The sequence below is a fragment of the Maylandia zebra genome, linkage group LG3 (assembly GCF_041146795.1).
Source record: "Maylandia zebra isolate NMK-2024a linkage group LG3, Mzebra_GT3a, whole genome shotgun sequence".
NCBI classification, from domain to species: Eukaryota; Metazoa; Chordata; class Actinopteri; order Cichliformes; family Cichlidae; genus Maylandia; species Maylandia zebra.
Window position 1 is genome coordinate 11493585 of NC_135169.1, and position 121574 is coordinate 11615158.

At 40.9% G+C, this 121574-nt stretch overlaps 2 protein-coding genes and 1 long non-coding RNA gene across 3 annotated transcripts; all 3 read right to left on the reverse strand.

Moving 5' to 3' along the window:
- Positions 1 to 21365: 21365 nt before the first annotated feature.
- LOC143412391 (basement membrane-specific heparan sulfate proteoglycan core protein-like) lies at positions 21366 to 34003 on the reverse strand. Its single transcript, XM_076879529.1, has 11 exons — positions 33860 to 34003; positions 33523 to 33555; positions 30683 to 30955; positions 30285 to 30545; positions 28414 to 28686; positions 26520 to 26771; positions 22998 to 23114; positions 22887 to 22902; positions 22716 to 22807; positions 22540 to 22590; positions 21366 to 22079 (listed from the first exon to the last, which is right to left on the reverse strand). Exons 1-11 carry the CDS (start codon positions 33894 to 33896, stop codon positions 21952 to 21954), a joined length of 1533 nt encoding a protein of 510 aa, XP_076735644.1. The 5' UTR covers positions 33897 to 34003; the 3' UTR covers positions 21366 to 21951.
- A 5767-nt stretch (positions 34004 to 39770) lies between these two features.
- Positions 39771 to 59791, reverse strand: LOC143414044 (uncharacterized). The gene is made up of 9 exons (XM_076877679.1): positions 59689 to 59791; positions 58788 to 59087; positions 58028 to 58285; positions 57525 to 57773; positions 57250 to 57357; positions 54514 to 54576; positions 54356 to 54415; positions 50079 to 51123; positions 39771 to 39774 (listed from the first exon to the last, which is right to left on the reverse strand). Exons 1-9 carry the CDS (start codon positions 59789 to 59791, stop codon positions 39771 to 39773), a joined length of 2190 nt encoding a protein of 729 aa, XP_076733794.1.
- Positions 59792 to 88572: 28781 nt separating this feature from the next.
- On the reverse strand, positions 88573 to 89597 carry LOC112431605 (uncharacterized). The gene is made up of 3 exons (XR_013097197.1): positions 89343 to 89597; positions 88850 to 89098; positions 88573 to 88682 (listed from the first exon to the last, which is right to left on the reverse strand). It is a non-coding gene; the product is annotated as an uncharacterized LOC112431605 (long non-coding RNA).
- Between the last annotated feature and the right edge of the window lie 31977 nt (positions 89598 to 121574).

Genomic DNA, 121574 nt, shown 5'->3' on the forward strand with positions numbered 1-121574 from the left:
TCCTTGTTTACTCTCTGCTATGTGCTGATACCATGAAAAAAGACATCTCATAAACAGAAGGCTTTTCGCTGAAACCGCATGCTTAGTTTCCCCATTTTGGGGAAATCATGAGGTTTTTCACTTGATAAAAATAAGGCAGAGGCAAAATAGAAAGTAACCAATAAAAGTCTTTTACACCCAATAGAGTAGCAAATAAGAACATTTATTTCATTCACAATATATAAAATGACTCTAAAAAGAGCTAAAAGATAAATCCTTCTCAAATAGAATAACAAAAGATGATAAAAATAAGACAGGACAATAAAAATAACTAAAGTAAAATGGACAGAGCAAGCTTGAAGTCCAGCAGTATCCTGTTTTCATGGCAACAAAAGTCATGGCAAACAACTCTGACTTTAAGTTGCGCTATATAAGAAACTAAATATATGATCACATATTTCAAAGTATTTATTTATTTATTTTGCAGCTTTTGGAACAGGATAAATTCAAAGTTTTATACAAAACCTTTAACAATGAATATTTTTTTTTAAAGTGTGTTTTAAAAATATATAATCTTCATAAAAATGAGAGCATAGATTTAAATTAAAAAATATCAGAGGAGCAAGAGTGGCTTCATAACAAGCTTCTTCTTGGCTTTGCTGCTACAGCTCTCCTCACTGACCTGTAAGACAAGCACAAAGAGACAAAGTGATTTCCAACATGTAAAGATATTATGAGCTGAAGACATTTAATAATGTGAAGAATAAATCAGCCTGCATGGCAGCAGAATTACTGAGAGAGCTTCCTGATGTGACTTCAGAATAAACTGCTGCATCAGCTGCAGGACTTGATGTTCCTGTGAATGAAGAGAAGATCATTGAAAACAATAATATCATTAATCAGGAGGAAACTTGATGTCTCCACTAATGTAAAGAGTAAGATAGATTTTATAATCCAAGTAATGAATACTTGTGAATACCTAAATATAAACTATAAAATAAACAGATTTACATTTTAAGAGCAGATAAACATGATGAACAATATTCAGTGGAGATGATGGCAGACTTTGCTCACCTTTGTTTTTCTTGGCTTTTTCTTTTTTGGGCTGTTTGACCTCAGCATACATCAGACTGTCCTCTAAAAGAGACGTCAGAGCTCAGGACACATTTGTTCAGCACAGATATGATACAAACATGTTGGATACATATGAACTTTAAACTTTTTGCAACTACAGTGAAAGAAATCTAAGTAAAAATCATTTGTTGCCTGTGACACTTCAGCTTTGCAGGTGTGTGTTTTGTGATTGAGGTCTGGGTCAGAATCTGTGGATGCTGTGATTCAGCAAAGCTGAAACACTGATTAGTAAGTGAATAACTAAACTCCATGTTGACCTATAATTACCTGCAATATAATGATGTGATGACACATTCAAGTACAAACACTGAATGACACTGTTGTGACTGTACCTGCAGCTCCCGTCTTCACCTCAGAGTAAATAACACACTCCTTTGGTTTGTGATGCTTCCCTGTTAAGATGATCAGATTAATTCACAAAAGAAAATAATTAATACAATTTTTTCCCCCACACAATGTGTGCTTTGCATACTCCTCTTTTCAAAATCTTTAAGCTTAATGAGAGAATATGTGACATCTTGGGTTTCATCTGGAACTGCAATAAAAAAAAGAAAAGACAAAGAAAAAGTTAAATGTTTATAAACATATCACGAGATAGTCTTCTTAAATCTCACACCTTTTTCATATCTAGCTGTTGTGTGCTTTTCAAACTGGAGTACACCAATTTCACTGTATTCAACTTGTGTGAATACATAAAGATAACAGTAGTATTAGTATATGTGTGAATAATTAAAGTGTATGTAGTAAATAAACTCTCTAATACAGGATGAAAAGAAGAGGCTCTTACACTTGGACTGTCTGCAGCGATACAACAAGAGCAAGAGAATAATAATGAGAGAGACTCCACAAACCAGTCCAACCATCAACCACACAGGAGATGAAGAGCTGTCAGCTCCTGACACAGTTACTGTAACAACAAACAAAAATTAATTAATAAATTATAATCTTATGAATAAATACATTCATAAAATGGAGCCAAGTGACTTTGAGACTTAAATCAGACAATCTAACGTTCCTTCTCAGTCATTGGTTTATAAAACTCAATCGCATGTTTTGATCCTGCTCACCTTTAACTGACATCCAGCTCTGTGCTGACTCTCTTCCTGAGTACTGACACTTGTAGAAACCTTCATCAGACTTTGACACTGCAGAGATCTTCAGCTCCCCTCTGGGATCATTTTCAAGAAGTTTGTCATTGTGATAGAAAAACACATTGGAAAGTATTTTTTGTGTTCTCAAACTGCAGCTCAGACTAACAGAAGCTCCCTCAGTCACAGGATGAACAGGACTCACCAGGATAGGACCATCACCATCATCTGTGACACAATCACACACAATTGTTTCAGTCACATCAGCTGGTGCACATTCTTAGAAAAAGCTGACAAACAATAATAAGAACAGATTGTACAAATGTTCATCATGAAGATCTGATCTTGTATCTTTAAAAACTGCTGTATGTGTTTTATTTTTCTCCACATGAAATGACTTCACATACAGCAAAGCTGGGACAAATGTTCATGTCACGTCTAAATGATTAACATCCAAGTAGTAAATGTATAATAACATACTCTGTACAGTGATGTTGACTGCACTGCTGAACTCTCCTGATCCAGACTCACACCAGTACACTGCAGTATCTGACTTTGATGTGTTGATGTCACATGTGGATCCAGTCATTCTCCTACAGTCAGAGAGTCGGCCGTCCTCAGAGAACTTCCTCACTCTCCACTCAGTGAAGTTTCCCTCACAGGTCAGTGAGACAGAGTCAGAGGTGAAGTGTTGCACTCTGTCAGGACTCACTGTGAGAGACGCTGCTGAATGAACATCTGGAAACAACATGCAGTGAAGACACAAAGCTCACAGATGTTAGGATTCAAAATGTCAAATTAGTATTAGAAAAAAAATGATGAGTTGAATCTTGGTGGATTACAGTGATGACACAACTTATTAAACAGAAACAAACTGACCTGCAGACCAGACAAACTTTGGTTGACTGTGATCAGTGTGATACTCTGGGTCTCCTCTTCCAGCTCTGCACACATATCCTGCTGTGTGTGTCTGTCCATGAATGATGTAGGAGTCCTGTGCAGTCCCACTGCCATCAGGTAGCAGCTCATAACTGGAGGATTTCTCTGATAGATCAGGAACAGCTTTATACCAGTAGAAGCTCCATCCTGCAGACGGATGTTCAACCTCACAGTTCAGAGTTACTGAGGCTCCAGGACTCAGCCATGATGGAGACACAGTGAGGACAGATCCTGTTGGAAAGTAATGAATATTATTTCGTCAGGCTCACTCTCCATTTTTTCTCAATGCTTTTCTCAGTGTTTTTTTCCCCCAATACGTTTCCCTCTTTTATGTTCTGTTAATCTGTGATATTTATGTTTCATATTTGTATTCTTGTGAAAATTAATATATTTTACTTGACTAGAGAGCACTTTTAGTCAGTTCCCATGGACTCTACATTTTACATGACTGTTCATGTTCAACAATTTCCAATAAGAGCATTATTACAATGCCAACGAGGTTACCGTGAAATATAATTTTGTTTTTCCTTCATAGTAATCCTCAGTCATCAATCTATTTAACATTGTTGGTGAATACAAACTCACCAGTTTTCCCAATCCTGACTGACTGGCTGTCCTCTGTGTAGTAAACTGGGTTTCCTCTTCCTCCTCTGCACCTGTAGAGTCCTTCCTGTGAGACACTGATTTGTCCATTTGAGTGGAAAACTGCATCTTGTGTGGTCAGGGCTTCAGAGGATTTCTCATCTCTGTACCAGTAGTATTTCCATCCAGATGATGATGATGGGTTCACAGAGCAGGTCAGGGTCACACTGCCCCCTACTGGTATGATTGAACTTTGTGCTGTCAGTTTGGCTTTGGCTTTACTTGCTGTTGAGGTGACAGGAAAAAGTACATCAGTACATCACAAAATACAAATGTTGCACAAACAAATTGCTTTTAGATATTTTGTGTCCTGTGTTGGATTTTTCCTGCCTTGTGAATAGCATCTGATGCAGACCCATGTATTTATTTATATATTTGTATAATAATAATAATAATAATAATAATAATAATAATAATAATAATAATAAGAAGAAGAAGAAGAAGAAGAAGAAGAAGAAGAAAGTTACCATTAATAGTCAGAGTTCACAGATAGTAACTTTCACATTTAGCTCAAAAGTGCAGCTTTCCAAGTCTTAATGCAAATTTGCATCAGACAAACGTGTTAAAAGAAGGCCCTTTCCAGTCTGAATCTGTCATTCTTATCCATTTTAGATCGAACTGCTGTACAAATGCATTGTGATGCAGACCCAGTTTTCTGTTCCATTACAGAGCCTATAACACCTTCAGACAGATCTGGATCAGTGTCACAGTTATGTGGGTTGAGACACTGATATAGATGATTTTCAGTGAAAACATGTTCAGATTCTGAATAAATGTAAAAGCACTTAATAAGTACACAAAATGGCAAACTAATATTGAATTCTGATTTTCACGCTTTTAAAAACACAAACTACTGCAGATTAACTGGCTCCACTCTGAGGTTTGATTTTGTGAATGAGGAAATGAAACCCAGTGTTAGTCAGCTGGTTCAACTGGAGCAGAAGAGGATGAGTCAGGGAGAAACTCTGAGTTTGTTAAAGAAAACCTGTCAGAAGCCTGTTACCATGGTAACTTGGTAACCTAACTCAGAGTTAGGGTAAGTTAACTGTCTTTCTGGAACAGAAACCCAGGGTCTCACAGCTTACAGAGAATGTTGTTAGCACAGATCACATAATGATCCATTTCAGTTTAACAGAAAACTAAAAATTCAACTCAGACCACTCTAGAAACAGAACAAACAGATTCAGGTCTTTCAGTTTGTTACTTTTGGAAATTACCGGTTTCAGTAATGGTGACTTCATTGCTCTCTTCTGTGTAGTAAACTGGATCTCCTCTCCCTCCTCTGCAGTGGTACAGACCTCCTTGTGAGACACTAATAACTCTGTTTGTTTCACCTTCTCTTATGAGCTGGATTTCAGAGGAGACTGAATCACTTCTGAACCAATAAACATTCCAGCCAGCAGAGCCCTCCACAGAGCAGTTTAGTGTCACACTGCCCCCTGCTGGTATGATTGAACTTTGTGCTGTCAGTGTGGCTCTGGGTTTACTTGCTGTTGAGGTTACAGGAAAAGAGAAATATCAGATTTTCACTCGCTTCAGGAAGAACTTTGTTATAGAAATAATAATAACAACTTATTTTTAAAAGTGCCTTTCAAACACCTAACGACACTTAACAATAGAATAAAACACGTAAGAGAACAATGACAAAACGAAGAACAACTTAGAGAGAGAGAGAGATTCCCACACCCTGGGAGCAGATCAACTGAAAGCTCTGGTTTCCATGGTGCTGAGATCAAAAGAAGGCACAACAAGTCGGATGTGAGCAGGCAGAAGAGGTGGTGCTTATCAGGTTAGAAAGTTATGGAGGAGCAAGGTTATGACGGGCCTTGAAGGTGAGCAGAAGAATTTTGTTTACTATTCGGAATTTCACAGGGAAGTGAAGTTTGTGAAGAACAGGAGTGATGGTAGGAGGGGGTACTGGTAATAATAATAATAATAATAATAATAATAATAATAATAATAATGCGGGCAGTGGACTTTTGAACCAGTTGAAGCATATGGAGGGAGTTTTGGGAGAGACCATGCAAGAGAGAATTACAATAGTCAATGTGGGAGGTAATGAGACTGTGGACAAGACTGGGTGGAAAGAGAAGGACATAATTGGTTAATGTTGCATAGATGGAAGTAGGCAGAACAAGTGAGATTATTGATGTGAGATTTATAAGATAATAAACTGTCTAGGATGACACCAAGGCTCTTAACTTGAGGTGAAGGGAAAATGTGGAGTCATCAATATTGAGTGAGAATAAGTGCGTCAGAGATGCCAAGAGAGGAAAGTCTGTTTAGAAGGATGGCGTGAGAGATAGTGTCGAAGGCTGAGCTCACATCCAAAAGGACAAGAATGTTGAGAAGACCATAGTCAGCTCTGAGTATTCTGAGAAAAGATCACACTTTACACATTCACTCAGTCATTTAGCTTCTAGCACCAAATAGAAAATATTTACTTGCATGTGACACATGTCTTCATGCAAAAACTACAGATGCCCTCTGATTTATTCTTCATCTATTCAAAGACAAATGTTACACAAACAAATTACTTTTAGATGTTTTGTGTCCTCTCTACATTTTCCTTTAATAACACTCAAACGTAACATGACACTGAATGGTGTCTGTTATTCCTGTGGGGGCTGCATCATATTTACACAGAGCCTACTCTCCCTTTGCCTTTGTCATATGGAAATGACAGTAACATCACATAAAATACAAAAACAGTATTTCACACACTGTTTGAAAACAGGGAGATTCAGAACACTGTAGGTACTATTTCTGTTATTGGTAGAGCATGTGACCATCAGTGTTGCTGCTCTATCCAACAGGTGTACTACAAGCTGACATTGGTGGATTAGAAAGCAATGTTGATCTTTAAAGTCAGTTTTCTGTGTCATCAGATTAGTTAGACTTTCTATTATTCTAGGGTCTTTACCTTACTAACTGTTAACTGAACTGAATTGATTTAAGTGGTCTATGAATAGACGAAGAATAAATTAGAGGGGATCTGTAGTGTAGTTTTGTATGAAGACACTCAGTCTAATGTGCCAGAAGCACCAAATAAATCACTGAGTGAATGTGTGATAATTTCTATAACAAAATTCTTCTTACAGCAAATGTTCACATAAAAATATTCAGTTACAAATCCAAATAGAAGCATAAAAACTTTGTTGCTTATGTGTTTTATTTATTTCCCCACAACTAAAGAAAATACCGAAACAACACTGCACAGAAAAGTTAAATATGTAATATTTATGAACCTGTTCAAAAGGGAATTTAATTGGTTCTGGACGTTTAAAGTGTTCCAACATTTTAACATAATGAAAATTTGTATTTAATATTATTTGTTATCTGTCCATCTCATGTATAGTCTTTTTTCCCGACAATTTTGGCAACTGCACCAGATTTTAGTATTTTAAAATGTTATATAAACTGTATAAAAATGTGTTAAGAAATCATTTAGAGTGGTACAGGAGGTGTGAATCTGGAAAGCAATATCATGCATATTCTATAAATGCAAAGCAAAGAAAAATAAATTTCTCACCATCAGCATTTATGTAGAAGAGTGTACTGAGCACTAAAATAAAGATTGAAACATCAGAATCAAACTGTTAGAAAATCAAACAAGACAAGCAATAAAAACAACCATGTATCCAACATAATGCTCCAGATTAAACTGAGCAAAGGCACCAGCAACATTTTGCTTTAAGAATCATAAAATTAAACCGTTTTAACCAGTTATAGACTATAATGCTCACAGATTAGAAGCTTTTTTTTTATTAACTAGTGCCATTCAAACGAAGCTAGAAATGTACTTACACAATAATAAGCCCGTTATGCAGTGCAAAGTGTATCCCATCTTCACATCTAGCCGTGCCCCAATCTCAATCTGACTGTTTACTTAATATAAAATATATTTATTATAAATAAAAAATGCAGAATGATGAGAAGCTGCATTTAATACAGACAAGAGCAGAGCTCTCAGCTTCTTCTTCTGGCTGCTCCTTCTCTGTGCTTCCTTTTTTTATACAAACCTCACACAGCTTCTGTAGCTTTGACCACAGCAGCTGTGTGACGTGTTTGCATTTCCTGTCTATTGTAAGCATAAACATTTGTTTCTTTTTTTTTTTTTTGGCCTGTCCCGTTTGGCTCTTTTGCCATCAGAATTGTTGTCTAAAGGCAAAGAAAGATGCCCAACGGATTTACTTTACCAAATTGACCATCCCAGCCTTGCCATAATGGTCTATTTGATTCACCTTTTATTGTTTATTTTATTTTCACTTGCTGAATACGGGACAGACTTGACTGGGGGAAAGAAGGGGAGAAAGAAAGAGGGAAAGAGAAGCAGCTGAGAAGAGGGACGGGGGAGAAGGGCAAAAACCAAAAACCAACAGAATGGGCAGAAAAAAAAAAAGAAAAAAAATGCATATATCGATCACCTGGATCACCTGCTGAGAAGGAAAAAAGAAAACAAGCAGAAGAAAACGAGAGCAATAGAATAAACAACATCACAATGATTTATGGGAATATGACAGTAAATACTAAATATTAAACATTATTGTGCAGCACGCAAGATAGACAGAACACAGTGTGCTTTGAGGTAGGAGCCAAAAAGGGTGTAGTTTGTGGGTGTGATCACCCGTGTGTACACCTGTGAGCATGGACGCGCTTGTTTTTTTTGTTTTTTTTTTAAAAGGTTCCTTCATGTAATGATCTGCTAGAGGGTGTGGGGGGGCCACTGCCCCGTCCTCCAGGGCATGAAGCAGGTATGGAGGAGATGAAAACTCCAGACATCCAGAGGCCCCCAGAACACAAGAGACCAAGGAAGACCAACAGAGGGGCAGCCGCGCCACTGTAGCTGAGGAGAGTCCCCGATGAGGGGTCGCTCAGCAGCCACGGAGCAGAAGCCAGAGGGGGTTGCAGTGACGCGCCCGTGAGCTCCGCCGGCAGCCAGCCGTGCCTGAGTGACTGAGCCCCCGGCCAAGAGGCCGGGGGCACCCCACCTCCGAAGTGGCCCGAGCGAGCCCCAGGCTCCAGGCCCCGATAAGCGGCCCCCAAGGAGTGAGCCGGTGTGTACCTGGACGCCATTTGTTTCTTGTGTTGTTATACTTCTCTATTTTTGTGTTGTCAGCTGACATATTTCTTGTCTGACCTGACACTTTTTTTTCCTAACACTGATAGATTAGTCTGAAGTTTTCTCTCTCTGTTTCAGAGCTGGATTGACCTCATATTTACATTGTCCTTGGGTTCATTTTATGAGTATGGTGTATTATTTATATACCACCTGATTTGCTGTTAGTCGTTCACAAAATGCTTCTTCTTTTTTCCATCTTTCTGAAATGTGTCAATCAAATATTTCAGTCATTTGGAATAACAATAACAATAGCACCTTTGCTAGACTGAGTTTCTACTTTGGAGCCTGTATTTTCAGAGAAATATGCAAATATGTATGCTTATATTGTGTTTCACTGTGAGCTCAGGTATTATCATACAGTACTATAGTGAGCAAAGCTCCCTTAACCTCAGCATAGATCTGTAAATCTTATCATGTTGTGGTTGAGCTCCTGTTTTAAATTTGTTTGTCACCCCAATCGCAGGAAATAACAATTTGTGTGGTTGAACTGAAACAGCAGACTTTCATATTTCACAAACTAAAGGCAACATTTAAATTCATAGTTCAATTTCTAATTTCTAGTTTAACTTATTGAAGGAACATATGGCATTAAGACATAAAATCTAAAGACAACCTGAAAATGACATGAAAAAAGTCCAAAAAACGTTACAATTGGCAGATGTTTACACACTTTTATATACATCGGCATGACTGTGATGGTAATTTTGTCCTTTTAATTGTTTATGTGAACTGTTCTTATTCCAGGGTGAAATTGTACAGCATATATCTTTCATGACTAAAAAACAGGAACTTGGTGCACATGTATGACTTCTTGATTAGAGACAATCCAAGATTCAGATATTTGCATCACAGTGGTAAACATGGCTCTGTCCCAGCTTTGTGGGAACATTTAATACGCTTTCTACATTTTATTTTGAACATATGGATTTATGAGATTTGCAAATTACAGCATTATGTTTTTTTTTTCAATTCTATTTTAACCAGTGTGCTGACATTTTAAGAACTGTGTTTGTATTTTGAAGCTAAGAGTTGTACACTAACAGGAATGTGACACAACATGAATGTGAAAGCAGTTTTATGTTTACATAAAAGCAGTTCAATCAATCATCAATATTGTGAAAATAATTTTGACCATAATCATGCAACCCTAATAAATGAGAAGACAATTCATATAACATGTTTTTAATAAAACTACTTGCATGCGGGAATGGTTGGTTAGAGTTTCATGTGTACAGCAGTCGAGCTCTCTCTGATAACAGTTATCACTCTGAAGCAAGTTATCTGATTTTTTTTGCCTAGTGAAGAGATGGTACAGATAAGCTTGTAGGTATGTGGTAACTTACAGTTATACCACACAAAAATATTAGCACATTAGTTTATTTGGGTGATACTGAGTGTAATTATCATGGTTTCAAAACTTGTGAATCTGAAAGGACAATAATGTACAAGGGTCTATTTTCATGTTCATAAATTATTCAGCGATGCTTCTTGTTTTGATTTCATTAGTTCAGTTAATAATTTTTTTTAATAATAATGTAAACAATGAGAACAAAGCATAAAGAAATATTTTTTTTTTTTACTATTGGTAGAATACTATACCTATACCTTTATTTTTTTAAAAATAAAACAAATCATGATTGAGTTTAGATATTAGTTTCGATTAAATTATTTATGTTATTTACAGTTTTATTTCCTAATCATACTATTCAATCTCTTTTTTGGGACCTTTGTCCAAACTCAAATAAAAAACTAGTCTTTGTGGTTTCAGAGCTGCAGCATCATTGTCCTGTTTAAAAGTAGTTTAAAAGTAGAGACACTTCATGTCAGCCAGGCTCAGTTTACATTTCACAGTCAGTTGTTTTTGTCCTTTATAAATATAAATTCAGAAAAATCATTAATATTATTCAAGTACAGGCAAATCATATACAAATGTGCACAAAGAGCAAAGTCAAATTTCCACTCTGCTCTTGGCTTGCGTTCCTTGTTAACTCTCTGCTGTGTGCTGATAACATAAAGCATGACATCTGCTGAACGGAAGACTTTTGACTTGAACCACAAGCTGCATTTCCTCTTTCCTTGGTGGCCCGCCCAGAAATCTTTCAGTAGATAAAAACAAACCTGTGACAAAAAAACAAAACAAAACAAAACAAAACACAAAACAAAACACGTAAGTTCTACATGTAAGTCTTAAAGGCTACTCGGGCCAATATAGAATTTTTTTTATTCCTTCTTGGAATTTATTAGATTTTTTTTTGTTTGAAAAATGTTTTCAAAGTCTTACATCTGTCAGAAATTGTACAACATTCTCAATTTTCAAAGAAGTTTATTCAAAGACATCAACATATGTCAAAAACAATCTGCTGGGCTTCATTCAAGAGCTTTAAAGTTACCAAATCTTCTACTGAGGTTTTTGTTGAGTGTGCGAGTTGATATCAACAGCAAATTTCTCCATCATTCAAAATATGACCTCACATTTTAAAAACCCTGATTTTGTTCAAGATTTGTCTTTAACTCTTTCAAGTTTGAATCATGAAATTAATTGCCACAAAATTATTTTTTATTTTAAATGGAACATTTATTGAACCTTCTGATATATTTTTTTAAAACGTAAACATTAATTTTTTATTTAAGTTTTATTTTATTTTATTTTTTTTTTATTTTAACTTTTTTTGCAATTTATTGCTTAAAAGAGCATTACGACATTTATTGTGTTTACTGTTTACTGGATTTACATCTTGATTAGTTGGTGAAAGGATAACAAATAAGAATAAAAATTAGAATTATAATCATCATTATCTGGTGGCTGATCATGAAGGAGAGAGGAGTAAATCTGAGAGTGGCTTTGGATCTCTCTTTTGTGTATAGCCGAGCTTTGATTAATGTGCAGAGACTGAGTGAGACCAAAACATGAAGGAAATACTGTCGGTTTAATAAAGAACATGTAAAGTGAGGTTTAATGTTCAAAAGGAGGGATGAGTGCTGCTGTACCAATGTGCTAAATAATGGATCAGTAAAGATAAAAAGGTTAATTTTATTCCATTGTTTTGTGCTCTGTTTATTAAACATGTTATGAAACAAGATCAAGTCTCATCCTCTCACTCTGTGTATCAACACAGCAGGAGAAAAAGAATAAATAATACAATTCTCCAAACGACTGATAGAAACTGCTTTCAGTTTGAAGCACAGTGCTGATCAGGCAGGCCACAAAGCTAACCTCAGGCTTTGTGTTGCGGATCTCGATGTCATCCCGCACCTGCAGATGGCGGACCTGAAACTCTCCTGCTGTACATATCCGAACGTGAAATCTTATGTGCTGTTTAACCTTGTTTGGCCTGCCAGCACCTATTTGTATTTTTACAAATAGCCACCCATCGCTGAGTTTGCACGCTAATTTTGTCTCAGATTATGTCATAGTGTTTGTCGCTGCTGTCTGTTGTGTTGCTGCTGCAGGTTTCCCATGAATGCATGTGGTTTTGTGTTGTCAAAACAGCAACACACCACTGAATGTCAATAGCTTGAGAGTGTCTAATCTAGGGCCTCCATCCTCAAATCAATTTATTTTGTATGCAGTTATTAACCCTTGTATGGTGTTCGGGTCTGTGAGACCCGTTTTCAGTTTTTTTCAAAAGAAAAATTAAACAATGAATTATTTTTTCAACCTGAAATTCATTGGCTTTGGCTTATTTTCTGTGAAGAACATAAATCCGAACTAATTTTCAATGACCTCATACTGTACCTCCCCCCACGCATTTACATTACATACAAGGTGTTCGGGTCCACTGGACCCAGGTCTAGTAAAAGTGTTGAAAGTGTAGGTCCTGTGTTCCCACACTCTGTCTTCCTCCTTTCTGGTGCTGCTGATAGTGTTTTCTTCCCCTCCTGCTGGCGCACAAAGTTGCAACATTGTTGAAAATTCAACTATCAACACCGTCTGCTCTTACATTCCCACACATTTTACCCTCTTTCTTGAGGGATCCAAATTTTATTTTCTCATACCCTGTCCCACCTGCAAATTAGGGGCATAATACTATAAATAAGACTTTGCCAGTGTGGTTCTTTATCACAACTGATCAAGATGGCAAAAGATTATCTTCTGTGAGGGCCATCCAATTGGAAGAGACAGGAGCTTTGGATGATGATGTTGACAAAGAGGTTTCAGAATATTTCACATTTCTGAAAATTCAGAGTCTGACAGTGACTTTGAAGAAGAGGATGAGGTTGAGCACCATTTAGTAACAAAACGAAGACGAGTACCCCATCTGCAGCCAGCTCCAGGACCAGAACAAGCCCACCAGACAGCAAGTGAAGAAATATGGATGTCAATAACTGGTGAAATTGAATGGTCTTCTTGCCCAAGAAATGAGCCACCCTGCAGAGCTGTTACTGTGATAAGCCAGGGCCAACATGGCTGACAGGTACTCATGTGCAGGACATCAAGTCTTCATTTGAGATTTTCATCCCAGATTCAATCCAGAAAATTATTCTGGATTGCAATAATCTAGAAGGAAGGTGTGTTTTTGGAGAGAAGTGGAAGGAGATAGACCAAATTCATCTAAGAACCCCAAAGGCCTACTTTGGGGTTCTTATCCTTTCAGGAGTTTTCAGGTCCAAAGGGGAATCCACAGAATCCCTGTGGGATGCAGAAACTGGCAAGAACCTTTCCGTGCATCAATGTCTCTGGAAAACTTCCACAAAATTTCCAGGATTATCCGTTTTGATAACAGAGACGACAGACTAGCTCGACGGCAGAGAGACAAGCTAGCTGCCATCAGGACAGTGTGGGATAAGTGTGTGCACCACCTCCCCCTGTTTTACAACCCTGGGCATAATGTCACAATTGATGAGCAGCTGATCCCATTTAGTTGTGAAACATATTGCTTCACATGTAAATGTGTTGTGTCTTTCCACTCACTCCACTTGATTATAACTGATTAATTTTTTATAACATTTTATAAAAAAAAAAAAAAAAAAAAAAAAACGAGAAGCACATTAATTCATAAATGTGATCTAACAAAGGTAAAGGGAAAAAATTAACCATGTTTGCTGTTCATATGGCTTGTAATTGGGATGAAGTAAACATCTGTTGAGTAATTTAACATAAAATTGTTTGATAGTGTTAATTTAGAAAGCCAAAACTCTAGCGGGTCCACCAGACCCGTGAACACTGGCTGAGTAACAAAAATATGAACACCACACAAGGGTTAAAATGCTGCCTTTAGACTGTGTAATTAAATATATCTGATCAGAAGATATAGCCATACAGCCAAAACATAGCCGGTTACATGCAGACTTAGAGGATGAACTGTACTGTGCAAGCCTTTACAGTATATTTATCCACATACTATTGAATCCACAGCACACATGACAGGCACAGTGGTTTTAAGAACACTGGGCAAAATCTGAAAATAGTTACAGAAGCATAATAGGATATGGTTTTATTTTAAACGTCTGAACAAGAAAAAAAGCTGATATGTTTGCGGTGTACAGCTGAGTGTAGCTTGTAGCTGCTGACTTAAGTTTAAAAGGAAGGAAGCCCAGAAAGGGTGTAGTTCAAAGAAGACAAACTCTGAAGAAGAGCTTCAGTTATGAACCACACTGCCTCCTACTAACCATTCTTTGCATTACACCAGTGACAAAAAAATATCTCCATATTGCCTGTATGTATGTGTTCAGCCCCCTCTCAACAAAAATTGTTGTGCAAAAGCTTGTTTATACACTTAGATTCAATCATGAGCCCTCAGTTTCTCACAGACATTGAAAATATGTTTTACCTCCTCTAATACACTCGCCTTCATTTTATACTCGTGGCCACCTTTTAATGTCACAGATGGGTCGATACTTTCTCTTGATGAATCAAACTGCAGTGAAGAGGTACAAACAAACTCTGTACAGTGATGTTGGTGCTCACACAGTCCAATCATAACCATTCTGTAAGGATTCAGTGATACTCTGTCAAAATAATGCTTCACTTAATAGACTTATCACATGGTAACATGCCATGATGCAAATAATACATTCTGAAGTCAAAGTCTTTATCACTTACCATCAGAGGTGTGGGAAATATTTAACACCCAGCCAAGTAGATGAATTTATTATTCCTTAATCCATCCATCCATCCATCCAGCCTCTTCCGCTTATCCAGGGCTGGGTTGCAGGTGCAACAGCACAAGCAAGGATGCAAAGACCTTCCTCTCACCATCTTACAATGCTGTGATTGCAGCCATTCTCCGACTCTCTGTGAATGGTACTGATAGCCACTGATCAATGGTCTTTGATCAGTGATTGTTGATCAATGGTCATGTCAATTTGCATATTAACGATCAAGGAACTGACCTTAAAGCCCATTGTTCATTCAGTGGGCTGGTTTCAGTCATTATGCACATGTACTGTTTATAATGTTAGGGAAACCTGGTGTCAGCTGAGACTGAAGACGCCACTTGGATGAATGACCAAATGTTTCTCCCACTGAAAACATTAGATCCAGATGAAAATAACATTCCTCTCCCCTGGCTACCACCTCGACTTTAGACAAGACTGCTAACTAGTATGATGTGTAAGCATGTTGCAAAACCCTCTGCACTCTACATGTCAATCTCAAAAATTCAATTCAGTCATAGAGCTGAATGAAGCTTCCGACTCTTTAATGAGTACATAGTAATGTGTATATAGAAATCATAAAAAACAAATTTATTTAATCATTTTAATCCTAACAAATCCCTCCTTTCAAACGTATTTTATGTGTGAATCAAAAGAACAGGCGCTTTGTTCAGCTTGCACAGCTTCCCATCCAGTGTGATACTCAGCCTTTCCAGCTTTCTGCGTTACCTCAAGTGGAGTCCTGTGCTCAAGTCGGTGCTAATTCAGCTGTCTGCCTCCTTTGGTCAGTTACTGGGTCATACAGACCGTCAGCCTGTCCCCTCAGGAGAACACACCAACCAAACAAAGGCACACAGCATTAGGGGCTCCAACTTATCTCTCGGCTCAGTCTTGAATCCTCCTCACCTGATTCATCACTGACCCCAACCAGCAAAGGCATCTGACAGGATGGTGTCGCATGTTCTTCCATTAGTGCATTAAACATGTATCATATGATAAAAACACTCCATCAGTTTGACTAAGAGAACTTCGACCGCTTACCCCTCACATTTATATTTGGTTTATATCCAATTTTGCAGATTTCGGTATAAACAACTGGCTCTGCTTCCCTGTATTTTGAAGGCCTTCTGTAAGCGTGACTCAGAATCTGTTGTCTCCAGTCTGGCACTTGACAGCAACTCTGCCAGCAAGCATTTCCAATCCTCCTTTCTTCTTTGCTCTGAAACCTCGGGCAAGTTATTAAGAAACTCTTCAGTTGACACGGAATCTTCTCTAAACTCACTAAAATGCAGCTTTGAAAAATAATCTCCAGCTCTTTTCCATCCTCAGATTGAATACAGTGAATAAGGTGCTTTTGTCCATTTTTCGTCTCCGTACTGAAGAAGAACTTAGCGGGAGCATCTATTTCAGCAATAGTTTGAAAACAGACGTCAAGACAGGAATTGGCTTACCATCCCGATTATCTCCGTTATTTTCATAGGTAGCCAATAGCCCCGTGATTATCAGCAGTTACCACGGCTGACTAGCCGCATCAGAGCCAGTTCTCTCAAAAACATTTTAAATCCAGCTACAGACACGTGACTGGGCAGACGTCACATGCAGTAAATTTGGGCCCATGTGCGGTTTGGCCTTGCAACTTCTGATTGGTTGCAGTGACCCGAATGGGCATCATTACTGTGATTCTATTGGCTCAAACAATTAAAAAGAGGTGTCAATCATTCACATTGGACAAAAGAAACCAAAGTTACAGCCCCTCAGAGGCCAATTAAACGCTCCATGCGCACAGCACAAAAGGCCCATTGCTATGTGAATGTGTGGTTCATTCTTCAAAAATATTCAAAAACATGCAGTTTTAGGCCTGTTAATAAAATTAAATCATTTCTGCTCTTTAATATCTAAAAAATTCAATATGGTGTCCAATGTGTGCCAAAATTGGACATCTTTGTACGACTGGATATTTATGTATTGACAGTGCTGTAATTTTTCACTGTTTCAGTTTAGAAACCTAAATCTTTGCACAGATGATGTTTACATGTTGGTTACTGAATTTCTGGAATAAAATCTCAACTGAAGCATAATTTAAAAGAGTTATATGCTAAAAAAAAATAAAGAAATAAATTAGGAGAGGAAAAAAGTCTACTTACTTTTTCTGTCTTCCAGTCTCAGTAACTTTGACACAGTAATATCTGTTACAATATTTACACCTCTGATTAATTTTCACAAGTGTTAGCTTTATTGTGATACCAAGATTGTATACTCAGGGTTTGTAATTGCAGAGAAATAGTCAATTAATTTTGGGCATTTCATTTTCGAGCAGGAAGCTCCGAAACCCCTTTGGGGCTTAACAGGCCAGACAAATCACAAAGGACCTTAAAAGACAGTGAGTTAAAGTGGACAGTATATCCTTAGTTTCTTAACATAAAATTCATTGTTGCAGGCAGGGACAGCGACAGTGATCCCCTTAAACAGATTTTTAGTTTGCTCATATTGCACCGAGTTATTGGTTCTGTTATTAGTTAACTAACATAAACTAATGTATTAGCAGCAAGCACCCAGTGATGTCACGTTCTGTACTGACACAAGATGGCGCAAGAGTAACTGAAATAAGGATACTAAATAAACATTCTGAAGCCCAAAGCTACATAAATGTTAGTCAATCGCCATGCAAATCTATCTAGTCCTCAGACACATTCTGCAGACATAATGTATCAGAAACAGCAGTGCTGAGATGATAATAATAACAATGATGACAATGATAATCTCCTTAGCCACAAATCTTAAAAATATAATACAACACAGTAGAAGTGCAGAATAAAATAAATGTTGCAATTCATCATAGCCTGCTACAGTTTCACAAAATACATATTTTGCATCTTTATACAAATGGGATAATGTTTGTTTGTTTGTTTGATTTTTCACTGATCACAGAATTTCTAACTCTAACTTATGAAGGATTATAAGTGTTTTGTTGGCCTGAGTTTCTACTTTAGACTCTGTACTTTATGTAAATTGTTTTTTTTTTAATTAATTTGGTTTTTCTTTTAATTATTTATTAGAGGAATTAAGTTCAAATGTTTCCTTCAGGCTACATAAAAACATACATATCTATTTTACTTTTAGCTCAAATGTGTTTAAAATATACAATAGTGAAATGGCTCCTTTGACCTCTACATAGATCTGTTAATGTTCTCATTTTGTGATGGATTTTTATGTTTGACCCCAAACACAGGAAATGACTCATTGTGTGGTTGAACTGAAACTAAAGACTTTGTATGTAGAGCTACTTGAATATACACTCAAGGACCGTACGTGCCATCAACAGCTTTTTCAACAGTGCTCAAAATCATCAGTGCTGAACCAGAACAATAGATTTTAAATATATTTTAGAAACTACAAAAAAGCATATATATCTATATATCTATATATATCTATATATATATATATAGATATATATACCAGCTTTTTGTAAATTCCTTGGGTAAAATCTTGGTGTCACCTTTTACTACTGTTGCAGTAATTGGATAATATTCGAATGAAAGCAAAGCAATAAATCAGATACTGCTTCATTGTATAAAACACTTTAAGAGTGAACTGGACCAAAGCTGGCCTATAAGTGGCCGGCAGAGGGAGTGTTTGCTTCCCCTATAATCAGAGGAAGCCCAGACAGCAGGACATTAACTTTCTATCTGTTTTCACACTGTGTCATGCATACTTAAATGTGCCGGTGAAAATTATTACTATTATTTCAATATAGGCAGATCATATGAGCATTTGTCAAACACAAACAGAACAAAGTCAAATTCTTCTCACTGTACTCTTGTCATCATTCCTTGTTAACTCTCTTCTGTGAGCTGATAACAGAAAACAAGACATCTGCTACACAGAAGACTTCAGGCTGAAACCACAGGCTGCATTTCCTCTTTACTAGGTGGCCCAAACAGACATCGTGAGGCCTTACAGTGATAAAAATAAGCCCGTGGGAGAATAGTCAGTAACCACCAACAGTATTTTACACACGTAGGCTGCTTAAAAGAACAAATACTTAATTCTGTAATGCCATCATTGCAGTTTGATGTTGTGTTATTCTTGCTTAAAGTTGCTTCATGGTGAAAATGTATCACTGTATTTCATTGCAGATTTGAATAGAATATAATTGTCAAGAATGTTTTGCATCTATCAACAATGCAATATAGGTCCCTCTACCATCTGGCCTTTTCACTCTTGCTGCAATCCTAGCCTAGCTTCAACAACTCTTTTCCATTTCTTTATGGTGGCTCATCAACCGTATCCTTGTGGAGGTGTCAGAGCTATGCACATCACCCTTTTCTTCTCCATTCTTCATACATCCCCTCACTCTCTAAGATTGTCTAAACTATCATTTTCCCCGATTTGGTCGATCTAAATTTTTTATTAATATGGGTCAAATGTGACCTGGAACAACCTCAATATATCTAAATTTTAACAGGTCAAAAATCGGTCAAATTTGAACTTAACAATATGTTAAAAGCTACAAAGCACAGAGAGTTTATGTTAAAAAAAACAAAACAAAAAAACACATACGCATATGATCTTACTCTTACTTACTTTAAACAGCTCTCTAAACTGTACATTTTTTCTTCTTTTGCTTTGTACTGATGTCAGCTCATGCAGCAATTTACTTGATATGGTTATGGTCATCAAATAGCCATCTGTGTCCCCAACCCCCTCACAGTGTGTGGGTGTGGGTGATGCGCCGTTCACTTTGTGGTGGTTTTTTAAGGTTTGCTGTGACACTAAACACAGGAAATGACCCTTTAGATGGTTGATCTTAAGCAAAGCAAAATCCTCTAAAAACATGTGTTTATTTATTTATTTATTTTCACCAGTAACTCTAAGTGAGCTCAGTTTGACAATAGGATTTTGCACAGACATGAGATTCGAGTTGTGCCTATGCCTCCTCCCCCCTGCAATAACAGACCAGCAGATGTCTGTGCCTGGAGATAAGATTTTTGTTGCATATAATTAACATAAAAGTAAATAATAATAATATATATATATATATATATATATATATATATATATATATATATATATATATACACATATAAACATACATATATTTTGTATTGTATGTTTCGGAGTTATAGCTCCTGTTGCTCCTATTGCTGCTGAGACTACTTTCGACTTTATATTCCACATCTACTCCAGTTGCTCCTTCATGCCGGGGTATTTCTCTGTTTTCTCGTGCTCCTTCTTCCTACTGTTGCTGTCTGCTGGGTAGCCACATCTACCACAACTGCAGTCTACTGTTCCTTGTCTACCACCACAAAACTCCCCCATAAAGTGCACTGATGATTCAGTTCACTTATTAGCCTATTAGCTGTGACAAATAACAAACACACACTCATATAATATCAAATTAATTGCATGTTTACTCCTACAGAACTGTTCATATTTGGTCATTATCCATGAATATGTGACTAGCACTGTAAAAGAGGTTGTAGGATATAATATAATATAATATAATATAATATAATACAATATAATACAATATAATACAATATAATATAATATAATATAATCTTAGTCTATCATGATAAGTAAATGAAGTCTCTGCACATTGCTTTTCTCCCCCAATACCTACAGGAAACACAAGCAGTATATTGCTGCTTACAATAAGTTTTGAAAGGTTCTATCACATATTAAATTCAGTTTACAAGGTCTGGTGTCTACTGGTGTTTTTTCATCTTAACAAAAAAAATAAAATCTAGTATAGCCTGAAAAAAAATTAGCTGAGCTGTCAAGAACATGTCAAACCAAAATGCAACTAATGCCTCAATTATACAGTCTCTCTGTGACGGTACACCTTCACTTTATTTCCATGGCTTCAGATCACACCAAAAGTGTTACTGGGAAACTTTTTTTCGCACTAAATTCTATTAAACATTTGAATGCATGACCTCTGCCCCTTTTACCTGCTCTGTGCATCTTGACAAAGCTTGAGAGAAGAAGAGAAATGAGAGACTAAGATGCATCTGATGTATTTCAATAGTTCCCTAAAACAGTGGTCCTCAACCCCCGGGCCTCGGACCGGTACCGGTCTGTGAGTCGTTTGGTACCGGGCCTTGAGAGTTGAGGCTCAGGTGTGAAATGTATAGTTTTCAGTGCTTTTATCATTAACTCGGCTTCCCTGGGTCTTTTCCCATGTTGTAGTTGTGTGTCTTATTTTGAAAGAAATGTTTACGTGTTACCATAGTGACCAGAGAGCCTTAAGGGGCAGAGAGAAGGATGTTACTCTAAATGTAGTTGGCACATTTCAGGAGGATGCTGCTGATAAAGTTACACAATTACACAGTGAATTCATGTTTATTATTATATTTACAAAATGCCACAGTTTTTGTCTTGGTCGTATCATTTTATTTTGTTGTATTTATCGGCGACACCTTAATTGCAGGTCCGTGAAAATATTGTCTGACATTGCCCTAAAACCATGTTGACCAATCAGAAGCTTGAAAGGAGATCATGTCTTATGGAAATCTGAAACACACTTATGTACATATAACCAGGTTTCTTTGTTAGATTTATTAAAGTAACCAGTAAGTAACAAGTAATCAAAGAAGTAAAACAGACCATCAGATAAAGGCAAAAAGGAAACCTTGTGCTACTCTAAGTGGTCTGATGTGAAATCAGCATCATACTTAAAATTTACAGCATCTAATGAAGTAAACATCACAACACACATTTCTATACATGCATATATATATGTTCTCACCCTATTTAATATACAAACTACATTCAACAAAAATAAAAATAATATGGACTAATACAAAGGTAGACTCTATTAGTTCAATAAGAAGTATAACTTGGAGGAATTGAACATAATTTATTAAGATTGAGAAATGAATTAATGCCTTTGGCAATTCAACTTCAATGACCCATCATGGCAGAACAGAATCCAAACAGTGATAGGACTTAGGAGAGTTTCCCCTGGAGTCTAAACTCTGGTGGTGGTGAAGATGAAGACTGAGGCTTGGATGGAGCTCTGACTGAGGTGTTAGTGAGGTGGAGATTGGGAGGATGTGGGTGACGCGAATGAAAGTCTGCAAGCGAGAACGATATAAGAGCACTGACATCCAAAGCATGCACACATATTTTACTTGTCATCAGTTCCTATTTCAATTTCAGAATAAAGGCTTCGTCAGATTTAGGACACATGTATCCAAAGCTCTGTAGCTTTAACAGTAAAACGATATCTTTTTCTCTAAGTATCATTTTATAGCATCATTGACTGGGATTCACATTATTGTGGTCAAAGCTCTCTGTAGTGTCACATTTCCATATAAAGGTGATGGTATTAGTACATGTACTAACCCATACACTCTGTTTCCTCTGACACTGCTGATGAAAAGTAAAAAAAATAAAAATAAAATAATTATATATTTTATTTTATGTACTTACTTCTCTTATCAAGAATAATAGTAGATGCTACATTAATGTATTCATGTGCTGGTCTCTCTACACCGTTAACCTCTAAGAAGTCTATTAAAGTTTATACTGTACCACTTCGAGTGATTCCAGAGTTTCTGATCGATTCATAGACAGAAAGATCACCTACAGGAGAGTAAAATACAAGAAATAAAGTAAAATTAGTTTTCTTTTGTTTGTTTTTGTATGTCTGTATCTTTAGTGCTAAATGACTTTTAATAGTTACAAAAGTTATCATTTTTAGCGCTGACCGTGGAGAAGAGAGGAGTAAATCTGAGTGTCACTTTGGTTAGGAGTTTGGGGTGCAGCAGAGGATTGATTGATGTTTGGAGACTGCATGAACCTAAAACATGTCGTGTAAATGTAAAACTCATGTGTAACATTGTCATGCTTAAAAAGAACAGAAACAGTACTGTACAAACCTGTTTCTACAGCGATCTGTCAAAAAAGGGAAAGAAATGCATACTGTAATCCCTTTAAAGCACCAGAATGTATAAACCCTTCAGTCTAATATAAATATGTGGTAGTCTCACCTCTTATCCTTGTGTGGCAGCATATACAGCACAACAACACGGGAACAGTGAGTAAACTTCCAAAAACAAGTCCAATGATGAAAGGCACAAGAAACGAGTGGCTTTCACATCTGAAACCTTAAATTATAAAATATAAAACAACATAAACGATGGAATAACATTTTGGATGTAGAGAGCACAAACTCTGAGTGGTCAGTGACAGAAAAGCATAGATTACAGCTAAAGTCAGACTAAAATGAAGAAGTCAAACTACATGTATCTTTTAAAGACAAGAAATGTGATAAATACTACTGAGTAAGAGTAAGTTGGTAAATTAAAGAAATATGAACATAAATCCAAGCAGGATGTCCTTAAAACTCCCTGAAAAGTCTTCAGTTAATCCAAATTGCTGCAGCAAGAGCAGCAATCTAGGGACTAGATTACTGACAGGGACTAGAAAGAGAGAACATATTTCTCCTATATTATTGGCTTCCCTTCATTGGCTTCCTGTTAAATTCTGAATTGAATTCAAAATCTTGCTCCTCACATACAAGGTCTTAAATAATCAGGCCCCATCTTATCTTAAGGACCTTATAGTACCATATCATTCCATTAGAGCGGATCGCCCCATGCGTGGGGCTGGATGGCGCTAACGCGTCAACGAGCTAACTGCGCTAACGCGTTGACGCCGTGCACCCCCACGCACGGGGCTAGATGCTAGATGTTTCTTACTGTTAAAAAGGAGTTTTTCCTTCTCACATTTGCTGAAGCACTTGCTCATAAAGGGTCATATGATTATTGGGTTTTCCTCTGTTTTCTTTGTATTATTGTAGCATCTTTACCTTACAATATGAAGCACCTTGTGGCAACTGTTGTTGTGATTTGATGCTGTATAAATAAAACTGAATTTTAATTTTTACAATTTTTTTGAAAATATATAAAATGATTTATTAAATTAGGAATTTATATTAGATGCCTGAGTTAGCTTTTGTTGCTTGATATTTTTCATGGCTGGGCAAAAATATTCACAACCAGGAGGTTGAGGAAATGCAGTAGCATGCAAGGACCTGGAGCCACACATATGAAAAACGCTGCAGAGACAGCCGTCATTGGCTTTGAGGTATGAACCCTGAGTTGGTTAATGTGTTTCACCACACCAGACGGTCATAGCATGGTTTTGTGTGCGTACACCATACCAAAAAAAATAAATAAATAAAAGCTGTGAGATGCCAAATTGACTCCAAACCCACAGGTAGCAGGACCTGGCTATCGTTGATGTATTAAAATGTTGAGCGATAGTAATAGATAAATAAAGAAGAATCAGCCCCTTCATCAGCAGTATGAGCTGCTGGCATCTAAATATTGTTTTGTTAACAGATTACTTTTATTTATTACTTATTTCTTTTGTTGGTAGTACCTATATTCATCTTTTGAGAGCGATAAACAGAAAAGTTGTATCTGGTGTTCTATTCCTGTCAGGATTTTGCTATAAATTGAAACAAAAGTAATTCAGATCTATTGTACAACAAAATATAACAGATTCTCATTTTGGCTCCCTAGGTTTTGAGAATTTTAGCAGTTTCACAATCAATTATATATATATATATATATATATATATATATATATATATATATATATATATAAACACCCAGCACGCCCCTGTGGGCGGTTTATCCTTCAAGCTCGGGTCCTCTACCAGAGGCCTGGGAGCTTGAGGGTCCTGCGCAGTATCTCAGCTGTTCCCAGGACTGCGCTCTTCTGGACAGAGATCTCCGATGTTATTCCCGGGATCTGCTGGAGCCACTCGCCTAGCTTGGGAGTCACCGCACCTAGTGCTCCGATTACCACGGGGACCACCGTTACCTTCACCCTCCACATCCTCTCGAGCTCTTCTCTGAGCCCTTGGTATTTCTCCAGCTTCTCGTGTTCCTTCTTCCTGATATTGCTGTCATTCGGAACCGCTACATCGATCACTACGGCCGTCTTCTTCTGTTTGTCTACCACCACTATGTCTGGTTGGTTAGCCACCACCATTTTGTCCGTCTGTATCTGGAAGTCCCACAGGATCTTAGCTCGGTCATTCTCCACCACCCTTGGGGGCATCTCCCATTTTGACCTCGGGACTTCCAGGTTATACTCGGCACAGATGTTCCTTTACACTATGCCGGCCACTTGGTTATGGCGTTCCATGTATGCCTTGCCTGCTAGCATCTTGCACCCTGCTGTTATGTGCTGGATTGTCTCTGGGGCATCTTTACACAGCCTGCACCTGGGGTCTTGCCTGGTGTGATAGACCCCAGCCTCTATGGATCTTGTACTCAGAGCTTGTTCTTGTGCTGCCATGATTAGTGCCTCTGTGCTGTCTTTCAGTCCAGCTTTGTCCAGCCACTGGTAGGATTTCTGGATATCAGCCACCTCCTCTATCTGCCGGTGGTACATACCGTGCAGGGGCCTGTCCTTCCATGATGGTTCCTTGTCTCCCTCCTCTTTCTTGGGTTTCTGCTGCCTGAGGTATTCACTGAGCACTCGGTCAGTTGGGGCCATCTTCCCAATGTATTCTTGGATGTTCCTTGTCTCATCCTGGACTGTGGTGCTGACACTCACCAGTGCCCGGCCCCCTTCCTTCCGCTTAGCGTACAGCCTCAGGGTGCTGGACTTGGGGTGAAACCCTCCATGCATGGTAAGGAGCGTTCTTGTCTTTATGTCAGTGGCTTCTATCTCCTCCTTTGGCCAGCCTATTACCCCAGCAGGGTACCTGATCACGGGCAGGGCGTACGTGTTGATGGCCCGGATCTTGTTTGCAGCTTTTCTAGCGGCCTCTTCATGGTTCCCATTTGCCTGCGGGATCCCCAGGTACTTGTAACTGTCCTCTATGTCTGCAATGTTGCCTTCTGGTAGTTCAATCCCCTCAGTTCTGACTACCTTCCCTCTCTTTGTTACCATCCGACTACACTTCTCCAGTCCGAACGACATTCCAATGTCATTGCTGTGTAGCCTGGTAGTGTGGATCAGTGAATCGATGTCTCGTTCACTCTTGGCATACAGCTTGATGTCATCCATGTACAGGAGGTGGCTGCACCCTGTTTTCGTGTCTTGCCCACCGATGCCTTCTTGTTCCAGTAGCCCACTTTTCGTCAGGGTGCCCTGGTTCCTCAACACCTGACGCGGACCTTGTTGATCCGGGCGACGTCCGAGCCGGCATGCCTTCATATTTATCTGTCTCGCTCATGTCTGCGGTAGGCTTGCTTAGCATAGGGGGTCTAGCCTTAGGACCCTTACTGGATACAGACGCCCCAGGCAGGAATCGAACTTACGATCCTATATATATATATATATATATATATATATATATATATATATATATATATATATATATATATATATCCCTTCTTTTGACTCTGCCTTAACCAAGTAGTTTAAGACATGGGACAAAAATAATGAATAATGAATGAATCAATAGCAAAGAAAATTTTGTCAGCTGTTAATTTCATGTTAATTATGGATTTCATTTGTTTTATATCTGAACAAAATACAACACTTACCATTTGTCTCAATTGTGACTGAAACACTGTCCTCTGTGAAGAAAACTGGGTCTCCTCTTCCTCCTCTGCAGTAATAGATGCCTCCTTCTGCGACACTGAAAGTGTGGGATGATGTTCCGTTTGTTATTCTCTGGGCTGCAGAAGACTCTGAGGTACGTCTGAACCAGTAATATCTCCATCTTGCAGAGTCGTTCACAGAGCAGTTCAGGGTCACGCTGCCCCCCAGTGAGGCCCGAGGTTTTTCAGTTTGTGCTGGTCAGTTTGGAAAACACAAGTAAAGCATTAAGGTAGAAAAAAGATGGTTACTTTATTACATCTTAATAGAAAAGAATGCCAATATTGTTAATTATTATACATGTAATCCATAACATCGATGCAGGACATGCAAATCTCATAAATGCAAATTTTATTCACAGTATAAGATAGAAAACCTATCAAAATGTTTAAAGTGATAACATGTACAATTTAAATAAAAATATTTGCTAATTACTTATCCTTATCAAGGTCATAGGGGGGCTGAATTTCTATCCCAGCTACCACAAGGCAAGATGCAAGGTACACCATGGAGATGTCGCCAGGCTGATGCCCTGGAGACAGACCTGGGGAGGGTGCACAAGTTGAGCACCTACTTGCTGGGCCTTAGCCCATGGGGCCCAGCTGGGCGCAGCCCAAAAAAAGGACATGGGACCACCCGCCTGTAGACCTGCCATCCACAGGAGGCAGGCAAAAGGGCGACTGCAGTGTGTGCTTGGTGGCAGTCAATGGCATAAACCGTGGCAGACAGATCCCTGGCAAACCGATGGTTTGTTCTCTGCACCTTCAGGTTGGGGAAAGGGTCCTGACTGTGATCTGCAGTTATGCACTGAACAACAGTACCTGCCCTTGTTGAAATCCATGGGTGGCTTGCTTAAGAGTGCTCCACCTGGGGACTCTGTCGTCTACTGGGAGACTTCAACACTCATGTGGGAAACTACACTGAGACCTGGAGGGGTTTGATTGGGAACAATGGCCTGCCTGACCTGAACCTGAGTGGTGTACTGTTACTTACTTTGACAGCATTCTGAGGGAGACTGCGGACATTAAGTCTGAATGGACCATTTTAAGCACCTCCATTGCTGAGACTGCTGCACTGAGCTCCGGCTGCAAGGTGGTTGGTGCCTGTAGTGGTGGTAACCCACAAAACAACTGGTGGGCACCAGAGGTGAAGGGAGCCATCAGGCAGAGGAAGGAGTCATGTTGGGCTGTTCAGCTGAGTTTAAAGTGGCAGAAATAAGAATCAGCACCTCCAAGTCTGAGGCTTGAGGTCCTCAGCTGGAAAAGGGTGGCATGCCCACTCCAGGTCAGGGATAAGTTGCTGCCCCAAGTAGAGGAGATTAAGTATCTTGGGGTCTATTTCACAGGTGAGGAGAGGAGGAGGTTTGGAGATCTGCAGTTACTGGTTTCCTTTTATACACTCCACCTTAGCACTTTGTGACTTTGTGTCATGGTATCTGGTCAGGTGTCCCAGTATTCTGAGTTTTAAATGTATTCCTTCCTCAGGGTTCCTCCCTCGAACATACCCTGACCATTATTCTCATCACAGCCATCTGTTATGTGTTTTTTAACTTTTTGAGTTTACTATTAGCCATTTATCATCACCTTATCTTTATCAAAAATAAAACATATAACTGATAGATTCTGTTATTTCAAACATATGAGTGTACTGGTTGGAAAACAACTAGCTAGTTAATAAACAAACTGGAAGACTGAACAACAAGATAGAATCAAAATATAATGGAAATACGTTCAATTGGCTTTGAAAGTATTAAAGTATAGAAAGACAGACAAACAGTGCAGATCACAAATACAATGAGTCACTGTGCCTTGTCAGAAATACTGTAACAGTTAAACTCACAGGTTTCCTCCACAATGAATTCACTGCTGTCCTCTGTGTAGTAAACTGGATCTCCTCTCCCTCCTCTGCAGTGGTACAGACCTCCTTGTGAGACACTAATAACTCTGTTTGCTTCATTTCCTCTCATGAGCTGAGCTTTAGAAGAGACTGAATCACGTCTGAACCAGTCAAACTTCCAGCCAGCAGAGCCCTCCACAGAGCAGCTCAGTGTCACACTGCCCCCTGCTGGTATGGTTGAACTTTGTGCTCTCAGTGTGGCTATGGGTTTATTTGCTGTTGAAGATACAGAAAGAGAAAAAACAGTAGATTGATGTCAATTTTCTTTAACAAGAATTTTGTTATGAAAACAATCACACTTTATACATTCAGTCAGTCATTTAAATTGTAGTGAGCTCCAATGTTAAGAAGTGGCTCGGACTTCCCAAATGCCTCATCAGCTTTGGACTCTATAGCAACAGGATACTGTCATTGCCTATCGCTAGCCTGGTAGAGGAGTTTAAATGTGCCAAAGTGAGGCTTGAGATGTCACTCACAGACTCCCGGGACCCCATGGTGAGAGGCACTGCTCCCACCCTAACAAGTGGGAGAGTGTCAAAAAGAGGAAACTCTTCTGGGGAGTTTCATCATCCGAGCAACACACGATGTGCTACCTTCCCCAATAAATCTGCAGCTGTGGTTTGGAAAGGACCCATCCAGCCCCCTGTGTACAATCCCAGCCACACTCAAGCACATCTTGGTTGGTTGTAGGACTAGCCTTACTCAGGGCAGATACACATGGAGACACAACCAGGTCCTCAGTTCTCTAGCCGAGAAAGTTGAGTATAAAAGAAAATCCATCAAAGCTCAACCTTTCACAAACCAAGAGGAGCGTCAGTTTTCATCAGCATTTATCCGGGAGGGAGACAAGCTGAAGCCAAGCCCCTCAAACCCGGACCTGGGCCCACTGAAGGTTGCCAGGGATTGGCAGATGCACGTGGACTTGGATCAGAGGCTAATTTTTCCACCGAGATCGTAACAACTACTCGTCCTTTGGTCTAACTCCCCAAAAATGGTACCATGGGAGGAAGCAATTGAGGAAGCTTTTGAGCTTAAGAAGCTCAAAGTACAGAGGCTGGAAGATCAAGGTGTGCCCAGTGGAAGTGGGGTGCAGGGGCTTTGTTGCCAGTACAACAGCAAAACTGCTTAGAGAGATTGGGATCAAAGGACAGGTGCAACGGCAGGCTAAACGGCCGGGTAAAAGACCGAAAGTTGAGGCATAACGATGAGTGCTGCTGGTAAAGTTTCTGGGCTGCCTTTTCTCATAACAGCCATTCCTCAAGATTTTGTCCATTCAAAGCAATGCATTATCAGGGACTGTAACATCTAGTCCTTTTACTGAACCTGATTTTTCAAACTGTTTTTGGAGTTTATTATATATATTACATCTCACCACTTTATAGGGTCATGTATCTTTGCAAAGTAAAAAATGACCTGTGCTCATATAAAAAAAAAAATCAAATTTAGAACATGATAGACACGTGGAATCATTATAAAGCTGGTTTTTGTTTTGTTTTGTTAGTGCTGTTGTTAAGAATACTTTTTTCTGGAAAGTCATAATTTTGGAAAGTGGGGTGGGGTGAAAGTCATTAGGTCCCTTTACCATCACCGTCACCACCACTGCCTCAGACTCGGTGCAATCTAAACATCCCCTCAGTATTTTAGCTACATGATGTAGAGGCACACATAGACTGACTAAAATTATCAAAAGATTTTACTGATTTCTTAACACTGTACATTCCCTTTTGAGAAATAATATTATAGGTCTCCCTTTCCTGTCTTTCACATGTGTACATTAAATCTATTTTTTATGTATGCTAGACAGTTCAACTCACACAAGACAATCAGTGTGAAGGGGTCACTCCATTTTGCTAAGAGATAGTCACTGCTACCCCGACATTTGTAGTCTCCACTGTGGGACACTGATAATCTGCTGATCCTGTATTCACTGGATGTTTCAGGGATGTTTGGGTTTGGTGATTTCCATTCATATGTCATCTCCTTGTCTTCCCCTCCTTGGATCTCACATTGAAGGATGATTGTCTCACCAATGAACATCTGAGGCCAACGGTGTTGCGACTTTACAACATACAGGACTGTTCCCAAAAAACAAACACAATGTGAAGAAAAACAAAAAAAGAAAAAGAGAAAAGAAATTAACAGGTAAAAGGTTTATGAAGTGTTACTTTGATGTCAGTGATTAATATTTGTTATTTCAAAATGTAACACTCACCCCGTTTCTTAATTTTAACTGGAACGCTGTCCTCTGTGGAGAAAACTGGATCTCCTCTACCTCCTCTGCAGTAATAGATGCCTCCTTCTGAAATACTGATCGTGTGCTCTGATGTTCCAGCTCCTATTTTCTGAGCCACAGAAAACTCTGAATCACGTCTGAACCAGTCAAACTTCCAGCCAGCAGAGCCCTCCACAGAGCAGCTCAGTGTCACGCTGCCCCCTGCTGGTATGACTCCCTCATGTGCTGTTATTAAGGCCCGAGGTTTACTGGCTGTTTAAAGAAAAATATAAAACAAGTAAAACACAAAGATATGACTTGCTTCGTGTATGACTTGCAATACATTTGTTATAGAAATTTTTAAAAAATCATTATCTGGTTTGTGAGCTATTATGGACTGAAGCTATTAAGTTTTCCTTAATAACTTATTAAGGCAGTAGAGTTTTATGTGATATCAGTCAGCCATATAGGTAATTTGTGCTGGGAGCATCTGGCAGAGTCCCCAGTTATTCATTGTTTTTTTATTTATGCAGGTAAAAGCATCATTGAGATTAGAGATTCCTTTTTTCAAGAGAGACCTGAATGTCACAAATCTCCCTGGTATGGATATCCTATCTATTCTCAATATGTCCTGGGATTGCTCTGGGGCTACCTTCAGTAGGACATGCCTGGAACACCTCACTGAGGAGGCTCCCAGGATATCTGAACCACCTTGTGGTTAATGCCAGTGTGATTGAGGATTTCTTTAAAGTATTACTTCTATATCCAACTGTATCCTGAACTAAGGTTGCCATATTTCCATGGTTGCACTGCTTTGCTTCCTGAGTCACATGGTCGTTTGCCAGGATCACTTTTAAGTCAACCAAAGGTTTTGTGACATGGAACCAAACTTCTACCACACCTGAGTTTGTAATTAAGCGATTGCCAGAGTTGCACTCCCCTTCATTTATTGGAACCTGTCAGGTACAGGCTAACCAAGCACAATAGGACTGCTATTATTTTCACATACAAGAGTCTGGTTCTGGAATTACTGCAACAACAGGCAACAACCATCTTGTTTTCCCCAGCTCTATATATCCACTCCAGCAATGGAGGTGCAGAATAACAGCTAAATCCTTCTGTGCATTTTAAGGATCTTTTCCACCTCTTCATACCTTTCTTCACTTCCTCCACCTGTCCTCGTCTCTCATTTTTGATTTTCTTTGTTATGCAGATGATACACAGTCCTACCTCTCCCTAAAACCAGGCGTTGATAGCACATTGCAGAAAGTTTCAGATTGTCTTAGTGACATAAATTGCTGGATGTCTTTGAACTTTCTCAAACTAAACCATGACAAAAGTGACATTACAATTTTTGGCCAACAAGACTCTGTTAGTCTCACAAGAAATGACTTGGGCCCACGATCAGCTAATCTACATCCCCATGTTAAAAATATTGAGGATTCTACCCTCAAGCTGTACAAACAAATAAATTGAGTTGTTGTTGGCAGTTTCTTCCAGCTCAGGAGCATTTCTATCCTCAAAACTATCTTGTCATCTAAAGATCTGGAAACCGTTATCCATTATTATTATTATTATTATTATTATTATTATTATGCCTTCATTTCATCATATCTTGATTTCTGTAACTCTCTCTATTTACGCGTCTGTCAATGAAGCCTGTCCCGCCTGCAACTTGTTTAAAATACAGCCGCAAGGCTCCTGACGGATGCGAGAAAGAGAGACAGTATTACTCCGATACTCACATCTTTACATTGGCTGCCAGTTAAATACCAAATTGATTTCAAGGTTTTATTATTTGTTTTTAAAGCCCTCCATGGCTTGGCTCCAGCTTACATTTCAGATCTCCTTAGCCTGTACCTACCCACTCGAACTATGCATTCCTCCAGTCAGATGTTTTTACTGGTTCTACGCACCCAGATAAAATCCAGAGGTGACAGGGCTTCCTCCATCGCTGCTCCGAGACTCTGGAACAGTCTTCCTCTTTTATAAAATTGTCTTCCTCTTTGGAAATCTTCAAATCAAATTTGAAGACCTATCTATTTTCAAAGACTTTCGGATCTGATGCCGCTTTTGTTACATTTTAGCTATTCTGGTGTTTTATCTCATTGGATCATTTATACACGTGTATATGTATACATGTATTTATGTCCACGTGCGTACTCGTGTGTGTGTGTGCATATATGCATGCATACGTATGTGCATATGTACTGGTACATATATACTTGTATAAACAAATGTATATAAGAGTCTGCTTGGGTGTGTGTATATATTTGGATGTTTTGTGATGTTTTTAACTCATTTATGTTAATTATTTCTTTTATTTGATTACATCATCCCTGTTCAGCACTTTGGCCGATACTTGATGTCTTTTAAATGTGCTATACAAATAAAGCTGACTTGACTTGACTTTCCTATACTTCATGATTCCACTGCTAAGTCTCCTTGTCCTTTTTCTTCTGTCAAGAGAATACATCGAATATGTTCCTCATGGTTTCCCTCACCTCTACAATTGTACTTTCCCAGCCGTCTGGTAATTCTTGCCTACCACCCAGATCTATCTCAACTCCTCCCTGTGCAGCATTCTTCCTCCTTCAACTTTCACCATTTAATTCTTCCCTTTGCCTTCAGTCGCTTCCTCTTCTTCTTGATTTAAAAAAAGTCTCGATTCTTCTTCTTAATATTCAAAGTACTTTACATGTGCAGTATCTCATTATTAGGACATTTGGCAAATTCAAGAGATTAATTTCATTCAAGAGGTAATGGCAATAAATACGAAAATAAATAAATAAAGACTGAATTACATTTGAGGAAAACAAGAAAGAAAGAAAAAATCTCACCTGTAGCATTTCCATAGAAGACCGTACTGAGCACTGAAATGAAGATTGAAACCTGATCAGATTTTGTTAAACCTGTTTTTGATGAAGTTAAGGAATCACTCAATATAATTATATTGAAATAAACTTTAAATGTGCTACATTCAAGACAAATTGTATTGTCTGGAAATTTACTGTAATTCTCATAATTCAGTTCAGTTCAGTTTTATTTATTTAGCTTCAAATTACAACAACAGCCACATCGAGGCACTTTACATTGTAAGATAAAGACCCTACAATAATACAGAAACATGTTCAATAATTTGTGATACTCATAAGACACAGTTATTAATGTACTCACATAATAAATCAAGCATGCAGAACAAAGAGTGCCTCATTGTCACACCCAACCCTGCTGCAGTGCTAAAGTCAACGTGTTCTAACGGTGAAGCTGTTTCCTTGTAAAGTGTCTTTGTGCTTCCTTCCCCTTTATAATGAGCTCATAGAACTATAAACAGCTACACAAACCACAGCAGCACCGTTCCACTGCTGACATTTGTTGTCCACATCAGCTTGCTTCTTGTGCCAAGAAAGGTCAAAACAGTCACATTATGTTCTGCATTTATTTATGTAATTATCATTTACAGTGATCATAGCACTACTTTCTGGTTGCAGTGGTTCCCATCATTGGTAATTCACTATGAAATACATGCATCATCTAAACTACTACGTGGACTAGTGTGATTACATTTGTTTCCTCGTTACAATATTAAACATCAGTAAACAATGAGGAAAAATTGCCATTTGTTTGACTGACAAACGCACTCTTTGCAGCTTCTCTACACATCTACACACACACACACATGCACACACATGCACACACACACACGCACACACACAAAGATATGTGTCATGGCCATAGTCACTCCAGTTCTCTCAAATTTTTCATAGCCTTGCATTAACACTATGGGTAGCGCAGTGCAAAAGGAGCACCATTAAATTCCCACTGTGCTCTTCTTGACTAGATTCCTTTTTTGATCGTCTGCTTAAAAATTTGGTGAACATAAAAGCAGCTCTAAGCTACAGACTGCATTTCCTTTTCTCTAGATGACGTAATTCATCAGGTCACTTTCAGTACATAAAAATAAGTATAGCAGAATGGACAGAAACTACATATGCACATATGCAAAGCTGACACAAAAAGAAAGTAGTACAATTTACTGTACTGATTATGTTACTTTTATTAAAAAGAATACAGCATTTATCATCTGCAAAGTCTTGAACTCTACAGGTGAAGTTGTTGTTGCTGACATGATCACAGTGTATAGGGATACAGTGCTCCCATCAAAAGTCAGAGAGTGCAACACTGTCAAAACAGTAACATCCAATCAATTGTTTAACCTCTTATCTAATTCAAAGTGACACAGGGACAAAAAGTGGTGTACATCTTGGAAAGGTCGCCACATTATCAGAGGGTCAACATAGAGAGAGAGAATCAGCCATTCTCAAGGACATCTTTGGTCTGTCAGAGGAAGTCAGAGTAAAGTTTATTCTGGCTTACTCTGTGGGAAACTCCACAGAGAAATATATGAGCAGGCTGTGGTTAGTACTGCGAGCCAAGTGTGCTAATCATAGATAGACATTTAATTTTAAATATAAAAAAAATGTGATCCCACACATAATTCTCTATCATCTTGATGAAGATGTTGGAAGGGACTGGGACCAGAACAATGAACCTTAGGTGCCTTGGTTGGAGGTCAACTGTAGCAGCGCAGGAACACAGAGGCCCTCTGAACTCGGTGGCGAAAAATCCATGGCGTCTGGTCCTGGTTGCTCAGGGCCCATGGGCTCTGATTCTGTTTGTATGGGATGACTGGTGACTAGAGCAGCACTGAAGGCTTCAGAGATGACTCGGGAACCTGGAGCTGCTCAGGAGGCTTTGGTAGCCTGGGTTTCTAAAGCTTGAGCTGCACAGGGCTCACAGATTAGCAATTATCCTGGGCAACATAGGTGGGAGCTTCTACCTGGAAGAGGGAGCTCGAGGAGTTAAGGTTGCAGATGCCTCAGACTAACTAGGTGCAGAACCACCAATGAACTGCTTGGTATCATCAAGCCAGAAGAGCTGGCCAACATTGAGTCAGGAATTTCCAGAAAAATGGGCAAAGGTGAGCTCCCCAGACATGCTGCAGGTCTTGGGCTGGTAACTACTACTTCAGCATCAAGAGCTTCTTCATCGTGCGAGATGCAAGTACTGGCAGAAAAGAAGAAATGGTGAGCATGGAGGATGAAGAGTGAGGGGCTGGTGAAAGGCTAAGCCTAAGCAGAGGAGAAGTGGTGGACCAGGACATCTTTCTACATTGGTGCTGCAGTGGTGGAGAGAAGCTCTGTCAATGTGTCAAATCTTTTCGTCCATTTGCTTCACCAAGGACAGATCACACAAAGACCCCTTTAACAGCTCATTTGGAAGTACAGAGATATGCTGGTCATTTGATGTAGGGCAGCCTACGTGGATATGTAAATGATATGTCAATTACAGATAGGGTTGCCAACTTTTAAATATCAAATAAGGGACACCGTGGCGTGCCAGAAGCACAGTGCACAACAAGCTGGGCATAGTGTAAAAATGCACTGTGTGTGACATTGCGGGTAACCATCAATTTTCATGATATTTGGTAGAATAAGGGACAAACCAATTTTGCTCATTATATGGGATGTGCCAGCTGAAATGGGACAGTTGGCAACACTAATTACAGAATACCCATATGAGGTCCTATACAGGCCCAGACTGAGTGTCATGTTGTGCTGTTTTTCTGTTCCTGTCCCTGAATCCTGGTTTGTCCCTCCTGGGGACAACTCTGTTTCTGCCTTTCTGCTCCCAGCAATTCTCCGGACTCCAAAAAGAACACAGATTGGATATTTCAGTTTCTCACTCTTCCACTTCTTCAGCCGGTGAGTCACAGACAGTTGTTCTGTGTCTATGCTCTCTGTCTACCAGCTGTCAGAGCTAAAATATATTTTCCATAAGCTTGTAAGTACCTAAGTACACTTGCACACATTCAGCTTAGATTGTTCTTTGTCATTTTAGTTCTGTAGTCAAAGAGATGAAGATAAGGTCTTTCATGACTCTGTGAAAAGTCCCGGGCAGATATTATTTTTGGGCCTTGCCACCACACTGAACTGGAGCAAACACAGCATCTCACATTCTGCATGTTTATATGTATGTATCTCTCTCTCTCAGACACACACACACAACCACAGACACACATATTATAATATGAACGCATATTTTCATGGAGAAAAAGCAAATTATTCCATAATTGACATCAACAGGTTCATTAGTATTTTGCACAAATACAGTCAGATATATATCATATTATATCAGTCTTCTTTTAATAATGTAGAAGATTATTGCATACAAAAGTATACCGTGTTTATTGCCCAAACATTAATAAACCATATGTAACACTGAAAAAGCTGACTGTAAGTCATGCTGTTATTATCACTGAGTGAATAGAGAGAGCATGAAACTAAACAGAAGCACACCAGTTTGTACTTTTTTGTGCTAAAATACAGTAATATGTCTACAGTTATTAATACAGATATTGTATTTCATAATGATGATGACCTATAACTCTTATACTTATTGGGTGTGTATGACACTTGGGTAGCAGAGGAGCAACAGTGGCTTCATAAAAAGCTTCATTTTGGGGTTGCTGTTACAGCTCTCCTCACTGATCTGTAAAGCAAAAAAGACAACAAGATTTCCAATTTGAAACAATATTATGAGCTAAAGAACAAGAATAAATCATCACATCATACTCCATCATGTCAGCATAAATACCTAGAGTGCTCCCTCATTTGACTTCAGAGTAAATTGCTTCATCAGCTGACACAAGACTTGATTTTCCTGTAATGGAGAGAAGTTTACTTAAAAGACTTGTGTAGTCTCATAACAACAACAACAACAACAACAACAAAAACAACAATAATTTTCTTAAACCACAGGTTAACAAAGTTTTCTTTATCACTGTTTTTATTAGTGATATAAACAAAAATGCACACACACACAAACAAACAGATTTACATTTTTAAATTTAATCATAAATCATTATAATAAATTATCCATGTCATCACTGTAAATGATTGCAGGCTTTACTCACCCTTGTTTGTCTTAGTATTTCCTTTATCCCGGTAGTTGACCTGAGCATACATTGGACTGTCCTCTAAGAGAGATATGAGATTTCAGCATACATTTGTGCAACACAAATATCACATACAGCTGATGGATCAACGGAAAAAGGTGGATGGAGGTAAAATATAAGAAATTTACAACGGTCTGAAGATAATCTCACAAGTGAAGAAAGAAAGTGCAAGTAGCTTGGACACAGCGGTACCTAAATATTACACATTTTTTACATATATCTTTGCAAAAATGTTCAAAATCTTAACTTTAAAGCTCAAATACTAAAGATGACATATCTAACTTTTGCCTTCAAAGTTTTATGCAAAAAATGTTAAGTGAGGATATAGTTAGATTTAATAATTATATTTTCATATTACCTAGAGCTCTTTTTAATTTGACTTCGGAGTAAACATTGGTTGATTCAGGACTTGATTTTCCTGTAAGTAGAAAGACAATTATTTAAACTTCTTCATATTCTCATAATTAAAATCAATAACTGTTTTTTATATCGTAGTTGTCCAAAAATTAGAAAATAAAACAGCACAAAAAAATAAATAAATAGAAAAAAACAAACAAAAAAAAACATGGGCTTTTTTTGCTGCATGGAAGAGAAATCAAATCAAAGTTTTATATAGACGCCTTGAAATATAAAATAAATTAATAATTAAAACAAATTAAATTTTAAAAACTGATTAGTCATTAGATATGAATGCACCTGATTTTACTTGTGCTGAAACAGAGAATGGAATTGATTCTTCGTCTTCTTATTATTATTACTATTACTACTAATAAAAGTGCTTCCTAATGTGATTATTTATGCACTGCTACTGCTACACTGCTACAACAGTAATCTATAAGATATATTTTATATTAAAAAAAAATCAATGTACTTGTACTTAGATGAACAATTCATATAAAAAAGATTATATCAATTAAAAAAGATAAAAAATAAGCTTTTATTAAATTATGTAAACTGTGAATAGAAATTGTAACATAGGAAGATTTACATCTTTAAGATAAGAAACAGACTGAACATTACTCAGTGGAGATGATGGCAGACTTTGCTCACCTTTGTTTTTCTTGGCTTTTTGTTTTTTGTGGTGGTTGATCTCAGCATACATCAGACTGTCCTCTAAAAGAGAAGTGATATTTATTCAGCAGAAATATGATATGTAGCTATTCACTGAAGGGACAAGAGGTTGACTGAAACTGAAATGAAAATCAACTGTTGTCTTTATGTATGCTTAGCTGTCTTAGACAAAAGACATACAATGTGCTTTATATTTAAAGATATAGATAAGTTCATGTAGAGGAGACTGGGTATGGTTGTAACATGGGGAGAGTTGTAACGCCACTAATCTCATCCTATCTATCTCAGGGATGAGATAGGAGTCATATGATGATTTCAGTTTTTACCCACTTCCATCCCTGATTTCACATGGTGCTTGTCATGGTTGCAAGTGTATGCAGATTTTATTGAGAACAAACTGCTTGTGACATACAAAAGTTTTTTTGTTTTGTTTTTTGTAGCAAATTTGACCCATGCACAGCTACCAGTCTCCTTTTCTGGCCCTGGCAGCTACTGTAAAAATACTGGATACATGAGTATGATGATAGCACCATAGCTAGACTGGCCATCGGGCATACCGGGCATTTGCCCGGCGGGCCGATGGTCATTTTCCGTCTTTATGGGTTTTTTGTTGTTGGGTTTTTTTTTAAATGGTATAATCAGATGCTGGCAGATGTGTAAAAATAAGTCAGTTGTTTGGTGGTGGCTATGGTGGAGCTTCCACAGAGGCCAGCAGGTGGATGAGGGAAATGGGAGGCAGGAGGAGGAGAGACTGGAGGCGGCCACCGGTCCCATTGTCAGGTGAACTGAACTTCAGGTAAGAAGTTATGACCTGCAGTCTATCTGGGTCAGATGTAAACCAAGTTCAGGTGTAGTTTATTTTCGTTATGCTTACTTTTTACAGTCAGTTACAATAACTCGTACTGTGTACTAGCTAGCATGACGGAGTTTCGTCCCGTATTCAAAGAAAATATTACGCGTTTTGTATTGAGCTGAAAAGGAAGCGATTTGTTCCATACCTTAGCTGAAATTAAAAAGACACAAAGCTGGAGTTATTATGTGTCTTTGCTGTGCAGTTGCCTCTTCTTCTCTCATGCTCAGACCACACTCCACCACACAGACTTGCATTGTACTAACTTTTTACTAAGTGTCTGTTGTATTATGAAAGTTTGCTCTACTAAACTAATGTACACAGCTGCACATGCCAGGGTGTGTTTGAGATATGGTCAGTCACAGAGAAATAGAGACAAAAACTGTTCTTTTATTCCAATACATCACTTTTTTGAAGCACATTCTCTGGTGTCGACTGACACTTCTCCCCAGCATGTGTTACAACCCACCCTGATTGTGGAGTAGGTGATAACAAAGGAACACCATGTATTTAACATTAACACACAAGGTCTGTGGTATTCTTGCAGGGCTTTGAATGGTTGACATTTATAGGGAAAAAATGGGTAATTTGTGTAAAGGTTTGTGACCTCTAGCACAAAAATTAATTGTGTTATGGGTGCTGGAGCAAAATGTGTTACAACCATACCTGGTCTCCCCTAAAACACGCAAACTAACAAAACAAAAAAAAACCCCCAAAAAATATGGGGGAATATCTCTAAGAAACAGCTGGAAACCATTTCTAAAATCATACTTTAGATGTAATAAAAATAACATATTTTAAACAAAGTAGACTTCTTGTTTTTTGGATATGAATTTCCACATGTGCGCAAGATTCAACTCTAGTGATCAGTACTACTACATGCAACGACCAGATCACTGGATGAGACTGTTGTGACCTTACCTGCAGCTCCCATCTTTACATCGGAGTAAATGGCACTCTCCTCCGCTCTACAAAGCCTCCCTGTCACGATAATGAAATCCACAAAGGAAAAAAAAAAAATAATATATTATATATATATATATATATATATATATATATATATGTATTAGGGCTGGGTATCGTCACTGATTTCTAGAATCGATTCAATTCCGATTCACAAGGTCCCGAATCGATTCGATCCACGATTCGATTTAATTCGATTTAATTCGATTCGATTTAAATCTGGGAAATTTTGACAGTCAGAAATATTATAATTCAGATCAGTACATTTACATATTTTTGTATCAATAAAAAGGAAGCTGACACACGCAAGACTTTATCAAAGGTGTAAGCAGATGCCTTTGTGTCAAAGCAGCTGAAGATAAAACACAGAAAAACATGAAGGTGATTTTCCTGGCCTGGGATTTTATAAAAAATATTCTGCAGTACATCACAAACGAAAGAAAACCATTAATCAACATATGAACATTACCTCTGACGTTACAGCGGTTTTATTAGAGACACGGTTAAGCGTTTTGCATTTTGAATAATTTTAAAAAGTTTAAATTTGTTACTGTCATATTCCCATATATCATTGTGATGTTGTTTATTCTATTACTCTTGTTCTCTTCTGCTTGTTTTCTTTTTTTCTTTCTCAACAGGTGATCCAGGTGATCGATATATGCATTTTTTTTTTCTTTCTTTTTTTTTTTCCTGCCCATTCTGTTGGTTTTTGTTTTTTGCCCTTCTCCCCTGTCCCTCTTCTCAGCTGTTTCTCTTTCCCTCTTTCTTTCTCCCCTTCTTTCCTCCAGTCAAGTCTGTCCCGTATTCAGCAAGTGAAAATAAAATAAACAATAAAAGGTGAATCAAATGGACCATTATGGCAAGGCTGGGATGGTCAATTTGGTAAAGTAAATCCGTTGGGCATCTTTCTTTGCCTTTAGACAATAATTCTGATGGCAAAAGAGCCAAACGGGACAGGCAAAAAAAAAAAAAAAAACAGTTTAAATTTGTTCAGTATTGAACAGCAGAAATTAGGTTTTCTTTTCGGAAGAATGTAAAAGGGAAAAAACCAGCGGCTGACAGCGCTGTAAACAACAGTAGACTTGTGCGTAACAAGCAAGCGAATAATGAAGAAAGGGAAACTGTTCGAGAGAGAGACAGAGAGATGTGCATCGCGGTGGAAGCAAAACAGTAAAAGTCAGAGTGAATTCATGACGATGTTTATGTGAAGCGTTTGGATCTTCTTTTGCTGCTGGTTCGGTCAGTATTGTTTGGAGAGAGATCAAACTAACAGCTTTAGAATCGGCTCATAAAGGGCGTAAACACAAAGCGCGGACCCGCCGACAGATCAGAATCAGCGAGCTGTCGGCTTTCAGCCCCGACCTGAGAAAAGCGACATCTAACTGATTCTGATCCGCGGGTCACGCTGTGTGTTTAAGTCTATGTGCAGAATCCGTGTACCTGCTCTCATTTACTGTCTTAACTGTTTGGTGGTTCTTGAAATTTTGTGAGATGTCACCAGAGATTCTGGCATTTCGGGCAAAATAAATTTATATTAAAAAAATCGATTCGGGATTTTAATGAATCGATTTTACGTTATCCAAGCCAGAATCGATTTTAATCGATGAATCGATTATAAAAACCCACCCTAGTATGTATATATATATATATATATATATATATATATATATGCATAAGAAATACAGCAAGCTGTCCATACCTGAGGCCTTGGAAACTGCCAAGCAAAGACTCACAGCCTTGGCCAGCCGCTTGAGGAGGTACACCAGAGAGATAGAAGGCAGGAGAATAAACCAGCTGTTCTCCACAGAACCAGCAAAGGTGTACTCTCAGTGGCAAGGGAACAATAATAATAAGAGAACAGCACCACCAATGCTGGAGACGGAGCAATACTGGAAGAGCATATGGGAGAAGGACGCAACCCATAACGGCAATGCTCAGTGGCTAGTGGATCTGAGGGCAGACCACAGCGACCTCCCTGAACAGGGTCCAGTAACCATCACAGTGGCAGATATCCAAGAAAGGGTCTCCAGTATGAAGAGTTGGACAGCACCAGGGCCCGACATGGTTCACGCCTACTGGCTAAAGAAGCTGACTGCACTCCACGAGCGTCTGGCAGCACAAATGAACCAGCTGCTAGTTAACGAGAGACACCCGGAATGGCTAACCGAAGGTCGGACGGTCCTGATCCCCAAGGACCCCAAGAAGGGACCGGTCCCCTCCAACTACCGACCAATAACCTGCCTCAGTACTACATGGAAGCTCCTGTCAGGCATCATATCGGCTAAGATGAACAGGCACATGGGTCAACACATGAGCGGGACACAGAAAGGAATTGGCAAAAATACCAGAGGCGCAAAACACCAGCTACTGGTAGACAGAACAGTCAGCCGAGACTGCAAGACCAGACTGACCAACCTGTGCACTGCCTGGATTGATTACAAGAAGGCCTATGACTCAATGCCCCACAGCTGGATACTGGAATGCCTAGAATTGTACAAGATCAATGGGACCCTAAGAGCCTTCATCAGGAACTCAATGGGGATGTGGCGCACAACACTAGAGGCCAACTCCAAGCCCATAGCACAAGTCACCATCAAGTGCGGGATCTACCAAGGAGATGCTCTGTCCCCACTGCTGTTCTGCATAGGCCTGAACCCCCTCAGTGAGATCATTAACAAGACTGGCTACGGATACCGACTACGGAACGGAGCAGTTGTCAGCCACCTCCTGTACATGGATGACATCAAGCTGTATGCCAAGAGTGAACGAGACATCGATTCACTGATCCACACTACCAGGCTATACAGCAATGACATTGGAATGTCGTTCGGACTGGAGAAGTGTAGTCGGATGGTAACAAAGAGAGGGAAGGTAGTCAGAACTGAGGGGATTGAACTACCAGAAGGCAACATTGCAGACATAGAGGACAGTTACAAGTACCTGGGGATCCCGCTGGCGAATGGGAACCATGAAGAGGCCGCTAGAAAGGCTGCAACCACCAAGTACCTGCAGAGGGTCAGGCAAGTCCTGAGGAGTCAGCTGAATGGTAAGAACAAGATCCGGGCCATCAACACGTACGCCCTGCCCGTGATCAGGTACCCTGCTGGGGTAATAGGCTGGCCAAAGGAGGAGATAGAAGCCACTGACATAAAGACAAGAAAGCTCCTTACCATGCATGGAGGGTTTCACCCAAAGTCCAGCACCCTGAGGCTGTACGCTAAGCGGAAGGAAGGGGGCCGGGGACTGGTGAGTGTCAGCACCACAGTCCAGGATGAGACAACGAACATCCAAGAATACATTGGGAAGATGGCCCCAACTGACCGAGTGCTCAGTGAATACCTCAGGCAGCAGAAACCCAAGAAAGAGGAGGGAGACGAGGAACCATCATGGAAGGACAGGCCCCTGCACGGTATGTACCACCGGCAGATAGAGGAGGTGGCTGATATCCAGAAATCCTACCAGTGGCTGGACAAAGCTGGACTGAAAGACAGCACAGAGGCACTAATCATGGCAGCACAAGAACAAGCTCTGAGTACAAGATCCACAGAGGCTGGGGTCTATCACACCAGGCAAGACCCCAGGTGCAGGCTGTGTAAAGATGCCCCAGAGACAATCCAGCACATAACAGCAGGGTGCAAGATGCTAGCAGGCAAGGCATACATGGAACGCCATAACCAGGTGGCCGGCATAGTGTACAGGAACATCTGTGCCGAGTATAACCTGGAAGTCCCGAGGTCAAAATGGGAGATGCCCCCAAGGGTGGTGGAGAATGACCGAGCTAAGATCCTGTGGGACTTCCAGATACAGACGGACAAAATGGTGGTGGCTAACCAACCGGACATAGTGGTGGTAGACAAACAGAAGAAGAAGGCCATAGTGATCGATGTAGCGGTTCCGAATGACAGCAATATCAGGAAGAAGGAACACGAGAAGCTGGAGAAATACCAAGGGCTCAGAGAAGAGCTCGAGAGGATGTGGAGGGTGAAGGTAACGGTGGTCCCTGTGGTAATCGGAGCACTAGGTGCGGTGACTCCCAAGCTAGGCGAGTGGCTCCAGCAGATCCCGGGAATAACATCGGAGATCTCTGTCCAGAAGAGCGCAGTCCTGGGAACAGCTAAGATACTGCGCAGGACCCTCAAGCTCCCAGGCCTCTGGTAGAGGACCCGAGCTTGAAGGATAAACCGCCCGCAGGGGCGTGCTGGGTGTTATATATATATATATATATATATATATATATATTAGGGGTGCAACGATATTTGTATCGATATTGAACTGTTCGATACAGTGCTTTCGGTTCTGTACGCATATGTATCAAACAATACAAAATTTGTAATTTATTTTATCAACTTTCCTTCTGACGATGCTGTCTGTGTTGAGCGCTCAGTGAATCTGCGTTCGACTACTCCGCCTAGGCTGCACTGTCGAGCGCAGATCCACTGAGCGCTCAACACAGACAGCATCATCAGAAGGAAGAGCGCAGGGCAAGCTAGCGAGACAGAGGTTAAGCTCTCCTTGCAACATGGCAAATTGAACCTCCCCCACCCTCATTCAGATCTGGCGTTTTGGAATTATTTTGGTTTTCATGTGACGTATGACCCTGAAGGTAAGCGCGTCATGGACAAAAGTAAAACAGTATGTTGGATGTGCCACACAATGCTTAATTACATGGGTGGGAACTAGTGTGTTAGCGCAGTTAGCTCGTTAACGTGTTGGCCGTCTAGCCCCATGCACGGGGCGATCAGGGGTAGCTCGTTAACGGAGATTTGCCGTGTTGTGGCGTTAAGGTCATTTCAACGACATTAACCTGAAAGCACTAGTGGGAACACAACGAATATGACTGAACATTTACATCATCCTAGTGCAAAGACAAGTGGAAGCAGACAAAAACGACAAGCATGCATGCTACAAACTTTACCCGAGTCATTTAGACAGCCGTTAGCACATGATTCTCCTTATGGGGACCTGATATGTTTAATATGCTGCTGAGAATATAGCCCAGAAGAAGTGTATAGTATAGCTTTTATTTTGGAAAGAGCCATTTCTCTGTAATAAACTCTCTTTTCCAAAGATGAGTGATTCCTCAATCAGATACAGGGCTCGCAATATCGCTAGCCCGACGTCCCGGGGCTAGCGATTTTTCCAGTCGGGCTACCAAAATCTATCTCTGCCCTGCCCGTCGGGCTATCGTAGGAAGGAAAAATATATATCAATGCTTTTGCATTCTTTCGGAAATGTAGCTGGGTAATTATGTCATTGGCATCGGTGAGCCACTGTCAATATGTGGCATATTGAAATCGCGTTTGAATTTGCACTTGTTTTTTGCTTTCACTTTGCAATCGCACGAACTGTGTATAGAGAGCGACAGCACTGATTGGTGAGTGATGATAATTTGCGCACCAATTCCTCTGACATCGTCTTATCAATCTCCCGCAGCAAGCTTAAACATGTGAGAGGTTGATCGCACAGAGAATCGCTGAGCGTTATGTGAGTGCGTGTGTAAAAGCAGCAGGATATATATTTTAGTTCTGCTGAGCCAAATAAGACAGGTCAGGGTGAAGAAGTGACAGCCAAAGAAAAGCTTACCACAAAACGGAAAAGTTATGACAAATCAGACTATAAGGCAAAAAGAAAGTGCATCTTTATGGTTTCATGGACAAAATAATTTCTGTGGCTGCGATATGATGAGCTAAATAACCAGGGGTGCACATAAGTGGTCCGCAGGTGCGCATTCGCTGTCAAAATAAAAAACACGCACAAGGGTTAGGGTTAAATTTAAAAACTGTACTTTTGAGTTAAAATATATATTTATAATTTTAATAAATGACAAATTAAAAAGGCATGAACATTTTTTTTGTATCGAAAAAATATCGAACCGTGACACCAAAGTATCGAACCGAACCGTGAATTTTGTGTATCGTTGCACCCCTAATATATATATATATATATATGTGTGTGTGTGTGTGTGTGTGTGTGTGTGTGTGTGTGTGTGTGTGTATGTATGTATGTATGTATGTGTGTGTGTGTGTGTATGTATATATGTGTATATATATATGTATATATGTATGTATTAGGGGTGCAACGATACACAAAATTCACGGTTCGGTTCGATACTTTGGTGTCACGGTTTGATATCTTTTCGATACAAAAAAAATGTTCATGCCTTTTTAATTTGTCATTTATTAAAATTATAAATATATATTTTAACTCAAAAGTACAGTTTTTAAATTTTATGTTGCTGAAACAAAAAAGTAATAAAACAAATAAATATATCTCAGGGCTCGCAAAATTTCAAAATCCCTGGTAGCCCTTCGGGCAGGGACTCTTCAGTTTTTGGTAGCCCAAAATAAATTTAAGTAGCCCGAATAAAAAAGAGAGCAATTTTTTAATTGGTGTTAGGTTTCCTGCTTTGTTTCCTTTACAATATTATACATTAAAGTATAATATTGTATAATTATATAATATTAACTTCTTATCTTGTGCGCGTTTTTTATTTTGACAGCGAATGCGCACCTGCGGACCACTTATGTGCACCCCTGGTTATATAGCTTGTCATATTGCAGCCACAGAAATTCTTTTGTCCATTAAGCCATAAAGATGCACTTTCTTTTTGCCTTATAGTCTGATTTGTCATAACTTTTCCGTTTTGTGGTAAGCTTTTCTTTGGGTGTCACTTCTTCACCCTGACCTGTCTTATTTGGCTCAGCAGAACTAAAATATATATCCTGCTGCTTTTACACACGCACTCACATAACGCTCAGCGATTCTCTGTGCGATCAACCTCTCACATGTTTAAGCTTGCTGCGGGAGATTGATAAGACGATGTCAGAGGAATTGGTGCGCAAATTATCGTCACTCACCAATCAGTGCTGACGCTCTCTATACACAGTTCGCCCGATTGCAAAGTGAAAGCAAAAAACAAGCGCAAATTCAAACGCGATTTCAATATGTCACATATTGACGGTGGCTCACTGATGCCAATGACATAATTACCCAGCTACATTTCCGAAAGAATGCAAAAGCATTGATATATATTTTTCCTTCCTACGATAGCCCGACGGGCAGGGCAGAGGTAGATTTTGGTAGCCCGACTGGAAAAATCGCTAGCCCCGGGACGTCGGGCTAGCGATATTGCGAGTCCTGTATCTGATTGAGGAATCACTCATCTTTGGAAAAGAGAGTTTATTACAGAGAAATGGCTCTTTCCAAAATAAAAGCTATACTATATGCTTCTTCTGGGCTATATTCAACATATTAGGTCCCCATAAGGAGAATTATGTGCTAACGGCTGTCTAAATGACTCGGGTAAAGTTTGTAGTATGCCTGCTTGTTGTTTTTGTCTGCTTCCACTTGTCTTTTGCCTGGGGCTGGACGGCCAACACGTTAACGAGCTAACTGCGCTAACACACTACTTCCCACCCATGTAATTGAGCATTGCGTGGCACATCCAACATACTGTTTTACTTTAGTCCATGACGCGCTTACCTTCAGGGTCATACGTCACATGAAGACCAAAATAGTTCCAAACGCCACATCTGAATGAGGGTGGGGGAGGTTCAATTTGCCATGTTGCAAGGAGAGCTTAACTTCTGTCTCGCTAGCTTGCCCTGCGCTCAGTGAATCTGCGTTCGACTACTCCGCCTAGGCTGCACTGTCGAGCGCAGATCCACTGAGCACTCAACACAGACAGCATCGTCAGAAGGAAAGTTGATAAAATAAATAAAAAATTTTGTATTGTTCGATACATATGCGTACCGAACCGAAAGCACTGTATCGAACGGTTCAATATCGATACGAGTATCGTTGCACCCCTAGTATGTATATATATATATATATATATATATATATATATATACATATAAAAACACCCAGCACGCCCCTGCGGGCGGTTTATCCTTCAAGCTCGGGTCCTCTACCAGAGGCCTGGGAGCTTGAGGGTCCTGCGCAGTATCTTAGCTGTTCCCAGGACTGCGCTCTTCTGGACAGAGATCTCCGATGTTATTCCCGGGATCTGCTGGAGCCACTCGCCTAGCTTGGGAGTCACCGCACCTAGTGCTCCGATTACCACAGGGACCACCGTTACCTTCACCCTCCACATCCTCTCGAGCTCTTCTCTGAGCCCTTGGTATTTCTCCAGCTTCTTGTGTTCCTTCTTCCTGATATTGCTGTCATTCGGAACCGCTACATCGATCACTATGGCCTTCTTCTTCTGTTTGTCTACCACCACTATGTCCGGTTGGTTAGCCACCACCATTTTGTCCGTCTGTATCTGGAAGTCCCACAGGATCTTAGCTCGGTCATTCTCCACCACCCTTGGGGGCATCTCCCATTTTGACCTCGGGACTTCCAGGTTATACTTGGCACAGATGTTCCTGTACACTATGCCGGCCACCTGGTTATGGCGTTCCACGTATGCCTTGCCTGCTAGCATCTTGCACCCTGCTGTTATGTGCTGGATTGTCTCTGGGGCATCTTTACACAGCCTGCACCTGGGGTCTTGCCTGGTGTGATAGACCCCAGCCTCTATGGATCTTGTACTCAGAGCTTGTTCTTGTGCTGCCATGATTAGTGCCTCTGTGCTGTCTTTCAGTCCAGCTTTGTCCAGCCACTGGTAGGATTTCTGGATATCAGCCACCTCCTCTATCTGCCGGTGGTACATACCGTGCAGGGGCCTGTCCTTCCATGATGGTTCCTCGTCTCCCTCCTCTTTCTTGGGTTTCTGCTGCCTGAGGTATTCACTGAGCACTCGGTCAGTTGGGGCCATCTTCCCAATGTATTCTTGGATGTTCGTTGTCTCATCCTGGACTGTGGTGCTGACACTCACCAGTCCCCGGCCCCCTTCCTTCCGCTTAGCGTACAGCCTCAGGGTGCTGGACTTGGGGTGAAACCCTCCATGCATGGTAAGGAGCTTTCTTGTCTTTATGTCAGTGGCTTCTATCTCCTCCTTTGGCCAGCCTATTACCCCAGCAGGGTACCTGATCACGGGCAGGGCGTACGTGTTGATGGCCCGGATCTTGTTCTTACCATTCAGCTGACTCCTCAGGACTTGCCTGACCCTCTGCAGGTACTTGGTGGTTGCAGCCTTTCTAGCGGCCTCTTCATGGTTCCCATTCGCCTGCGGGATCCCCAGGTACTTGTAACTGTCCTCTATGTCTGCAATGTTGCCTTCTGGTAGTTCAATCCCCTCAGTTCTGACTACCTTCCCTCTCTTTGTTACCATCCGACTACACTTCTCCAGTCCGAACAACATTCCAATGTCATTGCTGTATAGCCTGGTAGTGTGGATCAGTGAATCGATGTCTCGTTCACTCTTGGCATACAGCTTGATGTCATCCATGTACAGGAGGTGGCTGACAACTGCTCCGTTCCGTAGTCGGTATCCGTAGCCAGTCTTGTTAATGATCTCACTGAGGGGGTTCAGGCCTATGCAGAACAGCAGTGGGGACAGAGCATCCCCTTGGTAGATCCCGCACTTGATGGTGACTTGTGCTATGGGCTTGGAGTTGGCCTCTAGTGTTGTGCGCCACATCCCCATTGAGTTCTTGATGAAGGCTCTTAGGGTCCCATTGATCTTGTACAATTCTAGGCATTCCAGTATCCAGCTGTGGGGCATTGAGTCATAGGCCTTCTTGTAATCAATCCAGGCAGTGCACAGGTTGGTCAGTCTGGTCTTGCAGTCTCGGCTGACTGTTCTGTCTACCAGTAGCTGGTGTTTTGCGCCTCTGGTATTTTTGCCAATTCCTTTCTGTGTCCCGCTCATGTATTGACCCATGTGCCTGTTCATCTTAGCCGATATGATGCCTGACAGGAGCTTCCATGTAGTACTGAGGCAGGTTATTGGTCGGTAGTTGGAGGGGACCGGTCCCTTCTTGGGGTCCTTGGGGATCAGGACCGTCCGACCTTCGGTTAGCCATTCCGGGTGTCTCTCGTTAACTAGCAGCTGGTTCATTTGTGCTGCCAGACGCTCGTGGAGTGCAGTCAGCTTCTTTAGCCAGTAGGCGTGAACCATGTCGGGCCCTGGTGCTGTCCAACTCTTCATACTGGAGACCCTTTCTTGGATATCTGCCACTGTGATGGTTACTGGACCCTGTTCAGGGAGGTCGCTGTGGTCTGCCCTCAGATCCACTAGCCACTGAGCATTGCCGTTATGGGTTGCATCCTTCTCCCATATGCTCTTCCAGTATTGCTCCGTCTCCAGCCTTGGTGGTGCTGTTCTCTTATTGTTCCCTTGCCACTGAGAGTACACCTTTGCTGGTTCTGTGGAGAACAGCTGGTTTATTCTCCTGCCTTCTATCTCTCTGGTGTACCTCCTCAAGCGGCTGGCCAAGGCTGTGAGTCTTTGCTTGGCAGTTTCCAAGGCCTCAGGTATGGACAGCTTGCTGTATTTCTTATGCACCTTCTTTGTCGCACCTTTCTGCAACTCCGTTAGTTGGCTAACCTCCCTCCGTGCTACTTTGATCTTGCCCTCTAGCCTCCTTCTCCATGGAGGGTACTGCCCCTTGTGGCTGTTCAACTTGTAGCCAAGCGTCTCACTGATCACTGCTGCCGTATTGTAGATCAGCTTGTTAGTGTCGGTAATCGTGGTTGTAGGTATTGTCCGTAGTGCTGCATTAACATCATCTAGCAGACCTTCTGAGGGTACTTCACGTAATCTTGGACAGTATCTTATATATATACATATATATACATATATATATATATATATATATATATATACATATATATATATATATATATATATATATATATATACACACACACACACACACACACACACACACATACATATATACACTCAACAAAAATATAAACGCAACACCTTTGTTACTGCTCCCATTCCCCATGGGATGGACGTAGAGACCTAAAATTCATTCCAGATACACAATATAACCATCCCTCCCAAACAGTGGTCACAAATCAGTCCAAATGTGTGGTAGTGGGCACATCTGCCATATTGAGATAATCCATCCCACCTCACAGGTGTGCCACATCAGGATGCTGATCTGACATCATGAGTAGTGCACAGGTGTACCTCAGACTGCCCACAACAAAAGGCCACCCTGGAATGTGCAGTTTTTTGCGCTATTGGGGGTCTGGGGACCCAGAACCGGTCAGTATCTGGTGTGACCACCATTTGCCTCATGCAGTGCAACACATCGTCGCATGGAGTCTATCAGATTGTCAATTGTGGCCTGTGGAATGTTGGTCCACTCCACTTCAATGGCTGTGCGAGGTTGTTGGATATTCATGGGAACTGGTACACGCTGTCGTATACGCCGGTCAAGCACATCCCGAACATGCTCAATGGGTGACATGTCCGGTGAGTATGCTGGCCATGCAAGAACTGGGACATTCTCATCTGCCATCTGCCCTGAACAATGTGAACCCTGATTCATCCGTGAAGCGCACACCTCTCCAACGTGCCAGACGCCATCGAATGTGAGCATTTGCCCACACAAGTCTGTTACGGCGACGAGCTGGAGTCAGGTCAAGACCCGATGAGGACGACGGGCATGCAGTTGAGCGTCCCTGAGACGGTTTCTGACAGTTTTTGCAGAAATTGTTTGGTTGTGCAAACCAATTGTTCCAGCAGCTGTCTGGGTGGCTGGTCTCAGACGATCTTGGAGGTGAACCTGCTGGATGTGGAGGTCCTGGGCTGGTGTGGTTACACGAGGTCTGCGGTTGTGAGGCCGGTTGGATGTGCTGCCATATTCTCTGAAACGCCTGTGGAGACGGCTTATGGTTGAGAAATGAACATTCAATGCACGGGCGACAGATCTGGTTGACATTCCTGCTGTCAGCATGCCAGTTGCACGCTCCCTCATTGCTTGTGGCATCTGTGGCATTTTGCTGTGAGACAAAACTGCACATTCCAGGGTGGCCTTTTGTTGTGGGCAGTCTGAGGTACACCTGTGCACTACTCATGATGTCAGATCAGCATCCTGATGTGGCACACCTGTGAGGTGGGATGGATTATCTCAATATGGCAGATGTGCCCACTACCACACATTTGGACTGATTTGTGACCACTGTTTGGGAGAGATGGTTATATTGTGTATCTGGAATGAATTTTAGGTCTCTACGTCCATCCCATGGGGAATGGGAGCGGTAACAAAGGTGTTGCGTTTATATTTTTGTTGAGTGTATATACACACATATATATATACACACACAGGGTGGGCCATTTATATGGATACACTGTAATAAAACGGGAATGGTTGGTGATATTAAAGTCCTGTTTGTGGCACATTATTATATGTGAGGGGGCAAGATGGGTGGTGACCATGGTGGCCATTTAGAAGTCGGCCATCTTGGATGCAACTTTTGTTTTTTCAATAGGAAGAGGGCCATGTGACACATCAAACTTATTGGTAATGTAACAAGAAAAACAATGGTGTGCGTGGTTTCAACGTAACTTTATTCTTTCATGAGTTATTTACAAGTTTCTCTTTGTTCACAGCCATTGACATGTCGAGGAGGTTAACACGTGAGGAGCGGATCGAAATTGTGTTGATATCTGGTGAACGCAGTAACCGGGTCATTGCAGCAGATTTCAATGCGACACCCTACGAGACCACCCATCTCCCATGCTACAGTTAGCAAACTGCTTGCTCAGTTTTGTGAAACTGGTTCAGTTTTGGATTTGCCAAAATGTGGACGCAAGAAAACTGTCACTAATGAAGGAACATCAGTGGCTGTCCTAGCTTCATTCAGCAAGAGCCCACAGCGTAGCACTCGCCGCATGTCACTGGAGAGTGGCATTAGTCGAACATCCCTTCGGCGGATATTAGCTACTCACAAATGCCACCCTTACAAACTCCAGCTAACCTCAGTTCACGCAGAAGATTTTGTTCAGTGATGAGGCAAACTTTTATGTGAATGGTGAAGTTAACAAACAAAACCACCGCTATTGGTCTGACACTAACCCACATTGGATGGATCCCTCCAAGACTGTTGGAACAACAAAAGTGATGGTTTGGTGTGGTATATGGGGTACAACGATAGTGGGTCCATTCTTCATCAGTGGAAACCTCAAGGCCACTGGATATTTGAAATTGCTACATGATGATGTGTGTCCCTCTTTATGCACTGAAGCTGGCACGTTCCCTGAGTTTCTCCAGCAAGATCGTGCACCACCAAATTATGGGTGCCAGGTCCGAGCATTCCTAGATTAACAGTTTCCTGGAAAGTGGATTGGTCGTCGTGGGCCAGTTGAATGGCCCCCAAGGTCTCCCGATCTGACCCCCTTAGACTTTTATCTTTGGGGTCATCTGAAGGCAATTGACTATGGTGTGAAGATATAAGATGTGCAGCACCTGAAACTACAGATACTGGGCATTTCTCCTGCGGTGTTGCTATTAGTGTGTGACGAGTGGGAGAAGAGGGTTGCATTGACAATCCAACACAATGGGCAGCACATTGAACACATTTTAAAAGTGGTCAGAAACTTGTAAATAACTCATGACAGAATAAAGTTACGTTGAAACCAAGCACACCATTGTTTTTCTTGTGACATTACCAATAAGTCTGATGTGTCACATGGCCCTCTTCCTATTGAAAAAACAAAAGTTGTATCCAAGATGGCCGACTTCTAAATGGCCACCATGGTCACCACCCATCTTGAGGAGTTTGCCCCCTCACATATACTAATGTGCCACAAACAGGACTTTAATATCACCAACCATTCCCGTTTTATTACGGTGTATCCATATAAATGGCCCACCCTGTATATACACATTCAAGTACAAACACTGAATGAGACTTGTGACTGTACCTGCAGCTCCCGTCTTCACATTAGCATAAACAGCACTCTGCTCTGGTTTATGATGCTTCCCTATTAAGATGATCGAATCCACAAAAGAAAAATAATTAATACGTTTTTAAACATTTCAAAAACATTTTTTCTACATTCTATATGTTTTGTGTACTCACACTTATTTCCAAAGTTTTCCAGTTCAATATTAGAGTAAATGACATCTCGGGGTTTATCTGCACCTAAAATGTCATATTTTTGTTACACAATTGTAAACCAATGACAACGTACCAGTTACCTTAAATTCTTTTGTGCATGTAGTCAGTTGGTTATTTAGATGTTTGTCCAACTGAATTTTGATAAATGTTCTTCAAAAAACTGCTGAGGACAAACTGAACCTACGTCATGTAAAGGTTAATGGAGATCGGGAAAGACCAGATGTGGGGAAGACAAGTGTCCTAGGGTCAGCTGTGGGGACAGTAGGGAGACCTCCACCCGTTGCTCCACCACCACAAGATGTTCCATGATTAATGGAGCAAAACATCAATGAAGGGTGGCTCCCAGCTGATGACCCTTCAGCTACCATGATGTAACCGTTGGAGGTGCAACAGGTAACAATGTGTAGCAGGTAACTTCCTGCCCGTGCTTCCTTCAAGGTCCCTGAATGGTTGACCCGGGTTTTGATGTTTTGGTTTCTCTGGTTGACCCGGGTTTTGATGTTTTGGTTTCTCTGGTTGACCCGGGTTTTGATGTTTTGGTTTCTCTGGTTTTCTAGTTTTTGATCATTCTTAGTTTCATAGTTCTGTATTTTGTATTGTTGACATTCTCGTTTTCTCGTATGATGTTATGTTTACATTATAGTTATCTGTCTATTTGGTTAATGAGAGGTTGTTTATCCCCTTGTGTTCTCACTCTATTCTTTCTCTTTGGTTTTCATGTTTTGTCTACTGTCTGCGTCAAGCTCGTGTGTCTTACTCCAGGTCTCAGTGTCAGTCATTTCCTGTTTTATTTTGGTCTCTGTTCTCGTCTGTATCGTGTGTCTAGTTTTACACCCCCCATAGTCATTCTGTTAACCTCTTTTCCATTAGTAACTACTCAGGTCAGGTCACCATGGTTTTCAGGGTTTTCCATCAGGTCATAGTTCCTGTTACCAGATACTTTTTCAGTATTTACTCAGCCGGAGTTCCAAGCAATCCGAGGCGATCCCAAAATATGACGTCATCAGCCTGCATCCCACTGATTGGCTGGTCAGTGGCATCACTTGATGACTTATGAGAGTATTATGTTGATGAAAATAAAAAGAGCCATTTTTGAAACCCAACAATGAGGAAAACAGCTGCAAAAGCAACATCATGGTCCCAGAGTCTGATGAAAATTCGCAGACTGAGCAGCAGGTTTATCATCGCCTCAACGTCCACCTTCATTGTAGTGTGTGTGACGCATACTAATTACGTCATAGGATGCTCAGCCACGTTGCTATTAGGACGACCACACACATTAGGTGGTACTTGATTAGGGATGGGTACCGGTGTCCGGTGCCATGATGGCACCGGTTCTGACATAAACGGTAGTAACCAGACCGAAAAGCAGCGCACATTTCGGTGCTTTATTTCGGTGCTTTTTTTTTCCTGAGCTGTGATACACTTCTAGCCAATCATTTTACCTTTCCGAGGATAGTAGGCGGGCCCAGGTACGTACGTTCTTTTAGAGCAGAGCTACAGATTAAAAATGTCCAAGGCGAAGCGGTCAAAAGTCTGGCTGTACTTCACAGCAAAATATGCAAACTCAGCAGCCTGCAACAAGTGCTTTAAGGTGATACTGTCAAAGGAGGTAACACCTCAAATCCGATGAAACACCTGGCGACGCATAGCGTTTTTTTTAAAAGCCTAGAAATGCGCCGTATTTGATAGCTTGCTGCGAGACCTCACACCGGGCACACCTACTGGGGGTGGGTTGCCTGTTATGCAACATCCCCCAAAAACACGAAGAGGAGAGTCCTGGCCCCTAGCCCTGCCAGTGTAGCAGAAATGATGAGGATGATGATGCAGCAGCAGCCGTTCTTCTCTGCGTGAGTAGCTTAATGTTGTTCGTGTGTAATTTACGTTGAGTAGGCTAACCACGTTATTACATTAATGCATGTAAGGTGAACTAGCAAACATCATCATAGCTACATGCGGCTGTCTTCTTGTTTGATGGCAGATACTCCCTTCACCCTGGCCAAAAAGGCTAAAATGACCAAAGAAAAAGTGGAAAACAGTTAAACACGAGAGGTTTAGGACAAAGTTTGTGTTTTTTCCATCGTTTAAGCACTGCTTCCAGCCAAGAGTGATACCATATATGCCCCATAGCTGCAGAAAAGGCTAACATTGTTATCTTTTTACAAAAAACAGCTGAACATGAGAGGTTTTTGGACCAATTTTGTGTTCTCCATTCTTTAAGCACCGGTTTGAGCACCGTTTGAGCACCGGCACCGTTTCAAAAGTACCGGTTTGATACCCACGATACCCATCCCTATACTTGATTGTAATAGAAAACCAATCAATACGATTTGAATAGTTGTGAGTTGATCCGAGTAGGTACTAATGGAAAAGGGGCATTAGTTATCACTGTGTTCCCACCTGTTTCCCATCATCTCATTATCCTGTGTTTTATAGACTGCCTCAATCTTCCTTTACTGTCACATCCTTCATCATAGTTTGTTTTAATAAGATTTGTAGAAATTTGGTTTCTTAGTTTTTGTTTTTGTTTTATTTGGATAACTATCTAAGTTCTGTGATAAAGTTGTGTTTTAGTTTAGTAACTGTGACAAATACTCAATGAAATGTCAATGTCAATACTACTACTACTAATACTATGACTACTACTACTAATAATAATAATAATTATAATAATAAAAACAGAAAAGAGGCTCTTACACTTGGACTGCCTGCAGCGATACAACAAGAGCAGGAGAATAATAATGAGAGAGACTCCACAAACCAGTCCAACCATCAACCACACAGGAGATGAAGAGCTGTCAGCTCCTGACATAGTCACGTAACAAAAAACAGAAATTAATTAATAAATTATAATCTTATGAATAAATACATTTATAAAATAGAGCCAAGTGACTTTAAGAATTAAATCAGACAATCTAATGTTCCTTCTCAGTCATTGGTTTATAAAACTCAAATGTTTTGATCCTGCTCACCTTTAACTGACATCCAGCTCTGTGCTGACTCTCTTCCTGAGTACTGACACTTGTAGAAACCTTCATCAGACTTTGACACTGCAGAGATCTTCAGCTCCCCTCGGGGATCATTTTGAATACGTTTGTCATTGTGATAGAAAAACACATTGGAAAGTATTTTTTGTGTTCTCAAACTGCAGCTCAGACTAACTGAAGCTCCCTCAGTCACAGGATGAACAGGACTCACCAGGATAGGACCATTACCATCATCTGTGACACAATCACACACAATTGTTTCAGTCACATCAGCTGCTGCACACTTTTAGAAAAAGCTGACAAACAATAATAAGAACAGATTGTACAGATGTTTTTCATCATAAAGATCTGATCTTGTGTATTTAAAAACTGCTGTATGTGTTTTATTTTTCCCACATGAAATGACTTCACATACAGCAAAGGTGGGACAAAAGTTCATGTGACGTCTAAATCATTAACAACCAAGAAGTAAATGTATAATAACATACTCTGTACAGTGATGTTGACTGCACTGCTGAACTCTCCTGATCCAGACTCACACCAGTACACTGCAGTATCTGACTTTGATGTGTGGATGTTACATGTGGATCCAGTCATTCTCCTACAGTCAGAGAGTCGGCCGTCCTCAGAGAACTTCCTCACTCTCCACTCAGTGAAGTTTCCCTCACAGGTCAGTGAGACAGAGTCAGAGGTAAAGTGTTGCACTCTGTCAGGACTCACTGTGAGAGACGCTGCTGAATGAACATCTGGAAACAACATGCAGTGAAGACACAAAGCTCACAGATGTTAGGATTTTTTTTTTTTTTTTTTTTTTAATGGCAACGATTACCTATCTCCTTATCTGTCAGGGTTTTCCTCATCTTTGTCAGAGCCGTTAACTAGTTAGCATTCTCTCTTGATCTTTTCTTTTTAAAATTTTGTATTTTTGGCTGTTTTATCTGTACATGCACTTTTATCTAAGTGAAAATAATTTCAATTAATAAACACAAAGCTTCTTACTTTTTTTTGATAGTGACAGTGTAGAGAGACAGGAAAGCAGGGAGAGTGAAGGGGGAAGACAAGCAGCAAAGGGACACAGGTCGGACTGCTGCCTAGCCATACGGCATATAGGGTCGCCTACTTATTTCACTGAGCTAAACATTAAACAAGTTTTAAATAAAGACTTTAATCACAATCAGAAATGAAAAGATTCAATTCTCCTTTGGAGGTAAACAACAGCTGCACTGGTTACAATAGAATCAAGCTGACCTGCAGACCAGACAAACTTTGGTCGACTGTGATCAGTGTGATACTCTGGGTCTCCTCTTCCAGCTCTGCACACATATCCTGCTGTATGTGTCTGTCCATGAATGATGTAGGAGTCCTGTGCAGTCCCACTGCCATCAGGTAGCAGCTCATAACTGGAGGATTTCTCTGATAGATTTCGAACAGCTTTATACCAGTAGAAGCTCCATCCTGCAGACGGATGTTTAACCTCACAGTTCAGAGTTACTGAGGCTCCAGGACTCAGCCATGATGGAGACACAGTGAGGACAGGACGGGGTTCATCTGATCAACAAAGATTTTCTCTAAATGTTTCGTCTCTTAACTCTGAATTCAATGTCACTAAAATGTTGACTCACAAATATTTATGATGAACTTTAAGAGTGAGACTATCTAAACATGTCAAATATCTCAACATGTACTAATAAAAACACATTTTTACAAACTGTTTCTATTTCCAGGTTAAATGAACTATGACTCTACTTACTGTCAGAAACTGTCAGTGTGACTGAATCACTCCACTCTGTTGTTTTATGCTGTGAACTTTTCATTCTGCCCTTACAGCGATAGTTTCCACTGTTGGATGATGAAGCAGATCTAATCCTGTATTCATTTTGATTTGGAGCTTTTATCCTGCTGTTTGTTTCCCACTCATAATCCCACTCAGTGTCTCCTCCATGGATCTCACATCTGACAGTGATCGTCTCTCCTCTGTATATCTCAGACCAGTTTGGATACAGAGTCACAACAGGTCTGATTGGGACTGTATTCAGGAAATGAACAAGTGAATGAGAAAAGGGGTCAATTTCCATCAGATACTTTTCATCAGGTAGTGATTTGGGGTTCATTAACTTTGAACTCACCAGTTTTCCCAATCCTGACTGACTGGCTGTCCTTTGTGTAGTAAACTGGGTTTCCTCTTCCTCCTCTGCACCTGTAGAGTCCTTCCTGCGAGACACTGATTTGTCCATTTGAGTGGAAAACTGCATCTTGTGTGGTCAGGGCTTCAGAGGATTTCTCATCTCTGTACCAGTAGTATTTCCATCCAGATGATGATGATGATGGGTTCACAGAGCAGGTCAGGGTCACACTGCCCCCTACTGGAACAGCTGTGTTATCAGCTCTCAGTTTGGCCTTTGGTTTATCTGCAGTTCAGTTTAGAAAAAGAACAAAAGTCAATGACTGAATCAAACCAGTTGAAATAACTTGGTGGAAATATGTCAATAATAAATATCACATAACTTTAATGGTGAAGCTGCAACAAACTGTACAACTATCACACAAACACAACACTAATCTTTCATATTTAATTTGCTGCATTTCTAAGTTAAAAACACACATGAGGAACAATCAGTGGATTTAATGTTTCTTAGTGGATGTGGTGGAGCAGCTGAGACAGATTCAGCATTTGTTCTGCATTTCATCTTTCATGTATTAGAGCTGCACAGCAGAGAAGTTACTCTCATATGTTTTGTTCTCTTCACTGTGAATAAAAAGCTGCTGTTCAGGTTTTTGTTGTTGGAATAAAAACTAAACATTTTACTGACCAACATGAAAGACAGTTATAAAGCTGTAAGAAAGAAGAAGTGCTTTTTCCTTATTTAGATACTCTGGATGAAAGATCTTACATGACACAGTCAGTGTGATGATATCACTCCACTCTGAGAAGAAATAGTCCCTTCTGCCCCGGCAGCTGTATCCTCCACTGTCAGACTCAGTAGCTCTGATGATTCTGTATTCATTGGATGTTGGAGGTGTGTTTAACTTGGCTGCTCTCCATTCATACGTCCACTGAGCTCCTTCACCTCCCTGAATCTCACATCTGACAGTGACTGTCTCACCGCTGTATATCTGAGTCCAGGATGGATGCAGGGTCACAGTGGGCTTACTGGGAACTGTTCACAGAAAAATATCCAGTTAGAGACAAATAGAAACATAAAGATAAAAAAATAAGACGGAATAAATTCTTCTATTTGTCAGGAGTTGTCTCTCATGTCAGGGTTAATAAACTCACAGTTGTTGAATGAAATTGTTAGCACAGAACACAAAATAACATCTCTCAGTTTGGCAGCAATAAAATTATTAATCTCACGAGTTTCTGTAACTGTGACGTCACTGCTGTCCTCTGTGTAGTAAACTGGATCTCCTCTCCCTCCTCTGCAGTGGTACAGACCTCCTTGTGAGACACTAATAACTCTGTTTGCTTCATTTCCTCTCATGAGCTGAGCTTTAGAAGAGACTGAATCACGTCTGAACCAGTCAAACTTCCAGCCAGCAGAGCCCTCCACAGAGCAGCTCAGTGTCACACTGCCCCCTGCTGGTATGACTGAACTTTGTGCTGTCAGTGTGGCTCTGGGTTTACTTGCTGTTGCTGTTGAAGATACAGGAAAAAAAAATACATCATATTATGATTTAGTTCAGGGAAAATAACAATAACAAAATTAATTAATTAATAACAAAATAAATATTCAAACTTCAAATATCAGTTCAGTTTTGAATGAACACCAAAGAGTAGTAGACAGATGTAAACATGAAAACATGAAATGTCAGCATGAATCATGGTCCAACTCACATGAAACTGTCAGTCTGATTGCATCACTCCATCCTGTTAAGAGATAGTCACTGCTACCCCGACATCTGTAGTCTCCACTGTGGGACACTGAAACTCTGCTGATCCTGTATTCACTGGATGTTGGAGGGCTGTTTGTGTTGGGTGCTGTCCATTCATATTTCCACACCTTTCCTTCACCTCCCTGAATCTCACATCTGAGAGTGATTGTCTCACCAGTGAATATCTGAGACCAGCTGTGCTGCAGTTTCACTGTGATCCTGTTACGAACTGAGAAAAACAAAGACATCACTGTTTCCAGCAGCAGCGTATTATCATAATTATTTGAATGATTAGTGTTAGAATTAATTTCAGTGTGCAGACAACGTGTTGGTTGCAATGATAAAAAGTCAGCGTAATGAGGTTTACTCTGTCCTTTCAGGCAAATTCTTGCATTGATGTAAACGAGGTTCTGATGATGCAAATGTTAATAATAATTCAGTTTCAAACCTAACAGCCCCGGGTCAGTGTCTGAGTTTTACTGGCCCATGAATATTTATTTTGGCCTGCAAAAAACCTTTATATTTATAATTTTAAATATTACAGCATTTGCATTAATATTTTGTATTACTTTATTTTAAATTGGAAAAATAATGTAATGAAAGCCTTGGAATAAATATGGTCATGGTACACCCCACGCCCCCCTTTAGACTCCTCCCTTCTTGTTGCAGTTATCACTGGTATAAAATGTTGGAGAGCTGCTGTGAGCTTTCTGTAAGCTGCCTGATTTAAACATGACACCAGGCAAGTTAACAGTTCATCTGCATATTTTAATGTGACTTCTGCATCTTTAATGCAGATTCTTTTTTTCCTGTGTAAAACAAACAGCCGTGGATGGAGCAGCTAAAAAGTTCACTTTTCCTCAAGTCAGAGTTCATTGATCAGGTGATGAAGGAGGTTTGATGAAGGACTTCTGAGCTTTTTCCCAGGAAAGGTTTTAATGGTGAAGACAGGGACAGCGCTCCTGTTTTACACACTAGAAACACATTTTCTTTCACTCAGCTTGAGCTCACCGTCTCTGTAACAGCTCCACCTCTTTGCTCCATCTGTGCAGACTGACTGCATGTTAAACTGTGTCAGCATCATCATCACTGCTGCTGTTTTTTATGATTGTTTTTGTTGGAAAACTGGGTCTGCATGCGTTCAGTGTTGTCATATTTGTTATCAACAGGCGTGCTTCTTAATATGTTTCTATTGCAGGTCTATTTATAGATGCAAATGTGGGTGAAACACTCGAGTTCACATGGTGACGACTGAACTCTACAGAGCTGTTTGTTAAACGAAGCATCAAAGCAAAAAACTGAAAGCTTTTTTATAATCGTTTTATGAGAATTACTCGATGAACAGTTGCAGCCGTAGTGCTCGAGTACTTTGACATTTTGATAAGCTGTAGTTGACTGTGTGTTGGTTTCTCTGTGAGCTGATTGGAAATGTCAAAGCAAAATGACTTCTATAAAAACATGTCAACGTCAAAGTTTAAACTATATTAAATTTTAAATCTTAAAGAAAGCAGATTTGGCAACCTGAAATGAATGTGCTGTTGTCACAGCCCTGGCTCTGGTGACCCACTGTTTGTTTTTTGGTTTAAGTTATATTCTTTGAATTATTGTTTTCTGGGATTATTCGTATTTATAGTTTCTGGTTTCTTGTTCTGTTCTTTGCCTTTCGCTGTGTTCTTGCTGTCATGTCTCTAGTGAAGGTTTTGTTCTGTATCCTTGTTTTCCTTTTGTCTCCATGTGTTAAATGCTTGTCTTGTTTCTCTGTCTCTACGTCTTCCCTGTGTTTCATGTCTCAGTGTCTATTCTGCATCTTTATGAATGTCATGCTACATGTTTTTGGGTTTTTTTGATAGCCCGTCCTGTGTGCAGTGTGTCTAGTTTTGCTTTCCACTTGCCTCATTATCTCTAATTATTCCCAGCTGTGCTTCCTTCCTGTTTCTCACTCCCTCATTACTGCCAGTGTATTTAAGATCAGTGTTTTCCTCTGTTTCTTGCTGGTTTGTGTGTCTGTTATCCACCTGTCTTTCTGCATTCCAGGCTCCCTGTTCCATATCTCAGGTCTTTATGGGTCATGTACTGGGTTTATGTCCCGGGTTTTTTGTTTCTTTGTATGGGGTGGCTGTAGCTCAGATGGCAGAGAAGGTCAGTCACTAACCAGAAGGTCGGTGGTTCGATCCCAGGCTGGCTGCATGCCAAATATCAAGATACTAACCCCGTGTTTGCCTACTGGTGGTGGTCAGAGGGCCCGGTGGCGCCAGTGTCCGGCAGCCTCGCCTCTGTCAGTGCGCCCCAGGGTGGCTGTGGCTACAAAGTAGCTTGCTATTGCCAGTGTGTGAATGGGTGAATGACTGAATGTCGTGTAAAGCGCTTTGGGGTCCTTAGGGACTGAGTAAAGTGCTATACACATGCAGGCCATTTTGTATGATTTTTAGTTTTCCCAGTTTAGGCATTTCTTTTGTCCCGGCACTGCTTCTGTTTGTATCTCACGACTGTAAATACAGCTCTCTCCCAATAAGTCATTTTCAGTGCCTGCTCTTCGGTCCTTTCTCTCACCTTCCACACTACTGCTGTTGCAGCCTTGAGAGTTATATAAAATTTCCTGTTCAGATCAATAACATCATTATCATCGCTGATTACTCTGCAGGACACTTGATTGGTTTTCAGTAACAGAGATTTTTAAGTATTTTATTTTAAAAATAATTATTTTGCATTAAAAATCTGCAATCATGATAATAATAAGACGGAACTATCTCATAATGAGTCTGGATTTTAAACTTTAGACTTTATTTTTTACTCTAAATGGGGTGCTTAAACTCACGAGTTTCTTTAAGTGTGACGACACTGCTGTCCTCTGTGTAGTAAACTGGATCTCCTCTCCCTCCTCTGCAGTGGTACAGACCTCCTTGTGAGACACTAATAACTCTGTTTGCTTCATTTCCTCTCATGAGCTGAGCTTTAGAAGAGACTGAATCACGTCTGAACCAGTCAAACTTCCAGCCAGCAGAGCCCTCCACAGAGCAGCTCAGTGTCACACTGCCCCCTGCTGGTATGACTGAACTTTGTGCTGTCAGTGTGGCTCTGGGTTTACTTGCTGTTGAAGTTACAGGAAAACATACATCATGTTATCATTTACTTCGGGGAAAATAACAATAACAAAATGAATTAATTAACAACAGAATAAATATTCAAACTTCAAATACCAGTTCAGTTTTGAATGAACACCAAAGAGTAGTAGACAGATGTAAACATGAAATGTCAGCATGAATCATGGTCCAACTCACATGAAACTGTCAGTCTGAAGGCATCACTCCATCCTGTTAAGAGATAGTCACTGCTACCCCGACATCTGTAGTCTCCACTGTGGGACACTGAAACTCTGCTGATCCTGTATTCACTGGATGTTGGAGGGCTGTTTGTGTTGGGTGCTGTCCATTCATATTTCCACACCTTTCCTTCACCTCCCTGAATCTCACATCTGAGAGTGATTGTCTCACCAGTGAATATCTGAGACCAGCTGTGCTGCAGCTTCACAGCAGCCAAAACTGTTCAACAAACAAATATTGTTAAAAAAAAGAAACAACAACAACAAAACAGGGAACAAAAAAAAGATAATACAAAAAGTTGTTTCCAGCAGCAGGTTTTATCATAATTATGTGAATAAATGCTGATTTGTCTTTAAAAATACCTCAAATACAACAAAAACAATAATAATAATAATAACAGAATTTTTTTTTTTTAGTTCAAGTGAAATGTTCAAACTCACCAGTTTTCTGAACCGTGACTGAGTCACTTTCTGTAATGATGATAATTTTCCCTTCAGCCCTGCAGGTGTACGTGCCTCCTTCAGACACAGAGATCGTTCTGCCTGATTCATCAGTTATTATGGACTTTACTTCAGATGACGTTTGTCTGAACCACTCATATTTTAAGTCAGCAGATTCCTTCACATCACAGGTCAGTGTCACACTGCCCCCTGCTGGTATAGTTGTACTGTCTGCTGTTAGTACGGGCTTGTCATGTACTGCAAGTCGGACATACGACAAACCAAGAAAATTAATGTCAATGCATGTTTGATGAGAATGAAGAAAAAAAGGGGAAATTTATTTAACTGCTTTTTCAGCCATATATTTTTCCAAACAACATTCATCAGTCCAGTAAGTAACAATAAGCGATAAATACACACAGGTGACTTTTTGATGGGCTGAGCAATTAATCATGCACGGATTGATTTGTGCATTTAGAACACAGAAGAAATCTAAACATGGAGGAACTAGTTGCCAAAAAAATACAAAGTGGCTGCTGCATTTGGGCACACTGACGAGAGTGCATTTGCTTGCAGCTGGAAGATGCTGCTGTTAAAACAGCCCTGTTATTTTTTTCTCCTGTTGACTGCTTCTCTTAGCTTTAACCAACATTATTAGCAAACTTACTCATGGGCAGATAAATAAATCGCTCTTGTAAAAACGACCAGTGTCAGCCTCAGCCTGTCGTCGATGCTCGATAAATACTCGCCCAACCTTAGTTTACATGAATGATCTTTTTTATTGCGTGCTCATTTATCTGTCGTTTCATAACAACTCTGTTAAACTCTCAAAATACAAAGTCTCAGTGTTGTAAAAGATGTCAACAAATGTATTTTCCAACAGTCAAAACCAAACTGAAAAACAAAACAATTTCTTTCATAAAAATATGAACCTGAATGATCTTTTTTCTTTGCTCCACCTGCTCACTGTGAAATGTGGTTTGATAGCTTTAATAAAACAAAGGGTAAAGGGTCTTGCAACTTTCAGGTTACTGATTTTACAAAGATTTTAATAAACAACAACAACAAACAATTGGCCAAAAACACCAAATATAAAATAGTAAGCTGCCTGGAAACAGCTGGATCATTGTTAGAGTTTTTAGAGGGTTTTAACTGTTGGTGGGAAGATAATTGTTTCTTGATGTCCTGTTTAAACAGACGTATAAATGAAAACAGGAAACTTCAGTTTGAATTGTAGATAAACTCACATGGGCTGCAGTTTCACAGCAGCCAAGACTGTTCAACAAATATTGTTAAAAAAAGAAACAACAACAACAAAACAGGGAACAAAAAAAAGATAATGCAAAAAGTTGTTTCCAGCAGCAGGTTTTATCATAATTATGTGAATAAATGCTGATTTGTCTTTAAAAATACCTCAAATACAACAACAAAAACAATAATAATAATAACAGAAAAAATGTTTTAGTTCAAGTGAAATGTTTAAACTCACCAGTTTTCTGAATTGTGACTGAGTCACTTTCTGTAATGATGATATTTTTCCCTTCAGCCCTGCAGGTGTACGTGCCTCCTTCAGACACAGAGATCGTTCTGCCCGATTCACCAGTTATTATGGACTTTTCTTCAGATGACGTTTGTCTGAACCACTCATATTTTAAGTCAGCAGAGTCCTTCACATCACAGGTCAGTGTCACACTGTCCCCTGCTGGTACGGTTGTACTGTCTTCTGTTAGTACGGGCTTGTCCTGTACTGTAAGTTAGAAATACAAAAAAAAAATAAAAATCCCCCCAAAACAAGAGAACTATTGTCACTGCAGGTTTAGTGAGAATTTTAAAAAGGCCATTATGTTTTACTAGATTTGTAGTTCTGCATCTGTTCACCACCACAGTAAATCAAATAATTAATGTGACTGAAGTGCAGACTTTAAGCTTTTACTCAATGAGTTTTACCAAAAAAAAATAAAATAAATCATGAATTGTTTTAGAATAACAGCCATTTCTAACCACAGTTAGTTCAGTGGAAGCAGAACTAAACTCAAAACAGCTTTACTGATGAAACTTCACATGAAAACCGAAAACCCAGAGAGGGCTGAGTGCAAAAAACTCGGATACTAACCAAGAAATACAGAACAAACAGGGAAAATACCTATGAGACAAATCACGACAAAGGCTGAAGTACACACATGTAGTGTAGTGGCGAATTTCTCTCCCAAGCTTTGAAAACATAATTTTTCCACTTCTTAATGTGAGATGTCCAGATTTATTTCTGACTCGTACATACAAACAAACGATGTCACGGTCAAAAAACGATTTGCTGCTTCAGTCCACATTTCCATTGCCGTCCTGGCTCATTCTAACCTGCTACCACACATGTGATCTAATGTTTTCTTACCCAACACATTAAACTAAACTAAACTAATATTTTCTTTAGATTGGCTCTAACATGTAGTAATCAGGGAACTAAATCAGGGAGACAAGACAAAGTGAAGAAACACCTGAAAACAAGACATGGGACAAGGGACTGTCAAAATAAAACAGGAAGCATAAACACTGAAGCAGAGACTAAGACACAAACTTGACCCAGACAAAGAGTAAACAAACATGAAGACAAGTCTGACTAAGCACAGGAGATCTAAGAGAAACACAGACTAGACTCAGGGAACACAGCAGGATGGGAAACAAGCTTGAAGAATAACTGAAAAGATAACTATACACACAGAATATGAATGAAAACATAAACTAAGAAAAATTTTAATATTAGAACAACTAAAAACTGAAAAACTACAACAAACCAAGTGAAACAGAGAACATCAAACAATCGCTGAGAGTCCAAAACTGAAATGCTTGGTCCAAAATCCAGGATCATGACAGATACAGATCGATACTGTTCAGATTTTATAAACAGGAAGAAAAGAAAAAAGAGCAAAATCTTACCTTCAGCATTTCCATAGAAGAGTGTGCTGAGCCCTGAAATCAAGATTGAAACATCATCCAACTCTTTGAAAAATGTGCATTTTCAGTTGATGTTCATCCTCAAATCAGTTTCTGAGCTCATAAAGTATAGACTTTAAATGTAAAACAGCAGTGTATCCCACACAGTGTTAAAACAAGCCAAGTCAGCACCAATCACATTCTTAGACAAACTTTTTCACCTCCTCGTGATATTTAAATAGTTTCTTTAATCAGTAACATGCAAACAGAGAAAGTCAGTGATGTACTTACAGAATAACTCCAGCACGCAGAGCAAAGAGCGCCTCATCCTCACATCCAGCTCTGCTGCTTTAACTGTTTTACTTTGTACTAAAAATTAAGCAGAAGAAAGAGATGTTGTTATTTATATAGATACGAGTGTAACTTCTTCTTCTGACTCTTTCTGCTTCCTTCCTTTTCACACTGAGCTCAAACAGCAGTTGTAGCTTCGACTGCAGCAGTTCCTGTATATTCAGAACAGATCAGCTTGCTTCTTGTGTGGTTCCATTTTTGTTTTCTATTCAAACCTGTTCTGTTACTAAACTCAAAGTTGTTCTGACTTGAAGGAAGTGAACCTCAACCCTTCTGATTATTAGAAGATTCTAGCTGCTCTGCCTCCTCAGCTACAGCCATCCTAATGGCTCCAGCACTGTTACATTAATTAAAGTTTATTTATTTTTAAAGTTGATGTTTAACTTTGGTTTTAAGTCCTGTAGCAGCAGTAACTTGAGTGAATGATGCATACTGAGCAATTATACAAAGCACAGCAACAAGCATGCATTGCTTTATTGTGTTAAACAGTTTTATTTGACTGAACTTCCTGTTCCCCGTTTACACATAAAGAGGTGTAATAGCTGCCACATACTCACTAGAGCAGTGAGCAGACAGTAAATTCACTTTGGCCATGTCCACACTAAGGCTACGTCCACACTAGCCTGGATAAATTTTAAAACTGTGTTTTCGTCTGAAAACGCTCCACGTCCACACTATTGTTTTCATGCGTTTTCACTGAGTTGTTCATCTACATTGAAACGGCCAAAAACACTTACGTTCCAGTACTGCGCATGCGTGAAAAGCAAGACATTTCTGTCTCCCACTTATTTACTTTCCAGCTCTTTGAAACGTCGCGGCAAACTGAGGCCCAGCACAGAGGAAAAGCACAGAGTTTTTTAAATGGACTAATAATGAGGTGGAGCTGTTGCTGCTGCGAGTAACACAAAAGTACAAAGTTGCAAGAGCAAGTGAGAATTAAAGAATTTGAACAAAAGCTATCACACTGCGACGCGAAAACTATATTTTTAAATGTATCCGCTTTGGAGAGCGTTTTCAAAAAGCTCAGATTTCCTTGGCTGAAAACGCCGTCAAGGATGCTCTCCTGGATGGGGATGGAACACAAAACCAACTTTTTCTCTCACTTTTGGCCTTCCGTCCACACTGAGACGGCCTTTTTGGTCAAGAAAAATTGAAAACACTCTCCAAAATGGATAAATTTGAAAAACGCGGTTTTCGCGGCACAGTGCGGTCGACGTAAACTGAGACTTTTTAAAACGATGACGCGTTTTAGTCATGTGATTGTCACGGCTGGCGGAGGGAGCCGTGTGGTGTGGAGGAAAAGGAGGACCCAAAATGCAGCAAACTGATGACACGAGTGACGTTTTATTTACAGGGTGGTAGTGGCAAAAACAGGCAATGAAGCACGAGTAATTACAAACGGAAACCTAAACTGGGAGAAACTAAGTGACAAACCTGGGACCATACAAAGGGGTGCGGGGCAGAGAGACGCAGAGACAGGAACACCATAGAACGCAGATGAATGTAGATTAACGCAGTGATACATGGATGAACGCAGACGAGCCGACCACAAACACAGACCGACACCCACTAAATATACACACACAAGGTAATCAGGTAATCGCACACAGGAGGGAAGAACAGCTGATCTGAATACACATGATGACTGGAGGACACAAGCTGAACACAATGACAACAGACACAGACTTTCAGAACAAAACAGGAAATCTAGAACCCGAACCGGACACAAGGGGGGAGGACACAGAATAACTAGACAGAGGGAAATAATCACAAAACAAAACGCTGGGTCAACGACCCAGGACCATGACAGTGATGCTGTCATGTGATCAATTAAACTAAGCTAGCGGAGGGCATTTTGTTTGCTCTCAGTTTTGACAGCCCTATTAAAGATTAATATCTGTTTGTACATGCTCCAGATAGCTTTTCTTCAAATTGTCTGTGAAGGTTCTCAGTCATCCAGGTCATCGTAGTCAAAGGAGCTTGCAAAGAAAAGCGTCTGGACTTCTTTAAGTTGCTTGAAGACGTTTCACCTCTCATCCGAGAAGCTTCTTCAGTTCTAACGTCAAATGGTGGAGAGTCCCAGATATAAACCTAGTGGGAGTGACCCCCCACAGAGGGACAAAAGGACCCCCTGATGATCCTCTAATCGCCTGAGCCAAGGTGGGAAACTGGGCGTGGGTCCCAATCAGCCAGAGTTTCGGGTGTGTTCATTGTGAAACCTGGCCCCACCTTATCATGCGAATTCCTGAGGTCAGATGGCCCAGGATGTGAGTGGGCGTTAAGGCGTCTGGGAAGGGATCTCAAAACTGGATTATAGATGGCAGAGAGTTGGTGTCGTAAACCACCGCCTCTGTTCAAAGATGGTCGCTCACAGTGGACATAGATGGCTTCTTTCACTCCTCTTTCAAACCATCTGTCCTCTCTGTCCAAAATGTGAACATTGGCATCCTCGAAAGAGTGTCCTTTATCCTTAAGATGCAGATGGACTGCTGAGTCTTGTCCTGTGGAGGTGGCTCTTCTGTGTTGTGCCATGCGCTTGTGAAGTGGCTGTTTGGTCTCTCCAATGTAGAGGTCTGAGCATTCCTCGCTGCATTGTACAGCATACACCACATTGTTAAGTTTGTGTTTTGGCGTTTTGTCTTTCGGGTGAACCAGTTTCTGTCTGAGCGTGTTGCTGGGTCTGAAATACACTGGGATGTCATGCTTGGAGAAAACTCTCCTGAGTTTCTCTGATACACCGGCTACATAGGGGATGACGATGTTGTTGCGTCTGTCCTCCCTCGCTGGTGTCTGGTCTTCTTTTCTGTGCCTCTTTGCTGACTTTAAGAACGCCCATTTAGGATAGCCGCACATTTTGAGTGCTTCCTTTACATGTGTGTGTTCCTTCTTTTTCCCTTCAGGCTTAGAGGGAACACGTTCTGCCCGGTGGTGTAGGGTCCTGATTACTCTAAGTTTGTGTTCCAGAGGGTGATGGGAGTCAAAGAGGAGGTACTGGTCCGTGTGTGTGGGCTTCCGGTAAACTTCGATGTTGAGGTTGCCGTTCTCTTCAATGTGCACAGCGCAGTCCAGGAAAGGCAGACAGTTGTCCTTTGTGTCTTCCCTTTTCTTCAAATTCTTTAATTCTCACTTGCTTTTGCAATTTTGTACTTTTGTGTTATTCGCAGCAACAACTCCACCTCATTGTTAGTCCATTTTGACGCGACCTTTCAAAGAGCCGGAAAGTAAATAAACAGCAGACAGAAATAACAACAGGTCAAAGTGTAGACATAGCCTCTGATACCAAAAGTAGTCACTTGTCTGCTTTTACAAACATATAAACATGAGTGATATCCCATTCTTAAACCATAGGGTTTAATAAGATGTCGGCCTCAGATCGTCGTCTGCACTTCAAGGTCAGATGAACGATGCCAATGAGGATGCCAGTCTTCACATTTTGGACAGACGAGACAGATCCTTTGAAACAGGACATCTATGTCACCGTGAACGACCATCTTTGAACAGAGAGGATGGCTTATGACACCAACCATCTGCCACCTACAATCTAGTTTTGAGATCCCTTCCCATATGCCCAGGCACATCTTGCATTAGGTGACGATAGCTCACATGAAATTGTGAGGCAAGGTCACAACAATTTTATGGTTTACCCAAAACCTCTGGCGATAGTGATCCACGCCTTTTTTCACAACTTGAGTCACATGATTAATAGTGGGCCAACGACCCTGTTAAGCAACAACCTGCATTAGGGTGTAAATACCCAGGACTCCACCATTTGGTTTTAGAATTTAAGAAGCTGGAACAGCTGAATTCAGTGATCTGGATGTGAGTGAATACTTTTGGCCATATATATAATATCACACTGTGAAACTTTAAAAAAATAATCTGAATGCACATCTTGTACAATCTAAAATATACTTGGTAACTAAATACATGTGTCCATCCATTCGCTTCCGCTTATCCTTTTCAGGGTCGCAGGGGGTGATGGAGCCTATCCCAGGTGGGGAACACCCTGAACAGGTCACCAGTCTGTTGCAGGGGTAACACACACAGACAGACAGCCAGTCGCACATTCACAATCTAAATGGGCAATTTAGATTTTTCAATCAACCACAGAATGCATGTCTTTAGACTGTGGGAGGGAGCCGGAGAACCTGGGGAGAGCCCACACAAACATGGGGAAAACATGCAAACTCCACACAGAAAGACCCCGGCCTGATGGTGGAATTGAAGTCAGGATCTTCTTACTGTGAGGCAACAGTGCTAACCACCGTGCTGCCATATGCCCACATATATGACATACATAGACATACATAACATATTACATAGTTAGCAAGATGCTTTTAACATAACTGAGAGAGGAAAGAGGAAGTGGATAATCAATAACAATTCATTCCTACAAGAGATGACAACCAGCAAAGACAAAAAACTGAGTTTTTAAACCTTTGCATTTTGCTCTCTCTGCTGCCAGCTGTCAGAGATAAAACATGTTTTCTGGAAGGCAACACGCATATTTAGCTTAAATTGTTCTTCCTCATTTTAATTCTGCAGCAGAAGAAAAAGATAGTTAAGTCATCATTGTGTTACTGAAGCGAGCTCGGCAGCTCAGTGCTGACTCACAGTGACAGATATAACACCTCTGTGAAAGCCAGCAGGCAAACATTATTTTACCATCACATTGTATCGAAACAAACAGAGAATCTCTCTCAGCTCTGCCACACATGCTTCACACCACTGATTCTGACAAACATGTTATTTTCATACATGTTTTACAAATAAACTACTGTATTCTGAGTTACCACCTTGTCAGCTCCAGTAATTCCCAAAGTGTGGGTCAGGGCCCCCTCGTGGGCCATGAAGGTAACACAGGTGGGCTGAAGTTCAGTTTGAAAATACAAGTATCACAAGTTTGGTGAAACAGAGCTGATTCCACTTTCAAATATTGTGCTTCTAGGACCAGAAGAGAAAACAGAATAGAACAGGAAAGTTTTATCATCTAAAGCTTAAAATGAGACAAACTTCACACTGGTCCAGCCTTCAAAAGTTCAGTCAGAGCAAATATTCATGAAACATTTTTTAATGAACTTCATGATGACAGAACCCAACCAACCCCAGGAACCACATACGCCTCTACGTAGTTGGCAGCAATGGATACTGATCAATGGCAGAGTTCCCAAAAGGATGTCAACAGGTGGAACTCACAGAGCAGCAGATGGAGCAGCACAGGTGGAACATGAAAGGGTTTTTTTTACACATTTCCCTTTTTCAAAAAACCATCATTCTTTCCACACTGTGGAAATGGGCACATGGACAGCAGAACTGTCATGGTCCCTGTGCCTCACCAGCTGATACGTATTAGGCAACATGTGTTTTTGTTGTTTTGCTCTCTCTCTCTCTCTCTCTCCTACCAGAGGGGGTGCACATTACAGGCTCCTGCCCCTGGTCCACGCACCTGCCATTTCCACACCTGCTGCCTATCTTCGTAATCCCGAGCCCTACTTAAATAGGCAGCACTGTGCTACTCGTCGCTGGATCGTTGAGCTATCAGCGTCAGTTGCTCAGTAGCCTGAAAATCGGAATCTGTGAGTTGTTTCCGTCAGTTCATCTCTTACTGAAGATTTTTTGTGCAGCTCTTTCCCAGACCTTTCCCTTCCCTGGTCTGCGCCTGAGTCTGCATCGTGACAACAACGTTTAAATCCCTGGAATAGGAGACAGCTTTTTAGCCTGGTTGACACATGTGACATGTTGTAATGTTATCAGATACATCTTTCTTCAGTCAAGGCCAAAGGAAATAGTTCTGAATATAACTGTAAGCCTTATGAACACCCAAATGCTCTGATTGTGGGATGTCTTCAAAACTTTGTGATGAAATCTACTTGGCACAACCACGGTAAGCTGTATCAGAAAGAAAATAAAGCAAAACAAAAATAAATAAATAAATATTGTTTTTTTTTAAGTAGAAGTAAGTCAGGTACAGCCCTATTCTCTGGTCCACCTTGCTCGACTTTAAGTGCCTCCCTTGTGTAATGACACATGGTGGGTTGACTTCAAGGATACATGAAGCTGATGCATCATTGCCCCAGAGCTAAACGGGTAACAGCTGACAGCAAAAATCAGCACCGGACCAGCTTTTTGCTTTTTGCCACATGTCCATAATGTGAGAATCATCTCACCTTCTGCATCAGCTGAACCTGTCCGATGTTTTGTTATTAGACTAATGTGCTAATCACAGTTTGACCATAATGAACACCAACTTTGATCCTGAGGAGCACATGTCACCAGGACACCCTAGATCGAAGGATGATCACTTTTGTAATCATATGATCAGATCTGCAGCCCTATGTTCTGGACTCTCAGATGAAGCAAGAAGCTGAGATGATCGCCACCTGGTGGTGAGTTGGATCAGGATTCTGAAGGAGGCTGGGGATCTGACTGCATCGTGTTCTTCTGCTCTATTACTGAGGCAGCTGCACAGAGCTGCTGCTGCAAGGTTGTTGGTGCCTGTCGTGGTGGTATTCCAGATGGTAGACTTGAGAGGTAAAGACAGCCATCAAGTTGAAGACGTCAAACTCTCAGGCTTTATTAGCTTGTGGCACCTTGGAGGAGGCTAACAGGTACAGGCAGGCCAAGCATACTGCAACCCTGGCTGCAGCTGAAACTAAAACTCAGTTGTGGTAGGAGAGTAAAAAGTTTATAGTACACCTGGAGCACTGATGTCAACCAAGGATATTGTAAGCAGTAGAAGGAATACTTCAAAGATCTGATTGAAAAGCCTTCCATAGAGGATTCAGAGTCTGGGGATGAGTGGGCTCCATTAATAGGAGTGATGGTGGTGATGTAGTGAACTTATTAACAGTTATTAACATTCACAGGGTAGACGTGATACTTTGAGATGAACCTAAAAATACCAAAAACCTGGAGCAAAAGTTTTGAAACGCCTGTTTTGTGGTGACAGTTGAAGGCAGCTGTATGAAGGCAGTGTGAGAAATTTATTTTCATGGTTTCACAGCACGTCATTTTTTCCCTTTAGTTTAGTATGTGTCATCACTGCAGTGACACCATTTTTAATCTGCTGTCACACACTGTCATCCATACTTAAATGTACCAGAGAAAATTATTACTGTTATTCGGGTACAGGGAGCAAATATAAACATGTGTCATGCACACAGAGAACAAAGTGAAATTCCCACTGTGACCTTTGTGTGAATTCCCTGTTAATTCTCTGCTATGAGCTGATAACATAAAACAGCATATCTGTAACACAGAAGACTTCAGGCTGAAACCACAGGCTGCATTTCCTCTTTTCTAGGTGGTCACAAACCACGAGGCCTTTCAGTGGATAAAAAAAAGCCTCTGAGAGGATAGAAAGTAACCACCAACAGTCATTTACACACATGTAGGTGTAAAAAGAGATACAGAAGACTAGAGCAGCTTAAAGGGGTAGCAGTAAAGGCATACAGAGCAGTAGTTAATAAAATTCTATTTATTTACAGTTAATTCCTGTATTTTAAAGCCAACTAAAAGATGAACTCTTCCTAAATAAAACAATAAAAACAAGCCATGCAATGAAAAATAAAATCACACAGAGCAAACTAGCAATGAAAGAGAATACTATGCATGAAGTGACAACAGCCGTAAAATAAATCAGAATAATATGGTAAAGATATACTCTGTCGTCTATCAGTTGTATATCACCTGTTACTGGGTCTGGCTCCTCCTCCAGGTCTGACACTGGTTCCAAAGAAACAGCTCCACGGCCTCCTGCCGCGACTTCCTTTATGTCCTCTTTGCTCTAAGTTTAAGTTTACCTCATTGCGTTCAGAGGATGAGGTTAGGAAGTAACAAAACTACTTTTCAAAATAAAAGCATACAAACAAAATACATATGTTGCAAAAGTGTACTAACTAACACAGAGTGTGATACTAAAATCATTTCCACCAAGTGACAAAAGCACTGAAGGCTGCTCAGAAGAAATAATTCATCCTCTTTCACTTTTAAGGCTCATCACACTTTGTTTTTTATAGACACAGAAAACTGTGTGTATTGTATTTATTTATTGCAACATGACATGGCAAATAATAGACTCTGAAGTCAAAGTCTTCAACTTTTATCTTCTAATATTTAACATCCAGCCAAGCAGATGAAGTCATAATAAAATGACTCCCTCTGTTGGCAACCAACTCCAAACACAACCCAGTGATTATATTTTGTACTAAAGTATTACACAAAACGTCCTTAAACGATGACTTAATGTATTTTTGATAATGAATACTTGCAATAAATAACTTAAAATATTGTAGTAACACATCAGGTAGCAAACAAACTGAACACAGAAGCACTAAATGAGCAAATCACAAATCAACAATCAGGAAAACAGCTGCTTATGAAATTCCCACGGTGCTCTTTGAATTCCTTGTTTCCTCTGCTGTGTGAAGTTTGCTGAAAACATCAAACCTGCTGAACAGAAGATTTGTGGCTCAACCCACAGGCACAGCCAGAAATCATGAGATGTTTCAGTTTCCTCTGATAAAAAGACAAACAGCAGAATAAACAGTTTGTTACACACGTGTAAGGACGACAGACCGCTCAGAAGAACAAAGAGGTTGTTCTCTATCGTCAGGTTTCCAGTTTTAAAATACACCCATCAAAAAATATACACAATTCTTGTTTTATGACTTCAGACTAAGGCTGCCACAAATGCTTATTTTGATAGTTGACTAATCAGATCATGCATCCATTGGATCGTAAAACATGCAGCTTATTGCACCAGCAGCATCTGCTCTTATATAACTATCATTAGCTTACAGCATTAAGTGTTTAAGATATGTGCTAACTAAAAATAAAGACTAGATGATAGTTTATTAAACTTTAATGAAATTTGCAGATTGTCTCAGTAAAGTTTAATAATAAACTCAGCCGTCTGCTCCTTGCTATCTAAAATATAACAGGACACTGGAGTAAATTCTACCATCTCACACTTTTTAATCAGTTTTGTGTGATGTTTATTCAGCTGTGTAAAAACTATAACTTTAATCTCAGCCAAACCGATTTACTCAGGAACAAATAAAACACTGAGAAAAGCCAAAAAAATATATATTTTTAAGTCATCTAAGTGACTTAGATCATGTTTAACCTGAGTAGCCAAAGACCGCAGGGATCTGAAAATGATGTGCCGGGGAGTTCAGTGTTCTCGCCGGCTCTTGTGAGCCTTGAAACCCCGGCTAGCTATCGAGCTGGTGGGTAACAAAAAGGAGCACTTTTGCCAATATGTGATGTCTTGATAAACAGAGCAGATATTTGAAGTGCACACAGCTACATTCTCAGCTGAAAATATCTTAAAAGTTTATTTTGTAACCCAGAAAGAGTAATAAGAGTAATATTAAAACTAAGTAGCTGCCGCCATTCTTGGAAACTGGAATTGGCTGGGCCGCGCTATGAATTTTGGGATAGGTTGGGCCACGAAGGATACACCCGACCCATCCTTCAAATCTGTTTTAAATGTTAAAAATATAGTTCAGTTTTAGAAGCTTTTATTCAAGTTGAGCAATTCAGATTCAATCTAACTATAAATGCATGAAAATGAATAAAAATGTTTAAGATAAAGCAAAAAACCCCAAAACAAAACAAAAAAGAAAAGAAATCAAGAAATACATTCATTACATTCAAATTCACACAGTACTGATCAGATCATTTATTTAAATAATGTAGATTTTTAAACAAATACAGTAAAAGTATGTGTTGCTGCCCATAACAGTACTTTTTAATGTAACACTGCTGACTTAAAGTCGTGCTATCAGCTACTAAAGATCACATATTTCACACTTTGTTCTCACTGATGTTGAAACAGGAAACATTCAGTTAAGTTTTATATACAGAAAGCTTTAAGAATATAAAAACAGCTGACTATATAGAACACAGTATGCTTTATGCTATAAGAGAGTACTAACTCTATATGATATTATGATGTAATATTGTAACTGCACATAAAGCTGAGCATGTCTGATATTTGGGCAGCAGAGGAGCAAGAGTGGCTTCATAAAAAGCTTCTTCTTGGCTTTGCTGCTACAGCTCTCCTCACTGACCTGTAAGACAAGCACAAAAAGACAAAGTGATTTCCAACATGTAAAGATATTATGAGCTGAAGACATTTAATAATGTGAAGAATAAATCAGCCTGCATGGCAGCAGAATTACTGAGAGAGCTTCCTGATGTGACTTCAGAATAAACTGCTGCATCAGCTGCAGGACTTGATTTTCCTGTGAATGACGAGAAGATCATTGAAAACAATAATATCATTAACCAGGAGGAAACTGGATGTCTCCACTAATGCAAAGATAAAATAGTAGATTTTTAAAAGCTGATGGATTGTGAATACATAAATATAAATATTAAAATAAACAGATTTACATTGTAAGAGCAGATAAACATGATGAACAATATTCAGTGGAGATGATGGCAGACTTTGCTCACCTTTGTTTTTCTTGGCTTTTTCTTTTTTGGGCTGTTTGACCTCAGCATACATCAGACTGTCCTCTAAAAGAGACGTCAGAGCTCAGCACACATTTGTTCAGCACAGATATGATACAAACATGTTGAATACATATGGACTTTAAACTTTTTACAACTACAGTGAAAGAAATCTAAGTAAAAATCATTTGTTGCCTGTGACACTTCAGCTTTGCATGTGTGTGTTTTGTGATTGAGGTCTGGGTCAGAATCTGTGGATGCTGTGATTCAGTAAAGCTGAAACACTGATTAGTAAGTGAATAACTAAACTCCATGTTGACCTATAATTACCTGCAATATAATGATGTGATGACATGTTCAAGTACAAACACTGAATGAGACTGTTGTGACTGTACCTGCAGCTCCCGTCTTCACCTCAGAGTAAACAGCACTCTGCTCTGGTTTATGATGCTTCCCTGTGAAGATGATCGAATCCACAAAAGAAAAACATTTAATATATTTTTAAACTTTTCAAAAACTTTCCAGGCTTTTCTTCTACATTGTATATGTTTTGTATACTCACACTTATTTCCAAAGTTTTCCAGTTCAATATTAGAGTAAATGACATCTGGAGGTTTATCTGCACCTGAAATGTTCATATTTTAGTTACACAATTGTAAACCAATGACATGGTGCCAGTTTCCTTAAATTAAAAGACTGTTTCATCTCTAGCTGCTCTGTGCTTTTCACATGATGTACTGCACCAGTGTTTCAGTGGCTCACACATGAAAACCAACATGACACATTTTTCAAAGATAAATGAAAAAACAGAAAAACCTTTTACAGAGTTTCATTAGTTGTGTTTAAATCAACAACAGGACTATCAGGTATTTTCAGAGCATGAACCCATCATGGTGTTTCTGTTTGTGTTGTTCTGATATGAAACAATAACATTTGTGGATTCTTTCAGTCGAGTTAAAGATACAATCAGTTTATAAAATCCTGTTTGTTTCTGATCTTTTGTGCATGTAGTCAGTTGGTTATTTAGATGTTTGTGCAACTAGATTTTAAGAAAAACTGAGCACAAACTGAATCTAAGACATGTGAAAGTTAATGGAGATCTGGAAAGACCAGTTGTGGGGAAGACAAGCGTCCTAGGGTCAGCTGCAGGGACAGTAGGGAGACCTCCACCCATTGCTCCACCACCACAAGATGTTCCATGATTAATGGAGCAAAACATCAATGAAGGGTGGCTCCCAGCTGATGACCCTTCAGCTACCATGATGTAACTGTTGGAGGTACACAGTGTTGGGGAGTAATGGAATACATGTACCACCGTTACGTATTTAAAATACAAAATATGAGTAACTGTATTCCGTTACAGTTACCGTTTAAAAAGGTGGTATTTAGAATACAGTTACTTTGTTGAAATAAATGGATTACACTGCGGTACTTTCCTGTTTCATTTTGTCGCGGGTCAGGACTGATTGGGTTTTGTTTGACAGCTACGTTCTGTTGTTCCAGGCGGCAGCGTTACGGTTGCCATGGTTACAGGGCGACGCTCTCTCTCTCTCTCTCTCTGCGACTGTGTGTTTCCTGGGCGATCCCACAACTTAGACATTCACATTACTCACACCCTCATTACACATACATATAGGATCTTGGGGGTGGGCACAATACACGGAGTCCAAGTTACCATCAGGGTGTACACCTCACCCCAAGAATCATTGCCCACCTCTCAATTTTAAATACACGTAGACAGGGCTGGACTGGGACAAAAAATCGGCCCGGGCATTTTGACTAGAGACCGGCCCACCAAAAATGTGACGTCATTCAGAAACCGCAAAGGATTCTGGGAACTTGTGGCAAACAGGTACTAGCGCATGCAGGCTTTCAATTGAACTCAGTTACACAGCTATAAAAAGAAACACAAAAAATGGCAAGAAGCTGTTGTATTATTAACTGCAATAGCCGGTGTTGTGCCAAAAAGTGATTTCCGGTATTTGCCAAAAATTGATTGCTCGTATTTAAATTGCTATGAGTAACTTGTTGGGCTATAATATGTGAAACATATGTCAAATGCATCCCTCATGGATGACATAAAGTCATCTCTCCATCTCTCTCTGCTGCTCTTCTGTCTCCTGTCACGGACTTCTCCACTTTTGATGATAAATCAGCCTGGTGCAACATGTAAGGATTGGCACAATTTGTTAAGATTGTGAGGAGTTTGAGAAACTAACCTTAAGCATAAAATACAATTTACTATCAGTAACTTCATAGCACCCGCCCAGCAGTATATAAACGCCGTCATGCTAGCTAGTACGCAGTACCAGTTATTCTAAGCGACTGTAAAAAGTCAGCACAACGAAAACAAACTCCAACTAAACTTGGTTTATATCTGACACAGATAGACAGCAGGTCATAACCTCTTACCTAAAGTTCAGTTCACTTGCCACTATGACCGGCGGCCACCTCGGTCTCTCTTCCTCCTGCCTCCCCTTTCCCTTATCCACCTGCTGGCCTCCGCCACTTGCTGATGTTGCTAAATCTGTGGAAGCTCTGTCATAGCCACCGCCAAACAATTCAGTTATTTTTACACATTTGGCAGCGTCTGCCTGAAGGGCTTGTTTCTTTTTGGCCCTAATTTTTTCTGCACCTCCTTTCCTTTTTTGTTCTCCATTTTCTTTAGTTCGTCTATAAGATTGCTAAACAAGGGGGCGGGTGCATCCGACCTCCTCGGCTGTAATTGGTCCAGCCCAGAGTCGATCATGACCAATTGGCCAATCCAACACCTTTCATTATTTATACCCTTCCAAAAAAAAAAATCGATCGGCCCATAAAAACAAAAAATCGCCAGCGGCCCACCGGGCAAATGCCCGGTATGCCCGATGGCCAGTCCAGCTATGCACGTAGACATTGAGGGCTAGCAGGAGGAACTATGCGCTTACCTGCTGCTCCTTGGCAGGTAGCTCCATGCCCTCCTGGGTTTTAATTGCACCTTAGAACACACATGCATCAACACTACTATGAGCGGGTGGAGGGAGGTTTGGAGTCTTCTCTCACCCCCATTCTCTGCGGCCTGCTGGAGCGGGGGGGCTAGGAGGAGTTGGCCGTCCGGCTGCGGTCTGGGGTGTGGGGCCTCCCTGCTGCTGCGGAGTCGGGGCGGTCTGCCTCTCCCCACCGCAGGGAAAAGGGTAACACCACCTGGGTCTGGGTGCGGTTCCCCCCTCCAGGGGCAAGGGTACCTAGACCCGGTTTGTAGAGTACGCTTGGGGAGTGTGATCGTGTATACAGCGTCTCTTTATGTCTGTCTCCACGTCGGTTGAGTGTGAAGTGCATATGAGAGCATGAGGGTGGGAATGGATGTGTGTGCCTGTATGTTTGTGTCTATATGTCAGGTTGGGTATCAGACGCCACCTCTCTGGGGACATCTCGGGCCCTCCAAGGTTTGGAGGCCTATCTCCACCCACCACCACTTCCCCTACCGGTGGCGGACTCCCTCAGGTGTCGGTGCGTTGGTTGTTCTTTGTATCTGGGGGTGGGCGTCCGGGTACACACCGGCTCACTCCTTGGCGGCCGCTTATTGGGGCTCGCTCGGGCCATTTCGGAGGTGGGGTGCCCCCGGCCTCTCGGCCTGGGGCTCGGTCACTCAGGCACAGCTGGCTGCCGGCGGAGCTCATGGGCGCGTCACTGCAACTCCCCCTGGCTTCTGCTCCGCGGCTGCTGAATGAGCCCTCATCTGGGACTCTCCTTAGCTCTTACTGGGACAGTGGCGCAGCTGCCCCTCTGTGGGTCTTCCTTGGTCTCTTGTGTTCTGGGGGCCTCTGGATGTCTGGAGTTTTGATCTCCTCCATACCTGCTTGATACCATAAAGGACAGGGCTGTGGCTCCCCACACTCCCTAGCAGATCATTACATGGAGAAACCTTTGGAATGCAAGCATGCTGATCCACACAGGTATGCACACAGGTGTACACATGGGTATTCACAGATGCGGACTACAGCTTTCTTGGCTGCTGCCTCAAAGCACACTGTGCGCTGTCTATCTTGCGTGTTGCACAATATCGTTTATTATTTAGTAACTATTGATATCAATGGCTGGCTAGTTTATTGTGATGGTGCTGGGTTTTTTTCTATTATTATGTTGCTCTTTGTTGTTTGCTGTCTCCTCTGTTTTTTTTCTCCATACAGGTGACCCAGGAGTTGTTTTTTTTTTTGTTTGTTTGTTTTTTTCTCTCTTCCCCCCCTTCTCACCGTCTCTTCTCCCCTTTGGTTTTCTTTCTTTCTCTCCCCCTCTTTCTTTCATTCTTTCCCCCTGTCCTATCCCCAGTCATGTCTGTCCCGTTTGCAACTAAAAATAAAATAAATTCATAATTATAATAAAGGTCAATCAAATGGACCAATATGGCAAGGCCATGATGATCCACTTGGTAAAATAAATCCGCTTGGCATCTTTCTTGGCCTCAAGATAACAATTCTGATGGCTATAGATCCAAACGGGACAAAAAAAGAAAAGAAAAAAAAAAAAAGAGAGAGAGAGCGCCTTTTCGTTGCTGTTGTTGTTGTGCTAAGCTAACAGGCAGAATGCTACAAGCATAGCTCTAAAGAATGTAGCATCATGGGCAGTGTAGTCCGTGTTGCAGGGAGAATGGACTGCCATACACGTTATGTGTCTGTGAGCGCGAGGAGGGAGAAAAAGGGGAGTAGAAAGGTACAAGTTGTCATCGAGGAAAAATGGGAGCTGGAAGCATGTAAATATAATAATAACCACTTCAGCCAAAAAGAGTGCCTGACGAGCCCAGTTGTAAGTAAGCTATTAAGACTCGACTGTACACCGTGTTCGTGTTTTCCTCCGAAAACAATAAGTTCCGTTGGAGCAGCCTTTCAACGCCTCTCTCTGTCTCTCGCCAGAAAAGTTGACCCAGACAACAAAGTAAAGCTATTTTTCGGCTACGAGCCGACAGGGACCCCGCCGTATTAGTCAGAGGTCCCTTTACTACAGTTCGGAGTCGCGCACCTTCAGTAATAGTAATAAATCACACAGCAATAGTACATTCACGTTGTTGTAAAAAGCATGATAATATATTAAGTAATCCAAAGTATTCAGAATACGTTACTGTCATTGAGTAACGTAACGGAATACGTTACAGAATACATTTTGGGGCATGTATTCTGTATTCTGTAATGGAATACATTTTAAAAGTAACCTTCCCAACACTGGAGGTGCAACAGGTAACAATGTGTAGCAGGTAACTTCCTGCCTGTGCTTCCTTCAAGGTCCCTGAATGGTTGACCCGGGGTTTGATGTTTTGGTTTCTCTGGTTTTCTATTTTTGATCATTCTTAGTTTCATAGTTCTGTATTTTGTATTGTTGACATTCTCGTTTTCTCGTATGATGTTATGTTTACATTACAGTTATCTGTCTATTTGGTTAATGAGAGGTTGTTTATCCCCTTGTGTTCTCACTCTGTTCTTTCTCTCTGGTCTCCATGTTTTGTTTACTGTCTGCGTCAAGCTCGTGTGTCTTACTCCAGGGCCCTGTTTCAGGAAGCCGGTTTAGAAAACTCAGAGTGAAAAACGATACTCAGGGTTGAGTAACCCCGAACTGTCCAACTCGGAATATTCGGTTCCAGAAAGGCTGATAACAAGTAGTTCAATCAACGCGGAGTTGCTTTAACCCCAAGTGAAGCGCGCGGACGAGGATACATAAAGCCCTGATCAGTGGAGCACAGATTAAGTGAGTCACCATGGAGACGGAGGGAAAGAAGGCGCGGTCAATGTATTTCACAGCGCTTGAGGCCGAAATTCTGATGGCAGCATATGCCGATAACATGCAAATTCCGCGGAAAAAAGTAACACAGCGACAGCTGCAAAAGACAGGGAGCATGCATGGCAAAACATAGCCGACAGAGTCAATGCGTGAGTGTTAATATAAACATTGATCTAGGGATTTCCACCCATTTAACACGTTATTTTATCATATGTTATTTTATTTGTTATTTTATACATTTTATTTTGTGACGTGATGTGAGCGCAGGTGCAACCCAACAGGCCCCAAACGTTCCTGGCAGCAAGTAAAAATGAAATATAAAAATATAGTCCAAACAGGTAAGGTGTAATTGTATTATGAGCCATAGTGCTTGGTCTGTTTGTACCATGTAAATCAATTGCAGTTAGAGGCTACATTAATTTTCTTTCTGTAAGCACTTATTGAAATTATCTGAGCACATTACAAGTACATATTTGCTTACTCTGTATGCTCAAATGTGGCCCGTTATAGCCAACAGAAAAAAAGCGGAGGCCCGAAAAACAGGTGGGGGTCCTCCACCACCATCACTCACAGAGGCTGAGCAGTTGGCCCTCAGCCAAAACAGTGGGCGCCCTGTGGCCGAAGGCATCTCTGCGGGGACATCCTCTGAGTCAATAACCCCGCAAGACACAAGTGCCTACATAGGGGGTAAATTCAAAATAATACATGATGTGCATACATCCTTTCTTCACAGTCACCTTTGCAGTGCTACTCATTCATCTGATAAACTCTTTACCATAATGGATTATTTTGTAGTGAAGTTATTTTCCTACTGATTTTGCCTTCCCTCAGTCTTGGTTGTCTTTGAGAGCATAATGACAATGAAGTGTAAGGTGATTGGTATGTTTGTTAATTGCCATTTGGTCCCTTGTAAGTTATAAGTGACCTGTATAAACCTCATATTCTATCAGTTGATGGTGATGGTGTACTGCATCTGGTGCAGCCTCCTGTTGAGCCAGACCAACATGCAGTTGTGAGTAATACTCCACAGATTATATGAGTTTACAGTAGAACAGCAATGTTGTTTATTTCTTTACTACAGGAAAATAATGAAGAAACATTGACAGCTGTTACAGAGGAGGAAGCAACAGAGACACTTTATGAGGTTTACATCTTTTAATACTTTGTGTACAGGAAACACAGGTGACCAATAAAGCCAGTTGAACAAAAAACCTGTTTATTCTTCTTTCAACATGTTGAGGTGATGGGTCAAAAGAAATGATTGTGACATATGGTGTCTCTGACTGCACTTCCATCTTGTATGTCCGTGGGAGGGTCAGGATGTTCATGGTTTGGATCACTGCTGTTTGGTTCAGAAGGACAGTGTTCTCCTCTAATTGTGGCAATGTTGTGAAGAATCACACATGCCACAATAATGTCACATGCCCTTTCTGGGGTGACCCTGAGCCTTTGCAGGCACTGGAACCGGGCCTTAAGCATTCCGATAGTCATTTCAACTCTGGCTCTTGTCCTGCAATGAGCCAGATTATATCGCTGCTGTGGGCCCGGTTCAGGGTCAGAGTAAGGGGTAAGCAAATAGGGTAAACATGGATACCCCCTATCACCAAGCAAGTAGCCAGTGAACTCTCCTAAGACAGAAGGATACACTTCAGTTCAAATGTCCCTGAAGCAATTGGTCTTTATATATTTTAAAGTATTTTCAACTCACCATGTCCAAATTTTGTGCTCAGTGTACATTCACGGAATATTTGTGAGTCATGGACAGAGCCTGGCCACTTGGCTTCCACATTTGTGATAATGTTGGCAGCATCACATATGATCTTCACAGTGCAGAGAACACAAATTAGCATCCATTACTATAATGAAATAATTTGTTAGTGTGAAATGCTACAGGGAACTATGTACCTGTACATTAATGCTGTGGAACGACTTCCTGTTCACATAGTCTCCTTCATTTACTGAAGGAGCAATAATTGGAATGTGAGTACCATCTATACAGCCAATCACGCCTGGGAACCCTGAAAATAAATGTGCAATTTAAGTAGTAGTCCAAGTATCACCACATCATAAATTAAGTTTTGGTCACCCTGATACCTGCAATTTTGTGGCATCCCTCTTTGATGAATCTTGTGGGTCTGTGACCGGGGAACACCACAGATGAGTGCAGGAGACGTTTCAGTGCAACTGTAACATTCCTGACTGCCCGACAGACGGTAGCCTTGGAAACGTGCTCAGCGTCACCAATATTATACAGAAAGCTCCCGTTTGCAAGAAACCGAAGTGCAATACAAATAATATGCAATGAACTGAGAGCATGTCCGCGATGTGTCACATGCGTAATATATGGCCTGAGGATGTTATCCAAATAAATTATAGATTGTGCTGAGAAACGGTGACGTTCACACAGAAAATCATCAGGAAATGATAAAATGTCCAAACGCGCTCTGATCACTCTCTCCCGGCGGAGAGCTCTGCGGAGAATTTGGGCTTCACGATCTACTGGCTCTTCAAGGAAGTGGCACGCCATGTCCGACACTTCCTACTGTCAGGTTTCCGACAAAGGGGCGGAGACAGTCAGGGTTAGTTGAAGTAAACCTGCTAGGGGGCAGGTTAGCTTCACGGAGTGTGTCGTCATAGTGACTCACTCAGGCTGCAGCTGAACTCGCTTTGTGAAACCGAAAACCCAGAGTTTTCGTTAACTCAGGGTATACTTACTCAGTTTTTCCACTAAACCGGCTTCCTGAAACAGGGCCCCGGTCTCAGTGTCACTCATTTCCTGTTTTATTTTGGACTCTGTTCTCGTCTGTATCGTGGGTCTAGTTTTACATCCTCCATAGTCATTCTGTTAACCTCTTTTCCATTAGTAACTACTCAGGTCAGGTCACCATGGTTTTCAGGGTTTTCCATCAGGTCATAGTTCCTGTTACCAGGTACTTTTTCAGTATTTACTCAGCCGGAGTTCCAGGCGACCCGAGGCGATCCCAAAATGTGACGTCAACAGCCTGCATCCCACTGATTGACTGCTCAGTGGCGTCACTCAATGACTTATGAGAGTATTACATTGATGAAAATCAAAACAGCCATTTTTGAAACCCAGCAATGAGGAAAACAGCTACAAAAGCAACACCGTGGTCCCAGAGTGTGACGAAAATTCACAGACTGAGCAGCAGGTTTATCATCGCCTCAACGTCCACCTTCATTGTAGTGTGTTTGACGCATCCTAATTACGTCACAGGATGCTCAGCCACGTTGCTATTAGGACGACCACACACATTAGGTGGTACTTGACTGTAATAGAAAACCAGTCAATACGATTCGAATAGTTGTGAGTTGATCCAAGTAGGTACTAATGCAGGGGTGGCAATTCCAGGCCCCGAGGGCCGGTGTCCTGCAGGTTTTAGATCTCACCTTGGGTCAACACACCTGAATCACATTATTAGTTTGTTACCTCTGGAGAACTTCAGGACATGTTGAGGACCTAATTTTTAAATCAGCTGTGTTGGTTCAAGGACACATCTAAAACCTGCAGGGACACCGGTCCTCGAAGCCTGGAGTTGTCCACCAATGTACTAATGGAAAAGGGGCATTAGTTATCACTGTGTTCCCACCTGTTTCCCATCATCTCATTATATTGTGTTTTATAGACTGTCTCAATCTTCCTTTACTGTCACATCCTTCATCAAAGTTTGTTTTAATAAGATTTGTAGAAATTTGGTTTCTTAGTTTTTGTTTTTGTTTTTGTTTTATTTGGATAACTTTCTAAGTTCTGTGATAAAGTTGTGTTTTAGTTTAGTAACCGTGACAGATACTCAATGAAATGTCAATACTACTACTACTAATACGATGACTATGACTACTAATAATAATAATAACAATATTAATAACAGAAAAGAGGCTCTTACACTTGGACTGTCTGCAGCGATACAACAAGAGCAGGAGAATAATAATGAGAGAGACTCCACAAACCAGTCCAACCATCAACCACACAGGAGACGAAGAGCTGTCAGCTCCTGACACAGTTACTGTAACAACAAATAGCAATTAATTATTAATAAATTAGAATTGTATAAAAAAAAAAAAACTTTTATAAAATGGAGCCGAGTGACTTTGAGACTTAAATCAGACAATATAACGTTCCTTCTCAGTCATTGGTTTATAAAACTCCATCAGATGTTTTGATCCTGCTCACCTTTAACTGACATCCAGCTCTGTGCTGACTCTCTTCCTGAGTACTGACACTTGTAGAAACCTTCATCAGACTTTGACACTGCAGAGATCTTCAGCTCCCCTCGGGGATCATTTTGAATAAGTTTGTCATTGTGATAGAAAAACACATTGGAAAGTATTTTTTGTGTTCTCAAACTGCAGCTCAGACTAACAGAAGCTCCCTCAGTCACAGGATGAACAGGACTCACCAGGATAGGACCATTACCATCATCTGTGACACAATCACACACAATTGTTTCAGTCACATCAGCTGGTGCACACTTTTAGAAAGAGCTGACAGACAATAATAAGAACAGATTGTACAAATGTTTTTCATCATGAAGATCTGATCTTGTGTATTTAAAAACTGCTATTTTTCTCCAGATAAAATGACTTCACATACAGCAAAGCTGGGACAAAAGTTCATGTGACGTCTAAATCATTCAGATCCAAGAAGTAAATGTATAATAACATACTCTGTACAGTGATGTTGACTGCACTGCTGAACTCTCCTGATCCAGACTCACACCAGTACACTGCAGTATCTGACTTTGATGTGTTGATGTCACATGTGGATCCAGTCATTCTCCTACAGTCAGAGAGTCGGCCGTCCTCAGAGAACTTCCTCACTCTCCACTCAGTGAAGTTTCCCTCACAGGTCAGTGAGACAGAGTCAGAGGTGAAGTGTTGCACTCTGTCAGGACTCACTGTGAGAGACGCTGCTGAATGAACATCTGGAAACAACATGCAGTGAAGACACAAAGCTCACAGATGTTAGGATCAACATATCACAGTGGAAATATACGTTTGACTTTTGTTTGGTTCACAAGAGTCCTGATAGTTATGCAGCCAGATTTACAGACTTTCAAATCATCAGCATGAAAATTAAAAATCCTCAAACTGACCTGCAGACCAAACAAACTTTGGTCGACTGTGATCAGTGTGATACTCTGGGTCTCCTCTTCCAGCTCTGCACACATATCCTGCTGTGTGTGTCTGTCCATGAATGATGTAGGAGTCCTGTGCAGTCCCACTGCCATCAGGTAGCAGCTCATAACTGGAGGATTTCTCTGATAGATCAGGAACAGCTTTATACCAGTAGAAGCTCCATCCTGCAGACGGATGTTCAACCTCACAGTTCAGAGTTACTGAGGCTCCAGGACTCAGCCATCATGGAGACACAGTGAGGACAGGACGGGGTTCATCTGTTCAACAAAGATTTTCTCTCAATCTTTCGTCCCTTAACTCTGAATTCAATGTCACTAAAATGTTGACTCACAAATATTTATGATGAACTTTAAGAGTGAGACTATCTAAACATGTCAAATATCTCAACATGTACTAATAAAAACATATTTTTACAAACTGTTTCTATTTCCAGGTTAAATGAACTATGACTCTACTTACTGTCAGAAACTGTCAGTGTGACTGAATCACTCCACTCTGTTGTTTTATGCTGTGAACTTTTCATTCTGCCCTTACAGCGATAGTTTCCACTGTTGGATGATGAAGCAGATCTAATCCTGTATTCATTTTGATTTGGAGCTTTTATCATGCTGTTTGTTTCCCACTCACAATCCCACTCAGTGTCTCCTCCATGGATCTCACATCTGACAGTGATCGTCTCTCCTCTGTATATCTCAGACCAGTTTGGATACAGAGTCACAACAGGCCTGTTTGAGGCTGTTACTGTTCAAGAAAGTACAATAAAAACACGTGAATGTCAAAAATGTTGAAGTTTTTTTTTTCTTCATCTTCCTCCTTAATCAGGAATTTATCTGACCTCATGTTAAACTGACCAGTTTTCCCAATCCTGACTGACTGGCTGTCCTCTGTGTAGTAAACTGGGTTTCCTCTTCCTCCTCTGCACCTGTAGAGTCCTTCCTGTGAGACACTGATTTGTCCATTTGAGTGGAAAACTGCATCTTGTGTGGTCAGGGCTTCAGAGGATTTCTCATCTGTGTACCAGTAGTATTTCCATCCAGATGATGATGATGGGTTCACAGAGCAGGTCAGGGTCACACTGCCCCCTACTGGAACAGCTGTGTTATCAGCTCTCAGTTTGGCCTTTGGTTTATCTGCAGTTCAGTTTAGAAAAAGAACAAAAGTCAATGACTGAATCAAACCAGTTGAAATAACTTGGTGGAAATATGGAAATAATAAATATCACATAACTTTAAATGGTGAAGCTGCACCAAACTGTACAACTATCACACAAACACAACACTAATCTTTCATATTTAATTTGCTGCATTTCTAAGTTAAAAACACACATGAGGAACAATCAGTGGATTTAATGTTTCTTAGTGGATGTGGTGGAGCAGCTGAGACAGATCCAGCATTTGTTCTGCATTTCATCTTTCATGTATTAGAGCTGCACAGCAGAGAAGTTACTCTCATATGTTTTGTTCTCTTCACTGTGAATAAAAAGCTGCTGTTCAGGTTTTTGTTGTTGGAATAAAAACTAAACATTTTACTGACCAACATGAAAGACAGTTATAAAGCGGTAAGAAAGAAGAAGTGCTTTTTCCTTATTTAGATACTCTGGATGAAAGATCTTACATGATACAGTCAGTGTGATGATATCACTCCACTCTGAGAAGAAATAGTCCCTTCGGCCCCGGCAGCTGTATCCTCCACTGTCAGACTCAGTAGCTCTGATGATTCTGTATTCATTGGATGTTGGAGGTGTGTTTAACTTGGCTGCTCTCCATTCATACGTCCACTGAGCTCCTTCACCTCCCTGAATCTCACATCTGACAGTGACTGTCTCACCGCTGTATATCTGAGTCCAGGATGGCTGCAGGGTCACAGTGGGCTTACTGGGAACTGTTCACAGAAAAATATCCAGTTAGAGACAAATAGAAACATAAAAATTCAGATGTTTAAAACATGAGAGTAACATGAGTGGAAAAAAAAAAAATCAACCTCAAACAGGCTACAGGGTTAAACCACACCTCGGGCCAGTCTGACCACAGGTAACTGTTTTCATCACGGCCACATCCCACTTTGTAAAATTGCTACAATCAGCACAAAGACAGTCAAAACCAGGCCACAGGCAGGACTGCTTCATCAGGATGCACTGAGATATTTTCAAACACCCTGACCTGTAGCTGGTTTTTGATAGCATACTGTGCTACATGAAGAACTGTATAGCACAGCTGCACAGTAGCACAGAGGAAATAGCTCCACAGGGTTATACAGGTCACCCAGAGGATAGTCGGCCATCCTTTGCCCTCACTTGAAGACCTGCACAGCTCCCGCAGTCTCAGGAACACGAAGAAAATCCTTCAGGATCCATCTCACCCAGGTCATGCACTGTGTGAACGTCTACCTTCAGGCAGACATTTCAGAGCCATAAAGACAAGAACTAACAAACTAAGGAACAGCTTTGATCCCTCAGCCATCACCATGCTGAACACTGAACAATCAGATCCAACACAACTCTCATATACAGTGTTTACATTGTTACAGCACAGTCTCATGTTTACACCTGCAGGTACGGCTGGTGTTTACATCAACACTGTAACACAGAAACATTTGTTTTGTTGTCTGTTATTAAAACAAAATCTGAAACTTTTCACTGCAAGATCTCACTTTTCTCCTCAATTTGAGGTTTTGTAGCTAAAACACATTTTTTAAAGGTCTGAATCGTTTTGTTGATGTTTTTTGGAGAGCACATTCTCTGTGAGGGTGAGTCCTTAATCTCACAATTTTGGACTTAAATCAAAAACAAAGTTGAATAAATGTTTCTATTTTCCCACCTCTCCAAGTAATCTTAATGAGCAGAAAACTTATCTGAGGGTTAATAAACTCACAGCTATTAGATAAAGTTGTTAGCACACATTACATAATGACCTCTTAGTCTGGTAGAAATAAAATAATTAAACTCACGAGTTTCTGTAACTGTGACGTCACTGCTGTCCTCTGTGTAGTAAACTGGATCTCCTCTCCCTCCTCTGCAGTGGTACAGACCTCCTTGTGAGACACTAATAACTCTGTTTGCTTCATTTCCTCTCATGAGCTGAGCTTTAGAAGAGACTGAATCACGTCTGAACCAGTCAAACTTCCAGCCAGCAGAGCCCTCCACAGAGCAGCTCAGTGTCACACTGCCCCCTGCTGGTATGACTGAACTTTGTGCTGTCAGTGTGGCTCTGGGTTTACTTGCTGTTGAAGAAACAAAATAAGTAAAACATTAAATCACCCTCAAGAATAAACTTGTTACAGCACTGATCAAACTTTAAACTTTCACTGATTAATTTATCTACAAACAGAAACAAAGTAGTTTTTGTTGGAGCTCTTTAAAGCACCTGCAAGGATAGCATGCTAATGCTAAGCTAGCCAATAACCAAGAGTGATGAACTTCATCCTAACAAACTGATGAGCAGTCAGGCTGCAGCTCCATTTCCACCTGTTCATGTTTCTGCTGTAGAATCACCATGACAACCGATGTAAGGTCTCTTTGTGCTGATTTTGTGTAAGAATTTTTTTGCTTTACTTTTTTCTAGTAATGATCCCAACAAAGAGGAGAAATACCTCCAACATGCACAAACATTTGACCTCACAGCCTCTAATCTGCATGAATGTCTTTGATATTGTGCTTAGAGATGGTGGCGACTCTCAAAGTGGAGCCAGTGAGAATCAATAAATTCTTATCCATTCCCATCCCTACCTGCATGTGACACATTAGACTGTCTAACAAACTAAAGATTTCACTGATTTATCATCCTCTTATCAAACTGTCATCTCTGTACATTCCTCTTTAAACTGCTGATATTTTAAGAGCCTCCATGGTGTCTCTCCTTTCTGTTTGCACAGTGAGAAAAACTGTTGTCCTGAGCTGCCTGCAGACAGCTGGATCATTGTTGGAGTTTTCCTGTTAAGACAGATGTAAACATGAAAACATGAAATGTCAGCATGAATCATGGTCCAACTCACATGAAACTGTCAGTCTGAAGGCATCACTCCATCCTGTTAAGAGATAGTCACTGCTACCCCGACATCTGTAGTCTCCACTGTGGGACACTGAAACTCTGCTGATCCTGTATTCACTGGATGTTGGAGGGCTGTTTGTGTTGGGTGCTGTCCATTCATATTTCCACACCTTTCCTTCACCTCCCTGAATCTCACATCTGAGAGTGATTGTCTCACCAGTGAATATCTGAGACCAGCTGTGCTGCAGATTCACAGCAGCCCAAACTTTCCCTAACAAACAAATAAACACAAATATTAAACTGAAAAAATCATAACTTAATTGTTACTTCAGGTTAATCATGATGTTTCGTTTTATTTCACAACAAGATTTCACCCTCACCTTGTTTCTGAATTGTAACTGCAGCACTGTCCTCTGTGGAGAAAACTGGATCTCCTCTCCCTCCTCTGCAGTAATAGATGCCTCCTTCTGAAATACTGATCGTGTGCTCTGATGTTCCAGCTCCTATTTTCTGACCTCCAGAAAACTGTGAATCACGTCTGAACCAGTCAAACTTCCAGCCAGCAGAGCCCTCCACAGAGCAGCTCAGTGTCACACTGCCCCCTGCTGGTATGACTGAACTGTGTGCTGTCAGTGTGGCTCTGGGTTTACTTGCTGTTGATGTTACAGGAAAGACAAACATCAGACTGTCAGTTGCTTTAGGAAAATCTTTGTTACAATAAATAAAGATTTTAAAGAGAAAGTAAAACATTCAAGAATCATTTTAGAAATATGCAATTTGTTGTTTTTTTCAGTAAGTGCTTAATAGTAATGATCAAACTTTACACATTCACTCAGTCATTTAGCTTCTAGCACCAAACAGAAAACATTTACCTGCATGTGACACATTAGACGGTCTTCATGCACAACTACACTACAGATTCCCTCTGACTTATTCTTCATCTATACAAAGACAAATGTCACAAATACAAAGTACTTTATCCATGTTTAATCCATGGTCAGTTTGTTTGTGTCCTCTCTACATTTCCCTTTAATAATAGTCTAAAATCACACTACACTGAATGGTGTCTGTTATTGTTCGAGCACCGTGACCATCGCTGACATGGTTCCAACATCAAGTTCAGGTAGTTTTCTATGATCTTAAATGTAATTTTGAATAATGTAAACACCTTATTTACAGAGGAAAACTGAACAATCAGAGAGGCTGACAGACTCCAATGAAGTCTCCAATAAAATAAAACCACACAGGAGTCCTTTGAGTTTAATTCAGCTAAAGATGGAGTTTGTGTTCCTCGTGAGACCAAACTTGGCAAAATGTGAAAAACCTGTGGAGGGTCTTGTTTAACGCTGCCACTGCAGCTCGTCTAACATCTGATTGGTTACCATGTAGAGTAAGTCAGCACAGATCAATACTAGACAATCGAATGCGATGAACCGGTGGTACTGTGGACGTGGGGCAGCCAGGTATCCCAGAATGCATTTCAATTCACAAGCAGTAATTATAGTGGTATAGAGTATAAGTAAAGTTTTAAAATACCCTGTTTGTCTGTCACCAAGTGTAAATGACCTCATTAATATTTGGTAAAGTGTTTTGTAAACTTATGAGTGGCTATTATATTGTTGGAGTGAATGCTTTTATTTTGAAAGTCACAGAGCGACAAGGTGCCGTAAATCAAGTAGCGTAAACCATATGGCAGAAGCGCGAGTTTTAATGCACAGAGAGAAGGTGTGCTCTATGGTTAATGGACGGGAATGGGAAAAAGAACGGCTATTAAGGTGCAACACTGAGTGGAAAGCAGTTTCTTAGCACCTGGTTGATGAGGGAACAAGGTTTGTACCAAAGTTTGTCCTGTAGATATGTATTTTGTTGTTTTACGGAGCATATAGCTGCTGACCGCTACTAAGCATGAAGGCTAAGTTTTCACCCACTAGAGGGCGCAAACGTACCTCGTCATGTTTAGGCAGCGATGCAACGATTTCCCTGTTATATGCAATAATTTACAAGTTTTAGTGTTATTTGTTATGTAAGGTAAGGAGAATTAATTTGTGATTAATGAATAAGTCAAAAGGTTAAAGGTAACACACTGTTTGATTTACTAATAGTCTTTTATTCTGTATGTTGTAGCTCTTACGGTGTGTTCACATACACGGCTGTTTAATAAAAGGATTGCGAACCATCAGTTTGAGAGACCATCTTTTCAACCGGGGATGCTACACCAAGTGTACTTTTTTAATCCATACTCATTTTGTTCGATCCTATTTGCAAAAGTGCTTCAATGTTAGCTTGGCTAACTGTTAGCTGTTAGCTCTCGATGCCACAAAGCACGACTCCAGTCACACAGTTTAACACCCACACTGAGTGAACACTGGACATAATTCACTGAGGTTGTATCTGTGGGGTGATGTTTATTTCATTGATTTATTTAATGCTGATTAAATCAGTTTGACTCAGATTAAAGTTTCATAGCTGCACAGTGTTACTGAAGTTTAATGTCTGACTGGAGCGCTTGTTGAACTGAAACATTCACTTGCTTTTTCTTTGATGTTTATATGTGTTACATGTTAATTTTGAATTAAAACTAACATTAAAATATTTTTATACAAGAAGAAAAGAAAGAATTTCTACCCTGAGAAGAAACGTCTGAACCAGCATGTTGATGCTGTTCATGGACACTGAAGACTGCAGCCTGTCCACAAATGGTTAAATGATCAGTTTTGTAATATAAACACAAACTGTCTGTTATCACGTTTGAAAGTTACTGGAATAAAAAATAAATAAATTAACATCTTATTTGTGATTTTATTTAATAGGCAGACGACTCATTTTCCCAGTTAAAGGTTAGATTAACACAATAAGTAATTTGAAATAATCTGGATAAAGATCTTACATGATACAGTCAGTGTGATGATATCACTCCACTCTGAGAAGAAATAGTCCCTTCTGCCCCGGCAGCTGTATCCTCCACTGTCAGACTCAGTAGCTCTGATGATTCTGTATTCATTGGATGTTGGAGGTGTGTTTAACTTGGCTGCTCTCCATTCATACGTCCACTGAGCTCCTTCACCTCCCTGAATCTCACATCTGACAGTGACTGTCTCACCGCTGTACATCTGAGTCAAGGATGGCTGCAGGGTCACAGTGGGCTTACTGGGAACTGTTCACAGAAAAATATCCAGTTAGAGACAAATAGAAACACGAAGTCATTTTGAAGCCTGATTTTCTTTTTGCTGTTGTTCAGAGGAGAAAGATTTACTGCATCCTGGTGACACTTTGACTGTAAATGAAGCTGGATTTAAAAATCAGTGTTTACATTTATTTACCGTGTGGTACACGTGTGTGGTGGCCCACTGGTGTATCTGACTCACACAGCTTGTTCTCCACACACTCCACATTTATAAAGTGATCTACAAATCCTAACATTACAGCTAACAGCTGCATTTTCCCTTTGAAGAACCACTTACAGCTACAGAGACAGGGAGTGAAGGTGGACAGTATATCCTTGTTTTTATGGCAACAAATTTACCTTGAAAGTGGTGCAACTGTGTATAATATGATTCACAAGCAGAAAGTAAGATTTACAGATGTGTGCAGTGATTTGTGTGCAACTTTTCAGGTCTCCAGTTCACACAAACTATTGTACAAATGTGTCGACACAAACCTGAGTAACTGCTGATCATTGAGGCACAAATTTTAACGTCCGGATTGTTTTTTCAGATTTCTTTCTTTAAAATTCATCGTCCATAATTCAGAGATGATAATAAATATACTTAATACAATACAAGATGTCTTAATAAGAAGAAGAGCTTTTTTACCTTTTAAGAACTTTTGAACAAAAACTTTAAAGAGGAGAAAAACAGCACAGGCCTGTGCAGGCCTACTTTAAATAAAGCATCATTCTGCAGGTCTGTTTGACTTCAGAATAAGTAAATAAAATGTAGCTGTGGTCCAATAATTGTAAAATAAGAAGAATAATCATGAAAACTATTTGTATATAATTATGTCTTCAGTCCATTTCAATGAGCGATCATCTTCTGTTGTTTTCATGCAGCCACGGGCAGCCCTGAGTATAAAATACATCAGCTCAGGGTCGAAAACATAAAGATATTTATTGCACAATAACAGCATATCTGGTGATAATACACAGCTCACAACAGCTTAAATACATGTGGACGAGTCACCTGACACGCACAGATCACGTCTCATGCCCACGTGGGGTTTTGAGTCTAATTTAACTGCCAGCTTCACACAGATCCACAAATGTGAGCTGCTTTCAAGTCACAAATCATTGCTTGTTGATCATGTCGTGTGTGTTTGTAATACTTTCAACACAAATTTGTCTCCTTATGGAAAGCAGACTTTGTCGTGTTGACATGAGTGTCAGAACGGCAGGTTTATCTCCAGATCCACGGCTCTGACCCACGGAGACCTCTGGCTGATGCTCCGTGTTCTGAGTTTGGCTCGTAGCTGCTAACTAGCTTTCTGCTCTGGGTCAACTTATGGCAAAGTGCAGAGATGGAGAGAGGCGTGGGAAGGTCACAGCAGCACACTTTCTTCCTCTGGAGGCGGTGAACACAGTGAACAGCTGGATACTAACATGTGGCTCACAGCTGGGCCTGTCAGACTCTCTCTGGCTGCAGTAGCTGCTGCTATAAACACACTTTTCTTTTTCTCACTCTGTAAACTTCCTCCTGCAGATGTTGGGGATGTTGTGTGGGACTTTTATTTTTCATTTTTTCACCCAAAGCTTGCGGGAGCCACAGCTGAGGGGCGGAGGAGCCGCGGGTTACCGACCCTGATCTGATCTGATGTTAGCTGAGCTGTTGATGACCTCGGATGACAACATGTTCAGGATTAACCTTTATTTTTGTTTGTTTGTTTGTTTGTTTAATGGCTCTGTGGCTTAATACATGTAGTCTTTCATGTCCACTTAAAGTCAGTTTAAGGTGAAGAAGCATTTAAAGAGAGAGGCCAAAAATATTTAATACAATACAATTTAAAGACTAACAGCAGCTAATGAGCTATAAATGTGCAGGTTTTTTTTGGAGTTGATGCCACAATGTTTATTTTTACATTTGTATGAAACACATGAGAAACTTAAATAACAGAAAGTTTAAAACTCACAAATCTCCACAACTGTGATGTCACTGCTGTCCTCTGTGTAGTAAACTGGATCTCCTCTCCCTCCTCTGCAGTGGTACAGACCTCCTTGTGAGACACTAATAACTCTGTTTGCTTCATTTCCTCTCATGAGCTGAGCTTTAGAAGAGACTGAATCACGTCTGAACCAGTCAAACTTCCAGCCAGCAGAGCCCTCCACAGAGCAGCTCAGTGTCACACTGCCCCCTGCTGGTATGACTGAACTTTGTGCTGTCAGTGTGGCTCTGGGTTTACTTGCTGTTGAAGAAACAAAACCATTAAAAAAATTAAATCATCATAAAGAATACATTTCTTACAGCACTAATCACACTTTAAACATTCACAGAGTAATTAAAAAAAATTAGTTTCCCTGCATGTGACACAGACTGTTTAACAAACTAAAGATTTCTCTGATTTATCATTCTCTTATCAAACTGTCATCTCTGTACATTCCTCTTTAAACTGCTGATATTTTAAGAGCCTCCATGGTGTCTCTCCTTTCTGTTTGCACAGTGAGAAAAACTGTTGTCCTGAGCTGCCTGCAGACAGCTGGATCATTGTTGGAGTTTTCCTGTTAAGACAGATGTAAACATGAAAACATTAAATGTCAGCATGAATCATGGTCCAACTCACATGAAACTGTCAGTCTGAAGGCATCACTCCATCCTGTTAAGAGATAGTCACTGCTACCCCGACATCTGTAGTCTCCACTGTGGGACACTGAAACTCTGCTGATCCTGTATTCACTGGATGTTGGAGGGCTGTTTGTGTTGGGTGCTGTCCATTCATATTTCCACACCTTTCCTTCACCTCCCTGAATCTCACATCTGAGAGTGATTGTGTCACCAGTGAATATCTGAGACCAGCTGTGCTGCAGTTTCACAGCAGCCCAAACTTTCCCTAACAAACAAATAAATACAAATATTAAACTGAAAAAATCATAAATCAATTGTTACTTCAGTTTAATCATGATGTTTCGTTTTATTTCACAACAAAATTTCACCCCCACCTTGTTTCTGAATTGTAACTGCAGCACTGTCCTCTGTGGAGAAAACTGGATCTCCTCTCCCTCCTCTGCAGTAATAGATGCCTCCTTCTGAAATACTGATCGTGTGCTCTGATGTTCCAGCTCCTATTTTCTGAGCTCCAGAAAACTGTGAATCACGTCTGAACCAGTCAAACTTCCAGCCAGCAGAGCCCTCCACAGAGCAGCTCAGTGTCACACTGCCCCCTGCTGGTATGACTGAACTTTGTGCTGTCAGTGTGGCTCTGGGTTTACTTGCTGTTGATGTTACAGGAAAGACAAACATCAGACTGTCAGTTGCTTTAGGAAAAACTTTGTTATATAACAAATAAAGATTTCAACATAAAAACTCAATAGTAATTTAAAAAAAAATCAAATTTATTTTTATTAATTTACAATTTATATATTTTTTTAATTTAGTAAGTGCTTAATAGGTCACGACCCTGGATGATGGGTTAAGAAGATGGATGGAGTTCAATAATAGATCTCAGGTTTCTCAGGTAGGTCGGTCCCTGATCTCAGTGTGATCATCACACTTGATGCAAACAGGCACCAACAGCACAAAAACAAAAAGTGACTTCAAAGCAAATTTGATGAGAATCAACAACTGGCAGCAGCACACATGAGGGCAGCACAGGTATCTCAGCTAACTGTTAGCCAGCCAGAGAGCCAGGAGCTAACGCTGGATGTATATAACATGATGAAAACTTTATCAGAGTGAATCAAGAATCAGGTGAGACTGTTTTTATGCTCTGTCACCAAACTGTACTCCTAAATGCAGAGACAGGTGAACTATACACTGTTAGCTGATCTGAGGCCAGTTGATTGTGGTCGCTCTTATTATCAGATTTTTTGTTAATCTGTTTTTTATTTAAATGTTTGTTTTAAGGATCATGATCACATAAATATATATGCATAAAGATGCATAACCAGTGCACAGTCAGCAGCATTTATCAGTCATAATTTACACAGATGTTTTTCATACTGTATGCTATCCCCGACCCCAACCAGGGCTGTGATGTGGTAACAGAACTCTTCTCTGTTGATGATCAGCCTTTTCTTTTTCCAGCATCTGTATTTCCATCGTCAGACAGCAGCTCTGCTCATTCTGTATTTATTGATCATGTTTGATCCACAACTTCAAATAAATTATAAAAACAAAATAATTGTGTCATAATTCTGAGCTGCAGTGGTGGAAACTACACATGTGCAGGTACTGAAGAAACTGAGATCATCACATCTGTGTTTAATGTTTGTTACGATTTTCTCTGATTTTGTTACTAAACTAAAACAAAGAACAATATGACTCAATGAAATGTGTCCAACTTACATGATACAGTCAGTGTGATGAAGTCACTGCACTTTAAATCAGCTATGGTGCAGCAGCTGTATCCTCCACTGTCAGACTCAGTAGCTCTGCTGATTCTGTATTCAGATGTTCGAGGTCTGATTAACTTGTCTTCTCTCCATACAAACAGCGTCTGACTTCCTCCACATCTGACAGTGACTGTCTCACTGCTGTATATCTGAGGCCAGGATGGTTCGAGGATCACGGTGGGCTTATTGGGAACTGTTCACATAAACACATCAAGTTAGAGATTGATGGAAGCATCAAGTCATTTTGAAGCTGAACTGATTTTTATTGCTGCTGTTAAGAGTCGAAAGATTTACTGCATCCTGGTGACATTTGGACTTGAAAATAATAAGATGTGTTTTTATGAAACAAATTAAAGCAGTTAATTAATATTCTGAGTAAAACCACAGAGTGACTGCACAGACCTGCAGGATTTAACTCACTCACTGTTTATAAACCCATTTAGTATTTTAAATAAAACGATGCACAAACAGAGAGACAGGATGCGATTTAAAATGGTGCATGAAATATAAAATATAAAATATCAGAGCAAAATTATTCATATTTGATAAATATGAAGAAAGGAAAATGAACCATTTCTCACCTTCAGCATTAAGGTAGAAGAGAGAACCGAGCACTAAAGAAAAGATTAAACATCATCAGGATCAAACTGACAGAAAATCAAACTCAAAATGGACAAAAGTGGTTTTTAAAGATTAATTTTCACATGACACAGTTACTGCTCATCAAAACATTTCCGTGCATAAAACACTATTAATATATGAACTTGTACACAACAATGAGTCAAGTGCAACAAGCAGCGATGTATCCAACACGATACTCAGACTAAACTGAACCAAGGAACCAGCCAACATTTGTCTGTAACTTTCATAAACATCACAAATATGCTTTGTCCAAACTCTCACATAAACACTTCAAACCAGTGATACACTCTAATTCTCACACATGAGAAACACTTTCATTAATCAGTGCCATTCAAACAATGTCACAAATGTACTTACACAATAACCCCATCATGCAGAGCAAAGAGTGCCCCATCCTCACATCCAGCCCTGCTGCACTCTGATCCTCAGCTGATCTCAAACACTTTGGCTTTACATCAATAATAAAAAGAGAAGCTGCATTTAATACAGATAAGAGCAGAGTGTTTCTTCTGACTGTGGCCTCTCTGTGCTTCCTTTCCTTTTATACAAACCTCAAACAGCTCCTGTAGCTTTGACCACAGCAGTCGTGTGACGTGTTCACATTTCCTGTCCACTGCAAACATGCAGGCTTGTTTCTTGTGTTTTGTTCTTACCTTCTGTTGTTTCAGGTCAGGTGACATATTTACCAGCTCATAATTATGTTTTATTCTCAGAGACTTTTATGTGATTTGTGCAGTGTGCTGTGGATCATCATAATGTTGGAATATTTTATCTTGAGTCATCTTATCAGTCAATGTTTGTGTAGATCCACAGACATTTATTATGCGATACATGAATGCTGTCTTCCCAAAATGTGTTGTTCTCAGTTTCAGGCCACCACACTCACTCACTCTCCAGGATTATGCACAGACAATGATCTCCAAATATTTATTTGGTTTCATCTGTTCCCAATATCATATCAAATATCACTCATTTAAAGGTGCCAGTGTTCACATTTTGAACAGACAAGTATGATGGTTTGAAAGAGGAGTGAAAGAGGCCGTCTCTACTGTGAATGACCATCATTAACCAGAGGTGGTGCCTTATGGTGTCAGCTGTCAGCCAACTACAATCCTGTTTTGAGATCTCTTCCCAGGCACATCAACCCCCACTAGTATCTTTCTTCAAGTGACCTCAATACATCACATGATGGGGTGAGGCAACCTCTCACAGCATTCTCACCCAAAATCTCCGGTGATAATTTCTGAATAAGCCAGAAGTTGGAATTGTTTTTTTTTTTGTGGAACTCAACTCACATTTACTGCTTGGAAAGTCTGAGCAGACACACATACTGTGAGTTAGCAATCCAAGATGGCAGCACTGAACCTAAAACAACAGTCAAACTGTAAACTTTTATTTGTACGGCCACTCTTTTGTATTTTTGACTCACTAAATAAGTCATACACAGAGCACTGATTAGCTTTGATTCATTAATGTGTTTTTTAAGTACAAAAAGCTCCATAACGGCCTTTTGCCTGTCCCATTTGGATCTTTAGCCATCAGAATTGTTGTCTTAAGGCCAAGAAAGATTTACTTTACCAAGTGGATCACCATGGCCTTGCCATATTGGTCCATTTGATTGACCTTTATTATAATTATGTATTTATTTTATTTTATTTTCGGTTATTACAGACGGGACAGACATGATTAGGGGATAGGACAGGGAGAAAGAATGAAAGAAAGAGAGAGAGAGAAAGAAAAATAGAGGGGAGAAGAGACGGTGAGAAAGGGGGGAAGAAAGAAAAACAAACAAAACACCTGGATCAACTATATGGAGAAAAAAAAAACAGAAGAGAAAACAAACAAAAAAGAGCAACATAATAAATACAACACCATCACAATGAACTAGGTAGCAGTAGATAACAGTAGATACTAAATATTAAATGTTATTGTGCAGCACGCAAGATCGACAGCGCACAATGTGCCTTGAGGTAGCAGCCAAGAAAGGTGTACAGGGAGTGCAGAATTATTAGGCAAATGAGTATTTTGTCCACATCATCCTCTTCATGCATGTTGTCTTACTCCAAGCTGTATAGGCTCGAAAGCCTACTACCAATTAAGCATATTAGGTGATGTGCATCTCTGTAACGAGAAGGGGTGTGGTCTAATGACATCAACACCGTATATCAGGTGTGCATAATTATTAGGCAATGTCCTTTCCTTTGGCAAAATGGGTCAAAAGAAGGACTTGACAGGCTCAGAAAAGTCTAAAATAGTGAGATATCTTGCAGAGGGATGCAGCAGTCTCAAAATTGCAAAGCTTCTGAAGCGTGATCATCGAACAATCAAGCGTTTCATTCAAAATAGTCAACAGGGTCGCAAGAAGCGTGTGGAAAAACCAAGGCACAAAATAACTGCCCATGAACTGAGAAAAGTCAAGCGTGCAGCTGCCAAGATGCCACTTGCCACCAGTTTGGCCATATTTCAGAGCTGCAACATCACTGGAGTGCCCAAAAGCACAAGGTGTGCAATACTCAGAGACATGGCCAAGGTAAGAAAGGCTGAAAGACGACCACCACTGAACAAGACACACAAGCTGAAACGTCAAGACTGGGCCAAGAAATATCTCAAGACTGGTTTTTCTAAGGTTTTATGGACTGATGAAATGAGAGTGAGTCTTGATGGGCCTGATGGATGGGCCTGTGGCTGGATTGGTAAAGGGCAGAGAGCTCCAGTCCCACTCAGACGCCAGCAAGGTGGAGGTGGAGTACTGGTTTGGGCTGGTATCATCAAAGATGAGCTTGTGGGGCCTTTTCGGGTTGAGGATGGAGTCAAGCTCAACTCCCAGTCCTACTGCCAGTTTCTGGAAGACACCTTCTTCAAGCAGTGGTACAGGAAGAAGTCTGCATCCTTCAAGAAAAACATGATATTCATGCAGGACAATGCTCCATCACACGCGTCCAAGTACTCCACAGCGTGGCTGGCAAGAAAGGGTATAAAAGAAGAAAAACTAATGACATGGCCTCCTTGTTCACCTGATCTGAACCCCATTGAGAACCTGTGGTCCATCATCAAATGTGAGATTTACAAGGAGGGAAAACAGTACACCTCTCTGAACAGTGTCTGGGAGGCTGTGGTTGCTGCTGCACGCAATGTTGATGGTGAACAGATCAAAACACTGACAGAATCCATGGATGGCAGGCTTTTGAGTGTCCTTGCAAAGAAAGGTGGCTATATTGGTCTCTGATTTGTTTTTGTTTTGTTTTTGAATGTCAGAAATGTATATTTGTGAATGTGGAGATGTTATATTGGTTTCACTGGTAAAAATAAATAATTGAAATGGGTATATATTTGTTTTTTGTTAAGTTTCCTAATAATTATGCACAGTAATAGTCACCTGCTCACACAGATATCCCCCTAAAATAGCTAAAACTAAAAACAAACTAAAAACTACTTCCAAAAACATTCAGCTTTGATATTAATGATTTTTTTGGGATCATTGAGAACATGGTTGTTGTTCAATAATAAAATTATTCCTCAAAAATACAACTTGCCTAATAATTCTGCACTCCCTGTAGTTTGTGTCTGTGCACACCTGTGTGGATCAGCACACTTGTATTCCAAAGGTTTCTCCACGTAACAATCTGCTAGGGAGTGTGGGGAGCCGTAGCCCCGTCCCCCAGGGCATGAAGCAGGTATGGAGGAGATCCAGGCCCCAGACATTCAGAGGCCCCAGAGTACGAGGACCCAAGGAGGACCACCAAAGGGGGGCAACCGTGCCACCCTCCGGGGAAGAGCTGAGTAGAGTAGAGCCCCAAACAAGAGGTCACCCTGCAGCTACGGAGCAGAGGCCAGAGGGGGTTGCAGTGGCGTGCCCGTGGGCTCTGCCAGCAGACAGCTGTGCCAGAGAGGACCGAGCCTCAGGCCCAGAGGCCAGAGGCCTGAGGGCACCCCACCCCCGGAAGGGGCTCAGCCGGGCCACAGGCGCCAGGCCCCACCAATCGGCCACCAGGAGTGAGCCGGTACATACATGAGCGCCCAGCCCCAGTCGACAAGAACCACCAACACACCAATGTCTGAGCCACCGGCAGGGAGTGTGGTGAGGGGAGATAGGCCTCCATACTTTGGAGGGCCTGAGATGAGAGGCAGCTGAGGATGGGGAGGGAGGAAAGGGAGGGGAAAGCGGCCCCTCCCTGGGGTCAGCTCCCCCGCTGACCCCAGTAGGCACCCCCACACTCTGGAACCCACCAGGGCAAGGGGGCCCAGGCCCATCCGGACTGGGGCCCACAGCAGCAGCACCGCCCAGCCCCACAGAGTCCGGGGAAGCCCACCCGACCCAACCGCAGAGAAAACTGCACCCACCCCATCATCCAATCATCTCCCAAACGACACAAGACAATAGACACCCAGGTTGAGTTCATTCTCTACCTCTCCTATATCTCTCCCCCACCTGCAGAGTGAGCTCCTGTAGAGAGGAGACCTCCTGCAAAGATATAACAGCCTCCTCACCAGTTAGAGAGCCCTCCAGTTGGGCCGATGCACCAGAGGTCCCCTGCACCGGGGCTGAGCCCCCATGCACCCACCCGCCCACAGCTCCGGTGACACAACAACCAGGACCTAAGCCCCCAAGGCCCAGCCAGCACCCCAGACCAGGGCGGAGCACCCCCAGACCCCCAAGCCTCCCCCAGGCTACCAGGCCAGTAACCAACGTCCGCCAGCACAGACCCTCCCCAGACGCTCGCACCTTTTTTCACAGCTTGGCTCATGTGATGACTCACGTCATTAATTGTGGGTCTATGACCCACTTAAAGTAAAACCCTCACTGAGGTTAAAATACCTGAGACTCTCTACTGTTTGCTTTTAGAAATGAAAAAGCCTCTTAGATGAGAGGTGACACGTCTTCAAGAAAGTTAAAGAAGTTTACTCACTTTCCTTCCAAACTTCTTAGACCACCATGAGCTGGATGACTGTGGTTCATACTGTTGCCTCACAGGAAGAAACTTGTTGGTTTGAATCCACCAGCTGGGCTGTTTGTGTGAAGTTTGCATGTTCTCCCTCCACCTATCTGACTTCTCCCCAGAGTCCAAAGTCATATATTATTATGTTAACTGGTGATTCAGGTGATTGCCTGCAGGTGTGAATGTGAACATGAATGGTTGTCTGTCTCTCCATAACCTGTCTAGGTGATCTTATACACAATGAAAGCTACTATAGGCTCCGCCCACATTGGAGTCCAAAAGGACAGCAGAGCAGTGAAAGCTTTGTGTGGTAACTTTGTGATTGGCTAATCCCCTCCATATGAGAATAAGGTGTACCTCAGTTTCTCACTTCTCATTCTCAATATACAGTCTATAATATTAATAATAGTTAAAGCATGTAAACACAGCATCTATCCTTATTCTGTCAAACACTTTCTTACAAAGGTTACAGTTAAGGTTTGTTGCAGTATCATCTACACACACTCACAAACATGTTGATATCGAAGTGTTTTAGATTGTTGAACAGCATGTTTGTTTTTCCTTCCCTCCACTTTTCTGTGGGAAAGGAAAAATACATTAAGATGTTACTTCATGTTTTTATCTTATTTGCAGTTTATATGTTAACATAAGTGCAAAAATTTCAGTACATATCAATATGTCATGAGGTTGTAATGCCTCCAGACATGAAGTCTAAAAACTTGGGGACTCTGTGATACTGCAGAGTCCAGCAGACAGTTTGGAGTCAAACACTGACGTCATCATCACAGGTGTAGGAACCATTTCTGTAACAGCAGCCAAACAGACACATTAGTATCAGTAGGTTTAGATGATTTACTGGCTCCTCTGCTGGTTACAAAGCAGTGATTATACTTTGGAGTTTTGTGTTATACTGTGAGGAACTGGCCTGTTTGGAAGTTGCAGTAAGAAGGAAAACATACAGTGAGGAACATAAGTATTTGAACACCCTGTGAATTTGCAAGTTCTCCCACTTAGAAATCATTGAGGGGTCTGAAATTCACAATGTAGCTGCATTCCCACTGTGAGAGACAGGATTTTGAAAACAATTCAGGAAATCACATTGCATGATTTTTAAATTTATTTGTATCACTGTATCTGTATATGATGTTGTGGACAGAGAGAGTGATGGATGATTTTATTTATTTCAGAGATAAATGAACATTTAGAGCACGTCCATGCAGAGACTCTTAAAGACATGAGCGTGAGAAACAAGCTTTTCTCTGTTTCTCTTGATGCCCACATGCTTTATTCATTCTTTAGTCCAGCATGTGTCATCACCACAATAAAGCTACTTTTAACCTGTTTTCACACATTGTCATACCTGCACATTTCCACTGTGCTGTGTTGACTTTAAAGAAGACAAACGTTAGACTTCAGGCTGAAACCACAGGCTGCATTTCCTCTTTTCTTGGAGGCCCAGACAGAAATTTTGTGGTATCTGATTTTCAGCAGATAAAAATAAACCAAACCTACAACAGTCTTTTCCACACATGCAGTCATCACAGTCTGCTCAGAGAAACAAAGAACAAGCAGGGAGGGGGTGACGTGCACCACTAGACTCATATGTACTATCATCTACAGGTTGAGGAATCTGCAGTACTCTGAAACTTCCTTAATCCCACCCCAAACCCCTGATTTTTTTTTAATAAAACTGATAACTCTGTAGGATGAACTGGATTGCATAAAAATGTGAGAAACTGAAGCATGTTTTAACACAGTCCCAACAGTGGTGGTCTCACAGGGGCTCGAGCTCTCCATCGGTGGAGGGTACTCAACCAGCCTGGAGGAGGGCCAAGGGATGGGTCCTGTGACTTACACCTAGTTGGTCCTCACAGATGACTCCCCAACAGGTTGGTGCACAGTCCATGAAGGCTCTCGGCTCAGCAGCTGTTAGATCAGTCATTGGTTGTCTCAGACATTTACAGTGAGGTCAATAAGTATTTGATCAGAATCAGAATCAGAATACTTTATTGATCCCTGGGGGAAATTATTTTTTGTTACAGTGCTCCATTTTAAACCAACATTAAGACAAGACAGACAATACACTAACTAAGAATAGTACAATATATACATATATACACATACATACGTCACTCATAAATAAATAGTTGGAAAAGAAACATGTGTAGTTGTAGCAGCAAACAGTGTGTTAAGTGGATGCGTTGTACAGGGAGATGGCCACAGGCAGGAATGATTTCCTGTGTCGTTCAGTGGTGCTTTTCGGTAATCTCAGTCTCTCACTGAACGTGCTCCTGTGACTGACCAGCATGTCATGGAATGGGTGGGAGGTGTTATCCAACATAGTCTTTATCTTGGACAGCATCCGCCTCTCCGACACCACCTTGAGGGAGTCCAGCTCCATCCCCACAACATTGCTGGCCTTACGGATTAGTTTATTAAGTCTGTTGGCATCTGCGACCCTCAGCCTGCTCCCCCAGCATGCAACAGCATAGAGGATCGCACTGGCCACAACAGACTCATAGAAAATCCTCAGCATTTTCTGGCAGATGTTGAAGGACCTCAGTCGCCTCAAAAAATAGAGACGACTCTGGCCCTTCCTGTAAAGTGCTGTGGTGTTTTTAGCCCAGTCCAGTTTATTGTCAATGTGTACTCCAAGGTATTTATAGTCCTCCACAATGTCAACACTGACCCCCTGGATTGAAACAGGGGTCAAGTGTTTCCTGGTCTTCCTGAAGTCCACGATCAGTTCCTTGGTCTTTGCCACGTTGAGCTGCAGATGATTCTGCTCACACCACCTGACAAAGGAGTCGACCACAGCCCGGTACTCTGTCTCATCATCCCTGCTGATGCATCCAACCACCGCAGAGTCATCAGAAAACTTCTGAAGATGGCAGGTCTCTGTGCAGTGGCTGAAGTCTGTGGTGTAGAGGGTGAAGAGGAAGGGGGAGAGGACAGTCCCCTGTGGTGCCCCTGTGTTGCTGATCACCTTGTCAGACACACACTGTGGGAGACGTACATATTGTGGTCTTCCTGTCAGGTAATCAACAATCCAGGACACCAGAGAAGCATCCACCTGCATCGCTGCTAACTTATCACCCAGGAGGGTCGGCCTGATGGTGTTGAAAGCACTGGAAAAGTCAAAAAACATGACCCTCACAGTGCTCGCCGGCTGGTCCAGATGGGTGTAGACACGATTGAGCAGGTAGATGATGGCATCCTCAGTTCCGAGACGAGGCTGATAAGCGAACTGAAGGGGATCCAGATGTGGTCTTACAATGGGTCGCAGCTGGTCCAGGATGAGCCTTTTGTTGAATTCTCCCAATTCTTTGAATCTTTGGGCTGAAGGAGGGACAATACTCGGTGTATCAATGCTCAATCAACAATCATTTATTTCCATACAATTCAACAATAAGAGCATTACAACGTCCGGACGGGAGAGATGCTACCAGAGGGTCAGGCACATGTCTCAAAATGGTGACGGGTTGCTCAGCTTTTTATAGTCTCTAGTGGCCCCCAACTAGTCGTAAAAGCCAAAACATCACATTTTTTCTCTGTTACAGCGCCTAAGTTATGACCTCGGCAGTTGTTTCTCTGCTTTCTGTAAGGTGGGGGTGTGGAATGTGGTCTATCTATCTCCCCTGTCTTTAGACACAGAGTCTCCTGCTTACAACCTTCTCTTCATGATTCAACAATTAAGCATGTCAAGAAAACAGTGTAACACATTCCCAGCAGATCAAGGATACAGAGTGATGCACATTTATCTAATGAACTAATATGTGAATATGTTCTGTTAACTCAAAAGTATAATGAGAACTAAACTACATACAGCTCACACACTCTATTTTAAAGGGTATAATGTGATCTACAGCAGTATTGTAATTCTACTACTTTGATTACATATATAAGGTAACATATAATAACAGAATAATCTAATAATTCCCCCTTTTGATCTCTGAAAGAGATCACTTACAACATGCACTCCAGGGTTGCAAGGTCCAAGTTTTCTTGATCCTGAGGCCCTCTGTCCCCCTTTAACGGGTGGACCATATGTGGGATGACCTCTGTGTTCACGCAGTTCAGATGCAAGCAAAGTTAGATTTACAACCATAACAGCAGTTACAGATGACTCTCCCATCACTCCCCAATTCTCCCACAGCTTTATTTTGGTGCTCCAGTTTTCCACTCCCATTTTAATGCCACCTTATACCTTTCAAATGTACTTAGACTAGAACCTCTGTCTAAGGAGCTTTTAACCTTTATTTTTATTGCTGCAGCTACCAGTGTCTTCCAGTTGGGTGATTCTCAGCTTCTTTCTTCGACCTCCAGGGTTAGACCACCCTTTAGTCATTGCACAGTTCTGGGGATTATTCTGCCCCGATTTCAAACAAGGATCTGTGTGTTTTGGGTTCACCGCCGTGTCCCCCTTTTTGCCAAGAGCCTCTCGAACCTCGTTGGTCTGGTGTTCCTGGTTTTCGCCAACCCCTTCATGATTATTGCTGTGTTTATGGGATCCATCTTCTCAAGGAGCTCAAACGTCATGACACTTGACCCCAGTTGCTGTCTCGGCTGTCCCTACATCTGTCTCTGCTGTGAAGGGTCCTCACATCTCCGTGTCCCCGTCTGGTGTCTGTTCCTTTCTCTGCAAGAGACAGAAAACCAAAACACCTCTCTCCCTAGCCTTGATAATCTAATATTGTTATCCATTGTTGTTCTAATGATTCAAATTTGGTTTAAAATATTATGTTCAGGACCTATTCTAATCATAATCTATGTGTGTGTAAAAGAAATCAAAAATTAGTGAACCCTTTCTAAGTCTAACACAATATAAGCTTAAGTTTTACCATAGCTAAATTATTAAACACAGAAATAACGTCATAAGATGTTCATAAAACCATTGTTTGATGTTCGGAGTCAACTCCCCCTTTTTGACACACTCCCATGTGTCAATTCATTGGAGCTAGACAATTAAAAGAGAAGGTTAGTGACATCATATCTCAGAAAGTATCAGAAATTCTTCTCTCGAGTACCGTTGCTCCAGCCTTGTCATCACTGAGGATCTTCAATCCCGGACATTTCCCTTCTCCATATGTAATAAAGTCTGTCATCCTTCCATGCCCTGGTAACTGGTCCATCCAGAGCTGTAACATTTTGAAATGTACATACAACAAGCCAAACCACACCTTGGTCACACCAACCCTTTTCTGCCCTGAAGATGTCCAACGCCATCTTAGTCTGGACCAGGGTTGTAATAGTTTTGCAATTTTCATCAGTTTTAATCAGTTTTTACCAATTGTTTGCTAGTTTAGTTTAGTTTTTATTTTCTGAAAATCCTTAGTTTCAATTTAGTTTTATTTGTGTTTTGCAAAAATTAAGTGTAACAAAATCCCAGTTCCATCATATCAGTCATGCTCTTCTGGTTATCCTTGGGTGTTGAGACTAATAACTATTAACTCTTGCCGCACCGTGTGGTCCTAATTTTGGTTGAAGTGAATTGATAACCTTTTGAAGGCGATTGTTTCACACCTTTATTTAGATGTCCCAGTCCTGTTGTCTCGGGATACATCACGCTGCCTTATCTGGAGTTAGCTGTTTTCTGGGGATGCGGGTTGAGTGGGTGAGCTCTTCAAGGAGGGGGAGTGTGCTCCCCCTTATGAGGTCTTCTAGGTAAGCTAGGTTAACCTTCTTGTGTGGGCTTTTCAAGTGCACTTTAAGGTTAGTGGGACTTTTAGTTTTATAAATGTCCCTCATGTCCCCCTGATGACCCAGTATTTCATTTTTGCACACTGTAGTACACATTTTAGTTTTTGCTTGTAGCTCGCATACTCTACTTGCCACTCCTCTAATTCCTGATGTTTCTTAGAGAGGGCAACAGTACCTTTAAAATTATATCACATGTGTGGGGGTGTGGCCTTGCCAATTGTTTTGCCCACCTTTTCAAAATGGCTGGCGTGCCCACAAGCACATTTCATAGAAAAAGAAAGGTAATCTTGATATTTACATTTAAAATGTTTTGTTAAACTCAGATTTTTATTTTATTCTTTTTGCAAGTACCCCTCCTCGGTGGCGAGAAACTGTTGGTGTGGTCAAGTGGGTGCTCTAGAAACAAACGCTGAGGACAGAACAGTTATCAGTCATGTACTTCCTACAAATTTTGCATATGTTTTATTCCATATTGATCCTCTGAGTGTAATGGTACATTTTAATTTGAATTTATCCAAACTAAACACAATATTTTCTTTATTTACTTTGCTCTTGTTCTTTTGCAGTACCACATCCTATCAAATGTCCCTGTCGATTATATTCTACATTTAATAACTTACTATTTCAAGTGAGAACCTAAATCACGTGGACCAATGTTTATTATTGCATATCTCTATTCTGAATGTGGCCAGTCATTCATAGGTATTGTTCAATTTTGGCGATTTTCCTCTATAAAATTTAATTGACTTTTTACAGTGGCCTGCTGTGGTTAATAGTAACATATTCCAGTCATGAGTGATATCAAAAGTCTTCTCCACTGTAGCATTTGGCATTCCCAATAATATAACATGATACCTTAATCAAAACACAGTTAATATAGCACAGTTTTCTTGATGCAAACATCAGTAACTCAAAATCAGCAACCACAGTGTTAAGTCTGCAGTTCATACTTATGTGAAGCTAGAGTCTCCTCCTCCAGTCTCTCTTATCCTCCTGCTCCTGAAAAAACAAAACAAAACAAAGCGAAGCATCCACCCTTCTCTTGTCGGCTGGGTGAATTGTTTATTGGCATTTACTAATCCTAAAGTGGGTGCAGTCATTGTCTCAGTATCAAGTCAGTCAAAACTTTTAGTTGTCAGTCCATCACAGTCCATTCACATGCATACCTCCATACACATTCATACCAGATGTTGTTGATAATGGAGTCTCCCGCGCAACCTATTCGAGCCTCCATCACCAGCAAGATGACGTCATCATTTTAAAGGAAAACAATTCCTTGTTGTTTTTTGGGCCGGATTGACTCGGTGCAATCCTTTTAGATCAGTGTTCCCTATAAGTGAATTTCTCCCAAGCCAATTACAATCATGGAGAAGCACACTTTACAACTGTTTACAGTAATAATATTTTATAGCGCTTTAAATTTCAATCTTTCAGGCCTTGTTTAAAGAGCTGATTGTTAAATCATGAACTCACAAAATATCAACATATCACCACCGGTGGATCACACCTCTCAGATGTTTTTTCTCCAGTGCACTGTAACAAAAACGAAAACAGACATAACCAACAAAATTCTACTAAAATAACACAAACTAGGGCTCGTTGCAGACATGTCCAAGCATAAAACTATCCCTCTCTCGCTTACGAGAAAGAACACAAGCCAAAGCTCACTGATAAAATCAAGCTAGCGCTAAACAAAACCAAACAATCAACCAGAAATTCACAGGAACATTTTGCTTCCTGCCGGGACAATATTGTGTGGGAATGAGAACCTCAGGTGCCGTAACACCTTTTGTTCCTCCTTGAATTAAAACTCAATCACAGAAAATGCCGTACTCCAACCTAAACTTACACTATTAATTCATCATTTTTACTCTGTGCCACTGTTCCTCATCAGGGCTGTGTGAAGCACAGCAAAGAATTCAGTCAAGGCCTTGAGCCATAAACAGACATCACGCACAGACATTGTTTTCATAACCAAACTTTTTTAGACCTTATTCCTAAAATCTACATAAATGCCCTCTGGGTGACATATAACACATTCTAAGTATTTAATGGTAATCAATGGCTCCTCATAAAAATTATGCATTGGGATGTTTGTGTGCAGCATTTTGCATATCAGCATAAGCAAAGCATTCTTCATTGCATCAGCGTGTATGTGTGTGTGTGTGTGTGTGTGTGTGTGTGTGTGTGTGTGTGTTCATTCATCACTTTCCTGTTCTGGTGTTCTGGGTAAACCACGGCCTGAAGCATGCCCTGGGGTCCTGCCCCCCCTCCTTTTTCAGTTTGTTTGCGACCATTGCTGCTGCTGCTGCTGCTCAAAATTCAGTCCATCCTGGTTCTGACCCCAATTGGGGCAGTCCTTTCTCCAGTGTCGATGTTCACCGCAGGTGAAACCTGCATCTTCTTCTGTGTTTTTGTCCATTCTGAGGTGCCTTCTGTCCTCAGTTACTCCTCTTGTCTCGGTCACGCCCTTTTTCGCCACCCGATCACCCGTGTTGGTCCATCACTGTCCTGCACAGTGTGAATGCAAAGTTATCAAGGTCAGCATTCTTTCGCTCGGCCTTACTTTTCATTCGGGCTTGGCGGGCGTCTCGTCACAGCTCTGTCAGCTGACGCAGTCTGGGAATTTTTCCCCCGTGTAGTGAAACGGGCCTTAGGTTTAGTGCTCTCCGTCTCGGCTGCATGAGATCACATTCCTGCAGGTCTGTTGACATTCTCAGGTCGTTGTTGTGGGTCCAGCTGTTGCAGCATTTGGTCAGTGTCACGTATGGGGGAGAGCAGGAGTCCAGTCAGCCTCGGCTTTCAGGGCCGGCAAAGCAGCCTGTAATTAAATATGTATAGAAAAAACAAAAACAAAACAAAACAAAAACAAACAAAAAACAAAAACAAACGAACAGGAAAATGTTGTTGTGTTGGCTGTGTTATTCAGAGGGGAGACAATGGGGCCAGGCCCTGTGTCAGCCTTCTCTCCCCCTTTTTTTGTTTTTTGTCTCCCGATATAATCAACTCCTAACCCACCAAGTTGACAGGACAACACCGGTATATGTTAAAATTCTTAAGATCATGTTTAAAAGCCCAAAAAAGGAACTTTCTTTCATTCAGTAATCACTTTTATTAATCAATCAACAGAAAACATGTCACAATTTGAATCTTTTAACCACTAAATTTGTTGTGTCTTGCCTGGTTGGTTAGACCAGTGTTCCTTTTTTTTTTTTTTTTAGTTAAATTGTTGTCCTGCAACCCAGAGGGTTTCTTTGTCAGTAATGTATAGACTTCATCATTTAAGTATGTTAATTTTTCTTTAACCTTGCTGGAAAATCTTCACGTGTTCATGAGTGTAAGCTGTTTCTTCATTGCGTGTATGTGCATTTGTATAAAAGCAGGTTAATTTTATCTTTTCTCAAACTAGGCGTTACCTTAAAAGGAGCCTTTCTCTCAGATTTCTCTGCTTGTGTGTGTTTTTGTTTCACCTTTTTGTTGTGATGCTCCGGACGCCTTCCCAACCTCCACAAGTCCGTTGGCCCCAATTTTATGTGTTAAAACTTCTCTTAATTTCTCCTCTAATTCTCTCCTCGCTGCTGTCTTTTTCACAGCTGCTGATTCGTGCTGGGTGTGGTTCCCATTACCTATAATTTTGCTTCGGCCGCTGTGCTTGTGGGGGCAGTTGGTCCAGGTCCGCAGCTTCCTGTATTAACACACTAAGAGATTTATTTAATTTCATTTTCATCACTGTTAAACAGATAAGCAGGCCACACGCCCACCTTGACAGCGTAAACTGTACGCCAGTCTCCCAACACATTCCTCTCTCTACTCCTCCATAATTCTCCACTGCACACCTCTTACTATCTCTCCTTTTTATTTTTATTACACCACAGAGTAATACACCCAATTATGCCCGTCTATCTCTATGTGGCTCCAAATTCCCTCTTTATTTTAATTTCACACTCGTCAGGGGACAGGCACACAACAATTTCAACCACTGAAACGAGGAATTCAACCTTTTTATATTTCTTTACTAATCTAGACTCAACGTTTGTTCGCAAAATGTGTCTTGTTCTAGTCCGGAATAAATGTGAACCCGTGATTACACGGCCGTTCCAGTGTTATTTCTGTAGCTATGCGGGGGCCCTCACCTCCCCAAGTCACCACCTCGGCACCCGGACGCCGCCGGTCCTGGCCACGCGTCCACGGACAGGAGGGTCGCCACTCCTAGGGCAAATGTTCCACAGGTACACTAGGCATCAACCTTTGATCCTAAAATGTGTATTTGCTCTAATGTCCTCCTAATCAAACACATCAACCGTCACTGTCACTGTGTTCACGCTTCACACTCCACACAGAAAACACACTCAGAGCGCGCCTCACTCACACTCTCACTCAGTGCGCGCTTTACCCACAAGACAGCACCCAGAGCGCGCCTCGCAGCTTCACACACACTCTCTCACCCAGAGCGCGCTTTCACAGTCACACACAACACTTTTCCTCAGCGGGAATTTTACACAGAAACCTCTGAGCTCAACTATTAGATCTTCTTAAAGCACACTGCACCCTAGACCAAAATACCCCTTTCTCTGCGCTTATGACCGCCACAACGGGGCAAAGTCGCATCATAAAAGTGATGCTTGCATCCCCGAAGTTATACCCGACATCATAAACCAGGTTTTGCTCTATGTACTTCTTGGCAAGTAAAATTTTACTTTGTTTTATGACCGCAGCCCTTAAAAAAAAAACTCGACTGACGCCACAAACCACCGTCAAGCCTCTGTTCAATGTACTAAAATTAGCACCAACCACTACTGCACTTCACGGCCGCACCACCGGAACACGGCCATATCATAAACCAAACCTACGGACGTGTTTCGCTCTCGCGTTGCCAGCGTTCAACCGCACCGTGAAGCCAGCATCTGCTTTTCCTTAAATCAACTTCTATTTCATGGCCGGCAAGAGCCAGGACGTAACCGACACCATAAACAAACTTCAAACCTCGACTTCAATGTACTGAACTAATGGCCGCGTCTTCAGAAGAAATTCTAACGTATTATTGCTACAGAAGCCAGTATTAGACAAAATTAAATGTGGAAGGTAAAGTGGCTGCAACTAGCTCAACGTAGTATCTTATTAGTTTCTCGGTAGAAGCAGTTTACTGCAACTAGCTCAACGTAGTGTCTTATTAGTTTCTCGGTAGAAGCAGTTTATTTAACACACTGGAATTCAGCCTCAACTTATGTTGTTAGTATCTTGCGCCAAAAACCAGACACCGACAAATTTACTGTGAAAATACATGTGACTCAGCGAACAGATTAATTTGGAAAGCCCAATATGCACATTTGGTATTTATAATACAACAGGCTGTGCTTACCTTTTTATTTTTGGACCGGTCCTCTGTTCACCTCGCCTCACGATCTCACCAAAGGTCAAATCTGCACCTCCTCAGCACACCAAAGATCCGGGTCACACGGCACCAAGTTGTTGAATTCTCCCAATTCTTTGAATCTTTGGGCTGAAGGAGGGACAATACTCGGTGTATCAATGCTCAATCAACAATCATTTATTTCCATACAATTCAACAATAAGAGCATTACAACGTCCGGACGGGAGAGATGCTACCAGAGGGTCAGGCACATGTCTCAAAATGGTGACGGGTTGCTCAGCTTTTTATAGTCTCTAGTGGCCCCCAACTAGTCGTAAAAGCCAAAACATCACATTTTTTCTCTGTTACAGCGCCTAAGTTATGACCTCGGCAGTTGTTTCTCTGCTTTCTGTAAGGTGGGGGTGTGGAATGTGGTCTATCTATCTCCCCTGTCTTTAGACACAGAGTCTCCTGCTTACAACCTTCTCTTCATGATTCAACAATTAAGCATGTCAAGAAAACAGTGTAACACATTCCCAGCAGATCAAGGATACAGAGTGATGCACATTTATCTAATGAACTAATATGTGAATATGTTCTGTTAACTCAAAAGTATAATGAGAACTAAACTACATACAGCTCACACACTCTATTTTAAAGGGTATAATGTGATCTACAGCAGTATTGTAATTCTACTACTTTGATTACATATATAAGGTAACATATAATAACAGAATAATCTAATACTTTCCAGGGTCTTCATGATGTGGGAAGTCAGTGCCACGGGCCTGTAATCCTGGGGGCCACTGGGACGTGGTGTCTTTGGTACAGGGACGAGGCATGATGTCTTCCACATCACCGGGACCCTCTGCAGACTCAGACTCAGCATAAACAGTTTATGAAAGACTCCACACAGCTGGGGGGCACAGGTCTTGAGGACAAGGGGACTCACTCCGTCTGGTCCAGCAGACTTGCCTGAGTGAAGTCTCCTTATTTGCATCTCAACCTGGTATTGAGTGAAGGTGATGGGTGGGGGAGGGGTGTCAGGAATCTCACAGGAGGCAACATGTGAAGAGAGAGGCTGGCACAGTGGTGTGGCTCTGGATTCCAGGCTGACTACAGGTGAGGTTGTGGGGGTGGGAGCAGACACTGTGGTGTCGAATCTATTGAAAAACAGATTCAACTCGTTGGCTCTATTCTCACCTCCCTCAGCTCCCCTGCTGTTGGTTGGCCTGAATCCACCCAGCCAACATGTATATATGGGCCCCACCTGGTTTTTGCTCGGGCTGGATGGGTACCATGTGGGCATGGGCTCAAACTGGGCTTTTTGTATGGGGCCTACTTGGGTTCTTCACATTAAACCCATATGGGCCATCCCAAGTGAGCACTTTTAGTAGGTCCTAGCTGGGTCAAACATGGGAAACACTTAACTTGGTCCAAAATGGGAAACACATGTAGGACCCACTTGGGTTTTCCACCTGGGATAGACATGGGCAAACACAGTCATTTAAGGATAGGCTGTTGTTGTGTGCCCCAGGTGGGGCAAAGTTAGGTAATCAATATATGTTTTAGTATCGATGACACAGGTGGGCCCCACCTGGTCAAACTATATGGGTCGCACATGGGCAAATGCAAGTCAGACCCTGAAAACATGTCTATGTGGGCCCCATATGGGTTATGTTAAGTTAATATGGGCATATATTTTATGTGGGCTCAAGATTGTTTAGTATATATGGGACCCACTTGGGTTTCTCACATGAAAGCCATATGGGCAAAACCAAGTGGGAACATATAGTAGGTCCTGGCTGGGTCAAACATGGGAAACACTTCACTTGTTTCAAAATGGGAAACACACGTAGGACCCACTTGGGTTTTTCACCTGGGTTAGACATGGGCAAACACAGTCATTTAAAGAAAAGCGTTTGCTGTGTGCCCCAGGTGGGGCAAAGTTAGGTAATCAGTATATATTTTTTAGTACTGATGACACAGGTGGGGCCTACCTGGCCAAACTATATGGGTCACACATGGGCAAATGCAAGTCAGACCCTGAAAACATGTCTATGTGGGCCCCATATGGGTTATGTTAAGTTAATATGGGCATATATTTTATGTGGGCTCAAGATTGTTTAGTATATATGGGACCCACTTAGGTTTCTCACATTAAAGCCATATGGGCAAAACCGAGTGGAAACATATAGTAGGTCCTGGCTGGGTCAAACATGGGAAACACTTCACTTGTTTCAAAATGGGAAACACACGTAGGACCCACTTGGGTTTTTCACCTGGGTTAGACATGGGCAAACACAGTCATTTAAAGAAAAGCATTTGCTGTGTGCCCCAGGTGGGGCAAAGTGAGGTAATCGGTATATATTTTTTGGTACTGATGACATAGGTGGGGCCTACCTGGTCAAACTATATGTGTCACACATGGGCAAATGCAAGTCAGACCCTGAAAACATGTCTATGTGGGCCCCAAATGGGTTGTGTTAAATTAATATGGGCATATATTTTACATGGGCTCAAGATTGTTTAGTATATATGGGACCCACTTGCGTTTCTAACATCAAATCCATATGGGTGGGCATCCAATGTAGGTCCTAGTTGGGTTAGTGATGGTAAATGTGTACATTGGTTCAAAATGGTAGCACATGCTTATGTGAGGATTCTTCTTCTGTGAAGAGCCTGAGAAAGTGTTATTTGAATAAAGGAGGATTTATTCCAAACAAGCCCATCACAGATTGCGCACAACCCAGGGAGTTCTGAAAGTCAAATTGTAAAAATAATCTCAAAAGAAAGTATGAACATAACTCTCTTTTATAACCTGCAGACGGCACCCATGTGGTACCATTCTCTAAGAAATCACCCTAACTTTAACATATTTGGCACAACCTCAGTCTATCACTTTTGCTACCCTTACGTACAGTCAGATGTTCTTGACCCTTCATTTTTTACCCTCTCAGTATTTAGCCTTGGCTAGCAAATGTACTCAAAGTCCACATTGAGACCTCAAGATGTTATGTGTTATCAGACACTACAACCCAGCTGTCAAGTGAGACTATAGGAACTTTGGTGTTTTTGAACATTCAATGTTACTCAAAACACTCTGCACACTATTCCAAATAACTGGTTTGAAACTGGTTACTTTTTAATTTTAGATTTCATTTTATGTACTTAATGTGAACTCTGCATGGTAGGCTGCATGGTGAGGCTCAGATAAGATAAAATAAGGACTTCATGATTCTTCTTAGGTAAATTCACTTGTCACAGCAGCAATAATAAGTGATTAAAACGGACACAAGAGTAGAAAAAAAGAAAAGCAAAAAATACGAATAAAAAACCTAAGATAAAAGTGAATTACACAGACAAAATCCAGATTTGGCATTTGCAAATTAAGGATTACTGGTTGTTCAAACAATTAAGACTATTTACTTGAGCAAACATGCAGTTGAGGATTTTTAGTAGATCAGACACACTCTACTGTATTAGAGAAAAGACAGTTAGTTACATGGAAGATGGAAGTTTTGGTTAATCAGATCCAGTAAAGCTCCTGAAGTATATTACCGATCTGTTAAAATGTTACTCTTCAAACTTGTGCCCTCAAATTATAT

Excerpts from the sequence above, each read along its gene's own strand:
- LOC143414044 (XM_076877679.1), bottom strand. The coding sequence starts at position 59,791 with ATGCAGTTTTCCACTCAAATGGACAAATCAGTGTCTCGCAGGAAGGAC. Across the intron at positions 59,088-59,688 it reads TACTACACAAAGGACAGCCA|ATGAACCCCGTCCTGTCCTC; the intron begins GTCAGTCAGGAT and ends TTTGTTGATCAG. Across the intron at positions 54,416-54,513 it reads GGAAAACTTTGGAAATAAGT|GGAAGCATCATAAACCAGAG; the intron begins GTGAGTACACAA and ends TCATCTTAATAG.
- LOC143412391 (XM_076879529.1), bottom strand. The coding sequence starts at position 33,896 with ATGAGGCACTCTTTGTTCTGCATGCTTGATTTATTAT. Across the intron at positions 26,772-28,413 it reads ATTCATTGTGGAGGAAACCT|CACAAACTGAAAAACCTCGG; the intron begins GTGAGTTTAACT and ends CAAACTGACCAG. Across the intron at positions 23,115-26,519 it reads AGTCACAATTGAGACAAATG|GTTTCAGATGTGAAAGCCAC; the intron begins GTAAGTGTTGTA and ends TTATAATTTAAG.